The sequence below is a fragment of the Centropristis striata genome, chromosome 8, assembly GCF_030273125.1.
Source record: "Centropristis striata isolate RG_2023a ecotype Rhode Island chromosome 8, C.striata_1.0, whole genome shotgun sequence".
Classification (NCBI taxonomy): Eukaryota; Metazoa; Chordata; class Actinopteri; order Perciformes; family Serranidae; genus Centropristis; species Centropristis striata.
In genome coordinates this window covers 23,445,175-23,584,807 of record NC_081524.1, presented here as the reverse complement: position 1 = coordinate 23,584,807, position 139,633 = coordinate 23,445,175, and the positions used below count along the sequence as shown (strand labels likewise).

General features: G+C 39.0%; 7 protein-coding genes across 17 annotated transcripts; 4 read left to right on the top strand and 3 right to left on the bottom strand.

Moving 5' to 3' along the window:
• Positions 1-8,869: 8,869 nt before the first annotated feature.
• LOC131977004 (uncharacterized) lies at positions 8,870-10,740 on the bottom strand. Its single transcript, XM_059340251.1, has 2 exons — positions 9,142-10,740; positions 8,870-9,051 (listed from the first exon to the last, which is right to left on the bottom strand). The coding sequence occupies exon 1, from the start codon at positions 10,666-10,668 to the stop codon at positions 9,283-9,285; it is 1,386 nt and encodes a 461-aa protein (XP_059196234.1). The 5' UTR covers positions 10,669-10,740; the 3' UTR covers positions 8,870-9,051; positions 9,142-9,282.
• Positions 10,741-41,565: 30,825 nt separating this feature from the next.
• LOC131976031 (membrane-spanning 4-domains subfamily A member 15-like) lies at positions 41,566-47,744 on the top strand. 2 transcript variants are annotated; one of them, XM_059338906.1, is made up of 7 exons: positions 41,566-41,699; positions 43,432-43,619; positions 44,305-44,424; positions 45,290-45,346; positions 45,895-46,104; positions 46,282-46,404; positions 47,088-47,744. In XM_059338906.1, the coding sequence occupies exons 2-7, from the start codon at positions 43,443-43,445 to the stop codon at positions 47,151-47,153; spliced, it is 753 nt and encodes a 250-aa protein (XP_059194889.1). In that variant the 5' UTR covers positions 41,566-41,699; positions 43,432-43,442; the 3' UTR covers positions 47,154-47,744. The 2 variants fall into 2 exon arrangements, with proteins under 2 accessions (XP_059194889.1, XP_059194890.1); XM_059338907.1 differs by lacking the exon at positions 41,566-41,699 and adding an exon at positions 42,289-42,429.
• Positions 47,745-48,125: 381 nt separating this feature from the next.
• LOC131976030 (NLR family CARD domain-containing protein 3-like) lies at positions 48,126-61,853 on the top strand. Of its 4 annotated transcripts, none has more exons than XM_059338903.1 (12): positions 48,169-48,227; positions 52,059-52,083; positions 52,936-53,038; positions 53,999-54,106; positions 54,429-54,536; positions 55,083-55,143; positions 55,330-55,558; positions 56,267-58,052; positions 58,145-58,318; positions 58,477-58,650; positions 58,768-58,814; positions 58,927-61,853. In XM_059338903.1, exons 3-12 carry the CDS (start codon positions 52,950-52,952, stop codon positions 59,451-59,453), a joined length of 3,303 nt encoding a protein of 1,100 aa, XP_059194886.1. In that variant the 5' UTR covers positions 48,169-48,227; positions 52,059-52,083; positions 52,936-52,949; the 3' UTR covers positions 59,454-61,853. The 4 variants fall into 4 exon arrangements, with proteins under 4 accessions (XP_059194888.1, XP_059194886.1, XP_059194887.1 ...); XM_059338904.1 differs by lacking the exon at positions 48,169-48,227 and adding an exon at positions 49,812-49,833; XM_059338905.1 differs by lacking the exon at positions 52,059-52,083 and having other exon boundaries at positions 48,126-48,227.
• Positions 61,854-73,590: 11,737 nt separating this feature from the next.
• On the bottom strand, positions 73,591-79,616 carry mettl25b (methyltransferase like 25B). The gene is made up of 8 exons (XM_059339810.1): positions 79,479-79,616; positions 78,311-78,429; positions 77,512-77,728; positions 77,342-77,404; positions 76,193-76,330; positions 75,294-76,087; positions 74,003-74,187; positions 73,591-73,930 (listed from the first exon to the last, which is right to left on the bottom strand). The coding sequence occupies exons 1-8, from the start codon at positions 79,614-79,616 to the stop codon at positions 73,845-73,847; spliced, it is 1,740 nt and encodes a 579-aa protein (XP_059195793.1). The 3' UTR covers positions 73,591-73,844.
• Positions 79,423-86,184, top strand: isg20l2 (interferon stimulated exonuclease gene 20-like 2). Of its 6 annotated transcripts, XR_009394817.1 has the most exons (5): positions 79,423-79,524; positions 81,301-82,052; positions 83,298-83,498; positions 85,097-85,258; positions 86,051-86,184. XR_009394817.1 is itself a non-coding variant. In XM_059339811.1 (4 exons), the coding sequence occupies exons 2-4, from the start codon at positions 81,306-81,308 to the stop codon at positions 85,193-85,195; spliced, it is 1,047 nt and encodes a 348-aa protein (XP_059195794.1). In that variant the 5' UTR covers positions 79,423-79,524; positions 81,301-81,305; the 3' UTR covers positions 85,196-86,184. The 6 variants fall into 6 exon arrangements, 5 of the variants coding, with proteins under 5 accessions (XP_059195794.1, XP_059195796.1, XP_059195797.1 ...); XM_059339811.1 differs by having other exon boundaries at positions 85,097-86,184; XM_059339813.1 differs by having other exon boundaries at positions 79,512-79,647; positions 85,097-86,184.
• Positions 86,185-93,446: 7,262 nt separating this feature from the next.
• bcan (brevican) lies at positions 93,447-127,563 on the top strand. 2 transcript variants are annotated; one of them, XM_059339156.1, is made up of 15 exons: positions 93,447-93,620; positions 106,805-106,887; positions 108,502-108,894; positions 109,932-110,106; positions 110,970-111,097; positions 111,850-112,143; positions 112,905-113,864; positions 116,152-116,913; positions 117,568-117,789; positions 119,512-119,616; positions 119,716-119,874; positions 123,086-123,168; positions 123,964-124,108; positions 124,196-124,378; positions 125,670-127,563. In XM_059339156.1, exons 1-15 carry the CDS (start codon positions 93,616-93,618, stop codon positions 125,801-125,803), a joined length of 3,831 nt encoding a protein of 1,276 aa, XP_059195139.1. In that variant the 5' UTR covers positions 93,447-93,615; the 3' UTR covers positions 125,804-127,563. The 2 variants fall into 2 exon arrangements, with proteins under 2 accessions (XP_059195139.1, XP_059195138.1); XM_059339155.1 differs by having other exon boundaries at positions 119,509-119,616.
• A 3,572-nt stretch (positions 127,564-131,135) lies between these two features.
• On the bottom strand, positions 131,136-137,223 carry hapln2 (hyaluronan and proteoglycan link protein 2). Its single transcript, XM_059339153.1, has 6 exons — positions 137,012-137,223; positions 136,733-136,921; positions 133,933-134,289; positions 133,175-133,291; positions 132,898-133,080; positions 131,136-131,677 (listed from the first exon to the last, which is right to left on the bottom strand). The coding sequence occupies exons 2-6, from the start codon at positions 136,809-136,811 to the stop codon at positions 131,400-131,402; spliced, it is 1,014 nt and encodes a 337-aa protein (XP_059195136.1). The 5' UTR covers positions 136,812-136,921; positions 137,012-137,223; the 3' UTR covers positions 131,136-131,399.
• Positions 137,224-139,633: the final 2,410 nt, after the last annotated feature.

The window sequence follows — 139,633 nt, the reverse complement described above, 5'->3', positions numbered from 1 at the left end:
TACTTGAAAAGGAATAATTGTTGTAGGTGTGCTCTTTGTATATAATATAGTATCATAACATTACTAGTATTAATTGTTTGAAATCTCTGAAGAATCTCATCATAGTGTACACGCACCGGCAGTAGCCCCGAGCACTATTGTTATACTGTGGATTTTTTCTTCTTCCTCTTTTGGACACAATTTCGTCCCGCTCCTAGTCCTACAACTCAAAGAGTTGCAGGACAAATTATATATCAAAACGTGCGGTTTGATCGGGATCGGTGTGCTATTACTTTTCTCTATGGAAAAACTGAACAAAAATTTTGCATTGAAGTGAATGGGACGGCCGAAAAAAATGAGCGAAAAAGAACAATAATTGGAGATTTTTAAAGGTCTACTTCTCCGGCATAATTTCACCTAGAGACTCCATTTAAACTTTAAACAGTAGACACAAGTCTTGTGTATCGGTGTATTAATCCATGTTTCGATAGAAAGGCAATCAGAGCAGAGCAATCAACAGAATTAACTGCCACCAACTGTCAATGTCCCGGAACAGTGCCATGGGTGGAGAGACTGGAATTTTGGCCTTGAACAGAAAATTTTTGGCAAAACCATAATACCTATCATTGATCCGACTTCACTTTGAGCGTCCTGAGTTCTTCCGGAACAGCTACATATGTTGTTTTTTTTTAAGAAAAATGAAAAAATAGCTTTGTTAGAGTTTGGCCCTAACAAGTAAAAAAAAAAATGAATATGTCATGCCTATCTTGCATAAATATAACAATTTTCATACAGTCATTCTAATTGAGTTTCATGTAGATCAGTATGTGTTGACTTGTGTGACTGGTAGCTTATATTCCTTTAATTTTCAGTTCCAACCTCAGTTTAAAAAGTAATATTTTGTAAATGTATATGTTATATCTGAATGATTATAAGAAGGCAGATAGCCAATGTGTTTTTCTCCACAGTAGCTTTCGTCTTTCCCACAGACAGACCTGAGTTCCTACAGTTATCATGTTTAGGCTTTGTAGCTCATGGATAAGTGACTGTAAGAACAAAACACACACACACACACACACACACACACACACACACACACAAACCCACCGTGTATCACAATCTTCAAACGACACTTGGACAGCTGTTTGCCTGTCATGGGTAACTGGCCAATAGAATTTGGTTGCATGTAAGGCCAACTTCTGTAGAGGAAATGTGAATTATAACAGAAATCGGGGCTCATTCTGACTGGGATCCTGTGATGGCGATGTCAGTCTGAGACCAGCGCTGCATAGCTTTACCTGTGACCTAAATAAAGACTGCGTTGAGACCAGTCTTTTTTTCTCCAGTGTGTTTACTCTTGGGCTTCCAATCTACGAACCTGAGATGCAACAACCCGATGAAAATGCACGGGACTAAGTATCTCAGATGTGCTTTTAGTTATTTAGAACGCTGTAGTTTCACCACAGCAGACCCACATCAATAACATCCACTGTCCCATAATTATGATTCTCTTAGCCCCATGTGTGTCCTTTTCTAATTTCTGATGCATTCTCCTTCTCTACTTTCTACATTGAGGTCAAGAAAAAAGTGGTTTAATAAACATGTAGGATGTATACCTAATGCTGTCCAGGTTCTCATATAGAATGGAATCAAAACAACAACAAAAATCTAGAGATTTGTTTTATGAACGAAGAGTCTATTTCAGTTAGTTTTATTAGCACCCCGAATAATGTATTTTCTTAAGGTGACAGGTTAATGTTGAAATTGTCAGTCATGACAAAGATCCCTGCTTGGTAAGTAAATCAATTTTGTTTAGACTTTATAAATGCAGGTCCAACAAATTGCCCTAAGCTATCCAAGCATAGAAATCCCTACACTCTAAAGAGTGGACCCATAAAAAATTGTCAACTGAGCATGATTTCTGAAAATTAAAATGCGCGTGTGTGGTAATAGTGTTTACAATGTGGGTAGCTTCTACAGAAACTTGGAGGAAGTGGTCGGGAGTGATGGAAAGTAAAGGTGTTGTGCTCTGGGTATCAGATAAGAAAAATAGTGTGAGAAGTGTTGAAAGTTGAAACTCAAATTGTTTTACTTAACCAAACAGGGATACGTTTATATACTCTGACTGAGGCTTTACTTTCCAAGTTATAACATTCAGAACAGCTAAATAGATGTCTCACATGAGCAAAAAAAAAACCTCAAATTTTTTCAACTTAAATGTGTCGACTTAATACAGTACTTTCTTCCGGGTGCTAATAACATTCACTCAAAATGAGCTCATGCGTCCTCATGAAATGGTTCAGTCCTGCATCTTGTGCCGGTTCTGTGGCAGCATCATGGTTCAGCCTGTGAGGAGAGTCAGGTTTTCAGGAAGGATTTTCTGTCACTATAAAAGGACATCTTTTGGCTAATTTTGTGAATACACTGCCCCTTAGGTCATGTTTGCCCTCTAGCTTTACCTTGTCATCAGGCCTGCTATTTGTGGCATCAAGGAGTCAGAAGTAAAAAAAAAAGGAAAGGTACAGGGTGTAGGCTGTTAAAACTTTATTCATCCAGGATGGTGACTGAATGGGGAAAAATCTTTTTACCAGTTGCACAACAAAGACTTTTTAAGGGCTTTTGTATTTACTTACACTGGATTGTCAGTTTGTCCTGATATTTTGTGTACACTGCAGCGCACAGTAACAAAACTAAAATGCAATTGAGCATTTCTGACAAGGAATGTGTTCAGAAGGTCACACACTTGCACCATGAGCTGTGCATGCGGCCCCTAGACCAATAGAATTTCATCAATTAGGTATGGTAATCAGAGACACAGAAGCTGGCTCTCCTCAGTTGAGTTGCTGTCGTTCCAGGGGACACTACCATTAGATCTACACTTTCATTACAGTTCATAGCTCATCATCTGGATTCCACCTCATTTCATACTTGGATTATATTTTCTTTATTTCCTTTCATATCTGTGTGCGTCCTTTAGAGGTGAGTGCAGTGTTTCTGCAGTTTGTTTCTGTGTGTTTTGTAGCCCTATTTTAATTCATACTCTTATTCATATGTCATGTGTATATTGTTCAGTTTATTTTCATGTTCATAGTCAATATATTCATACTTTATGTCGGACTTTTCCTCCTCGTTAGATTGTACCGCAAGCGCTCAGGCCTCAGTTAGGGACCGTCGCGAAATTACTTGTTCAGTGTGTGTATCATACCCAGATAGCAAAAATCATTTGGCCCGGATCTGGCCCAGACCCTTCTTAAGTTCTGGGCCAGATCCGCATATCGGACTCGGGCCGGTGTCCTTTGGCACAACGGGCCAATACCGGTACGGGTCCGTTTTTTTTAATCTGGGCCGCAGCTGGGCCAGTTCCCAACCGGATTCGGGCCGGTGTCCTTCTGGCACAACGGGCCAATACCGGTACGGGTCCGTTTTTTTTTATCTGGGCCGCAGCTGGGCCAGTTCCCATCTGGACTCGGCCCAGTGTCCTCTGCCAATACTGGTACGGGTCCGTTTTTTAAAATCTGGGCCACAGCTGTGCCATCTCCCAACCAGACTCGGGCCAGTGTCCAAGTCCGGTTTTAGTAAAAGTAAAAACTCTGTATAACTCTGTGGCTAGCAGATTACTGTAATCTTGCATTCAAAATAATATTACACATTTTATCACTTATTCCTTCTGAAAATGAAAATATGCAAAATAACCAGAGTAAAATAACCAGAGTAGAGATTATTAATTAGTAGCAGAGCTTTACCATTTGGAAATGTTACAGTAGAACACCCAACATTTTTGAGAACAATTTCACTTAGTGCATTAACGTCAAGTTATTCTTAATTAAAGCAGTCATCTGTGCAAATTCTTCTCCTGCTAAAGATATTACCATTTGTTTTGGAGAGCTTGGAAAACAGTTTCGATTGGAAACAGTACCTGAGGTTAATGATCTACAGTATTTTCAAGGAAAACTGAGAGACTTCCAAAGTTATCATCAAGTCATCCACGCTTTATCAGTCAAATTGCTTGTGATAAATATCAGTAAATACATAACTCAGAATTGTTGAAATAACCATTTAATTTTTATTATCATTTTTTCCTTATTAAAATCATGGCAGTTGAATCTGGTGGGAAGAGTAGAAACAGTAAGAATGAACATACTGCCAAGACTGTTGTTCTTGTTCCAATCATTGTAATTCCTGGAGCTTTTCTAAAAAAATTGGATAAAATCATATCAAAATTTGTATGGCAAAATAAGAAGGCAAGAATTAAATACAAGACGCTTCTCAATAAGAAAGAGAAGGGAGGGCTGAACTTGCCTAACTTAAGAAACTACTATTGGGCAGCTCAACTTAGAGCCTTAGTTATGTGGATCACTAAAGAGAAAGATTCATTGTGGGTGGAGATGGAACAAAATGCATGTCAACAAGTATCTTTAGAATCACTCCCATTTTTGAATGTAAAGGCTCGGAGGAAACTCAGCATGGGCAATGAATGGATCAGGGGAACAATGAAAATCTGGTCAGCAGTACGAAAGAGGCTGAAAATGTCAAATTCTGTAAGTAGGGCCACAATAATAGCAAAGAACCCAGATTTTGTACCATCTACCATGGATTCGGGATTTAACAAATGGGCTACCAAGGGGCTAATATATATAGACCAAATGTTTCAGGGACAAACATTGAAATCATTTACACAAATCCAGAAAGATTTTAACCTACCAGCTAATGATTTCTATAAATTTTTACAGCTAAGAGACTATTTACAAAAACACCAGGAATGGGAGAACATTTGTAAGACACCTTCTAAATTAGAGGAAGTGTTGTGGTCATTTCCAGAGAATAAGTCAAAGAAAGGGATTATAGCAAAAATTTATAAAGCACTACAACATGAATCTAATGACAACAACTTAGACATCAAAGAAAAATGGGAACTGGAAGCCAACATTATAATATCAGATGAACATTGGGAGGAAACATTTAAAGAGGGACACAAATTAACAAATAGCCCATCATGGAGGGAATTTGATTGGAAAATCAAAATGCGCTACTTCAACACTCCGGTTATTACATCAAAATACAGCAATACAACTGATCTAAAAAATAAGTTAAAAAAAAAAAAAAAATCATGGCAGTTGGCATGGCATCGTCTCCTAATTCCCAGGAGGTGTCTGCGAACAAAAGACCAGGAAGAAAGTTGTCAGTAACACCAAGGCAGTCCAAGTAATGCAAAAACAATACCCCACTTTTGTCTGTTAAGAAAGTTGTCAGTGTTCAAACTGTGTGCTCTTGACAGATTGGAACAAAAACACTTCTATCTAAAATTTACCTCAGTTAATGCCTCTTTGGCCCGTTCCCGCTCCTTTCGGCCACCACCACGGTCAGTGGCCAAATTAAACCAGCGGATGGCGTGCGCATCAATTTGTGTGTCTGCTGCGCTGGTGGCAGCAGCATTCTTCCTTACAGCTCCTGTTGAAAAATGTGCCACATTTTATAAGCATCCCCAACATCCACCCATTATCTATCCTGTTTATCCTCAGATAGGGGTTTCACACCGACAGGGCACCGTGCTGGTTCTGGTTTCAGAACACAATTTTTCGACACCATGCAGCCACATATCTTAGTTGAAGAATTGAAATGTTTGGTGGTGATTTGAGCATCTACAGAATCTCATGAAAAGCTAGAAAGCAGTACAAGAAATAACAAGTTGTAGTTTTTTGGGGTTTTTTTTACTAGGGGAAGAGATGGCCAAGGCTGGGCTCATGTTAGCCCCAGACCAAATAATTAATAAACTTCTGCAAAAGGCCTGCAAGAACGGTGTCTCATATTCAAATACTTACTGATCAGCAGGGTTCTCGCGTGCATTTCTTTAAAGGACCTCTTCCCATTCATCCCCTTCCAGTTCATTGCCTTTGCTGTCTCATTGGCAAACAGCCTGGAGAGGATATTCCATACCACCTTCTTGAGGTTTTCACCTCCCACAGCACCCAATGCAGAAATCTGCAAAGACAAAAGTATTTCATATAAAAGACAAAAATAAGTATACTCATAAACTGTCCAAAAACTCTTCCCCAGAGCCTTTGCTGCTCCAAATTCTCAGATGCACTATTTGCCTTATTTATTCCAACACTTAACGTTTAAATAAAGAATTTTTGTACTTCTTGTGGTTGTTTATATTCTGCTATTTGTCTTATAATCTATTTCAGTCAGGTACTCTGGAATGAGAACAAATAATTTATTGAGTGTAAGCATGGCAGGCTGAGGCACAGCATAGTTATCCTTGAGCATGGCTGCAGCAGGTTTGATGTCAGGCTCTGTCTCAGTTATTTGTTCCCTGAATGATCTGCTTTACCAGACATTACAGGGAATGAAGCAGACCCCGCAGGGAATCATAGAGACAGAGCCCACAGGTGGATGCTGGGGGGTTTGCAAAACATCATGGGCAGCAGCAGCAATGAGATGTACCCAGCAGCAGCAGAGCAGAAAATAGCAACATCAGCGGCAGCATAGCCAGGGATAAGCAGGTAAGCTAGGGGTTTTAAAAAACCCGCCCTATTTGGAGGAGGAGAGCATGTGATGATTAGCTGATCAGGATGGGCACCGCTTGAGTCGTCTGTCTGAACTAGCTTTGCATCATTTAATTCCCTCTGAGTGCATCTCATAGCAGTTGCTTTTAACATTTTTGTTGTCCAGGTGACTGTACAATGACAAAAAAGCTCTTGAATCTTGGATTGAATCTTGAATCTTCCTGCCACCGATCGCACTTTACACACTGCACTTTATTAGTATATACTATTTATACATTTCTTTTTATTACTTATTTGTAATAGACAGAGACAGTGGCACTGAATATGCAGAGAACTAACACAATATAAGCACCGATTAGATTTGTAGAGCCAAGACAAAGTAACTTTAGAGGATGATGGGAAAAATAAAAATCATAGTCACCATGTTCTGTTTAGCACGGGCGTTTGCTGGATTTCTCAACCACTGCTCCAGATCCTCAACCTCAGGCATGGTGGCCAGTGGGAGGCTGATTTCATGAGGCATTTCAGCCACAGGAGTTTCGGTCCCCATTCTTGCCGCAAGGTTGTTCACTGCAGTGGCAAGCTGCATTTGTTGTTCCTTAATGTGCTCCAGCAATGTCAGGATGTGCAGCTCAGCAGCTACAAAAAGAGTAGGGAAACCTATTAAAACTGTTATTTTAGGATTGTCACATTTTATTTTCATAAAGTTGTCATAAAGACCATTGTATTTAAATACAATTTCCTAATATCTATTTTTTTAATGGATGATTATGGAGAATGCTTGTTAAAAGCTATTTAATGGGGTGTGAAGAGGGGTGCAGAGTAAAATTCCAATAAATATATAAAGAAAAAAGTAAATTCCATTGAAAAAAATCCTATTTAGTCTGAATTAATTCATTTTTAAAAATTTGACAGTTTTACCTTGATCAATAGATGGCTCATTCTCCATATTCAACCTATAATCATTGTGTAGACACAACTCTCTATTTTAAATTGAAAGGAATTTACCAGAGCAAGGAATAGGCCCAGTGCCCGCCCTCCCCAGTCGAATCGTTGGATTGAACAACATATACTGATGCTGATCATTTGACCAAGGTGCCGTGGACACCTGGCGCATGCTAGGGACAGCTGGAGCCACTGGAGGCACTGGAGCTGGGGAGAGATAAGTTGAAAACATTGTTTTAGCCCAAAAGTGATCACAAACTGAATGAATTTCGAAAGAAGTATAAGAGAATATTGATTGAGAAGATTGATTGAGAATATATTGTGTAATGACCACGTTCAGAATGGCTGAAGTACTGTGAAGGACTGGGAGGCCCAGATGTTATGGGGCCAAGGGGTGTATCTGTGGAAAATGAATATGGCAATATGCTATCATAACAGCAAATCAAACATGTTTATGATTCATATCTGGCTGGAACATGTTAAGTTACCTAACCTGCTTCAGTCCCATGTCAGAAGTAAGCTATACTAGATATTCACAAAAGCAATGCTTACAGAATTATTCAAGTGAAAAACAATAACATACCTGCAAAGCGAGACGATTCACTGTATTGGTGCCTATTGGGTACATCAGGAGTAGGGGGTGGAATAGGAGGCAATGGAGTCTGGGAGAGACTGATGTTTCTCCTCTTTTTAGCCCTCTCTGGCTCCCTGTCTTCAGACTCAGAGTCTGTATCTCCAAAGATGACCCTAACAAACAAAACAATTAACAATCAAGAATAGTTAGTTAATTAACTTTTGTAATGGGTAAAACCAGCCAAAACCAATTAGGAGACTCCTCTTACTCACTGGTGTTTAATTTATGTTGGAGCTACATCAATGAACAACTTCAAAATGAGTAAGAATTGCTTCAAACAGACACCCTAAAAATTCAGTTAGTCTTTATCATGAATCTACTCTAGGAATCACTGTGCCATTTGACCTCTGAAATAGCTAAATGTACAGGTTTCACAACACGTAGTATGTGAGCTTGTCTTAAAGGAGCTATATGTACAGTAGGATTGTGGCCAAAACTGTTGCTGCAGTCAAATTCAAAATACTGCAGCACTTGTTTCCATGATTCCTTTGTCTCTGGTGACATATTGGGCCATTTCATGATTACTTAACATACATTTCTTACATACAGCTCCTTTAAACTTATCAGCCTGAATGTTGAATGTGTGTTGTATATCTTTGAACATCTAACCTTGGCTTAACCTTTCTTTTTCTAATCACTTCCTCCTCGTCATCTGTTTGCAACTCTGACGTGTTACATGTCAGTGAGGCCTTCAATTTGTCCCTTGCCTTTAGATAATCACCTGATCAGAATTCACAAAAAATGTATCAGTCCACTTCAAATGCAAGAAACTGAATTTCATCTCTAAAATGAATCCTTACCAGCTCTGGAGAGGACACGGACATCATTAAGTGTCCAGCCTGTTGCTGGGTCCTCACATTTTTGTACCGCTCTATTTATGCGTTCGTCGTTGTTATAGTTTGGCCACCAAGTGACGCCATCCGCAAACCATTTCTCTGGGATGATGTTCACAGTTTTGTTGGATGTGAATTCGACAACCAAAAACATCTGAAATAGAAATTGAATAATTGAATTACTTAAAAGAAATAGCAAAATTTTCCTCCAATAGTCATTTAATGTATTGAAGTATTTAGACACCTTTGTGGGGTCAAGTTGCTCTTCTTCAATTCTTGTGTTCAGTGTTCAGTCAGTCAAGTCAATCTACAGTCAAAATAAAATAAATAAAAAAGAATAAAATAAAATAAAAAAATAAAATAAAAAGAATATATCCTAAGAGGTTTAAGCACTACTACGGCAGATATGCAAAAGTGGCATGACAACAAATTTGTCTTTGTAAGGCAGGAGCATACACTTATGCGAGACTTGTGACAGTTTGGCCACCTTAAATGGCCCTGTTGGTTGTAATACTACAAATATTCTTAGAAAATCTGAGCTCATTGGATAGTCAAAGAAACTTTCCAGTTGTGTAAAAACTTTAAAGACAACATGTATTCCCTCCACAGACTTAATGATGTTGTATACAAGACAAATCTCTCCATCTATAGAAAAAACATTATCACCTGTGGAAACTCTCATGGACCACTGTTCAGTCTTAAGTTCCCTGTACTGTGCTACTGCTTGAAGGCCATCAGGCACAGGCCCAACATAGTGTTGCATTCTTAAATCCTTACGGGGCAACTCAGTGGTACTGATCTTTTCAACTTCTGACAATCTTCTTATTATCTGTGCAAGGGGAAATTCTGGCTTTCTTACAAACCTCTTCAGTTTATGGAGATAATTTTCATATGGAAAAGCTGAGATAGAGTCCAAACAACCGTAAAGGCGCGCATCTGCTGATAGATGGACTAAGGCATGCACATTGTACACTAGGGCATCTTTGCCATAAAGCTCCCCAAAATGACTTACAAATGTTGTGAGCAGTGTGTTTGCATAATTACTATACAATGAACACAACTGAGGACTGACAAGGATACACATACCTGTATAAAATAACATAAAGTTGTTATATAAATCACTATTCAAATATGGTGCCAGAGCAACTGAACCAGTATACAACAGAAACTGCCTTAGTTCAGTTGCTTTCCAACGGTCTAGCTCTCTCAGAGACCTCGGCTTCCTTGCAAACTCAGCAGGTATATATGCCCGCATCTGAATCAAATTTTCAGAAATCCTGTCAACAAGAGTAGAAGACAAACGAAATTTCAATGGGCCCCTCAGCCAAACATTTAACAATCTACGTGTGACACCTAAACATGCAAGGTGCATGTAATCCAGAGGGAATCTAGATACCATGCCCACATCTAAACCAGAAAATCCATGTGCTCCCTCGTGGTGATGTGTCTCATCTGTTCTGTCTGAAAATGATGAGTCAGTCCGTAACACTAAATCATTAATGGGGTATGTCATTCTATTGTTAATATAAACACCTGGCTGGCAACACTTGTCACATCCGTGATACGCATTGTGAGCTTTTGTATTTTTTACAAAAGCTCTAGCTGGAGTATCACAAATAACAGAATCCAGTTCAATGAAAAATCTTTTTCCTCTAAAAAGAAATCCTTCCTGCAACTGCTTTAACTCGTCAGTAAAATCTTTCAAATAATCATCAGGGGCATTTGGTTTTTTTGTACCACAAAAAAGTCCGATGACAACAGGTTCCTTCATTGGAGCACTTAACAAAAGTCCTAAAATGGGCCATAGTTGTAAATTCGAGCTCTTAAACAGTGGCAAGCCGTCAATATTTATTTGTAGTCTAAAAGTAAATCCGTCTGCAATGTTTTCTACGAGCTGGGTCAGGGTGTTGTGCAGTGCTGCCAGGATACCTTTATAGTGATACAAACCGCCACATTTTTGTTGGACTTTATATTCTGTATTGGTTTGAAGGATGGTTCGAGCATCCTTTGGCAGTTCTGGGTGGTAAACTCTCAACAAACTAAGGAGGGCTGTGAGGGCTACTAAAGAAACACTGAACTGGACAGCCCAGTTGGCTAAGCTTTCAACAAGGCTGAGTGGCTTGTCAACAAACTCTGATTCAGAGTCAGACTCAGATATTTTTTGTCTGTCTGCACAGACAATATTGGAGTGACAAGGGGCATCTAAATTGTCATCTATCTGAGAGTCATTGCTTTCTTGGTCACTGATGGTGGGCTGTAGGTCAGGTTTGTCTGTTTGTATCGCACAGTCTTCTGCAATGTCACGCAGGCGTTTTTCGAGAGCAATGCGAGCCCTCCGTCTGACGCCAGAGCTTGTTAATAGAGGTTTGCTCCTTTTCATCATCTCTAAAAAAAATATTGATTGTGACAAAAAAACATTACTGAACACAGATATTTCAAATGATATTTGAAAATGAATATCACTTAAATATATGAAAAAAACACTGTCAGTTGCCCTGTAAAAAGTTTTAGTGACTAAAGAAATATAAGAAACTACTTACTGTATTTCACTATGGACAACTTTCTGATTAAACCTAAAATGAAAGCAGATAAAAGAATTTCAGTGAAACAGGACCCTTTTCACCTTACAAGGTGACAAGCAGAAAAAGCTGCAACAACTGAGGAGTTAGATACTCATGTGAGCTGGTGTGCCTCTATCCATATTATCAAAATGTATATTGTTTTATAAAGTTATATAGACCAAAACAATCCATCAACTAAACAAAATTATTGTATTAATGATAAAATCTAATCTACCCGTTAACCTGTCATATATAGGTCTAACCAGTGGTGGGCCGTCAGGGCCAGCAAGGCCTTCTCTGCTGGCCTAACATAACCAGAAATCATGATCATGATTATGATAAAGGTTAATTTAATTTTTCATTTACTTTCCCTAAATATCTAAAAGTATTCATATTCTCCTCATGTCATATTATGCTCCTTCCAGTGCTGTTGTTTTTAGGTTAGAGTTTTTATCCAATCAGAATTCAGCTATCTTATGTTGCCAGGCTGTATGAAATCTGCCCGGGCCTTCAGAATCAACAATGCGGGCCTCTGTGCACTGTAAGTGAACGGGCAAATACAGTTGATAGATAGTTGTGATAGCCAATCAGATCACGAGTTGTGTCAGTAAGGCCCTCTAGCTGGCCTCACGTTGAATGTGACATTTACGCGTCCTGTGATTGGATATGAATACTTAGGCGCGTCCTGTGATTGGATATGAATACTTAGGCTATACTCATAGACTGTATAAAATGGCTATACTACTAGTTTGAGCCACGGCAGTGCTATGCAGATCAACAGAGTCGCACCCGGCCGGGACTGTTAACGGTATGTAAATAATCTGGCGCATTGGCGCAGCTGTGTGGTTGTACTCAAAGCAACAAGTCACAGAAAGTCATGATACGTCACGTTTTGACATGAAAAAGTTTTTTCACAAAGAGACTTGTTTATTGTGTCGCTGTCGCCAAAGTATGGCTGTCTTGTTAGTGTCTTTCTGATATTAAACTGCGATTTTGCAATGTATTGTACAATCTTGTTAACGCTTGCATATTCTTTGTGGACTCATTTAATAAAACTTTTTGGAAAGATGATTTTAAAGACCCTTTTATTTTTAAGTTTTGACTGTAGCATATCAGATATGTTTTAATTGCTGATGCGGTATTGTTGATTTTTAAAATGCGCCGGATAATAGCCCATTTTGTAAACAACTGAGGTGATGCAATGCCTAGTAGTGCTTCAGTGTGTTTCTAACTACTCTCCAGTCCTGGTGTTATAAATGCTGGCATAATAAAAGGTATTTATTGACTAAGTTGGACATCACTGATGTCTGGACATCACTGAAATGCACCGCCCGCCACTAGGTCTAACTGAATAAAAACATACATCAGTGTATATTTTATAAATATCTAATATCTTCACTCTCTCACAATAATGGCATAAGTCATATTTTCAAGTTTTTTCTCAAAACAGAAAAAACAGATACTCCATTACTTCCGTTATTTTAGATTGACTCTCATGTTAAAATGTCCGATTTCACACTAGAAATAAACACGTTTACAGCCTGGTTCAAACGATGCTTCTACTCTCAAAAGCAGATTTCCGCTTTCATGACAACTCTAACAGTGCGTTCAGACCGGACGCGTAGCGAATATTCGCGTCGCGTTACTCGCGCGAATTGATACGCGGGAGAATTTAATTTAATTCGCGTCACTCGCGCGAGTAACGCGACGCGAATTTTCGCCCAAGAGACTATTTAGCGCCAAATAATTGCCTCCATTTCATTCTGTCATCAACCATGGCTGACATTACAAGCATAGCGTCCCTGTACCTGCTCTGCCGTCGTGTCTGGGTGAGTGACATCATCCGGAGGCGCACTCAGCACGGAGAGAGGACCGCAGAGTACTTCCACCTTTTTCCTGTCCCTCCTTTTTCCTGTCCCTCCTGCCGACCCTCTCCTCCTTCCTGCCTCTTTTCTCCTCTCTCTCATGTATGTATCTCGGACACTGTCGTCCAGAATCTCAACGCTGATAGGCTGTCCCGACACAGCGTCACGCGAATATTTCGCCAAAGTTGAATTTATTGAACTCACGCGAATTCGCGTTGTTTCATTCGCGCCGCGAAATTCGCGTCAATCGCGGCATTCGTGTCGCGCGAAACCCGCGATTCGCGCCGCCGGCAAAAATTCGCGTCTATTCGCGTGTTTGCATTGACTTTGTATGTAATCTTGTCGCGCGAAATATTCGCTACGCGTCCGGTCTGAACGCACCGTGAGGGGGGTGAATTATTTTATATCTCACTAGTTTAAGTTTCGAAAATTCTGCATAATAAAGCAGTCCCCGCTCTGAGTGACAGGTGACGTAGCGGAAGGCACTAGCCGCTAGCTGTGTGTAGCTACTAGCGCCGTGGCTAATTCACTGGAAACTTTCCCTGTCGGCTGTCGGAGAGTTTTACAGGCAAACATCGGACTAATAACACCACCTGCTGTGTGGTGAGCTGTACCACTGCTCCACAAGAAGCCCAGGCTCCAGTTGTTGGTGAGTGTTATTGTCGTTTTATTTTATTTATAAATGATCATTTATTAGCGTTTACAGTAGTTTGTTAGCCAGCTAATGCTGCCTTCAATGCTAACGGGAGTGAAGTAAAGAAGATATTATTAAACCGGTATGGTGACTGAAGTCATAAGTAATACAGAAGTGTTATAATTTATTTTTGTAATACTTGGAATCAAACACAGCGTCTGTGTGTTTGGAAAATAAAGCTTCACCATGTTAGTATGGTAACATGATGCAATGTTATGAAATGATGACTAAACTTACCATTGCATCAAGTTAACGCTACACTCCCAATTTAACGTGTTCATCTGTGTGTAATTACAATAATATCTGTGTAATTTAAAAGCCTCACATTTAAGCATGGTTCAGAAATAACGGAGTTTGTTATAAAGACTCAGACTGTGAAATATTCGTTAACGTAAAATTTGACGGCGCAGGACCCCAGACTTTATCTTTTTTTATTTAATATCCGTATCAAAGCAGGCATTTTAATATTAAAACACTCCAGAAACCGACTGATTGTGATCGACTTTAGTTAACACATAACGTTAAGTCTGAATTTCAGGAGGAACTGTGCAAAGCATGATAATGTTTACTATAAGGCTATATTGAGAGTAGTTAATACTGTTGAATGTGTTTCGTTATCCTGAACAATAATCAGTATAATAAAACTGAAATGAAAATACAGCCTGTCCGTTGTAACACATGTTTTACTTACATCTCTATTTGTCTGTGTAAAGTTTTCCTCTGCAGGTGATGCAGACAAGGTGGACCTCTGATGCTCCACATGAGACAACTGGACTCAAACACGTCAACAATTTATCAATATCTGAGGTTACATATTGATGTTTTTATGTATGTGTAGTTTGACTTCAATATTTTGCTGCTGTAGTGTTTTTACGTTATTGCATTAAATCATATTATTAAAAGTACCCATTTATCAGCTTCCTGATTGTATTCTCACATTTTTAAAATTATACATATATCACCTGGAATAAGAGTTGAACATAAATGCTTAATGTTTTATCTGTGTTGTGTTGTATTATATTAGATATTTGAAATCTAACATTTTCACATGGCAATAAAGACAACGTTAGCTCAAATGCAAATGTAATTTATTGAAATGCATAAAAAACAAAAAGGTGGACAATATTTAAGTCTAGAAAAGTTCTCCATGATGGTGAGCAGCTTGACCTCTGACCTCCCCCATGCTGCTGCTGCCGTCACAGTGGAAGAAGAAGACATCTGGGCAGCTCTTCCTCAAAGAAGGGGAGAAGGTCTTTCCACCACAGTCCACCAGCAGACACTAATGTCCAGCAGCTCGCTGGACATTAGCTGGACACAGAGCTGTCACCAATGCTTCAGGTAAAACAATATATATAACAAACAGCTATGAAGAGTGCCTAAATAATGTTGAAAACACTAGGATTTGAAGGATAAAATGGAAGAAGGGATCCACACCTCAAAAATATAAAACATTATTCAAATTCATTAATTTTTTAGTCCTTTGAAGACAGATGTGATCATGTCAGCCGTCTAAAGTCAAGTTACCAAGACTGGAAGTTAAATTTATTGACAAATGTACTGATTTAAGTAAATATAAATATAAACTGGCCTTTCTGTTTTAATTGATATTCCAGATAATAATCGCAGAGTCTGTCAGTGTCACATCATAAAGGTAAATGCATACTGTTTAATAGCGCTGTGGAGGATTATCATTTTACACGTTAACCGATAAACCCTGACACATCTACACTGAGAAACAACTCGCAGATTTACTAATGTAATAAGTTTGTTTTAATCGTACCTGAGTAGAAGTTATTAATAAGCAAAACATATATAATTGTGTGCCAGTATCAATCCAACATCTACGGTAAGAATACTAACCTAATTACATATCACTCAGCTCATAAAGTTTAATCAAGGGTCATCCAAAATAAACAACTTCTAGCTAAAGTAAAATTAAATTAAAATTCATGTTAACATGTTTGCCTCATGTAAGTATCCGTAAACATTATGTTTATTCAAGGTAACACTGGCGACATTACAGCAAGTCTCGACAAAACCGGTATTTCAAATTACCCTAATTATATATCTAAAACAAGTTGAAGCTGCTGTGGTAAAGTTTTAGAGTAACTTACCGTGAGTTAAGCAGTGTAAGCTGGGACACCAACAGACGGGAACATCACGGCAGTGTTAGTCAGCGAGCCGGCCGGCTGCTGTCCCCCGGTGTAGCATGTAGCCTAGCTTGTTAGCTCCGGTAGCCTCCGCTAGCTTGGTAGCTTCAAGTTAAGTGGGCGTGTTTCAGCCGCCTCAGCTGCACTTCTATGTCCATTTATGGATTATCCGGGGGAGTTGGGCGGAGTCAACTTTGCCAAAATGGCGACTGTGGGAACGCCCACAAAGCTTCATTTCAGCTCTTCAGAAGCCTATAGGTGACGTCACGGAGACTACGTCCATATTTTATACAGTCTATGGGTATATTATCACAAAATTACAGCACTTTTCACTGTGGAAATTCATAATAAAATGCATTTGAATATTTACTGTACATTAAAAATTTTACATAAAAAACTGTCTGTTTCCAGTCACTAATTTCACTGCAGGTTCATTCTAAAGGACTGCAGGTATATCCTCACAAATTTACAGGACTTTTCACTGTGGAAATTCATAATAAAATGCATTTGAATATTTACTGTACATTACAATATTACATTGTATTTTAAAAAAAATTTCCAGTCACTAATTTCACTGCAGGTTCATTCTACAGAGCTGCAGGTCTATCCTCACACATTTACAGGAATTTTCACTGTAGAAATTCATAATAAAATGCACTTCAATATTTAGCGTACATTAAAAATATTACATTAAAAATGTATTAAAATTAAACTGTCTGTTTCCAGTCACTAATTTCACTGCAGGTTCATTCTACAGGACTGCAGGTATATCCTCACACATTTACAGGAATTTCCACTGTAGAAATTCATAATAAAATGCACTTCAATATTTACTGTACATTAAAAATTTTACATTAAAAAAATAATTAAAATTAAACTGTCTGTTTACAGTCAATAATTTCACTGCAGGTTCATTCTATGGCACCTAAGGTATATTATCACAAAATTACAGCACTTTTCACTGTAGAAATTCATAATAAAATGCATTTGAATATTTACTGTACATTACAATATTACATTGTATTTTTAAAAATTCATAAAAATTAAACTATTAACTATCTGTTTCCAGTCACTAATTTCACTGCAGGTTCATTCTACAGGACTTCAGGTATATCCTCACACATTCACAAGACTTTTCACTGTGGAAATTCATAATAAAATGCATTTGAATATTTACTGTATTGAAGTGCATTTTATTATGAATTTCCTGTAAAAGTCCTGTAATTTTGTGATAATATACCATATAATTGATGTAACGTTAATACTTAATCTCCTCTCTGCTGGTAAGAGTTTTATACTGAAAAAAAGCAGTTGCTGGCGGTGCATTTCACACTTAGGCCTTCAGTGATGTCCAACTTAGTCAATAAATACCTTTCATTATGCCAGCATTTATAACACCAGGACTGGAGAGTAGTTAGAAACACACTTAAGCACTACTAAGCATTGCATCACCTCAGTTGTGTAGCCTACAAAATGGGCTATTATCCGGCGCATCAGCAATTAAAACATATCTGGTATGCTACTGTCAAAACTTAAAAATAAAAGGGTCTTTAAAATTATCTTTCCAAAAAGTTTTATTAAATGAGTCCACAAAGAATATGCAAACAAGATTGTACAATACATTGCAAAATCACAGTTTAATATCAGAGACACTAACAAGACAGCCATACTTTGGCGACAGCGACACAATAAACAAGTCTCTTTGTGAAAAAACGTTTTCATGTCAAAACGTGACGTATCACGACTGTTCTCACCATTAATTATGGCTATGAGTGGCTTTTTGATGGCGGTTTCTAGTGGGAGACATAAGCCGCAGTGTATTATCATGCAGTCTTTTCTGAGGTTGCTAAAACTAGCTAAGCTAGCGGTCAGCAAACTTGACCTCTCGAGGGGGAGTATTACTCGGTGTCACGGTTTGTTAGAGACTATTAAATTATTAATTAATTTTTAAATTAATTAATAATTTAAATTATTAAAAGTTATTATATTATAAATTATATAGATTAAATTTACACCGGAATATCCCTTTAAATCTTCCCCAGATCACTGCCTTTCTGCCAGAGATGTCACTACTGTCAAACCAAAGACTAACAGCAGGGAATCTGCGTTTTTAGCTAGCTTGACATTAGTCATTAATATTGCCACAGATAACCTTAACGTAATATTACCAGTAAGAATTAATAATGCCGTTAAAAATCCATAATTTCAATTGTAACTGCAGTCAACCTCATTAACCTTTCATTTAATCTTTTATTTAACTTGATATAAGACTTGACTTAACTGCAGTTACAGGCAAAAAACCCCCACATAACTAAGTTCAAACATTTTGAGAGCTTTCGTATTAAATATGATCTCAAAATAAATCAATTAATACTTCAGTACTTCAATAGTTTCATCATTTTGTGTGACTTACCTTTTAATGCTGATAAAATCGATGGTGATCGTCTTCTGTCTTCTGATCGTCTTCTGTCTTCTTCAGTTAAGTAAGAGGGGGAAAATTCGCGCGCTCGTTCGACCAGCTCCGCGCCGCATCCGGCTGGACTCCGCTGACCGACTGCTCTCATCATATTCCCGCTCCCGGAAACCCGCGTCCGGCCCGTGTCTGTATCCCAGCAGTAAAACGGATGTGACTGTTACGCGGATCTGCCGGTTTGGAGGCGGATCCGGCGCAGAGTCAGCTGCTGTCTGGGTAGGCCTATGCAGTGCCGCTTTTCAGTTCAAATACGTAAGATATTGACGGTCCCTTATTCATTTCATGCTCCTCTTTATAATCATTCATTGTAGTTCAGTTCTGTCATCATATGTAATTTCAAACTCATTTATATTATATCATATTGTTTATTCATTACTGTTTCACATGTTTAACTTTTACATTTGTTTACATATTTATTTTCTCTTTTCAGTTACCACACACACACACAACAACAATATCTGTAAATGCATCATATCTCATTCTAAATAAATGGATCAGAAAGAATGATCAAAGAGTGTGAGAGTGTTATTGGACCGGCCAGATTACCATCATCATACATCTGTTCTAACAGGACAAACTGTGGAGGTGTACAGCCAAATTCATCATTTCAATTGACAAGGGTTTACATGTAGGTGATTAGTAACCAACACCTCTTTTATATGGTCCTTCGAGCCGGATGTACAGTATCCACAGTATATGATGGCATTCCCTGGTAATACTCGTCCTCGCCGTGATGTTCGCCCACCTCGTTACCTCGACGATTTCCTGGTGCAGCTTCCAAGACGACACCTACCTCATTCAAACACACTCTATGATCACTCCACCGAGGGAGATAGCCAGTATCATCCTCCATCTACATTCACACCTCATGGACAGACATCTCAGAGCCATGCATCAGAAGCGGTCCTGTCAGCCCTGAGAGACATGAGAGAGGACAATAACCAGCTCAGGCAAGAGATGCAGACACTCTTCAGTGCTCTCAAACCACAACCATCAGCTGCATCTCAGCCATTCACTTCCCGTTATGATGGTTTTCATCAAAGGCAGCCCCAGTTTGAGGACATCGGTGCTTCCTTCACGAGGGCCCCTGCTCCAGACTACGTCTCAGGTCCACTGTTACATGCCAGACAGCCGTCTGCTAGATCAGAGAATGACATACAGGATTTGCCGTGGCCAGATTCATCTCCACAGTACCCACATCAAGCTGGTGAGCCATTTCCTCCGCCGCCACCGCCAGTGTCATTCCTCCCTCCTGACAGCTCTGCACCTCAGGACTCATTCATGCAGACGTCACATCATCAGTATCATCAACCTCCATATGTTACTGAGCTGAATCATCATTTCAAGGACATGAACATAAACTATGATCATGCTTCTCGAGCACCTTCAGTGCTCACACCAGACAATGCTGAGCCATACACTCTTCCTCGTGGCCAATCATCTCGCTTCCATCACTCATCAGGTGACCCACCGCAATGGCCACTTGCAGACTCAAGAGAAAGGAGAAGCTACAATCAACCACGCCCTCCAGCTCATCAGGAGATGACCTATCGCGGCCCAAAGCCTCACATCCCACACTTCACGGATGACGACCCCCGTCAGTTTGCTCGCTTGAAGATAGCGCTTGACAACATCCTACCTGATGATGCTACTGAGCGTTTTAAATACCAGATCCTTGTCGACCATCTAAAGCTGGAAGACGCACTCCTCATTGCTGACTCCTACAGCAATAGTCGGTGTCCCTACAGCAACACCATGGCTTCACTGACAGAGCTGTATGGCCAGCCTCACAAATTAGCCTTACAGCGTATCACCGAGGTCCTGGCTGAGCCTGCAGTCAAGAGTGGTGATGGAAGAGGATTCCGGCTGTTTGCACTAAAAGTGAGAGCACTAGTAGGAATGCTAGATCAACTGGGGAAAGAAGGGAGAACCGAGCTGGAGTGTGGATCACATATCTCACGCCTTCTGTCCAAGCTGCCACATGACCTCAGAGCACAATTCAAGCGCTTCATCAATCCAATTCGCACCCCCATCCCGACTTTGCTTGATTTTTCTGAATGGTGGGATATGAGGTTCGCATTCAAGATGATGATGTACCGTCACATCCCTCTCGACCATCCAAAGATTCGCATCGTGACCACCAGAGAGGTCTCAAAGTCAAACAGAAGTCTGCAGCTCATTCCACCACAGTGCTGCTTGGATGCGACCCACCAGCCAAAGAATCAGAACCCTCTTCACAATCAAGGTCCCAGATCAATCATCCAGAAAAGCCCAAGAAGTATTGTCCCTTCTGTGATAATATCCAGCATTACTTCAATCAGTGCTCAGAATTCAAGAAATTCACAAAAGAGCAGAAAGTAGCTTGGATCAAGGCTAATAAACGGTGCTGGAGATGTGGAAGAGAGCATCAAGCAGCACAGTGCTATCTCAAAGCTAAATGCCAGCAATGCAACCAAGTTCATTTGGAAGTACTACATGATGTTAATTCATCAGCACCTGTCAGACCAGAGAGGTCAGCCCCAGGACCGATGCAACCAGTGACATACTACCTAAATCCCTCATTGAGGACCAGCTGTGTGCTGCTGAAGATGGTTAAAGTGCTCCTCTACAATGGCAAAAGGAGGATCGAAACATATGCCATTCTTGATGATGGATCAGAGCGCACCATTCTTCTCCACAGTGCAGCTCAGGAGCTGGGCCTTCAGGGTCCAAGCGAAGACCTTGCCCTCAGAACGATTCGTCAAGACATCAGTACAGTTCCAGGAAGGTCAGTCTCCTTCTCCGTGTCATCCGCAATTCACCCTCAAAAACGGTTCAGAATACGCGGAGCATTCACCTCCTTTGATCTTGGCCTTTCCAAACATTCTCATCCTGTCGACACTCTGCAGAAGGTGTACCGTCATCTCAGAGGTCTGCCCCTCCACTCATTCAATCAAGCACAACCGTTGCTGCTCATTGGCTCTGACTATCCTCATCTCCTCAGTCCAGTCGAGCCTGTGCACTTAGGACCTCCAGGTGGACCAGCTGCACTCAAGACACTACTTGGTTGGACTCTTCAAGGTCCTGCCAAAGTCCTTAAGCACCAGTCCTCCACCCCACAGTGCTTGCTTATTAACACCTTGACTCCATCCGCTGAACTCCTCAGTCATGTGACCAGACTGTGGCAGATGGACGTTCTGCCGTATCAGAATGAGAAGCACATCACACGGTCAAAACAAGACACAGCAGCAGTCAGCATGCTTGAAGAGAAAACCATCAGAGTGGAAGTAGATGGCGTTCAAAGATATGCTACCCCCCTGTTATGGAAAGAGGATGTTCCCCCTCTCAACGCACCAAAGGAGTCGGTGCTGGGTCTTCTGCGTGGGACTGAGAAACGCCTCTCAAAAGATCCTGTTAAAGCTGATACCTACACCAAGGAGATAAAGAAGTTGTTGGATGCTGGTTACATTAAGAAACTCACCTCAGCTGAATTGCAAGCCAGCATCAACTCCTGGTACATACCTCATCATATGGTTCGGCATAACGGGAAGGATCGTATCGTGTTCAATTGTTCGTTCACACATCAGGGCGCCAGCTTGAATGAACATCTTCTTCCAGGACCGACCCTAGGGTCCACGCTGCTTGGCGTGCTGCTCCGCTTCAGAGAATATCCCATTGCAGTGAGTAGTGATATAAAAGGGATGTTTCACCAGGTCAGCCTCGTGCCTGAGGACAAACCATTCCTTCGATTTCTCTGGCGACATAAAGCTCACAGCACATCACCTGCTGTTTATGAATGGCAGGTGCTGCCATTCGGCACGACATGCAGCCCCTGCTGTGCCACATTCGCCCTCCAGAAGCATGCCTTGGATCACATTAGCCCAGGTGAAGGTACTCGTCATTCAGTTGAGAACTGCTTCTATGTTGACAACCTCCTGCAGAGCTTCACTTCCATATCAGAATCAGAACAAATTGTCAAGCAACTGCAGCAACTTCTCCTCACAGGCGGGTTCGAGCTACGCCAGTGGGCTACTAATGTCCCAGAAGTCATCAGTCACCTGCCGCCTGAAGTCAAATCAGATAGCAGCGAACTCTGGCTATCTCCAGATGGGACTGATACACCAGAGCGGGCTTTAGGACTACTATGGCATTGTACATCTGACACCATCACCTACCAGCTACGCCACACTGAGAACCGTGAGCCCACGATGCGTAGCATCTATCGAGTCTTGGCCAGGCAGTATGACCCCCTTGGACTGCTCATCCCTTATACCACCCGAGCCAAAATGCTGGTGCAGAGTCTCTGGAGTAAGAAAAGAGATTGGGATGACCCACAACTGCCAACTGATCTACTACAGCTGTGGCATGCATGGGAGGATGAACTTCATCAACTCCCTGCCATCTCACTTCCAAGATGTTATGTAAGCCCAGAGACTGACTTCTCAACCTGCACTCAGAGTATTCACATCTTTTCGGATGCATCAGAGAAAGCATATGGGGCTGTAGCCTACCTCCGGACGGTGGATCATGCAGGTTCAATCCAAGTAGCGTTCGTAGCTGCAAGATCCAGAGTGGCTCCAGTTCGTCAGCAATCGATCCCGAGGCTAGAACTCTGTGCTGCTCACACTGGTGCCCAGCTTGCTGCTGTTCTGAAGAAGGAACTCACCCTTCCTACCATGAGCATCACCTATTGGACTGACTCCACCACAGTCCTCACCTGGCTGCAGTCACAGTCTTGCCGCTATAAAGTATTCGTTGGTACCAGAGTGGCAGACATTCAGGAGATGACTGAGGGCAGTGCATGGCGATATGTCAACTCAAAAGACAACCCTGCTGATGACATAACTCGGGGATTGCATCTATCACAGTTCATTGGCCACAACCGATGGAGCCACGGACCTGCATTCCTGCATCAAGATGAAGCATCTTGGCCTGTAACTCCAGACATCTCCTCATCTGATGATCCAGCTGAACTTCGCAAGGTCAGCTTCTGTGGAAACATCTCTGTGATATCTGATCCCTGTCTGCCTGATATCAGCACCTTCGACAACTTCAGTGAGCTGCTTGAGGCTTCAGTTCGGGCACGTCATGGGGTGGCTAGGACCTCAGATCCAACAGCAGAGGATTACAAGCAAGCTGAAATAGCTCTATTCAGGAGAGTACAGAGAGACTGCTTTCCAGATGAATTTGACCTCCTGGCATCTCAGAAATCTGTGCCAACCAGCAGCAGACTACTCACCTTGGCTCCAGAGTATGACCAAGAATCCTTGTTGATCCGCGTGGGAGGACGGCTCCGCAGATGTGATTCCCTCTGCCAAGACACCCTACATCCAGTCGTGCTTGATCCACATCATCACATCACCAAGCTGATAATTAAGGACTTTGATGGACGACTTGCCCATCCAGGACCTGAGAGAGTCTTTGCCGAGCTACGCAGACGTTTCTGGATTCTTCGTGGCAGAGAGGCTGTTCGCAAACATCAATACAGCTGTCCAGAATGCAGGAAATGGCGTAGCAACCCAATCATCCCTAAAATGGCCGACCTTCCACCCTCCAGCTTACGGCTTCATCGCCCAGCATTCTATTCATCAGGGGTGGACTGTTTCGGACCATATCTCATCAAGATTGGACGGCGAACAGAGAAACGATGGGGCATAGTGTTCAAATGCCTGACAACCCATGCCGTGCACCTTGATCTTCTAGCCAGTATGGACACTGACTCATTCCTGATGGGACTCCGACGCTTCATCGCAAGACGAGGAAAACCATATGAGCTACTATCAGACCAGGGAACTAACTTCAAGGGTGGCAGCTCAGAACTAAAGGAGGCATTCAACTCACTCACCCCATCTTTACAGTCACAACTTGCAGGTCAACAGATTCATTTCCGATTCAATCCTCCTTATGCTCCACACTTTGGAGGTTCCTGGGAGCGTGAGATCTGCACCATCAAGTCTGCCCTACACACCACGCTCGGATCTCAGACTGTCACAGAGGAAGTCCTGAGAACAATACTCATTGAGGTTGAGAGCATTGTCAACTCCAAGCCCCTGGGTTACACTTCTTCTGATATTGCAGACCCAGATCCGATTACTCCCAACATGTTGCTGATGGGGCGGCCTGACCCATCTACACCACAAGTCATCTACTCAGACACAGAGCTCCTCAGCCGTCGCAGATGGAAACACACACACACACAACAACAATATATGTTAATGCATCATATCTCATTCTAAATAAATGGATCAGAAAGAATGATCAAAGAGTGTGAGAGTGTTATTGGACCGGCCAGATTACCATCATCATACATCTGTTCTAACAGGACAAACTGTGGAGGTGTACAGCCAAATTCATCATTTCAATTGACAAGGGTTTACATGTAGGTGATTAGTAACCAACACCTCTTTTATAGAATGCATTAATTACATTTATGTTTCACACATATTGGCTGTTGCAGGTTGGATGTTTATCTTCTTTCCCAAATGTGAATGCCCCCACACCGTTGTCCTGAAGTGTTCCTCCTCTGATATATACTGTAAGTGTCCACACTTTTGTGTGGGTTTTATTGTGTGGGGCTATGTGCTTGTGTTTCTTTTCAGCGCTCTGATGACCCAAATCTCAACAAAGTAACTGTTCTGAAGAAAGTCTCCACTATCATATCCGGAAAAAAGAATGCTCTGTTATATAAAAAGTTGAAGTCTTTTGTTTCAAAATCTAAAAAACAAAAACAAAAAAAAACATTTTGTATTTAGAATCCAGGTTTAAAAACAACCTGTTCTCCCCTCAGAAACTTCAACATCATGTGTACAGGCAGAGAAAACGAGCTATATTTCATATTACACTTCTGCTACAATGTGTCTGCCGACACATTGACGGCAAAACAAAGTTAAAATGGCAGAATCCCCTCTTCGATAGGATGCTCGGGTGGTGGATGGGTCAAACAAACAGCACACTTTCAACCAGGAGAGCGAGGTTTGCATCCCGTGTGAAATCAAAAGTAAATGTTTTTGAATGTAACTTAAATTTTTTACATAACTTGCGGTAGTCACGTGACCCTTATAACTACTTCACTTCTGGCATTTATGAACATTTATTTACTTTTTAAACTGTCTTTTATCATGTCTTACCAGGAAGTTTTTTGCCCTTAACCTAGGTCAATGGCTTTATAACATAAATCCACAGAAACTGCAGTCTTTTCTAAAACTGAAAACCTTATGTGTATGTATAATGGCGTGTGTGCGAGCCACGATATGTATGTGTCATAATGGGTGGTACTGACACACGACCTATTCAATCGTTTAGGTTGGAGAACTTGTTTTAAAAATATATTTTTCTCAGTTACTTACAGCGTCAAATTCAAATCGTCCAGGAAAGAGCATAACACCTAAGACCATGATTGCCATCACGCAGCCCAGAGCCCAGATGTCTATCGCCTCCGAAAATGGGAGTCCCAGCATAATTTCTGGAGCCCTGAAAAGCATTGAATAAAATTAGAAACATTTTATTTTTTTGTTTTTTTAACTATAAAAATGTACTTGTAGTTACAAACTACATAATAGCACCAGTCCCAACACTATTACAGCAGGTAGAATTCAGTTCAAGAGTTCTTTGATTAAAAAATTACGAGTGCTTTTTATTACCTTTAGAAAGGTGTTTGGCAAACCTTGCCCGTCTTGGCTTGATGTTTGAAAATTGACAAGCCACAGTCGATGAGTTTAACCTTGAATGGCTGCCTCTTTTGATCCACTATCATGATGTTGTTCATTTTCACATCAGTATGGATCACACCAATCCTCTTCAGTCCACTGAATGCTGTGGCCAACTGCAAGTAGTAATAACAATTACAATATTGAGAATTACATTTTTGAAACTGGTACGTGATACGACTGCTGTATTGGAAAACAGGCAAACGACTGGAGTTTGGAAAATCAGTGTTTCACAATCAAGTTTATGAAGTTTAAGAAGTTGGACGGCGCTGAATCGCCGCATGCAAACATTGCGCAGTACCATTACGCACCACTGTCGGAGACTTCATTCATAAAAGAAGAGGAAACCCCTACTGCAATGTCACTCATCAAGTCTTGTTTGTCCCTTTAACCTGCCGATTTGTCTGATTGTGGATTTTGATTGCTGTGTAACAAGCAGTTTAGAAGAAAAGAGGAAATGTCCGATGTTACGGCCAATGATGTTGGAACGCCGTCCGCAAAAAGAAGCGTTAAACTCACTTCTAAAGGCTTGTGCTTCTATACGAAAACGTGTCAAGAAAAAAGGAATGCAAAATGCAAACGAGCTAAAAGATGTGTGGAAAAGATACGTGCGCTGATGGAATCGAATGAAAATGTGATTTCAGTGAATTCTGAGCTTGCCAAGTTTATCCATTGTTATGAAGACGCCAATGAAATGCATGAAACTTTAATGAGTCTACCTTTGCCACAAGATGAAGCGACAAGACAAAGTACGCACTTTAAGGAAAAAATGATGAAGTTTTGTGATTACACTGAGAGGGTGAAAGCCTGGCTGTCTGAGAGAGGCTATCCATACGCGCAGCCAAATAAACACACTCCCGATGACCAAAGCGTCGCAGATGAAATTAACCCAGAAGACAGTGCTTCTAATGTGTCCAGTGTAAAAGTGAGCTCTGTAAGGACACGTTCCCAGCTATCTCGGACCTCCTCTGCATCTTCTGCACGCATTCAAGCCAAGGCCGAGAAAGCAGCTCTGATTGAACGTGTAGCAGCATTAAAAAGGAAACATTTAATAGAGGCTCAAGAGGAAAAATTGAGGAGAGAAAAGGAACAACTGGAACTCGAAACCGAGCTGGCTGTAACAAATGCAAAGCTTCATGTCTTGGAAATAAATTCATCTCATTGTGGCTCAAAACGTTCTGACGGCATGAACTCTTATTTTGAAAGGAATAACTCCCAAAGAGTAAATGCATTAAATCCTGACGCTGACGCCTTTGTACCTGTCACAATGGAGGAAAAGGTTAATATTACTGCTGTGCCTGATGCAATGTCACAACCACAAGTTGTTCGGCCCAAACACATGGGTGGAATTCTGTTGAAGTCTGATGCTCCAGTTCAAGTAAAACAAACTGTTATTGAAAATCAAGCAGGACTGGTGCATCCTCAATCCCACTCTGTAACTGAAAACTATCAGAATGAGATTGTGAACATCATGCAAAGACAAAATGACATTGCTTCTCTGTTGGTCCAGCAAAATCTGAGCTCTGTCCTTCCATCAAGAAATATCCCTGTGTTCGATGGAGACCCACTTCAATATAGGTCTTTCATCAGAGCTTTTGAGAATGGAGTGGAGGAGAAGACAGATAATTGGAGTGACTGTTTGCACTTCCTTGAACAGTACACCAGGGGGCAGCCAAGAGATCTGGTGCACAGCTGTCAACATCTGCCTTCAGACCTGGGATACCACAGAGCCAAAAGTCTTCTAGCAGAGCACTTTGGCAATGAATACAAAATTGCTTCTGCATACATGGAAAAGATTCTCAACTGGACGCCTGTTAAAAGTGAGGATACTAAAGCATTACAATCATTCTCCCTGTTTCTTCGTGGATGCTCAAATCTAACAGAGCAAATGCTGCACATGAAGGAATTGGACTTACCTTCTAACATGAGGAGCATCATCTTGAAGCTCCCCTACAAATTAAGGGAAAGATGGAGAACTGTTGCTTGTGATCTGCAAGAGCGAAATGGTCGGAGAGCATTGTTTAATGATGTGGTTGTTTTCATTGAAAAGCAAGTCAAAATTGCCTCAGATCCCCTTTTTGGCAACATTCAGGACCCACAACCCACCAACTACAAGGCATCCACCACAAGTCATTTAAAGCAAAGGAAAAAGGAAAGCAGTTTTGCTACTAATGTCACTGCAGTAGAGGAAGGAGTCATATCTCAGTATGGAGGAAATAAGATCAAGCCCTCTTCTACTCCAAGCTGTCTGTTTTGTTCACAAAGAAGTCACTTGTTGGATAAATGCTCTCAGTTTAAAATGAAGTTACATCGAGATAAGATCAATTTCATCAAGGAAAAAGGAGTTTGTTTTGGTTGCCTGAAAATAGGCCACATAAGCAAAGACTGCAGGAGTCGTTTGTATTGCAATGTGTGTCACCAAAAGCATCCGGGAGTCCTCCACATAGAGCAGCAGGATAGAGGCACATCCTCCGAACACTCCCAACCAACCGTGAGCTCTCCAAGTGTTTCCTGTGTAACATCTCAAACCTGCGGCCATATTGGGGCCGGTTGTGAAGATGATTCCATCTTTCCAATTGTGGCAGTTAAAGTCAAGAACAAGAGGAGTAATAAAACTGTGCAGACATATGCCTTTTTGGATCCAGGGAGTTCAGGAACATTCTGTACCGAGAACCTGGCAAGAAAATTGAACCTGAGAGGTGAAAGGACAAGTATTCTGTTAAAAACAATGGGTCAAAAGAAGACTGTAACTGCTCATATTCTGTCAGGTCTTGAAGTGTCTGGTGTGAATGCAGATGATTTCATTCAGTTGCCTGATGTTTTGACTCAAAGAACCATGCCTGTCTCTTCACTCAACGTCCCACAACAAGAGGATCTTGTTCAGTGGTCTTATCTGAAGGATGTAAAGCTCCACAACATTGATTCAGGTGTCGATCTTCTCATTGGAACTGATGCCCCAAAAGTAATGGAGCCTTGGGAGCTGATAAACAGCCAGGATGAAGGACCTTATGCAGCAAGAACCAGGGTCGGTTGGGTCATTAATGGTCCACTTCGTGGCGTAAGCAGTAGGAGTAAGAGTGGCTGCCCTGCTGTAACAGCTAACCGAATCTCTGTTGAACACCTTCAAGAGATGCTGGTTAAACAGTATAACCAAGACTTTAACGAAAGATCATCAGAGGAGAAGATTGAAATGTCCAGAGAAGACATCAAGTTCATGAATGTTGTGAGTAGCTCAACAGAATTAATCGGAGACCATTACTGTATTGACTTACCTTTCAGACAGAACAATCCCATCTTGCCAAACAACCGCTGTGTTGCAGAACAGCGCCTCCAGAGCTTGAAAAGAAAATTTGACAAGAATAGTCAATTTAAGGAGGAATATGTTTCATCTGTAAATGACATGTTAACTCAAGGATATGCTGAGATGGTGCCTGCTGACCAACTAAAACAAAGTGATGGAAAGGTGTGGTATATCCCCCATCATGGAGTTTACCATCCAAGAAAAGGCAAGCTGAGAGTTGTTTTTGATTGTGGATCAACATATAAAGGGACATCGCTGAACTGCCATCTCTTGCAGGGACCCGATCTTACCAACTCTCTTATTGGAGTCCTCATTCGATTTAGGCAGGAGCCTGTTGCTGTAATGGCCGACATCAAAGCCATGTTTCATCAAGTCCATGTTGCAAAAAGGCACACAGACTTTCTTTGTTTCCTCTGGTGGCCTGATGGCGACACTACACAGTCTCCAATGGAATGTCGTATGAAAGTTCACCTGTTTGGAGCTGTATCATCACCAAGTTGTGCAAATTATGCTTTGAGGAGAACAGCAGAAGATAATGCTCAGCATTTCCCTCTCGAAGTGGTGAATACAGTGAAACAAAATTTTTATGTGGATGATTGCCTGAAATCCATGGCTTCAGAGGAGGAAGCTATACAAATGATCAAGGATTTGACAGCTCTTTGTCACAAGGGAGGATTTCATCTTTCAAAGTGGACCAGCAACAGCAGCAAAGTGTTGCAGTCTACTGCTGAGGAAAAGAGAGCAAAGGAAATGCAGGAGCTGGATTTGGACACAGATCAACTTCCAATGGAGCGTGCATTAGGACTACAGTGGTGCACTAAAGCTGATAAGTTCAACTTCAGGACCTCAGTGCGAGAACAGCCGCAGACCAGAAGAGGCATCCTGTCAGTGGTCAGCTCACTTTATGACCCATTGGGATTTCTAGCCCCATTCACTATGCCAGCCAAGCTGTTGTTACAGGAGCTTTGTAGAAGAAACTTGGGGTGGGATGAAGCCATCTCCCCTTCCTTCTCTAAACAGTGGTCTAATTGGCTGGAGGACCTCCAAAAGGTGGCAGAGTTCAAAGTGGAACGCTGTATTAGGCCCAGAGACTTTGGAGACCCTGTTACAGCACAGCTTCACCATTTTTCAGATGCCAGTCAAGTTGGATATGGAACTGTGTCTTACTTAAGACTGGAAAAAGACCATAGAGTTAATGTTGCCTTTCTCTTTGGAAAGGCCAGAGTTGCACCCCTCAAGCAGACTACAATCCCACGACTGGAACTCACAGCAGCAGTTCTGGCTGTTTGAGTGAATAAAGTGCTGCAGAAGGAGTTGCAGCTTAAACTGGAGAAGTCAGTTTTCTGGACGGACAGCACAACAGTCCTTAAATATATCTCTTATGAAACGAAGCGATTTCACACTTTTGTTGCCAACAGAGTTTCTGTCATCAGAGAAGCAGTAGATATTGATCAGTGGAGATATGTGTGTTCCAAGGAGAATCCCGCAGATGAGGCCTCAAGAGGAATGAAAACTCAGGATTTTCTGAAAGGCAGAAGATGGATAAATGGACCTGAGTTTCTCTCCAAGACAAAGGAGGATTGGCCTGAAATGAATGTGGATCTTGATGTGATTTCTGTAGATGACCCAGAGATCAAAAGGGACTTGATGGTGAACACTATTGTCAAGGATGTGGAAAATCCCACCAGCCACCTTATCTGCTACTTTTCTTCTTGGACTAAGTTGAAAACAACTGTGGCTTGGTTTCTGAAGATCAGGGACGTTCTCATAATGTTGGTTCAGAGGAGAAAGGAGTTTCTTGCTTCTGCAGGCCTGAAAAAGGACCATCTGAAGATTCAAGTACATGAAGTGGAAAGAAGAGTTCAGAGCTTTAAAGTCATGCTCAAAGGTCAGAGTCTGACTCCTGAAGATCTTGTTAAAGCAGAGCAGTCAATTATTCTGTATGTTCAAAAACACAAGTTCAAAGCTGAAATTGCCTCACTCAAGGGTAGCTTTAAAAACATTCCCAAAGACAGTCCATTGTACAAACTGGACCCAGTAATGGATGATGAAATCCTCAGAGTGGGTGGTCGACTGAGTAAAGCAGCACTGCCATCAGAATCCAAACATCCAGTCATTTTGACCAAAGACATGCATGTATCTACATTAATCTTACGCCATATCCACCATAAACTAGGGCATGCAGGAAGAAATCACATGCTGTCCAGGTTACGGCAGAAGTACTGGATCATTAATGCAAACTCTGCTGCCAGGAAGGTCATATCGGACTGTGTTGTTTGCAGACGCAGCAGAGGAAAGCTTGTCGAACAGAAGATGGCAGACTTGCCTGAAGAGAGAGTGCTGCCTGACAAAGCTCCTTTTACAAATGTTGGAGTTGACTATTTTGGCCCTATTGATGTTAAAAGAGGCAGAAGTCTTCTCAAGAGATACGGAGTGCTGTTCACATGTTTCACCAGCCGTGCTGTGCACTTAGAAGTGGCACATACACTGGATACAGACTCTTGTATAAATGCAGTTCGGAGGTTCATCTGTAGACGTGGTCCAGTCTCAGCTATCAGGTCTGACAATGGCACAAATTTCGTTGGAGCCAGCCGAGAGCTAAAAAGAAATCTGACTGTTTTGAATCATGACAAAATTCAAAGGGCTTTGGTCCAGGATGGCATAAAATGGAACTTCAACACACCAGCAGCTTCTCATCACGGTGGTATCTGGGAGCGACTGATTCGTTCAGTTAAAAGTGTTCTCACATCAGTTGTGAAGCAGCAAACTCTGGATGATGAAGGGCTCCAGACTCTTTTCTGTGAGGTGGAGGCAATATTGAATGACCGACCCATCACAAAAGTGTCAGATGATGCAGGTGACCTTGAAGCCCTCACACCAAATCACATTTTAATGTTGAAGGGCAAGCCAATTATGCCACCAGGATTGTTTGACCACAGTGATCTGTATGTCAGGAAAAGGTGGAAGCAAATACAATACATGGCTGAACTATTCTGGAAGAGGTGGATTTCAGAGTATCTGCCTATGATGCAAGAGAGACAAAAATGGACACGGCCAAGAAGAAGCCTCAGTCCTGGAGATATTGTCCTTGTTGCCGACGCCACGGCTCCAAGAGGATCGTGGGTGATGGGGAAAGTTTTGGATGTCAGACCAGATGCAAAGGGACTGGTACGCTCCGTGCGTCTTCAAACCAGGACCAGCATTCTGGAGAGGCCTGTGACAAAGCTCTGTCTGCTTCTGGAAGCAGCAGTCAACATCATGGACTGACTCTCTCTTTCTCTAACTCTACATTTCTCTTTCTCTCTGTCTAACCTTTTGTTGCAGATACATCAAGAATTTAGACAATTTATTCAAAGTTAATGCATGACAAGGAATATTTCTGATTATTAGTTCATGTTGCAGAAATAGCTCCTTTCGTTCTTCTTTTCTGAAGATAATTTTAATTGTGATATAATGCACAATAAGGGGCCGGAGTGTTGGAGCTATTTAGTTCTTTTTAGTATTTAGTTGTCTGTTTAGTTTATTATTAACAATGAGTATTATTTGATTATTCTAGACGTTTGTTTATTTTGATAATATTTTGTTTTGCTAGTTAATTGTTTAGTTTAATCATCATTATTGTTTAGCATATTTAGTTTACATATTATATTTTGTGTTTTATGGAATTTGGGTTGGCACCATGGGCGACTGAGGCTATATAGGTAGGATAGGTAGGCAGAGGGCCGTCATGCACCTGGGTGGGCCTATGGTTTTTTACCAGCACGAAGATAGGCAGCAGGAGCCATGTTTCTTTGTTCTTTTGTTTGCTTTCTCGCAATGGACAAAATAAACCTTTGGAACTATCAATCATGCATGGACATCACCTTCTTTGCCTGCGTACACCACACGCTCATGGTGCATCAGTGGTATTTTGATTAAGTTTGTTTTAAGTTTAATTGTGTTATTTTTTCGGACAAAATTGCCACTACACTCATTGAGCACATCTTTAATTAGTTTGTTAAGACTTCATTGAATGTCAGGTTGGTAAAATTGGTAAATTTTACATACACTAATTATAGGACTTAACTGGGTATTACATTTTGTACTGACACAATCACTTCATTTGTTTTATTAGACATTTTTGTATAAAAAAGATAATTTCTCTGATCTTTCACCTCAATTAAATTGATAATAAAGAAAAACAGGTGGCTACTTTTAATGAGTGGCTAAATAGACATTAATTATATCTTTCTCTCCTCTTTCCTCTACTGGTTTTAAGAGAAAAAAGGATCTAAGGAGCTCAAAATCAAAGAAAACAGTAAATTTACTTACCTTACTCAAGTTGGGTTAAAAGTTGACTTGAAAGTCGATTTCTTAGGCTAAGAGCTTGATCCAAAGCGTGTTGTCTGTCCAGTGGAATTCATTAAAATGACCAGAGCTCTGGTGATTCTGGAACTACAAGGCTCTGATGATTCCGGGACTATATGACATCATTTCCAGAACATCATTATGCTGTGTAAATAATGAATCAATAATAATAATAACTAGAAAATTTCCTCTGGGGGAAATTTTGAAAGGGCCACGGGGGCTACTGCCGGTGTGTGTACACTATGATGAGATTCTTCAGAGATTTCAAACAATTAATACTAGTAATGTTATGATACTATTCCTCTTCAAGTATTTATTTATACAGCAACCTATGCCCTTTAACCTCAAAATGTGTGTGTGTGAAACATTTGTATCTGGAGGAGTGTGCGCGCTTACGTGCGCATATGTATGTGTGTGTGTGTGTGTGTGCGTGTATCTTTAACTGATATTACATTAAATAACCAGTGTGTGTGTGCATGCGTGTATCTTTAACTGTTATTACATTAAATGACCAGTGTGTGTGTGCGTGCGTGTATCTTTAACTGATATTACATTAAATGACCATTGTGTGTGTGCGTGCGTGTATCTTTAACTGTTATTACATTAAATGACCAGTGTGTGTGTGCGTGCATGTATCTTTAACTGGTATTACATTAAATGACCAGTGTGTGTGTGCGTGCGTGTATCTTTAACTGATATTACATTAAATGACCAGTGTGTGTGTGCGTGCATGTATCTTTAACTGTTATTACATTAAATGACCAGTGTGTGTGTGCGTGCGTGTATCTTTAACTGATATTACATTAAATGACCAGTGTGTGTGTGTGTGCGTGCGTGTATCTTTAACTGATATTACATTAAATGACCAGTGTGTGTGTGTGTGTGTGCGTGCGTGTATCTTTAACTGTTATTACATTAAATGACCATTGTGTGTGTGCGTGCATGTATCTTTAACTGTTATTACATTAAATGACCAGTGTGTGTGTGTGTGTGTGTGCGTGCGTGTATCTTTAACTGATATTACATTAAATGACCATTGTGTGTGTGCGTGCGTGTATCTTTAACTGTTATTACATTAAATGACCAATGTGTGTGTGTGTGCGTGTATCTTTAACTGTAACTGTAATCACATCAAAACATCAAAGCGTGGGGTCGACCAATCAGAGCAGAGCAATCAACGGAATTAACAGCTGTGGAATCTTCTGGCAGAGTGAAAGCAGCCAGAGGTGGGCAGAGTGAAATTTCTGGCCTCGAACAGAAAGCATTTTTGGCAAAACCATAATACCTATCATTGATCCGACTTCACTTTGAGCGTCCTGAGTTCTTCCTGAACCTCTACATATGTTTTTTTTTTAAGAAAAATGAAAAAATAGCTTTGTTAGAGCGAGCTAAAAAAACAGTTAAATCTCACTTTTTCCGAAATCTTCCTGCGTTTTTAACATGGGACCCAATGAGGCTGTTGGTGGTTTTGGTGGCGCATCTTTGCGTCGTACGCCCAAATTATAACTCTGACAGCTTTACCAGAGGATTGTGAGTGAGAAGACAAATTTTCCTACATTTCTATGTATAAATTATTTCTGTAGAGTGGAATTTGCGGCCTGGAGTGCAGTTTTCAAATTAATTTTTTGACAGTTTTACCTCTCCCTCTACACTCTGAGCGATGACATCACACACTCTGACACGAACATTCCGTGCAATACACACCCATTATAATCTCAGAATTTCTCCAAAAATGATCATTGTCATTGAACAGGGATTGATAAAAAACTATATGACCTATCGAAACGCAAAGTAATGCACCAATACACAAGACTTGTGTCTACTGTTTAAAGTTTAAATGGAGTCTCTAGGTTAAATTATGCCGGAGAAGTAGACGTCTGAAAATCTTCAATTAATGTTCTTTTTTGCTCATTTTCTTTCGGCCGTCCCATTCATTTCAATGCAAAATTTTGGGCAGTTTTTCGCGACTTACGTCGCGAAAAATTCATATTCCGTAGAGAAAAGTAATAGCACACCGATCCCGATCAAACCGCACGTTTTGATATATAATTTGTAGCGGGACGAAATTGCGTCCGGAAGAGGAATAAGAAGAAATCCACAGTATAACAGTAGTGCTCGGTGCGATTGCCCCGAGGCCCTAATTATATATGTGTGTATATATATATATATATATAAACCAACATCTACCTAGTGAATCCCAACAGAGACTTTATGTGATTTTAATTACACACTCACACACACACACGCGCGCTTTGAGGTTAAAGGGCATAGGTTGCTGTATAAGTAAATACTTGAAAAGGAATACTTGTTGTAGGTGTGCTCTTTGTATATAATATAGTATCATAGCATTACTAGTATTAATTGTTTGAAATCTCTGAAGAATCTCATCATAGTGTACACGCACCGGCAGTAGCCCCGAGCACTATTGTTATACTGTGGATTTTTTCTTCTTCCTCTTTCGGACACAATTTCGTCCCGCTCCTAGTCCTACAACTCAAAGAGTTGCAGGACAAATTACATATCAAAACGTGCGGTTTGATTGGGATCGGTGTGCTATTACTTTTCTCTATGGAAAAACTGAACAAAAATTTTGCATTGAAGTGAATGGGACGGCCGAAAAAAAATGAGCGAAAAAGAACAATAATTGGAGATTTTTAAAGGTCTACTTCTCCGGCATAATTTCACCTAGAGACTCCATTTAAACTTTAAACAGTAGACACAAGTCTTGTGTATCGGTGTATTATATCCATTATATCATATCTATGTTTCGATAGAAAGGCAATCAGAGCAGAGCAATCAACAGAATTAACTGCCACCAACTGTCAATGTCCCGGAACAGTGCCATGGGTGGAGAGACTGGAATTTTGGCCTTGAACAGAAATTTTTTGGCAAAACCATAATACCTATCATTGATCCGACTTCACTTTGAGCGTCCTGAGTTCTTCCGGAACAGCTACATATGTTTGTTTTTTTAAGAAAAATGAAAAAAATAGCTTTGTTAGAGTTTGGCCCTAACAAGTAAAAAAAAAAAATGAATATGTCATGCCTATCTTGCATAAATATAACAATTTTCATACAGTCATTCTAATTGAGTTTCATGTAGATCAGTATGTGTTGACTTGTGTGACTGGTAGCTTATATTCCTTTAATTTTCAGTTCCAACCTCAGTTTAAAAAGTAATATTTTGTAAATGTATATGTTATATCTGAATGATTATAAGAAGGCAGATAGCCAATGTGTTTTTCTCCACAGTAGCTTTCGTCTTTCCCACAGACAGACCTGAGTTCCTACAGTTATCATGTTTAGGCTTTGTAGCTCATGGATAAGTGACTGTAAAAACACACACACACACACACACACACACACAGTGTATCACAATCTTCAAACGACACTTGGACAGCTGTTTGCCTGTCATGGGTAACTGGCCAATAGAATTTGGTTGCATGTAAGGCCAACTTCTGTAGAGGAAATGTGAATTATAACAGAAATCGGGGCTCATTCTGACTGGGATCCTGTGAGGGCGATGTCAGTCTGAGACCAGCGCTGCATAGCTTTACCTGTGACCTAAATAAAGACTGCGTTGAGACCAGTCTTTTTTTCTCCAGTGTGTTTACTCTTGGGCTTCCAATCTACGAACCTGAGATGCAACAACCCGATGAAAATGTAAGGGACTAAGTATCTCAGATGTGCTTTTAGTTATTTAGAACGCTGTAGTTTCACCACAGCAGACCCACATCAATAACATCCACTGTCCCATAATTATGATTCTCTTAGCCCCATGTGTGTCCTTTTCTAATTTCTGATGCATTCTCCTTCTCTACTTTCTACATTGAGGTCAAGAAAAAAGTGGTTTGGTAAAACATGTAGGATGTGTATACCTAATGCTGTCCAGGTTCTCATATAGAATGGAATCAAAACAACAACAAAAATCTAGAGATTTGTTTTATGAACGAAGAGTCTATTTCAGTTAGTTTTATTAGCACCCCGAAGAATGTATTTTCTTAAGGTGACAGGTTAATGTTGAAATTGTCAGTCATGACAAAGATCCCTGCTTGGTAAGTAAATCAATTTCGTTTAGACTTTATAAATGCAGGTCCAACAAATTGCCCTAAGCTATCCAAGCATAGAAATCCCTACACTCTAAAGAGTGGACCCATAAAAAATTGTCAACTGAGCATGATTTCTGAAAATTAAAATGCGCGTGTGTGGTAATAGTGTTTACAATGTGGGTAGCTTCTACAGAAACTTGGAGGAAGTGGTCGGGAGTGATGGAAAGTAAAGGTGTTGTGCTCTGGGTATCAGATAATAAAAATAGTGTGAGAAGTGTTGAAAGTTGAAACTCAAATTATTTTACTTAACCAAACAGGGATACGTTTATATACTCTGACTGAGGCTTTACTTTCCAAGTTATAACATTCAGAACAGCTAAATAGATGTCTCACATGAGCAAAAAAAAAAACCTCAAATTTTTTCAACTTAAATGTGTCGACTTAATACAGTACTTTCTTCCGGGTGCTAATAACATTCACTCAAAATGAGCTCATGCGTCCTCATGAAATGGTTCAGTCCTGCATCTTGTGCCGGTTCTGTGGCAGCATCATGGTTCAGCCTGTGAGGAGAGTCAGGTTTTCAGGAAGGATTTTCTGTCACTATAAAAGGACATCTTTTGGCTAATTTTGTGAATACACTGTCCCTTAGGTCATGTTTGCCCTCTAGCTTTACCTTGTCATCAGGCCTGCTATTTGTGGCATCAAGTAGTCAGAAGTAAAAAAAAAAAGGAAAGGTACAGGGTGTAGGCTGTTAAAACTTTATTCATCCAGGATGGTGACTGAATGGGGAAAAATCTTTTTACCAGTTGCACAACAAAGCCTTTTTAAGGGCTTTTGTATTTACTTACACTGGATTGTCAGTTTGTCCTGATATTTTGTGTACACTGCAGCGCACAGTAACAAAACTAAAATGCAATTGAGCATTTCTGACAAGGAATGCATTAATTACATTTATGTTTCACACATATTGGCTGCTGCAGGTTGGATGTTTGTCTTCTTTCCCAAATGTGAATGCCCCCACACCGTTGTCCTGAAGTGTTCCTCCTCTGATATACTGTATCCTGTAAGTGTCCACACTTTTGTGTGGGATTTATGGTGTGGGGCTATGTGCTTGTAGTGGCAATTTTGTCCGAAAAAATAACAAAATTAAACTTAAAACAAACTTAATCAAAATGCCACTGATGCACCATGAGCGTGTGGTGTACGCAGGCAAAGAAGGTGATGTCCATGCATGATTGTTAGTTGCAAAGGTTTATTTTGTCCATTGCGAGAAAGCAAACAAAAAGAACAAAGAAACATGGCTCCTGCTGCCTATCTTCACGCTGGTAAAAAACCATAGGCCCACCCAGGTGCATGACGACACTCTGACTACCTACCTACCTTTATAACATCAGGCACCCATGGTGCCAACCCAAATTCCATAAAACACAAAAAATATGTAAACTAAATATCTTAAACAATGATGATTAAACTAAACAATTAACTAGCAAAAAAAATATTATCAAAATAAACAAACGTCTAGAATAATCAAACAATAGTAATTGTTAATAATAAACTAAACAGACAACTAAATACTAACAAGAACTAAATAGCTCCAACAGTGCTTGTGTTTCTTTTCAGCGCTCTGACGACCCAAATCTCAACACAGTAACTGTTCTGAAGAAAGTCTCCACAATCATATCCAGAAAAAAGAATGCTCTGTTCTATAAAAAGTTGAAGTCTTTTGTTTCAAAATCTAAAAAACAAAAACTTATAGTGGCAAGAAAAAGTATGTGAACCCTTTGAAATTACCTAGTTTTCTGCAATAATTTGCAAGCCCTATGAATGTTTCATGGCTGTGTTCAATAAAAGACATAAAATATAATTGTTTGTGTGTTATTGGGTTAAGCACAATCATGTTTGTCTTTACTTGGGACTTAGAGGCAGAAAAAAAGGTAATTTAAAAGGGTTCACATACTTTTATCTTGCCACTGACAATTGCAGAGCTGTATCTGTGAGCACATAATGGTCACAATTCTTTAAAAAACTGGAAAAAAGTCAGTATTACCAATAGATCTTTATCAGATTTTTATGATTTTCAGTAACTACGCAAAAGGTAAAACTGAGAAATACTTTTTTTTTTTTTTAACTTTTTTTTTTAACTGGCCAGCCAAATGGGTTATAGGTAGATAATTGATATGACAGTTATTTCTACAAGTATTGATGATGTCATTTTTATACTAAAAAATCATGAGGATTTATTTGGCCTTTGACCCCCAAAATGTAGTTACTGCACTCTGGTTTTGCATTTTTCTTTCACAACTCTATTTAAAGATTTGTATAATTTAGACTTAATATTATAAAGTAATGTTATATTATAGTCTTTAAATAATTTCATCTCCCTTTTTTACTTAATCACTATCTATATATTCATTTCCCTATCAAATAAACTTATAATTTCTATTATTCTTGTCTTCACTATTCAACACAATGAAGAAATATAAAGCTACACTGTATCACAGTGGATTTTGTAGTTACTGCAATTTTTACATTATTATTTCTCTGAAATAAAGCAAAATCGAAATCTAAAGCTCACAAGATAAAACAGACATCAAGGAGTTCATTTTTAGTTATAACTCAATTTTGCCCCAAAATGTAGATATTTACTGCAGTTAGGCTTGGTAGGGCAGTATAGCTTCTAAATATTACTACAATAAATATAAATAGCTTAACATAATCTTACAGCATCATATATATAATATTGCGTATCGTCACACTGTTAAAATAATCGCCTAAGATATTTTTTGTCAAAATTGGGTTTTTTTGCCTAAATTGTCTCCTCATGATGCCGGCCACCTTTGGTAAAATCGCCTACATCCTCAGTTGATCAGATCATGTGATTTTACCCCTTTAAGATAATGGCCTATGTCAAGTGTGTGACTTAAGCGGATTTATTATGCCTAAGTCAAAATGAAATGTGACTTAGGCAATTTTTTGAACATGCCTTTGTGACTTAAGCAAGATATGTATAATATATATGACACTTTATTTTTAAGGTGTCTACATAAGAGTGACATGAGCGTGTCATAAACATGACATGGGATGTGTCATGAACATTAATGACGCTTTGAAGTAACATTAATGCTCATGATACTTGTCATGTCATGTTTCTGACAGGCTTGTGTGACTCTTATGTAGACACCTTCAAAATAAAGTGTTACCATATCTTGCTTAAGTCACAAAGGCATGTTAAAAAAATTGCCTAAGTCATTTATTTCTCTTAAGTTACATAATTTACACACTGTTATTACTATGCCAATAGCCATCCTTTGTTACATCCTTTTTGAGTGAAATGATCAATAAATGTCATATGTTACACTTTTGGTGAAGTTCTTTGTGTTTCCTGCAAAACTTGAAAAAATGAGTCAGGCGATTATTTTAACAGGGTGACGATATATATAATATTGTGTATACGTCTTGCCAGTTAGACAGTGTGCCGGTTCTTCTCTGCATGTTTCGCTGAAAGGGTTAAGTTTGTTTGTAGCTCCCAGATGAAGGAGGAGGTACTTCTGGTAACAGGTCCGCAGTGTCTCTCCTCCTTTTACTGTAACAGCGCATCAACCGCACAACCAGCCAGATTTTAACCAAGAGTTGATAAAGTACCGACGTTTTTCCTTCTGCTCTAACACAAACACAAGGTAAGTGATTTTGTTATGTTTGAATCAGTTTACAATGTGTCTGTTCCTGTCTGTGTACTGCTACATCAGTAAACCTGTACATTACAGACACTCATCTAATCTGTTAACGGGTGAGTACTTCAAGTTCCAACTCACCGGAGGACAGACGGCAACGTAGCCGCATAGAAATTATTAATGTCAGGCAAATATAATATAGTAACATGCGACTTTATCAAATGGAGTGGAAATTTGTGTTACAATCAATACAACTCATGTAAAATCCAAGATGGCATAGCAGAGCATTTTTCCTCACCAGCGGCTAGGCTGCTCGGTGCTGCCTCTGGTGGCTGTAAGCTATACTACTACAACATTATGTAGAAACATATTACATTTATCTTAATAATTGATAAAAAATGTACTAGCTGTTTTCTGAGCCAATATTTGTTTGTTTAAAACTATTTTAAAATAAAGAAAATTAACGCCAATGTTCAGCTAATGCAATATAGCTTCCGACCGCTGGTGGCAGCACTGAGCACAACGCTGCTGGGTGAGCGGTACTGCAGTCCGTGAGGAAGAAAGACGGGGGCGTTCTGTTGTGTTTACTTTAACCCTTTGATGCACAACATATTGACACCCCTTCTAATGCACAACATGGGTCAAAAATGACCCTCATTCATTTCCACATCTTCAACTGTATCAACAGCTAACTAACTAATTACTTGTACCTTTCTGACATGAACTTACTCTCAAGGTAAGCTAAACCTTATCAAATTTTATGTACCACTATCTTTCACACTTATCAAATAATTTGTTAGGGTAACATTAGAACAATTGAACGTGTTCCAGATGTGTAAAGGGATCTGTGCTGAGCTGTGAATATGTTCATACACCCAAACAAAGACATTTTTCCTGCCAAATTCTATTATAAATGCATGCAGGTCATTTTTGACTTGTGTATAAACTTGCAGTACAACAGCTGTGCTTGTTCAAAAAGTAGGAAAGGAAAAGTCAAAAAGGATGATTTGTGCTAAGAATAAAACAAGATATTTACTAAATACATGGAATAATAAATGATAAAATAAATGTATTTCAAAAATATATAATAGAAACACTCAGCCGTACATGAAGTAGTATAGAAAATGGATACGGGTCATTTTTGACCCATGTTGTGCATTAGAAGAGTAGTGACACAAAAAGGGATTTTATTCAAAAATGAATAAAGGAAAAGATAAAATTAGGATGTATGATGATAAAAAACAGACTAATTGAGGAAAACCTGGAATACTGAATGATGAAAATAATGTATTGCAAAGATATAGAACATAAAAACTCTGTTGAGTCACTTTACACCCATGTTGTGCATCAAAGGTTTAAAACATCCTGCAATTCATCGGAATAAATGTACAATCTGCTGCTTCTTACCCCGCCTGACACTGGCTGCTTTCCGCCTGGTAGGTCGCAGAGAAGTTTATTTTCAAAATTCCTCCGTCTGAGTCTCACACAGTTACATGTTCCTCCTTTCTATTTTATTATTTTATCTATTTTCTTATCCTTCTGTATCTTATTTTATCTTATTTGTATTTTTATTTCTATTTCCCTGTTTTAATTGACTGTTTTTACTGTTTTCAATTGTGTCTTGCTGTTTTTAATGTTTATGTAAAGCACTTTGAATTACCTTGTGTTGAATTGTGCTACACAAATAAACTTTCCTTGACTTGCCTTTATATGCTCTCTTGTCTCTCTCTGTCAACAGGAGCCTGCAGGATGTCTGTGTCCATGACCAGGGCTGATGGGGTCACCGTGTTGACTTTGTCCTCTGACCCCCAAAGTGTTTGTCCTCCACTGTGTCAAATCCTCAAAGGCCTTTGCTACAGCCCCACATGCTGCTCTGTGTCTCAGCACCTAAGGAGCTTCCAGGGATCTTCTCAGTCAGTGCTGGGGGTGAGTCACAACCTTTCATATGTTATAAGTTGCTCCATGAACTTGAGCGTCAAAGTTTAAATGTGCTAAACATGCTATACTTCAGTATGTTTTTTCTCCACTTGGATTCTGATTCCAACCCTGAGTAAATAAGCTGTTTTTGTGGAATAATTCAAATGGTTGATTTCTGACAAAAGCTGCACATTTAGTTTGTAATAACATTACAGCCACATTTTAATGAACTGCTTTGGAGCTTCAGGTTGTTTAAAAGGGAAAGCTACATTTGGAAAATACCATGAAATTGTGTTAAAAATTGAAGCAATTTTTTGTATGTGTTTAATGATGTGGTGGATGAATGCAATTTTGACAATACAGTTAAAAAGATGTGATAGATGTGAATGAATTTGATGTGACACAGCATTCTTGAGACACATAGTGTTTGTTTGGATATTGCTCTGTTAAACCCAGCTGTTAGTTTCAATTTCCTAACATAATGATAGTCCAGAATTTTTGCAAATTTCAATATACTCTGTGTTTCATTGTTGATTCCACTTTTATAATCAAATCCTGCGATTCTGTTCGTGTTTCCTGCATTGTAGAAATCAAATGGCCCAACATTTTCTTCGCAATTTACATAATCAGTGTCACCCACTAACTGCTTTTATACCACACGTTTGTTGTTCACACTGTGTTTCCTCCTCCTCAGGCTGTGCACATTATGGTTGGGTTGCTCAACATCGGCCTTGGAACGATCCTCCTTGGCTCTCTTGGTGACTTTTGGTGGGTAATGGAGGAGAACGGGTTTCCTTTTTGGCTCGGTGGACTGGTAAGAAACACAATGCTGCATTTTGGTGTTTTGTGTCAACAGAGATTCAACAGTAAGAGTTTGTCTTACAAAATTGTACCTCTGCCATTGTCCGTCTATACACTGTATCCAAGCGAGGGATGACAGATACAACTTAATTTTGGCTGTTCAATTGATTCCGACAGCTTTTCCATATGGGACAATCAGGATACACACTCTAAATTGTGTCAAAAGTGTCAAAAGACATGAAATCCAGAGAAACCACCAGAGATTCCCCAAGCCAGTCCAGTATCGGGTTTGATAAAAACATCTTTTATTTTATTGGTGTTGGCTAAAATAATGCCAAACAATACTGTACGGTGCTGTGATTTGACTGCCTTGCAAGATTCAGCCTAAACCCTCATGTGCTTAGTTATCAGACATCATAATTTCCTTTTTCTTAGATTTGTCTCTTGTCCGCCTGTGTGAGCGTAAGCTTATGGTAACCTGTATTTATATAAATGAACATTGTGATTCTTTTTGAAATATTTATTGTGTTAAATATACAGTGAATGTACTGGTATCATCTGAAGGAATCCATTAGTACCAACCATCCTGTGATATCATGTTGGGAATGAGTGTAAATAACGCTACAAAGTTAGGCGAAGTTTTGGCGAGGAAAACCTGGCATGGTCATTTCCACAGGGGTCCCTCTCACCCTAAGATATCTGAATATGTGTTTTATGAATACCCATGAGTCTCCTCTTCAAAGACAAATATATTATTATAAGCTACAGTCTTGGTTGAATTGTGAAAGTTGTGTGATTAATTCGTTTTTAATTTAATTTACAGCCTTTATTTAAATATCAGTGCTTTAAAGTTTGTTTTTTGCCTTTTTTTCCTCTAGTTTATATTTTTCGGCATCATGTGCATTGTGTCTGAGAAGTGCCCCAGTCCATGTCTGGTGAGTAGTTCAGCTTTATTCACCTTAAAATCACTTCTGTCATTTGTATTTTCATCTCTCATTCTTGTTTATATCAAGGAAAATAAAATGGAAGAGATTCTTTACATGGTACATGCAAAGTTTAGCATATTAGTTGTAGTTTCATGTTGTAGTTTCTGTTCAGATCACCACCACACCTTTGTTAGCACTTATTACACTACTCACCATAGCTTTTATATAATCTTGATCTGTATTTATATTTTTCATTCGAACTACTACTATTTATATTCACACTTTTTGTTTCTGTTTTTGCTGCTGTGACAAGTGAATTTCCCCGTTGTGGGATCAATAAAATATTATCTAATCTAATCTAAACTTATCTAATCTACAATATATATTTTCATTGTAGAGGGCAGAGTATTAGGTTCAGTGAAAATAAAGAGCAGCGGTTTCCACTGCAGGGAAACAAACCTAAACCTAAAAATCAGTCTAAAAAGTGAGATGGTTGGTGGCTTTTTAAATTCCGTCAGTATTTATTGCCTGCTGTTGCTTTGTATCTTGTATTTCAGGTCATCGTCAATGTGATCCTGAATCTAGCAGGAGTTGGTTTTGCCATTGCAGCCATTGTGTTCTACAGCATCAATTTATCAGAGACATCGGTTTGGATGTGTGAAGACGGCGATTATGGCTATTCATACTACAGGCACACTACTGCGGCTCCATCTCCTGGGGAGGTAATCATGAGGAAGAAATGCTTGGAGGGCAAAGAACTGGTTCTGGTAAGTGTGGAAAGTGTCATTTCAACAGTCAAAATAAAAGTTGTTTCACTGCTGGGTGGAAAATAAACAAGATGGCACCAGATGTCAGCAGGATGGGAGCAGGCCATGGAGGGGATGGTCAGTTGGCCAGTGTGTTTATATATTATAAAGTGAACACGGTTCTTTGTGTCCCCTCAGATGCTTTTGAGAAGCATGAATGTTGTGCTGATCGTGCTGTCCGTCCTGGAGCTCTGCCTCGTCATCAGCTCTACTGTCTTGGGGATCAAAGCTCTGTGTAGCAGTGAGAAAGGAGAAAAGAAGGTAGGGTTTTGTAAAATCGCATGATAATTATTGTTAAATCTATTGTTTGTCCAGTCTGTGCAAAAACACTATTTTTGTCATTTTTGACAACATGCGCCCACGCGAGAATCACCAGTCTAAATATTGACATCTGGACAAATCTTTTACATTTTTGGATCACATTAAAAATCACACATTCATAATTTATTCAAATAAGGATTAAAAATAAGGCGAAAAAACAAATGTGTTCATTAAATGTTTTTTTCTATTGCATATGTCACATATCATTGATCTTCAAGTTGTTATGAGTTCATAGATAGCAAATACTTGATTGTGCAGCCTTATTAAATAAAATCATTGTATTCAGTCTTTGGGCACAATGCGACCACTGCTTTGTCCTAAACTATAATGTCCATGGCATTAATAATAATAATAATAATACATTTTAATTTAATTTAACAGTAGCCCCATGTGTCCAAAAAGACTACATACAGTATAATTAGACAGCTCAATGTCCAGCAAAATTTTAAATTTCTTTAAATTTGTGCTTAGCCAGTTAGACAATGTCGGTTTTTCAGCACAAGCGGATTAAATATTTGTTCAAACAGGGCTGTAAGGTTAAGAAACAAACTCCTGTTCTCAAAGTTTTGAGTATGTCTGCAGCTTTATATATATTCTTTACTGATATTAATTTGTTTTTGTAGGAGATTGGTGACCCTGAACTCTACAGTCCACTGCTGGAGGAAGTCACCAGTAACCCCACAGCCTAAAACTCTCAACGCAGCAGAGAAAGCTTTCCAGATGCATGACTTATTTTTTCTGAATATTACATTCTGAATGATTGGACAAGTTTCCACTTTAAGGATACGAAGGTACATGTGTAAAATAAGGCCACTGAGTGATGTAGAGCTTCAAGAATATGAGGGGAGATTTTTTACATTTTTTTAATTTCCTGTTAATTCGGCAACGGCCCGTCTAAGTCTGACAGTGGTAGGGAGAACCCTGCAAATGATCAGTTACCAGGTACTATAACATTGATTCTATGTACTGTTACAGTATGACAAACGTCTTGTATTTTCCTTCAAGGGTTGCCTAAAACATTTGCACTTATATTTTTGGTAATTTGATAATAACCTGCACTACGTTGTTTATGCTGCTACTGTTCAAATCAGTGCCTTACAGTCAGCATGTTTGTCTGTAAAAGGGACACACACTGACTGACTGTTTCTGTTGGCTTCTTTACAATATTGTCCCATGTTAAAAAGAAAACAATCATTAAATGATTGACTGTTACATTTATTTTTGTTTCTTGTATTTGTGCTGTGTTCTTTATAAATAAACCATAAAGTGTGACAGACAAATGTATTCTGTTTGATAACTAAATATGCTTTTGTGTGCAGATGCAGCAATATAAAGAGAGTGAGTTGAAGAAAATGATTATTAAAGTCTGCTATTTATAGCCTGAATACTGCAGGTTGAAAATGCAGAAGCCATAAGGGATACAACATCAATATACTGTATGTATATATAAAAAAAGTATTGCATAAAATAAATATAAATAGCTTAACAAATTCTTGCAGCATCATAGTATACATATTGCATATATGTCTTGCAAGTCAGCGTGCATGAGTCTTCTGTGCATGTGTAGCTGAGTTTGATGTCCCTCCCAGATGAGGGAGGAATTTCAGGTAACAGATTATCAGTTTCCTTCCTGCTTTACTGTAACTGCACAGCCGCACAATAAAGCAGACTTTGACCCTAGACTGTGGACAAGTATGGACAATAGACCTTGACCAAACGTTGGAAGAATACAAACGTCTTTTCTCTTCTACTCTAACACACAGGTAGCTATAAGTCCTTTTGTTACATTTGAATTGATGCTGCCAAGCTAAACTACTCCCCAGACATGGACTGGGGCGCTTATCAATGATGCCGAATAAGCAGCAGTTCTACTGCTACTGGAAAACAATGGCTGTATCCCAAAGTCAAGGATCCGTTCTTGGTAGGATCCTTCCTTCGGAGTCGGGTCCTCCAGAGTCCGTCCTATCACTAGTAGCCTATAACGCACAAATGAAACAGTAGAGTGTGCTCTTTACTGAACACCTTCACAATTAATCTACACAGATAAGATCTATAGAAAAAAGAAAAAGCTTAAAGCAGTTGCGTCCTATTGGACTCAAACTCTACCCATGGCACTTACTCTTGTGTTGTTTCTTCACTACATCTCTGCTTGTGTTGTACTAACTCTCAAATGCACGTGGCTTTGGATAAAAGCGCCTGCTAAATTAAATTGTGCAGGTGTGCGTCATTGTGTAATTGGACGTTGCTGCTTAAATTCAGCGCCGCAGTTTCAAAACCAGTTCACAACTTGGATGTGGCTTTGGCATCAGCACTCTTCCACACATTTTTGTGAAAATGGAAGATGCTTTAAAGTTAAATATCTGTACGGTTTGTCAAGAAAAAGCAACAAAGTGGATTAAACCTGAATATTTCACTCATCCTGGCTGAACTGGACCGCTACTCAGTTTCATAAAAGCAGCGACGCATAACTCACCATGGAGATGTGTTCTGTTTCTCTTTTTTTTAATTTGACAGGACAGTGCAGTAATAGTTATTTATTAATACCAATAATAACAAGTGTATAACTTTCTGAATGGCATATACGTAATATACATAAAATAATAATAAATAAATTATTTATTTATTATTCCCTGCTCAGGGGCAGGGGAATGCCTTTATGTTATTTATTATAAATAATATAAAGGCATTCCCGTGCCCCTGAGCAGGACACAGTTCACAGTATAAATACACAATGCAGGTTGTTTTCATGTGCAGGTGTTTGTTAAACAGAGAAAACACTTATTATTATTAGTTCAATTTCCACAGTGAAAAGTCCTGTAAATTGTGAGAATATATCTTAGGTTCTGTAGAATGAACCTGCAGTGGAATTAGTGACTGGAAACAGACAATTAATTGTAATATAATGCAATATTTTACTGTACAGTCTATATCTAAAGGCGGTTTACAAAATGAAAAAAAATCCACAGTGAACAGTTCTGTGAATACCATGCAATTAATCCTATTTCCATATTTATCTGATATTTGTGCCTGGTTGTGTAACATTTTATTCTGAAAACTGAAAACGTCGACACAACAAATACATTTTCGGCGCGACGCAATTTGATTATTTCACGTGGTGTGTTGGAGTAACGTTAATACTTCATCTCCTCTCTGCTGGTAAGAGTTTTATACAGGAAAAAAGGTGATAAAAAATGACAATAAAGTGTTTATCCTTCACGTCAGCTCGCTTGGAGCAGTTTCAGTGAATGTACCGTAATTATCACAATACGGGCGCACTACATTATATAGGGACGGTTGGCTTGACTACAGAGAGGCGAAAAATACTTTTACTTTCGTTTTCTCTGGGAGAACATCACACGCACATAAAAGGTAACGTGTTAAACACTAAACAACATTTCATGCTTTGATATTTCGTTGTTAACGCATATCTAATGTTACTGCTGCTCTTCGCGTCCTGTTTTAAAGTTATAATACAGCTTACTCTGATATGCTATATCACCGTTTTGCTAGGTCAGATTAGCCTCAGTGTTAGCACAAAACGTTTCAAAATTGAACTCCGGTACAAGTAATATTCCTCTAACGTCTTTCTAAGCTGTAAATGTGACGGGTTGTCGTGTGTAACCGTTGCTAAACAACATTTACACAACAAACATCAAATAAAAGTTGATTCATGCTGAATCACTCATTTCCCCCCAAAGTATGAGCTCATCTCTGGAAAACACAAGATTTAAAGCGATGCTTTTGCATGATCCTTTGTGGCAAAAGTTAATCTTAAAGCTCTGACGATAATAAAAAAAACTACTTGATTAGTCGACCAAGAATTCTGCTTTCTTTTTCTGCACTGCATTCATTTGATAACCTACGTTACTTTGCAAAGATTAGTAACCTATTGAAATATAATCAACAGTTACATTTTAATTATGTTAACATACTATTGAAATTTGCAAGCTATACAGCAGATTAAGTAGTTCAAATAAGATTCAGGTTTAGCAGCTGCAACAGTTAAGTGATAAACACATTATTGCATCAATAATTTTAAAATATACAGTATATTATTCAGAAACTAGCCGTTCTGCTTGTAAATTTTTAATGATATGTTGAATGCAGGACTTTCATTACATTACATTACATTACATGTCATTTAGCAGACGCTTTTGTCCAAAGCGACTTACAATAAGTGCATTCAACCTGAAGGTACTAGACATAGACCACAGGAATCAAGTAAGTACATAACTTTAAGAGCTACCTGTCATTGCTACAGGAGTGCTATATGTTAAAGAAGAAAAGAATAGAAAAGAAGAAGAAGAAGAAGAGCAATTTAAAAAAAAAAAAATTTTTTTAATATATATATGTGTTAGGTGACCATGGCTTAACCGAGGTATTGTTGGAAGAGATAGGTCTTCAGCCTGCGACGGAAGATGTACAGGCTGTCTGAGGTCCTGATGTCGGTGGGGAGCTCGTTCCACCATTTGGGAGCCAAGATGGAGAAAAGTCTGGAAGAGGTTTTGAGGCGAGTTGACCCACGGAGGGTGGGAGTCGCCAGCTGTTTGGCTGATGCAGAGCGGAGAGTACGGGCAGGGGTGTAGAGTTTGACAAGGTCCTGGATGTAAGTAGGACCTGAACCATTAGCAGCAGAGTACGCCAGAGCTAGAGTCTTGAAGCGTATCCGAGCAGCCACAGGTAGCCAGTGCAGGGAGCGGAGGAGGGGTGTTGTGTGTGAAAATTTGGGAAGATTGAAGACCAATCGAGCAGCTGCATTCTGGATGAGTTGTAGAGGTCGGATGGCTTTGGCAGTCAGGCCTGCCATGAGGGAGTTGCAGTAGTCCAGGCGTGAGATGACCAGTGCCTGGACCAGGACCTGAGCTGCCTTCTGAGTGAGAAACGGACGGATTCTCCTGATGTTATGCAGCAAGAATCTGCAAGATCTGGTGGTAGCGGTGATGTATGTGTTGAGGGACAGTTGGTTGTCAAGAGTCACGCCAAGGTTCTTGGCGGTTTCTGTGGAGACAACCACTGTGTTCTGGACAGTGATGTGGAGGTCAGTGGTGGGGGAGCCCTTCCCTGGGAGGTAGAGTAGCTCAGTCTTGCCCAGGTTGAGTTTGAGTCACTTTCACTTTCACACATGTATTTCTACACTTTGGTATTACTGATTTTACTTAAGTAGACTTAAGTGCTCCTTCAACACAAATAAACACAGTGAATAAGGTAATGATATCATATTAATGTGGGTAGTAAACAAACTTTAATGTACCTTTTAATTGTAGGGAAACCCAGAATAAGCTGTGGAGAAAAGCAGCTGAATATAGGAAGTTCACACTGAAGTAAATCATTTACACCAGAAGATGGCAGCAATGTGACCAGAATGATGGAAGCAGACTTTATGCACTTGGTTGGGCCAAAGCATACAGTGCTCCACCTACTGTAAACATTAAATTAGACTTTGCCCTCACTTGATTATGAGCTCTACAATAACACACTGGTGTTTTGTTCGTGGTGAAGTTGGAAAAACAGTCTCAGGTCAAATGACTCAGCTGATATACAGCAAAGAATTAACTTCCTCTCTTTGTTAATGTTTCCTCCTCTGATGAACGCAGCACTTCTTGGTGATACCAACACCAGGTATTTACATTTACCTGATTGTTTTCAGTGAAATATAAATGATTAGTGTTTCTTTCTAACATTATTAAACCCGAACAGAAGTCTTTCTCACGGCTGTGTATGCTACATTTTTTGTGAGCTACAGTTACTATAGTTTGTTACTTTGCAGATGAAGATTTGTATCAATACCTAATCGTCTTACAGAATATGTTATTAAATGTTAATGTAATATAAAGTATGAAAAATGTTGATTATGTTAAGAGTCAAAGTCAGCTCCACGTCGACCACCTACAGTATAAACATGAAGAATTTTTTTTGTAGTAATCATAATCCTAGTGCTGAAACTAAGGATTAAAAAAAATATATATAGATGAATCTACCTATTTTTATTTCTATTTTTTTTCTTTTCTTTCTTTCTTTTTTTTTTTTTTTTACCATTAATTGACAACTATTTTAGTCTGAGTCCAAGATGTTAACTTTATCTGCCTTATTTTAATGTTTACAGTCATACAAAAGCAAAAAGATAAGAGCAGTAAATGATCACTTAGGTGAAACTGGAACCATTTTTTTTTGGCATTTGTTGTTATTTCTGCAAAGTTGACAGAATATTTAATTTTCTGCCAATCAACAAATAGATTAAACTTCTTAATCTCTATATAAACTTCAAAATAATCCAATAATCCAATTTGAATAATTTTGAAGTCACAACTTTTTACACTGTTTTTTTGCTTCTGATCTCATTCTTTATGGAATGTCACAAATCTTTTTTGGATTTCTCATGGGAATTTTATGGACAAGATTGATCACTAATATTATTAAGACATTGTAATTAATTAGTCCAGCTAACACAGCATGTCCGATGTTTGTGTAAAGGTGTACTGTCTACCATGAGTCAGTCTGAGGAGGAAGACGATGAAGTTCTGCCCACCAGCAGCAAACTGTCTGAGGAAGATGAGAGCCAGATTGAACCTGAGAGGTAAGATGTCTTACCTGTCCGGTTCAGAGTCTTGAAGAAGGTTTCTGTCTGCTTAATGGATTCAAAGCAAAACTACTGATTATGAACTGATTATGCTCCGAGGTTGGACTGACCATGTCAAGTTGTGTTTGCTGTGTGGTAACCTGTGATGTACATCTTTCTTCATTAAGCTCCTAATTCTTCAATACATACATATAACACTATATAACACTTAATCTTTCTTAAATGTGATACACCTAAAGACTTTGTTTAATTAGTTAAAGTTTATTTCTTTTCCTCCTTAAAAGTACCAGCTAGATCTCAGAGTGGGCTTGTCTTTTCAACATAAATAAAAACAATTTAGTCCATTATAAGGTGGGATCTTATGTGCAAGGCAACATTTATGGCTCCCACTACAACTCAAATGTTAAGGTCTTGACAATAGTCCCTACAGTAATATATATATGAAGATTCTGTCTTTTTTTTTGGCCTCAAGAAAAGTATTTGCATTATTTTTTTTCACTCAACAGCATTTCTGAACTGAAATCCAGAGAATTACCCAGTTCACCTATTTATTCAGCCGATTCTTTGCTTTCTGTTTTGTCTGTGAGATCCTTGTTGCTTTTGGTTTCTGAATGATGTCGAAGAAAGGATAAAATGCATTTATTAGACCAAGAGCATGATAGAGAAAGAAGTGGTCGTCCTCCATCTGAGAAGAAAAGACCGAGGGGAAAAAAATAGCAAGATTATTTGGGGAGAGGGATATCAGAAATACCTTGCTTAGCTTGCTGTCCACAGCCAACTGTTCCTGTTACAATTTGTTCAAAGAAAGGGGATGATCTAAAGCTTTAACGTATGGCATTCTTAAAATATTGAGTCATAGAGAAAAATCCTTGCAATGCACTCGGAACCTATTAATATGGGCTTTTACTGCATATCACACTGTTGAGCCACCACTGAGAAACTTCCCTTTTTTTCCAGGACTGATCAGGAAAGAGCAGATTCTCCTGCTCCAACCTTTGTGTCCATGAAGAGTGACCAGTCCATGGATTACCCTATGGCTTTCAAAGGGCAAGATTCAATTTCTAGGTACTTCAGTAGAACTTTTTAAAACTCCAAATTCTCTAAGAAGAGATATAACTATATTTTATAACTGCTCTTACATTACTGCATTGTTGATTTAAAACTGTCATTTGATATTTTTTTAAATGAAATGCACCCAATGTCTTTGTTTCCTTAAATTAAGTTTCTGTCTTTATATTTATTTTCTTTCACAAAAGTACCAGCTAGATCTCAGACTGGGCTTGCTTCAGTAGTTGGGTTTTCCTGATTTTTGAGCATACACTGATTATATTAGTTGCCCCCACAATCATTTTAATTTTTTAACATTTGGTTCATTTTTGTTTTTCAGGACTGATCCAGAAAGAGCAGATTTGCCTGCTCCAACCTGTGTGTCCATGAAGAGTGACCAGTCCATGGATTATCCTATGGCTTTTAAACGTCAAGATTCAATTTCTGAGTAAGTCCACAGAACTAACACACCTGTAACATTGTTGCATTGTTTTATTAATTTGCCTGCATAGTTTTCTGACTTTCTTCAATGTGATGCAACCGGTAACTTTGTTTCATTGGAAAGAAGTTTCTCTTAGTACAAGATAGCTCGCCAGGTATTCACTGTCTCTCTTTTCATTATTTTAATATAATATTTCTGTGTTATCTTCTTATTTTCCATCAAACAGTAGGTTCGTAGTGATTGCTCAGATATGAGAATTATATTATTTACAACTGTTTTTGAAATAAGGAAAATGTGCATGTTAGTTTAACTATGTTTTTTGGGGGGGGAAAGAAGAGTAACAACTACATGCAGTGCAACATTACTTTCCAAGTTATCACAGCAAAACTATTTCTTTTCTGGAACTGCAATGAACTTCCAATATCTATGTAAAATTGCATCTCTTGTCAAACCTTTGGTTTCGCATATGAGTTGTGTATATCTCCTAACATTGTCCAGTGTTAAGTTAGTCATAAAAAAACGGGCTAACTGTCATCATTTGTTTCTCAACAGGATTGTTCAACAGAAGACGTCGGAGATTGGCCTTCAAACAGAGCTGGACTCCATTTTTATGGTGTGTACTGTAAAAGCCCAGCTTTAACTAATATTTAACAGCAAACATGAGGTGGAGTACAAACAGATTGACAAGTTTTGTTTTGCTTCTGCTTGGTAAGACAGAAAAAAAGAACGTTGCAAAAGTGTTGCAGCATTAAAACTTTTTCTTTTTTCTGAAAGTCAAGTGAATTTTGTTTTGTTCCAGCTTCTTGAGAAGAACGTTGTTACTTTTGTGAAGAAAGAGCTTAAGAAGTACCAGAAGGTTCTGAGTCCAGATTACTCAGAATGCTTAGAGAGTGAAGATGAGGATGAGGAGGTGGTTGATGGTAAAGAAGAAGAGCACAGAAGAAGCTGCAAAGAGGCATTTCTGAAGATCACACAGCACTTCCTGAGGAGAATGAAGCAGGAGGAACTGGCTGACTCCCTGCAGAACAGTAAGCGCTTTGAATAGATTTAAAAATTGTAGATAGATAGTCTTTGCATTCCAGTGGATGCACACTGTCTGAAGCTGTTTGATCAGTTGATAATTAGCTCATGTTTGCCTACATTGTCACAAGTATACCTCCAACACATAGATGTGCATAAAACTCTTGATTGAATCAGTTTAGCAGTTCCGTCTTCCAGTTAACCTTTCAATATTTTCAACGACCCGATTGATCTCTTATTGCATATTCATAAACTTAACTCTCTTAACTGTTCCACACTCCAAACCAGTTTGTGGCATATGCACATCTAGGATACAAAATGGATACAATAGTTTTTGAAGAGAGGTTGTATGAGGAGGTCTGCCACCATCCTCATTTATAGGATATGTCTTTAAAGGAATACAAAGATAGCCAAATGGCATTGAACTACTTCTTCTACCTGACTGTTATGGTGGTTGGCAAACAATATTTTATTGCATTACCACAATTAACTGGAATAGTATGATTGGGGAATGTACAGCAGAACATTATCCTGGTAGGAGATACATCTTTGGACCTCAGGTGTGAAAGGTTTCTCACAACACAGATGAGCGAGATTAGTTTGGAGGCCAATCGTCCTATCCAGCTCCGAATCTCACTGATTGTATCAGAACCTCAAAATAGACCTGTCCAATCTCATGTGATCCAATACATTATTTGTATTTTTTTTCCTTGTAGAAGCTATGGCTGCAGTGTGTCAACGTAAACTCAAATCTAAACTGAAGAAGAAGTTTCAACATGTGTTTGAGGGGATTGCTAAAGCAGGTTACCCAAGTCTTCTGAATCAGTTCTACACAGAGCTCTACATTACAAATGAAAGGAATGCAGAGGTCAAGGATGAACATGAGTTCAGGAAGATTGAAACAGCGTCCAGGACACAAGACAGACCAGAAACAACAATCAGATGTGAAGACATCTTTAAGGCCTCACCTGGAAGAGATGAACCAGTCAGAACCGTGATGACAAAGGGAGTAGCCGGCATTGGGAAAACAGTCTTAACACAGAAGTTCACTCTGGACTGGGCTGAAGACAAAGCACACAAGAACATCCAGTTCACATTTCCATTCACCTTCAGAGAGCTGAATGTGCTGAAAGAGAAGAAGTTCAGCTTGGTGGAACTTGTTCATCACTTCTTTACTGAAACCAAAGAAGCAGGAATCTGCAGGCTTGAAGAGGTCCACGTTGTGTTCATCTTTGACGGTCTGGATGAGTGTCGACTTCCTCTGGACTTCCACAACACTGAGATCCTGACTGATGTCACAGAGTCCACCTCAGTGGATGTGCTGCTGACAAACCTCATCAGGGGGAAACTGCTTCCATCTGCTCACCTCTGGATAACCACACGACCTGCAGCAGCCAATCAGATCCCTGCTGAGTGTGTTGACATGGTGACAGAGGTAAGAGGGTTCACTGACTCACAGAAGGAGGAGTACTTCAGGAAGAGATTCAAAGATATAGAGCAGGCCGGCAGAGTCATCTTACACATTAAGGCGTCACGAAGCCTCCACATCATGTGCCACATCCCAGTCTTCTGCTGGATCACTGCTTCAGTTCTGGAGGCTGAGTTGAAAACGAGAGAGGGAAGAGAGCTGCCCAAGACCCTGACTGAGCTGTACATCCACTTCCTGGTGGTTCAATTCAAACTGAAGAACATCAAATATGATGGAGGAGCTGATACTGATCCACACTGGAGTCCAGTGAGCAGGAAGATGATTGTGGCACTGGGAAAACTGGCTTTTGATCAACTCAAGAAAGGAAACCTGATCTTTTATGACTCAGACCTGACAGAGTGTGGCATCGATATCAGAGCTGCTTCCGTGTACTCGGGAGTGTTCACACAGATCTTCAAAGAGGAGAGAAGTCTGTACCAGGACAGGGTGTTCTGCTTCATCCATCTGAGTGTTCAGGAGTTTATGGCTGCTCTTTATGTCCATCATATTTTCTTTACCTTTGGTATCAACCTGCTGTCAGAAACTACTTCCCTGTGGTCTAAATGGTTCAGAACCAGACCTGAAGTCCTCTACCAGAGTGCTGTGGACAAGGCCTTACAGAGTCCAAATGGACACCTGGATTTGTTCCTTCGCTTCCTCCTGGGTCTTTCACTGCAAACCAATCAGTGTCTCTTACAAGGCTTGGTGAAACAGACAGGAAGCAGCTCACTGACGAATACAGTCAAGTACATCAAGGAGAAGATCAGTGAGAATCTTTCTGTAGAAAGAAACATCAGTCTGTTTCACTGTCTGAATGAACTGAAGGACCATTGTCTGACAGCTGCAATACAACAATGCTTGTGTTCGAAACATCTGGCCATATGTGAGCTCTCTCCTATTCAGTGGTCAGCTCTGGTCTTCATGTTGCTGTCTTCAGAAAAAGATCTGGATGTGTTTGACCTGAAGAAATACTGTGCTTCAGAGATGGCACTTCAGAGGCTCCTGCCTGTAGTCAAAGCCTCCACTACAGCTCAGTAGGTTAAATATTTACATAACATAACATAAATTAAATGTATTAGAAATAAAATATGTAATGGTTTGTTTTTTATCGCTAATGGTTCTTCAGGCTGAGTTGCTCTAACCTGTCAGAAGGAAGCTGTGATGCTCTTTCCTTGGTTCTGAGCTCCCAGTCATCCAGTCTGAAAGTGCTGGACCTGAGCAACAATGATCTGCAGGATTCAGGAGTGGAGCGGCTCTGTGCAGGGCTGAAGAGTCCTCATTGTATACTGGAGGTTCTCAGGTCAGGATTCATCAGTTTCTTTTTCAACAGATGACTGTAGTATGGTATGCCTTGCCAGACAATAACTTCTAGTTCTTAAACTGGGGGGTGTCACAAAAGGTATTTGTAAAAATAGTTATTTTTAAAAAGCAGAAACAAATAAAAAATTTTGTGTGTAGGCTGTCAGGCTGCTTGATCACAAAGAAAGGCTGTGCTTCTCTGGCCTCTGCGCTGGAATCCAATCCCACCCACCTGAGAGAGCTGGACCTGAGCTACAATCAGCCAGGAGGCTCAGGAATGAGGCTACTTTCTGCTGGACTTGAGGATCCAACCTGGAGACTGAAAACTCTCAGGTATGGACAGACAAGGGTCAGGGTTTTTTTTTAAGTCAGGAGATGAGGTCAAAATAAGCAAGTATAAGTTGTTGAGAAAGTCATCTAAGGACTGATCTGATATTGTCTTTGTACCAGGTTGGAACATGGTGGATCACAGTCAATGAAACCCGGTCTGAGCAAGTGTAAGTTGTTTTTTTAATAATGAAAAGACATAGTGCACAATTGATTGTTTGGTGTAGCCAATAATTTACGTCTGCTCACAGTGACAGTGCTAATATTGTCTTGTTCTTTCAGACGCCTGTGCGCCCACACTGGACCCAAAAACGGCAAACAAAAAGCTCATTCTGTCTGACAACAACAGGATTGTGACAGTGAGGAAAGAGACACAGCCATATCCTGATGATCCAGAGAGATTTGACTACTGGAAACAGCTGCTGTGTACTAGTGGTCTTACCGGTCGCTGTTACTGGGAGGTTGAGTGGGAAGGGCATGTTTACATAGCAGTGGCTTACAAAGGAATCAAAAGGAGAGGGGAAAGTGAGGACTGTTGTCTTGGAATGAATGATCAGTCCTGGAGTCTGAGCTGCTCTGATGAGGGTTATTCTGGCCTGCACAATAACAAAAGTGTGTCCATCCAGATCGCACCCCTAAACAGAGTGGGAGTGTACCTGGACTGGCCTGCAGGAACTCTGTCCTTCTTCAGAGTGTCGGGTGAAGGGCTGACCCACCTCCACACCTTCCACACCACATTCACTCAACCGGTCTACCCTGCATTCAGGGTTAAGATGGACACGTTGAACTCATCAGTGTCCTTGTGTTAGACAGTAAAATGTTCCCCTTGTGTCTTTCTAAGTGGTTTTAAGTAAGTTTTGTTGTGTTCTTAAAATCTTTGTACAGCAGTTGAAAAGAGGTGGTACAAAACTTGTCAATGGTGACAAAGACTAACAAGGTGACTGATAATTGGCTAACAGCTAACACCTGCGACAAATATGTACTGCATTATAAAAATGCATTTTGATATATTTTGAAAACTGCTGTGAATGACATGCTTCTAATACTTTGTTTGTTGATGTTCTCATGAAAGCATTTAAAGCAGTGGATGCTTTGCAGCAGTGAATGCAGATTTTAGAAGCTCTAGATTTCGTAGAGCATTTGCTCAAGTCGGGCACAGGATCCTCTTATTGTCACATATCTGAATGCATGACAACAGACTCCCAATGTGTATGTTGTGATCGAACCACGGGTGAATCTTGGTTTAATTTGTGGACTTTAACCTTTGTGGACTAAAATGCAAAAGCATTCTGAGTCAACTCACAAAATGGCATTTCACGTCCATTTAAGCTCTCTGGATAAGGAACAACCAGAGATCCCCCCCTTCATTTTGAATTCTCTCCTAGAATGCTTGGCGTTTACCACAACTACAAGCCAACCTCATTGGTCAAGGGACCTTTGAAACCGCAGGGGGTCCACTGGTCTACGATAAGGAGCCAATACTCCTTATCTTCATTGTCTTTTCTCCACTGCCTGCTGGAGCAGAAACACCTCAATCTCCTTCAGGAGGGGACCCAGAGGCCTGGATTCACCAGCCCCCCTTCCTCCCTCACTCCCTTCTGAGATCCTCTGCATCTCAGGGTGAGGCCTTCTGAAGATCTCCTTTTCTACAAGGATTTCTGAAACAACTGCAATCCTTACATATCTGATGTCCTTATGGGATGGATAGCATTTATGATAACGCCCTTTTATTTAAGTATTTGACGCCCTGTGCAAGGTCATCATTTATTCCTAAAAGAGGCATCCTTTAATTGCCAACATGTAGGACAAAAACATTCTTTTATAGTCAAGGTGGGGGAACATCATCGATCAGCCACAGCATTAAAATCATCTGTAGATATTGTTAAGGTCCCTCTGTTACCACCAAATCAGCTTTGGGTCGTCAAGGCATCGATTCCACAAGACCTCTGAAGGTATGCTGTAGTATCTGGCACCAAGATTTGAGCAGCAGATCCTTTAAGTCCTTTATGTTGTGAGTTGGATTTGCAGAATTTGAAGTTTAGTTTCATCAGACCAACCCACCTTTGCGTCATGGTCCCGTTCTGGTGCCCATTGTTGGCGCTTCTTTGGCAGTGGACAGGGATCAGCACTAGCACTCTGGTGGGATTGCGGCTGTGCAGCTCCATATGCAGCAAACTGCAATGTGCTGTGTGTTCTTGCACATTTCTATCATAGCCAGCAATAACTTTTTCAGCAGTTTTTGCTACGGTTACTCGCCTTTCACGCATCAATGAACCTTGGGGCGGCAACGAACCGTTGCCAGTTCACTGGTTGTCCTTCCTTGAACAACTTTTATGAGGTACTAATTTCATGCCACTCCACAAGACCCGCCACTTTGGAGATGCTCTGACCCAATATTACTCTTCTAAAAGTCACTCAGATCCTTGCACTTGCTCCTTTTTCCTGCTTCCAAAACATCAATTGCAAGAACTAACTGTTTGCTTGCTGACTTTTAACTCTCACCCCTTGACGGGTGCCACTGTAACAAGATGATGTTATCCACTTCACCTGTCAGGGTTTTATGTTGTGGCTGATCAGTGATTACTTGTCATACTTTTTTGCCTTTGATGCATTGATCTAAGAAAAGCTTTTTGCAGCAGTGGATGTGCATTAAGAAGCTCTAGACTTTATAGAACGCCTCATGTCAGGCTCCCAGGTTAAGGAGGAAAACAGGTTCTCTTTTACATCCAGGGTTAGTGAATATATGTCATTTTATATCATTAAACTGACAGTTATATATAGCAAAAGCACTTCAGAAAAATCTGTATGGCCTCATGGTATCATTGTATCTGCAATCCTGGGACGTAGTCTCCCATAATCCACTGGGCACCTGTTGGTGGTCTAACAGTCAAGAAATATCACTGTATCATTAGTTAATTGCTCTATTTTCAGGTAGTCATTGATTCACGGTCATTTTCTTTTAACCTTGACTGTAGGTGTTATAAACGCTACGTATTGTAAGCGATAAAGCAGATAGAGCTTAGGTTGTATTGATGATACACAACCTACAGTTAACCTGGTGAAGTTACACTGAATTACTGTCTGAATCTGAATATTGTATTCTGTTTGATTGTGGCTCAATTAATGCTTGTAATCAATATGCCATCACATACACATGTAATTACATAATTTTTTGCCCGAGACAAATAAAGACAAATGTGCGGAAAAAGCTTAATGAGTATTTCAATTATTTTTAATCAATGCAACAGTTTAACAAATTGACCTTTTGATATATGATCTGAAAATACAAAACTGACAAAATTTTAGACATTGATAAGAAATAGCTCAGGCTCACATCACTTCACTTTCAGTGTTTAATATTCCTGATGTTTCTGTACTTGACTGACTGAAGATTCATTAATTAAGGAGATAAAAGAGTCATAATCGCAGACGTTACATGGTTCCTGCAGCTCTAAACAGCTGCTACTATAAGTGGTCCATTCTCCTCAGCTTCTGTTTAATCCTCAGATAATGGCTGATTTCATGAACTGAAATAAGAGACAATATATTAATGGAGAGTCTAATAACATTTGCTGTTAACATGCAGCACTGAAATAAAGTAAAATTCAAATATACACATTTTCTATGCCTTCATCAGTGTGAACGTGATTTTTTCGGAACAACATCCACTTTTAATTAACATTTTTAAAGTTTAAGAGTTCATATTTTTTGTACCTTATATAATCTGTGTATTTGCTGCATATTATTTTGGGCGTAGATACATAAAGACAATAAAGATGCTGCATATTCTATATATTTTGTCCTTTAACTTGAAATCATCAAGTTAGCCTGCCTATTGTACTTTCAATAATATCTTTACAGTGCATACTTCAGTGCTTCAGTCGTGAAGGTATTAGTATTACATATTACACACAGTATTACATACTTGAAATCTTTATCTTTGTAAGTTCAAACAGGTTATTATGAACTAGTAAATTAGTAGTCATGCTTTGATAGTTTTATTGGAAACATTAAAACTCACCTGCTTGAAAGAGAAGCTGGCCACTTGGCAGTCACACGGCACTCTCATCAGATGAGTATGGAAACGCTCTGAGACAAGAAGCAAATATTAATAACCGGCACCAAAGGTTGTTCGAAGTGTACACTGTTCTGTTTAGGTTAATGTGCAACCTAACAGGAATTAATTAATCATGTTTCATAAAGAGAAACAATCCAGATAAAGTCAGAGCTGATCAGATCTATGTTTGTTTTTGATAATACATCCTCACTTTTCTTTTCTGTAGGTTTCAGGGGGAACTTTTGGTGGAAATGGAATATAATATTATTAATCATGTTTTCATCAGTATTTTATCACCTGGAACTTAAAATGAACCGTTCATATTTACAAAGGGAGCGGGCCTTTATCCGCCGTGTATTACGGGAGCCCAGAACATTCAAGCCAAACTCTAGAGAGGTTCTTTTATGTTTTATGCACAGACAGTATCTAAATAATGGACATAGTCATAATGAAGTCACCTGTTGGTTTGTGGCCCATTTAAAGCATCAAGTTCGGCGTTAAGGCTGTCAACATCTTCGTTTTTTTTAAACTGGGAGAGACCATATTTGGACTGGGGAGGCAAGAATAAACCTAACCAAATGTACATTACTTACCCCAAAAAAAGAATAGCTACTCCCTGGACTGTCCTTTAGTACAATTGAATGCTGAACAAGACATTTTTACATGAACAAAATGTTCAAATAAACACACGGCGAAAGGGTCAAAGTTCTGAAATGGAAAAGCGAGGTTCACAAGTTCACAGCTGTTCAGATGTCGACAGCTCTCTGAATACGCATTGTTCTGCTTCTAGCCTGATGACAGCTCGCCATGTTAGCCACCTGTCAATCATCATCTATCTTCTTCTAAATGGGACCATTATTTACACATTAATATCATATTGTCTTGAAGAAGACCAAAATGTTGCCACGAGGTAATAAATCAAGTGAGAAGTTGTCTCATTTTGTATTGAGATAAATAGGACCGGAGTGCTTTTACAACCACCGTTGGCGACCCCTGATGGACTTTTGAAAGAATGCAGGGTGAAGCCACATCCAGATTTTCTTCACTGCTCAGATGTTACTTTCGTAACCTGAAGGCCACCTTAGTTCTCCAACATACTTTGAATGGGATGGGTGAAAGGAGTTTTTTTCCCCCCAGTTGTTTACAATCTGCAACCTCACCACTAGATGTCACTAAATCCTCCACACTGCTACATTTTTTATCTTTCTTTTTTTGTGGCCATTTTAAAGGCTTTATTGACAGTGTAAGGGGGAGACAGAGGGGAAGACATGCAGGAAGGGGCTCCGAGTCAGATTCGAGCCTGGGCCACCTGCTCACGAGGACAGGGCCTCTATGGTACGCGCTCAACCAGGTGTGTCACCGGGAAGCCCCCAACACACACTGCTCCTTTTAGTACAGCACTTGAGTAAATGTACTTCGTTACTCTCCACTGCTGACTATGTAGTGTGGAACTGGTGCACAGATACATTTGGTTTCCATTACCTCTAAGGATCTGAAGTTTTGTCACGACGGCCACAAACTCATCATAGTCGATGCCACCATCTGAGTGGTACTCCTGCCACAGAACCTTGAAGGTTTCATCGTCTAACTTGAACTCTGCATGGTTGAAAAGCATCCACAAATTAAACTACAGTGTCAGTTAATGTTTTCTGAAATGTGCTGAGAACCTTTAAGGCTTATATTTTTATTTGCCAACATCACTTTGAGCATTTAAATTTGTGTGTTCTATAAAAGATGTGATGCATTACCACGATCAGCCAGAGCCTTTTTCATTTGGGTTTGAGTGACGGAGGGGGGGATCCTGCTCTCGTAGCTTTCCACATACTCCCTCCTGGTAGCAGCCACATAGTGCTCCATTTTGAAGACCTCCACCACATTCAGGTCTCCAGTCTTGTCTGCCTGAAAGTGCTGGTTAAAGAGCTTCATTAAAAAACATATAGTTAACACCTTATTATTATTGTTATTATCTCAGCCAGGCATAAGCGTGTGTGACTATATCTCTCCATCCTTCAGTCTTTCCACATCTAATCTCTCATACTACGGGACCGATCAGGCTAATACTTCCTGACTGTCTGCTGAAGAGCCTCTCATAGTTCCATTGATTTTTTGGATAAACCTGTTTTATTGATTGGTTTATATCGTCAATAGCTGTGTTTCCGTTAAAGTTGAAGCGAAATTTTGAAATGTTGCATTAAAGTTTCCATCAACTGGTTGAGAGCGAATAAACAAAGATGCATAAACGCACTTTGTCAGAAGATGGCAGTGTCATGTTTGCAGTGAGAGAAAAATCACCAAAAAAATCGTACAACTTTGGCCACCCACGGGATTAAATGGAGAAAAGACGCTGACAGAGAAAACAACTTCTTTATCTTTTGGGTTTTAAGCCAAAGCGGAAACAGCTGATCAGTCATGTGAGTTAAATGTTCGCTATGTCAGAACCTATTAAAAAAAAGTGCTTCCATCTCCCATTTAGCACATTAAGCATTTAAAAAAAATAAGACGAAAACCACCTCAACGAGTGTAAAAACTTTTATACGCATTTTCAAAAGTTTTATCAAATCTTGTTTCCATCAAAATTTAGTCATATGTATCTTCAAAATGCACATTTGTTGATGGAAAAATGACTAATGACTGCTGACTCCGCAACTCGTCAACAACTGCTTCATTTACATAGCAAAGGCATTTCTGGCTCAAAACCTCAACACATTTCGACCTCCTTAGCACCGATTAAGCTCTTACTTTTCATTTAGCAAGTTTGACCACAGTATCACATTTGCATTAATTTGTGTAACATGCCGTCATTACCTTACATCATCAACTGTGGCTGAAAAAAACACTGTGGCTGCTTTGTATCTGATGTGCAAGTCCCAGATATATCAGAATAAACGCTGTCATGTCTGAATTAAGAATATAATCTGGAGGTGCACACTGCATTGGTCAGCGCCAATACATCAGTATGAGCTTCAAATAAACAGATTGACATTTTTCAGACAGCTGAAAAGGATACATCCATGAGAGTCAACAAGAGGCGCGCCGTCCTGAGACTCAGGGCTGAATTGGGGAGAATAAATATGATCAGGAGTGTAAGAAAACTCTCATTCAGATTATTAGTTAGTGTTGTTAAGATGAGTGGGAAATTAACTGACATTTGCCACGAACAGTGTAGCCTCCAGCGTTCAGCTTTACAACTACACCTTCAGCATTCAGCGTCTGTTGGAAACATGGACAAATAAAGTTATAATTGACCTGTTTGATGCAACTTGACAACTGGAACTTTGAAATTGAATTCAGTTGATACAATATGTATTATGGAATGCCAAAACTAAAAATGTAGTCCCTGTTTTGTTTGTCATAAATATTGCTTCCTAATATACTAACGGTGATCAAAAACTACACAGGGTGTTTTAGTTATTTACAATCCTGATTTAAAAATTGGGACGTTGTTTAAAACGTAAATAAAAACAGAATGCATCAAAAAAACAAGAGTTTCCAAGTATAACATTAAATATATTGTCTTTTCACAGTTTTCAGTGATATATGTCAGAAAGGTGGTGGACTGTGGTTCTTCTTGTCTCTGGTAACTGGGAGTAGATATACTTATTAACAACTAATTAATAATTATTAACACTTACATCAGGCCTGCTGTCCTCCTGTGGAAGAGAAGGAAAAGGACAAAGTCATATAAAGAACAATAAACAAAAAGATAGATAGATAGATAGATAGATAGATAGATAGATAGATAGATAGATAGATAGATACTTTATTTATTCGAGGGAAATTTAAGCATCCAGTAGCAGCATTTAAACATACATTAAACATACACTATACATACATTAAAAATAATCTTAACCTATAAATAATTAGCCTTACCCGATAAATCTGAATTTACATTAATACCTTTGCTAAAATATCTAAACATGACATCATAACAAAAGGTTTTAATGTAAATTTTGATTTATCGGGTTAGGTCAAAAAGGAATCCAGTAAAAAATATTTGGATTAATTTCCATCCTAAAACTGAACTCTTCTCATTCCTTTTTCATCAACACTGTGTCTGTTACTCACTGATATACACGATTCCTCTGGGAACATGTTACACCACAGCTCTCCTGGCCAGTGAACACCGAAGCTGTTCATTAAGCTTTCACAGCCCTGTTTGGCCCTCTCACAGAACGACCTGCAGGGCCGCTGCACTTCCCCTGCCACACACTTGGGGGCGTACACCATGCACAGGAAGAGACGTGTGTCCGCCGAGCACATAGTTTGCACCATGGAGTTGAAAAAGGACATCTTCATGACCGCCTCTCTTTGAGTTGTGTGTCCCAGAAGATTTGGAGTGATGGTCTGGTTGTAGGACAAGCCCTGGCACATTGGTATGGTGATGGGCTCACAGACCCCGCCGCTGCTGCCCACTCCGTACTGCAACAAGACACACAAGCACATTAGCAGTGTTTCCATTGAACTCCAATTTTGAAGAAAATTAAATCAATTTTGAAGCGTAATTCTGAAATGTTGTTAAAGAAAATGCAAATTAGTGAGTTTCCATCAACTGGTTTAGAGTGAATAAACAAAGCTGCATAAATGTAATTTGGTCAGAAGATGGCAGTGTAATGTATTGCTGTAGGCTAATCCATCAGTAAACAATAGTAGAAGAAAAGATTGCGCAAGAGAGAATTAAAAAAAACAAGATTGCTAATGGACAACTTTGGCCACCCATCAGAGAAAATATGTCTTCAGGAATTAAATTCAGCTTATAAGTGTTTCCATCTCCTGTTTAGTGCATTAGCTATTTTTCCAAAAAGACAAAAACCACCTCAAGCAAGCGTAAAAACTTTTTTGCGCATTTTTGAAAGTTTTATCGAATTTTAATGTTTCCATCAAGCTTTTCTCTCAATCTTCGAAATGCGCAGATACATTTGTTAATGGAAACACGGCTACTGTCACTGCAAGTCTAATTCCCTAGAGGCTTGAGTGGCATTTTATTTTTTTCACAAATTTTGGAATGTTGGCCTGTGCCATACAAGAGTTTACAGTAACTTTATTTAGATTATTTTCTTCACAGGTGCACAGAAATTACACTGTAAAAAAAAAAGATTGTAAAAAAACCCAGTAAAAATCTGTCAGCAAAAGTTGCCAAACACTTACTGCCAAATATTATTTTACAGGTATTTTTAAAAAATATGGATAATATAGATAGATCCCTCCTCTGTCGCTCTCCCTGAGGTTTCTTCTTCTTTTTCCCCTGCTAAAAAGGTTTTTTTAAGGAGTTTTTCCCTGGCCGATGTGAGGGTCTAAGGACAGAGGACGTCGTACCATGTACAGTCTGTAAAGCCCGTTGAGGTAAATCTGTGATTTGTGATTTTGGGCTATATAAATAAAATTGACTTGACTTGACTATACAGTAAATATCTCTAAGTCGTTTTTTTTTTAAAACTTTAATATGTGTTTAAGTGTTTGTTTTTCTTACGATATTTATTAAATCTTTTTTTACATTTAATTTCAAGTTTTACTGTGAGAAAAGAGAAAGTTGCCTTAATTTTACTTTCAGCAATATATGTGTATTTTTTTGCATCTTTTAAATAGAATTAATTGTAATTTAACATTCAAGACCATTAAGCAATTGAACAATACTATTTAAAAAATCTATAATATCTCATTATGCAGCATTCATTTACAGATTTCAACATCCATCTTGTGGTTTATATTTGGAATATAAGGTATTTACTTTTTTATGGCATTTGCACAAACAATAAAAACTGTTTTTTTTAACACTGAGCACCATAAAAATAATTTCAGGGAATGGACAAACCTAAAGACATAATACATTAAAAAAAAACAACATATAGTCCCTCCCTCAGCAGACTTACATGTTGACAGGACTCAGTGCTAAATTTTTCACACTTGAGGGATTCTGGCCACTGGAACCCGAACTTGTTCATCAGTGGTAAACAGCCGGACTGTGCATGCTCACAGAGCGTCCTGCAGGGCGGTCGAGGTGTTCCTGACACACACTCAGGAGTGTAGACGGAGCATAAGAAAGGCTTCAGATGAGGCGAGCACTCCACTTTCACAAGTGGTAAATACTGATTCACTTCCAAGCCGGCATCTTCCTGAGTTTTGTGGCCTAGAATGTTGGGCCTGACTGTTTCAGTGTAAGGCAGGTCTTGGCAGAGAGGGACAGTGATTGCCTCACATGTTGCAGAAGACGTTTGAGTAAAACGGCTGTATTGAACCTGAAAGAGAAGAAACAAATGAATATTTCTTGCTGCTGTAGTTTCATCAAGCACACATTTGCTTGAAGTGTCAAAATGTTACAAGTAGTGGGAAAATCTTAAAAGATGACAAATGTTTCTGATATTGTTCCAAATGGTGCAGTGGGATTTCCTAAATCAGAGCTGCTCATATCAGATTAGATTAGATTAGATTAGATTAGATAAAACTTTATTGATCCCTTGGGATTGCTCCCTCAGGGAAATTGAGTTTCCAGCAGCAAACATAAGAGAGTTAAAAAGCACACATAAGAGAAAAAAAGAAAAAGAACAATTTATATACACTAAATAAATAAATATGATATAAATATTGTTATTGTTATTGTTATTGTTACTGTTATCTTAATCAAGCAGGAGTTTCCTGTGCAGAGACTGTAACTGTTGGTCAATTTCTGTGTGTTTGTCAAATCATATGTGATGCATTTTTAAACTGCTATATGTCTGATATTTTAATACATCTTCAAATGAATTCCACGACAACTTACATCTTCACAGGACTCTGTGGTAAATGCTTCACACCTGAGAGATTCTGGCCACTGGAAGCCAAAGTTGGTGAGCAGTGATTCACAGGAAGACCTGGCCCGCTCACATTGTGTTCTGCAGGGAGGTTGAGCTTTGCCTGCCACACACTTAGGAATGTAGATGGAGCACAAGAACGGCTTCAGATCAGAGGAGCACCCGACTTGTATAAGTGGTGTAAAGGTCTGTAATTGCAGGTCTGCATCCCCCTGAAGTGTTTGGCCCATGTGGTTGGGCATGACCGTCTCAGTGTAAGGCATATCTTTACAGAGAGGGACAGAGATTGTCTCGCATGTTCCAGATGATGTTTGAGGTACACTGGTTTCTGGGCCCTGGAAGAACAGAAACAGAAATCAGTGATAAGTAATATTCTTGCTTCTGTAGTTTACACCAGCCACACATGCACCTGCCCATTTAATGGTAAATGGACCTGCACTTATATAGCGCTTTTCTGCTTTACACTACAGACTGCACTCATTAACCTTTTCACACACACATTCATACTGGTGGCAGAGGCTACCCTAAACGGTCCCACCTGCCACCATTGGGAATTCATTCACACACCGATGAACGCAGCATCGGGAGCAATTTGGGGTTCAGTATCTTTCTCAAGGATACTTCGACACGTAGGCTGCGGTGGTCAGGGGTCGAACCACCAACCCTCCGATCGATGGGCAACCCGCTCTACCAACTGAGCCACAGCCGGCGGTGTCAGGAAAAAAACAGGATTTGTCTTTGGGACACAGGCAACCTGTAACTCTGTGAACTTTGATGGTAGTGCTCCTTTTTAATTTTCACCTCTTTACTTCGAATTAATATTTTGACATTTTAGGTATTACTCTACTTTTCTGCTGCAAGTTGTTGAGTAGACTGACACCGATCTTACAAATGATGTCTTGTTTATTAATCATTCAGCAACTTACTCTTGCACAAAGATAGCATTAACATCGGCTGAGCTTAGACAAAATGTTAAGCTATGGTGAAGTGAATAAGTGCATTTTCCAAAATGACAAACTTCTTCTTTAAAATGTATACTACGCAGGATTTGTCAGTCGCGGTTTGTGAATAAACTATTCAAAGTTGGCCCCTCCCCCCAGGCTAAAAGAGAGAGAGAAAGACAGAGAAGCTGTGGCCGAGTGAGCTAGAGAGTGAATGAAGAGAGGGAACATCGTTAGCCATGAATTTGAATTCATTGAATCGGTTACATTGTGAAACACCCACACCCTTTGCACAACCTTGTGAGAGGTAATGCATTGCTGGAGTTTCTGTGAATGCAGCTGAAGTGCAAAGCTTCATCACGTCCACTGTGGCCTCTGCTCTGTGTTACTCACCTGCATTCTCTTTTTTTTTTGCTTTTATTGACAGTGACAGAGAGAGAATGGAAGGAGGAGATAGAGGGGAAGACATGTGGAAAAACACAGAAAAATAAGAAAATAAGAAAACACAGGCAGAGGGATTGCTTTTGTATGAGTCTATGCATCCTGCAAATTATACCCTTTAACAAATCTATAAAAAACAATGTCTATATCGTAAAAAAACAGACATATTTCATACTAACCTGCACACAGTTAGACTCTGGTAAAGTGTCACATCGGAGCCTGGTTGGCCACTGGAGCCTCTTGGCTTTGAGGGCAGAGTCACAGTCTGTCTTGACCTTCTCACAGAGAGCTCGGCACGGCTTCATCCGGTTGTTCTCCTCCGAGCCGCATTCAGGCACAACAACGCGACACATCAGTATGGCGACGTTTGGTGAACAAGCAGTCTCCACAATCTGACCGGTCTGCTGCAGGTTGTAGCCCAAGGCTCCGGTTGGCTGGGAGCTAGTGGTGTATCCCACACTTTGACAAAAGGTGGCTGTCACCGGCTTGCAAGGTAACTTGCTGTGTGCTCGCTGAGGAGACAACAGCAGAGCCAAAACCACCAAGACAAAGTGCTTCATGGCTCTCAGTAATCCCTAGAACTGTCCTGTGCTGTTTAACAAAGTTTTTGGAGGTTTAGTTCCAGTGTGTCTGCTGCTCTGCTGAGGAGGTGGAGTAGGAGTCCACGAATGGAGTCTCTACAAACAGGGCGCTGATTTAGGACCACTGCTAAGGTCACATATCAATAAGATGCTCAAAACTAAATGAGAACCAAACTGGTCTCAGAGCAGCAGACCAATTATAACCACGAAGAGCTTTGCAAGATGCTCAACATCTGGTTGTGATTGTGTGTTTTCTGTGGAAGTCAGGGGGGTGGGGGTTGAGAATTTGTTGCACAAAGGCTGGCACAATAAACCTGAAAAAAAACTTGTTAATCGGATCGAGAAAATAAACTATCAACATGTTGTTATTCTGAGAAACAGAACTGTGTGTCCATTCCTCTGGATTTTTTTCATTTGACACACACCAAGTGGTGTGTGTCCACCAAGTGAATTACCGTAAACAAGATTAGATAATTCTCTCTAAAAAAGACAGAAGAGCAACAGAAAGTGGCTGACTCTCTGCTGTGCCTCTTTTCAAAGATCCCTGGATTACCTGGAAATATAATATATAAGTGGCAGCTGTGAGCTTCTCTAAATGCCTTTCCTGTCTATTCCTGAGTCCTTCTGAACTCTCCTTCACATACAGGAGAAGTGGTTAGGAAAAGCCCTGGAGTATTTGTTTTGTCGGCCAAAGTATGAGACATTCTTAAAGCTTTTGATGAATGTATTTAATGACAGAAAGATCCAAAATGTACAGCAGAACATTACTCAGCACCACAGGATTTGAATAGGACGGGTTTGTGGAATACACAGTTTTTGTGTATCTGTTGTGTAACCAACATATTTCTTTAAAAAACAGGTACAATTAGACTAAAAAGGTGTCAGCAACAATATTCAGTAGTTTGTGCAATGCTAGTTGAGTTCCTGTAGATAGCAGGTTCATAACGGCTGCAGAAGCACTGTCGACAGTCGCAGAAGCACATTTTTTTGTGTGAGTAATTCTTATTTTCTATAATCACACAAAGCTTATCTTTATGGTCTGTCTGCCTGTGTGTGTGTGTGTGTGTGTGTGTGTGTCTTTCAACTCTGTGTTGCGACACAACCGACAAATAGCTGGAACAAACAGGCCTGTATAATATAAAAAGCAAAATCATAAAACAGCAGTGACTCCAGTCTTTCTCTAATATCTGAATGTAGTGCATGGGCAGGATTAGATAATTCATATAATGTATTATATCCTTTACACTGTTTCTAAGAGATTATGAGTAGCCATGTTTCCATTAAAGTTGAATTTGAGGCGAAATTTTACATTCAAGAAAGTGTGATTTAGGGATGTTTCCATCAACTGGTTTACAGCAAATAAAAATAGCTGCATTACCGTACTTTGGTCAGAAGATGGCAGTGTAATGTATTGCTGTAGGCTAATCCAGAAAACAGGAGAAGAAGAGGAGAGAAAACAACAACAAAAGGAGGCTGCTGATCAGGAGAAAATGGAAAAAAAGTCTTGAGCTTGGCAACTTATAATTGTTTTTTCATGTCAGAGAAAACAGCTGAGAGTTCAATGTTTGTTATGTCAGAACTTCTTGAGAAAAAGTATTTTCATCTTCTATTTAGCTCATCAACTATTTTTCCAAAAGACAAAAAACACCTTAAGACAGTGTAAAAACTTTTATGCGCATTTATGAAAGTCTTTTCAAATTATGGTGTTTCAAGCATCAAGCTTTTCTCTTGTGAATCTTCAAAATGCACAGAAAAATTAGTTAATTGAAACATGACTAATGTGTATTCTGGCCATATCTGCTTGCAGCACGCAAAGAAAACAGACCAGACTTAAAAAAAACAATTGCTGCAGATTGGCAGCTCTGCTTCACGAAGGTGAACAGCCCCGCCGGTTGACGTTGGTGCGAGAAGTTTCCAAACTAACCGGGTTGTTTTGCGGTGCTTCCACGGCCAGCATGAACCCAACATTATAGTGACACGCTTCATCCAAGACTGGAACTTTTCTAAAACTACTATTTACAAAATAATATCCAAAACTGCAATTCGGATGAATCCTAATGAATCAATCCAAGTTTATGGAAGCAGCGCAAAGCTAAGTTTTCTCTTTAGAGCTTTAGAGTTACACCATGATTCTGTGCTACAGTGAAGCTGGAAATCGGAAGCACTTTACTGCAGGACGGACATGCACTCTTTCAGTTAAAAAAAAGAAAAGTCTTCTTAATTTTTGTTTGTTGATCATGTCTCTAAAAACAGAGGCTAAAATCAGAATTCAAACAAGACTTCCTTGCTTGGTTTAAAGACGACAAGACTTTCCTGATCTTGAGCTCGTTCATGGGAAAATAAAGTGTAATTTTTGTCCACAAGAGTGACTAATATAGTTTGACTTTTCTCCTCCTCATCCACGGGCCTTCAGAGCCACCAGCACAAAGTTTCTCGGAGAAAAGTTTGGGTCGAAGAGAGGAACCAGCTGACTGTCGACACCTGCAGAAAGACGAGGCTTCAGTTAGAGCTGCAGAAAAACACAAAGTGTGATCGCAGTGTCCGGTGGCTCACCGTTCTCCTGCAGGTAGATCATCCGGTCCAGCAGCACCAGCGTCTCCACCACAGGAGCCAGCAGCAGGGACAGGCTGAAGTACACCACCACCCTGCTCTGCTGCTTCAACATCGCCTCCACCCGATCCGGGTTCAGAGCCAACCCGGGAGGCAGGCCGACCCGGACCAGACCAAGGCGGGCGTACCTGGATGTAGACAGAGGAGGACATTTTTTTTAGTTAATGAGGAGTATAAAATCCTCCAGAGCAAATTTTCCTCCATTAATTTGAAATTTTTGCACATTTTTAAATCAAAGCTGCAAGCTGGTGAGTATGATCTGACTCTCCCCGGGGGCCACATCCTTGTGAGGTTACCTGGAAATTAGAAATCAATACAACCATTGTTTTATTTTGAAGGCGATTTACGTATGTGCGTGCTTTCCACAAAAAATACTGAGTTAACTTGTTACCTTGTCAAAAACACTTATTGCTTTTTGCATAAAGTTTAGAAATTGGTGGTTTACTGCATTACATGCATGCTCTATATTGTTTTGTACTTGTGGCCCCTTGGGAAAATTAATTGCCCAACCCTGCTCTAGAGTGACGTAAAAGTGACTGTTAAGACTGACACAGAAAATCCACCGGTTGCATGAGCGTCACGTATTTGGTCCGTCCTCCACACGGCATCAACAACCACTGCGAGCATTTAAAAAGCGGTGTGCACAGTGTGCACCTTTTGTCCGACAGTGTCTACTTGCTGATTTGATCGTTTTCGTCGATATTTGCTCTCCTACCATGGGTAGGCTTCGTAGTTAAATGTCTTTTGTGTTTTTGTGTGATTTAACTTGTGTTTATTGTCGTTTCATACCTTTTATGCTATAGCCTGTGTACTTCTATTTACTGCCTAAATTACAGTTATAAGCTACGTGAATGAAAACTTGGTGTCTGTGTTTTAGTTAACAAAAGCATTTAGCTGTAATGTTGATCTAGTGATGTGAAACACGACCTGGAGTCTTCTCATGGTGTTTTATTTTGAAAAATGATCGGATTCGCTCTGCAATTTCTGTCTGACTTCCTGTCAGAACGATCCGGTCTCTGTCCAGCTTGACGCGTGCTTAAAAAGACAAAAAAAGAAAAAAAAATAGAAGCGATGCGTTATTCACGCGTTTGTTTATAATACTTCCAAACAAGTGGAGGGAGAGTACCAGGCCCACTCAGGAGACAGGAGGTGTAAACAATTTGATTGCATTTCAAAGCTCATAATGTGCCATCCTCCTTATATGCAGTGTCTTTGGTTAAACTTATAAACTCACTCTGTAAACGGTAATAGGTGGGCTTTCTTTATGGTCTGGATTCCTGCCCTGCGCAGATCCGGCCTTGTATCCCTGATGAAGGTCTCCAGCATCGCCCGGTAACAGTGCGTCCTCAGCAGCTCGCTCTCTTCTCGAAGCCTCCGTGCATAGTCCTCGATGGCGTGACACGCCCCCTCCCTCGCCTTGTAAGACAGCCGCTGTCCCGGCAGCCCCCCCACCCAGGAGCTCATCGGGTAGCCGAACTCTGAGGGAAGTGCATCCAGACCGGGAGTCTGCGGAGCTGCTACCAGTCCTGGAGGGGTGGGGTTCTCTTTGGTCGTGATTTTCATGTAGCAGCACGCCACAGAGGTGATGCCACGCACATGTGGGCAGTTGACAAAGTGGCGGAGGAGGGTGGCGCTGAGGTCACCGCAGGCGTGGAGACCGGTGAGGACAAAGTCTGGATGTAGCTGGCTGTTTTCCTCAGGATGTACACCCTCCTGACGGACAGGCTGGACACACGTGCAGCAGTTCTCAGTGGACGACTCCTCCTCAGACTCGTTTTGTCGTAAGTCCAGTGAGCGACGATCAGAATCTGCAGAACAAGACGAAGACTGGACCCCGTGAGAAGGCCTCTGATGCTCAGAGCCCCGCAGTCTCTTTTTGCTGGGTCCAAATAGAGTTTGGGGACTTTTATTGACACAATCTGCAGCACTCAGCTGCTTGATGAAGGCCTCCCATGATGCCTTGGGGTTAACCCAGCCAGCCACGTGGCGGGGAGAGGACTGCAATGCTCGGTCCAAAGAGGAGCAGCTCTAGGAGAAAGAAAGATCATCAACTGGTGTTCATGGTTTGTCTGTGTGCAAAACTGAATCTTAATCTTTTGGGAATCTGGATTGTAAGTTCGGCAAAGCACCAACCTTCTTCTGCATTTCCTTCTCCAAGGTCCACAGCAACTCTGCGTCAAATTTGGACGCTGTTGAAACCAGAGTGTGATCAGCCTCAATAGCGGTCACCGAGAGTCCGAGTCCAAAGGACAGGAAGCGAGTCAGATGACCCTGTTCAGAGCAGAGCGATGCAAAACCCTCAGTATGAAGTACTGAGTGTGTCTCTAAGCCTGATATATCGTCTTCCTCTGTGCCAGAAAGCTGACTTATTTTGTCCAAAAACTATCAAAACATCAATGAGCCACACTGCTGCACACTACAAAAACAGTGACTAGATGTTTTTCACTTAAATTACCTTAAACAAAAGAAACTTTATTTGTACAGTGTTTTTCAGCATCAACATGTACTTAAAGTATCAAAAGTAAAAGTACTCATTATGCAGAATGGACCCACTCAGATTGTTTTATGTATTCCAAATATATTATTGGATTATTATCTTTGCTGCATTTATGTTGTCTAGGTAAGGCTCATTATAACTACTTAATATACTTGTATGGGGTTTAATTTATAAACATTCAAAATCACTTTAAATTGATCATGTTTTTTATTACCTAAAAAGAAGCTAAAGCTGGCAGCTGAATGTAGTGGAGTAAAAAGTACAATATTTGCTTCAAAATGTAGTGGAGTAGAAGTATAAAGTTGCATATGTGGAAATATTCAAGTAAAGTACCTCAAAACAGTACTTGAGTAAATGTACTTAGTTACATTCCACCACTTTTGTTGACAGCTAAAATAATATAGCATCGTGTCTGACTTAACCTAGTATTTTTACTCATTTAACTTAGCTTGTTTTCCATATTGACAATCTCTCATGATATTACAGAAAACTAAAGAAAAAGCATATGCATTCAAGCTAATTCTGAGGTCTGCTGAACTGTCTACTATCAACGTTATGATAAGGTATTCTATCATTAGCCCAACAATGGGGAAATTTCCAGTGTTATAACAGCAAAAATAGAAAGAAGCATCAATAAAATAACAATAAATAGAAACAAGCAATATCAACAAGAAATAAAAAAGTATTGACACTTTAAACAAGAAATATACAATTAGGAACAATATATACAATATAGACAGACTTAACAGTTGAAATGATGTCTGGTAATAGTGTTGGAGTCTTACCTGTCCAGAGCCCACATCCACCACACTGCTGCAGGCAGTCTGCTCACAAAGTTGTTTTACCAGCTGGGATTTAAAAAGAAACAGATTCAAAACACTTACAGGAAAAGTTATTCCATGTTTTTAAATTCTCACTGAAAAGCAGAAACCATAGTAAATAATCAGTCCTGTACCGTGCCCAGCTTGCGGATCTCATGCTGTTTCTTGGGTTTGACGTGTTTCCTGAATATGTGTCCCAGCAGTGAGCTCTGGCTCTGGTTCTCCAGGAACTCCTCGGGCTTCACCGAGACGGCCGCCCCGCTGCGTTCCTGCCTGCACTCTCTGGGAAACGCCAGAGCATGAGCTGTGGCCCGGAACGCCAGGAGGGACAGAGGCCACACCGACGGATATCTGAAATGACAAGTTCTCTGTGGTTATATTTATCAGACTCAAAAACACGTTATTGTATTGTCCGATTGTCCCGATACTGATACTGAATATCGGATCGGAGGATCACTAGTTTGAACAACAGAACTTAAGAGAAAAGAGGAAGCGGACCTTTTAAAAAAAGTTTTCTCCTTTTAGAAATAAACAAGTTATTTTTGAGGACAGTTGGTGAGTCTGACAAGCACCTGAGGAGGAAAGCAGATGTATGTACTGTTTTTTTTAACTCCTTAGATCAGTAAATGTACATTATCATTTGAAATCGGTATATAGTGGCTTTATATGTGTGGTAACCATTTCCTTTTTGCTTTTCTTCCCTTATGTAGATTTTTGTCATTGATTTTTAATTTGACTTTTTCACTATATTGTTCTTTTGAGTAAGGACTTGTAAAGGACCTGATTACAATCCAGTAATCAATTAATCAGACTTTATTTGTATAGCACTTTTCATACAAGATAAATGTAACACAAAGTGCTTCACATTAAAGAGAGAGAGAGAGAGAGAGAGAGAGAGAGAGAGAGAGAGAGAGAGAGAGAGAGAGAAAGTACCTCCTGTCTCCATGTGTAGGATCCAGTAAAAGGTCTGCCACCTGTGGGTACGACAGGTCCTGTAGCACAGGCTGCCAGCGGTGGGGTAAAGTGTGCCAGAGGTCTTCAGTGAAGAATTCCTGAAGGGAAAAAACAAAACAAAGTGACAGTTACTAGAGAAATTGGTAGAGATGGAAACTTGCAGAAATTAAGCGGTGGAGGAAGTATTCAGATGAAGTAAGGTACTAATATCACACTGTGAAAATACTCTAATACAAATAAAATCCCTGCATTCAAAACCTCACCTTATCAGCAAAATCTACTGTTGAGTGTCGAGAAGAAAAGCATTCTTTTTGCAGTAAAATGTCCCCTGTCAGTGTTTTACCATTATATATGATGCTTTTGGAATATTATTCTGCTGCATTAATGTGTATGTTGCACTTAACTGCTGTTTAACCCTCTAAAAAAGGTTGTCAAAACAAGATACAGTTTATCATATAAAATACAGGTATTATCATCAAATTTGAACTTTCTGACGGCTCATGAATGAATCATAGTTTACGAAAGTTTCCATTAGAAAAAGTAACCAAAACAAAGCTTAAAATAGTGATATTTCTTTCAGAATCACATTATTCTACATGTCTCATTTAATATGTGTGCAAAAATAAAGCGTTTGACCAGATCCTTTTAAAAACATTAAATTCTGCTCCTCAGTGACATTGTGAAGCCATGATTGAGTCTGCTGAGACGAACGTGACACTTATTCACTGAAAATCTGTTTACACAGAGCAGAGAGGAGAGGGCAGGAGTGGCTTGAAACATGACAATAGTTCAATATGTAGAATATGTGAGGATCCAATTATTTATGGGCACTTGGGAAAGTGAACAAAAAAATAAATTTATCAGAGAGATTCAACTTGAGTTTTTTCTTCCTTTTTATGTCATTGTAACTGTGATATTCTACACAAAGACATGTTTGAGTTGTTCCAATGTATAGCCATGATTGTGCTGATTCCATATAATAGATATAATAGAGCTGCAGGACTTATACATTTGATATACGTCACCAAGTTACCATGGCTGTATGATGTTTTAAAACACATTTGCACAAAAAGAATTCACTCTTCTGAAACAACTAGATTGAGCAAGAAAAGCTGCAAACTAAAACAAGTCAGTCATCTATACGCACAATTATATAGGAGTCGGATACGTGGCTGTACTGAGACAGGAAAGTGGTGAGTCTCTTCGCCAGATCTCTCTGTTGTTCTGCAGAAAGGCTCGCTGTAAACATCTCCACATCTTGTGCTGCTGCCAGATGAATTGACATGGGACTTGAAGGCGAGCTAATGCTAAAACAAGTCAGTCTGTTAGGTTAAGACAAAGTGAGTCTAAAACTAATATGCTAATTAACTCACACAGCAACTTAAAATCAGCATCTATAGCGCAAAACGAGTGCTTTTAATCCCACAAATGTTTGTTGTGGTTAGCCACCAGCTAGTTAGCATTACTGTAACTTCCACATGTAGCTAGAAGGCGTTCAAGTGCTTCCCGTAAATTCAATTCTCTAGTACCGTAACAATGTACGTTAGTAGATGGTCGAGCTAGATTTGATAAATAATAAAAAAACAACAACTATGTAGCCAAATTATTATCTGTGTTTTTAGATTAATGAGTTATCAAATATTACAATTATTATTCAAGTCAATTATTTAATGTGAGGCAGTTAATACGTCAGTTAACGGTTATATTTTTAGCAGTTGTGGCTGTTCCCTGAAGGCAGCATGACCCGGATGTTGTCAGTTTGTCGTGAGCAGGAAGAAACGTGAGGTCCTCAGTGTGCTGGAGCAGGTCTGGTTTTATATGTCACAAAGTTATTTTCAGAGGTTTCCCTAATAGGGGATCTGTCGCTTTCGACCTACTATCGTCCACAAACACTCTTAGCCGAGTTTGCCGTTAAGAGACAGTCGTTTCCGGCGACCGTTAACCGCGAAGTTAGCATAGTAACGGCTCAGGAAGCGTTAGCGAGCTAACGGTGGCTAACGTCAACAGCAAGAGTCAGTTCGCAGTTTTATTTAAATTAACGAAATAATCGGCACATTAACTGAATTGTACTTGTGTTTAACGTCAACAGAGTTGTCTCACAGTAGCATGTAACCTTAAAGCACCCATACAGTAGTGTGAAATATCGACTAGATGTAAGTTGTTTCATCTCACATAAAGCTAATTAGGTTATAACTGTACTTGAATACACATTTCAGGTACTTGTACTTTACTTCAGTATTTCAGTTTTACCCCACTAGCATAAATCTAACAAAATATTTCGGTTATAACGGTGCTTGAATATGAAATTCGAGCTAACGTTTCTTATTTACATTTAATGCAATGTTATACTTTTCCTCCGCTAGTATAAAGGTAACTCCACTTGAATACACATTTGAGTGTACTTTACTATGTGTATGTGTATTTCCATTTAATGCAACTAGCATCTCAGAGACATTATTGTACTTTTTGCTCCATGTTCTTCTGACATAATGAAAGGTGTCCTTCTTATAGATTCTCACAGGACAGCAACGCTATAAACATACAGTGATCCTATAGAATAGTTTAGAAGTTAAAATAAGCGGAAAGCTAAACATCTACAGCAGCTAAAAGCAACATTCAAATTAAAAACATTACAAACATATTTAAAAACATTGACGGAGAACAGTTAACTGCATAGTGAGTGCTATTGCTTTTCATATATTGGATCATTTTCACATTTATTGATACTTTTATTTCAGTGTATGATTTGAAGACTTCTTCCACTATTGTGTTAAATTTCAAAGTTTTGTAATGAAAATCCACCTGTAGTAGAAAATGTTATAGAGAAAATGTATTAGAGCAAATGTCAAAATTTTAATGAAAAAATTGATGAAGATTTCGTGTTCAAGTGACCCTTTTAAATTCTTGCTCTAGCTTGCCAGCGGGTGCAAATCAAGACAAGGTTTGACAATGTTGTGTTTGTTTTGCAGGATGAATGCAGATCTGTGCAGCTGCTTTGAGGAAAAATTACTTCTGCTGGCCTGCAGCCAAAACCATGTCTGACATTGTGATCAATATAAGCCACTCTGATGAGCCTGCACAGGAGAGAACTCCTGCAGGAAACCAAAAGAGAAGAAACAAGCGGTTTCGTAAAAGAATGCGGGATTTTGAGCACAAGGGCTTGATGGAAGGCCGACATAAATACAACCACAAAATGGGACATTCCAGGTATGACCCGCCTCCACACCCAAATGGAGCGTCTGCAAAGTATCCATCACTTCCCACTTTTACACACAACAGAAGTTTACCTCGTCCAAGCAGCACAGCCGGTGCTTCACACTGTAGCTCCAAGCCTTCAACGTCCTCACACAGCCTGCCTTCCTTCCCTGCCTCTATGAACAACAGAGGCAGCTGTGAACAGCTAAAAGGGCCTATGAACACGAATCCAATGACCACTACCCACCGCCCCTCAGCGTCAAGCAGCCAGAAACCCAGCACTGCTACAGCGTCAGCAGGAATCCCCACAAAGTACCTCGCTATTGACTGTGAGATGGTGGGCACGGGACCAAAGGGGAGCATCAGCCAGCTCGCTCGCTGCAGCCTTGTGTCCTATGACGGAGACGTGGTTTACGATAAATTTATTAACCCTTCTATGCCTGTCACTGACTACCGCACCCGATGGAGTGGCATCCGGCACAGGGACCTCATCAATGCCATGCCGTACTCTGAGGCCAGGAAGGAGGTGAGGAAATCATTGCAACAGGTCACTTTTTTTATTTTTCAAATATATTTTTCTTTATCTGTCACCTCTGAGCAACCTCCCACTGCAGAAACATATTGAAAAAATATTCAATATGCTTTTATTTCCACTGTTCTTTGCCTCCACTGTCCAGTTATTTAATTATATATTTGATTCATCATTTGTTCCGTAATATGCCAGTGAACAATACATTTCACAATTTCCCAAAAGCCCAAGGTGAAACTCAAATGGCTTGTTTTGTCCAGCTTACAATTCAAAACACAAACATATGCAAATTCTTATCATGTAAAACAGAGAAAAGCAGCAAACATTCAAAACTGAGAAGCTGAAACTACCAGATATTTTGCATTTTTGCTTTATAAACCACTCAGAGTTGGTATTTAATTTTCTGTCCATTAAAATGTGATGTAACATAACAACAAGGATGACCCGAACAAACGCAGCAGCAGTCACTCGTTTATGAATCAGTCAATAACAGAAATGTTTGTTTTTAATTTAATTCATTGATATGGTAATTAACAGATTATATTGACTTTGCAAACCTTGCACCAAAAAAAGTGTTTATCTGCTGTTGTTTCTCAGTTTGTCCTTTTCTGTTTAACCTCGTGTCTCTATTTTTGTCTTGTGGGACAACCGTCATCATGTTTTATTCAAAATTGCGCTGCATAAAGAAACAAAGAACACAGGGTTAGTCTTGCATGCTAATATTTAAAATTCATATTAGGCTTCCAGTGTCGTCTTCTGCTGAAAAGTGAGGTTTGTCATTGAATACAGCTAAAGTTGAACAGTCTGGAAAACTTGGACTTTATTATCATTGCTCAGTTATTGTTTGTTTGTAGTTTTTTGTTTTTGAATTCTCCGTTTACAGGTTGATTTATCAGCTTAGTTTTCTGACACAAATATATCAGATGTGTTCCTGTGAAACAACAGCCTGTTTCACTATGAAAATGAATTAAAACTGTGGGTGCAGTCAGCCAAATCAACTTAAGTTTGGCTAACTAAAGTTTGCCTAAACTTAAAATGGTTCAGGAAATATGTCCACCTGTTACAGTCCACTAGTTGCAAGGCCTTTAAAACATCAGTTCAACTCTGCAACGCAATTGCATTCAACACAAAAAAAGATTTAAGTACATTTCTGGTTGGGTTATTTCATTTCAGAATTTAAACTTGGCAGTCTACTGTACAGACTTGATGAGTTCAGTGAGTGAACGTGTTCTCTGTTGGCAGATACTGAGGCTGCTCATGGGGAAGGTGGTGGTTGGCCACGCCATCCACAATGACTTCAAGGTCCTTGGCTACTCTCACCCCAATGCCTTGACCAGAGACACGTCTCGAATCCCTCTGCTCAACCAGAAGGCTGGCTTTGCTGTGAATGAGTGCGCCTCGCTGAAGAGACTCACCAAGGCCATCTTGAACAAAGACATTCAGGTAGGCGGAGCTCTACAAGCCTCACAAAATGTATGTAACACTTGCCCAGCCCTACCCAGCACAAAAATGAACCACATTAAAATCTTTTCAAGATTCAAGAAGTTCAAGAACATTTAAGGTTTTTTTTTTCCTGAAAAAGCATTAAAGAAAGTTGCTGAAATGCACTTTAGTCCTGAAGGAATCAAAAGTCAATGACAGAAAGAAACTGCAGCTTAAAGGGAAAATTTTCACAAAGGACTTTGTGAAAAGGAATGTTTTGAGGTGCTTTTTGAACATGGGTAGGGACGGAGCAGAGCGGACATGGAGTGGCAGAGTATTCCAGAGTGTGGGAGCATTTACAGAGAAAGCCCTGTCCCCAAAAGTCCGCAACCTGGTGCGGGGGATGGCCAGCAGGTCCTTGTCAGAGGACCGCAGGGAGCGTGACTGAGTGTAGGGGTGGAGGAGATCTGTGAGGTATTGTGGTGAGAGTCCATGGAGTGATTTGTAGGTGAGCAGGAGGATCTTGTAGGCGATGCGTGACTTGACAGCTTTAACAGCTGGAGACATGAACTAATAATAATAAGTGTTTTCTCTGTTTAACAAACTCCTGCACATGACTAACAACCTGCATTCTGTATTTATACTGTGAACTGTGTCCTGCTCAGGGACATGAGAATGCCTGATAAATTCATTATTTAATATCCCAGAACATGATTGTGTTGAACTCCGGCGTATGTTTTATTAGGTTAGATGATTAAGGGAAATGTAAATGATGTCACTCAGAGCAAACCTACACTCAGGAATGATCAGCCTCACGTGGGACTGAATGAAAATGACAAACGATGTAAAAGTGTTTAATAACAAATCACGAAAGGGAAAAAGCTTCTAGAACAATCTTTCTTTACATTAGTATAAATGTAGAATGAGGATTGTGGTCTCTTTGTTGTTTAGACCCACAACAAAACGGATTTTTGACTACATGGCGAATCATAAATAAGAAAAAACAAAAACAAAACTGAGTTTAAGCTGTGATCTGTCTTCACTCCGGTATGAAACTACAGCGAGGTTGCGATGTATAAGATCAGTCCGATCAGTTGCAGCGTCTAATCAATAACAGATATCCAGTCAGGGGGCGGGGCCACCTGTAAAAGACTTCCGCATAGGATGCTCTCATGTATCCTCTCTCATGGCTCCTCTGATTTCCCTCCTCTATCCTCTATCCTACGAGCACAAATAAGAACTTTGGGATGGTCGTAAAGATGGCGCACACGGAAGAAACATCCGATTCAAGCGAGGATAGAGGATAGAGGAGACATAAAAAAAGAGACTTGGGAGAGGCCCATGATGAAGACAAGCTGCTGGAGTTCAAAGTCACTATCACAATGAGGAAGAAAGGTGATTTAAGCGATTTTGAACGTGGCACGGTTGTTTGTGCCAGATGGGCTGGTCTGAGTATTATGCACTCCAGAGACACAGAGAATATCGTCAACAACTGCAGGCATCATTCACACTATATATTTAACTTAGACATATAGAAATAAGGTTGAGTTGAGAGCAGGTTTTAGCTGAAGTGTTAAAAAATGTCTCCAAAGTGACGTAAAACTCTCTTTTGTCCTCAGACTGGGAAGAAGGGCCACTCGTCTGTGGAGGACGCCAAAGCCACCATGGAGCTTTACAGAGTGGTGGAGCAGGAGTGGGAGAGGAAACTGGCCAGCTAGTGCCAGCTCTGAAGAGAAAACATGGAAATAAACTGAGTTCAAACGGACATTTTTGCGTGGCAGGTATGTGGTTTGGACCGACTGCTGTCCTGTTGACGTGTGAATGAAGGTGCCAGGAAGACGATACATACTGGAACATGCTTCCAACATCTGAGTTTTAAAATGTTACAAAACTATGGGAGAAGAATATAACAACTGTGGGGTCAGGCACTTTGCACTGACCTTCAGTTTCAGCAGTTCTTTCTCAGGGTATGCATTGAGTTCAAAGGTGCTCCTGCCACTAGGGGGCAGTCATGTATTCATTCCAACAACAGCAGTACATCATTGATCCTCATAATCCTGTACACCAAACAATGGTTCTAAGTTTCCACAAAATAAGTGTTTTTAAACCTGAAGCCAAACTTCAGTCTTTTCATTTTATAAGATCATGTTCGTTATCCTCAAGTGAAAAATTGAGACAAAATACTTTCATATTGTTCAGCTTTGATGCAACCAGTGATGTTGTTCAGGGAGGTGGCCAAAGTTTTTGAAATGCTGAGGTCATTGGCCCTGCATGTGGCTTTTTATAGAAAAGAAATGTTTTAGAAAAAAAAATTGTTTTAAAAGAAGGCACTGTTAAAGTAGTTGAAGTATATTTGCCCCCAAAAAATAATACTTATTTTGGATCAGGAGGCCTAAAATTAAAAAAAAGTTTCACTATAATAATACTTTAAAGTTTTCCCTGACCCCCACATCATGACCTCAGCGGTAGCTACATCCCTGATGTTATTGATGACTGTCTTTATAAAACTCCTGCTTGTCACAGTGGCCGTCACAGCCACCATCCAGGTGTTAATCTGACCTCTTTTTTTCCAGTCAGTTGATGTAAGTCTGCTGTTTGGGAATGTGGAAGTGCTCGTACAGTCTCCTATGCAACGTCTGACTGAGTTTAGCTGTCTGCTGCAGATTCAGCTCGGTGCTTAACTTCAATAAATCATTACCACAATCATCTTGAGGTGTTAGAATAATTTCTGTAATGAGGCCCACATCACTGAGGTGACTTTCAGCTTTGTACCACTGTCTGTGCTGCATTTCAGAGATCCAAATCATTTGTTTTTTCTTCTTATTCCTACAGTTGGATGCTTGAGCTTTACTCTGCATAATGTGTATGTGCAGCATATGACAACAGACAACTTTTTTTCCATTGATCTGCTTAAAGTGGAAGGTTTCGTTTCTCTGTGCTTATTGAAAATCTGATTTAAGGGCATGATTTGTGACATCACCAACATTTTGAAAGAACTCATAAAAGCCAGATGTAGAAACTTAAGTGCTATTTAGAATGATGTAGAGGCTGTATCTGCCTTTTTAAAGACTTAAATGTGGAAATTTTTCTCTTCGCTGAAAAAACGGGATCAGACATATTATTGTTCCAAGCAGGCTATTTCAATAAACATCTCAGTACAACTGAAGCGGATCTCCAGGTAAGCATTTCACTTTTATTCTGTCCATCCTGCACATTACTGTCATGTCAGCTAGACAAAACATTCAGTAGCCAGTTCATTACGTACTCAGAGGTGGGGGTTTTATATGTTGAAGGCAGAAAATCAGCACCTCTCCGAAACGGTTTCAACAAAAACTGAACACTATCACCTTCATGACAGTATATTTATTCAGTAGCTCAGTGTACTTAATAAACTTGCAACCAATACTGTTTATCATGTTGTGATACAAGACATCACCTGACATTTTACCTAAAAGTTTATATGTGTACTTTCTTGTTGTTAAAGGCTGGATTATAAACGCTTCAGCTGATTGAAATGAACAATTTGTTTGGTTGTATTCTTCACATTAATTATGGCTGTGATGAAAATGATCTTGTGCGTATATTTCCTCTGAGAGTACCAATGTTCTGTTTTTATAAAGGCCAAAATAGGATAATTTAACTGGACGTTGTTGCTGAAATTCCTACAACAAATTTGGCTGGATGACTTTGAGACAGTAAAGAAGAAAAGTCTTTGTTTCAGCTGGTTGCATTCAGACAACATTTATTATTTGAGAACCTTCGCATCTTAAATTAAAAGAAGGGTTAAGGGGTAATAGTCTGCATCCATACTTGCAAATTTGAGACGTTGTATTTGGGTACAGCGTTGTTGAGTTAAATGCTCAATGCCAGTATGCTCACAGTTAGCAGTTAAGATGTTAAACATGTTAGTTGATGTGTTAACATGCCAACATTAGCACTTAACTCAAAGCACGGCTGATGGGAATGCCAGTAGTTTTGGTCATAAACCTAGAAGTATATTTGAAATGTCTACTTGAACATGAATTTCTAAATATGTTGCTGCAATTAATTTGGTAGAAGTTGAGATCTAACTAGGTAACTGAAGACGTTGGTGTGCTGGTGGTCCTCTGAGGATCATGAATATCTGTGCCAAGCTTCATGGCAACCTCTCCAATATGTGGTGAGATACTCTGGAGGAAAGTGACATTGTGAACCCTAGAGCCATGTTATTAACATTGCTTAAAAAATGTTCATCTTTCCTGCTATTGTTTTTTTTAAAATATCACTTCAGCTTTGGTAAGTACAAAAAACATTTTGTGATCTGCCACGTCCTAAAATCTCATGGATCAAATGTTTGACTTGTCAGGTGTTTTTATGTCTCGGTCCTCAGCTCATGGACCTTTCTGTCAAAGGCTAACTCTGGCTCCACTTTTGCATCCTCTGGCAAAGCATTTTTCCTTAAAGGTGAGCTATCAGCACTATTTCCCTGCTGTGAATTCAACACCTGCTCATTAATTATACAATGTGCCATCCTTTCCTAAAAATAGCCACAACGAGGAAGAAATGCACCAAAAACTCTAGAACTTTTTCATTTAAAATCAGGCAGAATGAAAGTACAAGGCTCAAAACACTTTAAAGAAGGTGTTGTGAGCATCTGTGCAGGTCTAAAAGAAAAAAAAAAAAAAGATTTCAAACAAAATCGTGCCAGAGTTTTACTGGTAGAATGAAGCGAGTGAGAGGTGTCCTGAGGTAAAGACAAGTCCTGTGTCTGTTCTTTGTCTGCCATCCAAAGCGGCAGTTGAACCCCCCAGTATGACCACAGAGGATGCCAAAGCATCCGATGGTCACAGTCTAAGTAGCTGGCAAAGCAGGCAGTGGAATCCCCTGTGCTAGAAATACTTTAGCTGTGAACTCCACAGCGTTTTAGGTACTCAATAGAAAACAGGAATAGAAACCACACAGCTGAAATCTGGAAGCACGGTCGGAAAAAAAGGAGAGTGGGCTTCAGATAATTAAGTTTTTGTTAACACAGAAAGACAAAGTTTTATAGAACCTTTGAATCTGTTGTGCAGCTTCATCACTCTGTTTAAAAAGTGTTCAGTGAATCGTGTAGTACTAATAGATCACCCAAATTGCTAAATTTTCTCGCTTAAAGCAACAAAAATGTTAATTTAATGGTTATGAAATGGTCCCAGTTTAATACTGATGCCTAAATATGACCTACATGAACAAACAACAAGCAAGAAGATTGGCTATTTCTGTATTTGTATTCTCAGTTATTCTTAGTTTTCCCTAATGCCACCAGGTCACTAGGTACGGTTCCAAACAGAAATGTACATGCAGAACGGACTAGCCATTAGAGCACAAGATCTTTATTTCCAGAAATGTATTTAATCCTAGAGGTCGCAGCAGCTTATTTTTTACACAGTGAGAAATGCCCTCACTGCAATGAATTGGCTACTACAGGGACTAATATCCCACATGAATCCACAAGAGTCTCAGCTTTCCACTGATACCCAGTTCATGTAATTCAAAGCCTGTTTAGGGACCCCAGTGTGCACAAATATTCAAATGTGTGAGAAAAACTTAAACTGCATGTTGTCAGCATAAAGTTGACTTGTATGTAAAGAGGAGGCTTGAGGAAACTCATAGAGCCCATTTTCATTCATGGCACCAGAGGTCACATGGCTGATTTAAAAGTCAGCAAGCCAAAGTGTTTAGCAAAAAAACAACAACCTAACTTTAAAGCACTATTTCACCAACTTCCCAACATGGTATCCTGACATGCTTGGTACCAATGGATTCCTCTCATACTCACAAACTCAGTTTCATGTTTTCTCTTTTAAGCTGGCACTAGCCGGACAGTTTCCTCTTCCACTCCTGCTCCACCACTCTGTAAAGCTCCATGGTGGCAATGGCGTTGAGGGCCCTTCCTCCCAGTCTGAGGACACAAGAGAGTTTTGTGTTAAACACTTCAGCTAAAACCTGCTCACAACTCCACAGGATTTCTTCCTAAAAGGAAAAAATCCCTGATGTTCAACCGTATCTCCAACTATCAGTATCTTCTCTATAACCTTAAAATTGAACCTGCTGAAAATAATGTGATGGCCCCCGGCAGGCTGTTCACATGCAGGTTCAATCCAGACAGCACCCTCCAGGTCTGAGCAGTGAAGCAAACGGGATGTGCCTTCAGTCTGCAGTCTTTAAAAAGTCCAGCAGGGGTTGGCAACAGTGGTTGCAAAAGCACTCCGGTCCTATCCATCTCAATACAAAATGAGATGACTTCTCACTTGATTTATTACCTCAGAAAAAATTCTCCTGGAAACATTAATTATTAATCGCTGGTTTCAATTCTTCAAGACAATTAGGTGTTAATGTTCAAATAATGGTCCCATTTAGAAGAAGTTAGATGAAAAAGCTGAGTATGATTTAGGGCGTGGCTACCTTTGATTGACAGGTGGCTAACGAAGCGAGCTGTCATCAGGAGAGAAGCAGAACAATGTGTATCCACGCCACTGTGGACATCTTAATCCGTTATTATGAGTGTTTTTAATGTGTAAAACCTCCCAAAACACATGTGTGGTGCTCTGCACAACATGGAACCAAATCCAGAATCCTCACAACTTCTTTAGCCAAAGAGCAGTTTTCACTAAACTGACTGGGTGCCATCTTTGTGTCCAGTATCCAGACCTCTGCACACAGACGTGATTGTCAGCTTGTCCATCTCGAACATTTAAGAACACTTCCCTTAAAGCGTTCTGAGGCCTTTAGTCCTCGTGAAGACCGTCACTCACAGTTACCTTGGACCTCCTCAGCCTTTGGGTCACGGACAAGGTGGAGGAAAAAATACTGCAAAGCAACATGTGATTTAAGTCGAGCTTATCCCATACTGCTTATCCCTCCCTAAATCTCCTTGTGCATGGGCAATAATGTGAATAATTTGATTTTATGCCCTGTTATTAGCTCCATAAGTAAAAGCCAGAGGTTTAAAACCAAAAGAGGCTTTGGATTTTCGTCTGTTGGTGTGTTAATATGTTAAAAACAAGATTTTCTCCTTCATATTTGAGGGCGAAAAACAAATGAAAATGAGAAACATCTTTTAGCTCTCTGATCCTTTTTTTACAGTGTAGATTGTTGTTAAATTCACTTTGATATTTGATTTAAAAACTGTTCTTGACATTTGAAAAGAAAGAAGATTAGGTGTTCACCTGCTGTATTAATAAGTTCCTGCAGTACATGAAAGAAGGCCGTCGGTCTCATTAGGCAACACACTATGGATTACGTTACTTCTCGGGTCAAGTTATTGGGAGCTTGACTCTGCAGATTACCCTTTTCATACACATCATGTTAGTCACGGTCCAGCAATAGCCATATGTGTATAATTCGTCTTTTATTACCGACTGCAGAGCCAGCAGGAATTTGTCCATTTTGCACATTGGTAGTTAACCTCCCTCTCTTTCTCACACACACACACACACACACACACACACACACACACACACACACACACACAGACACACACACACACACACACACACACACACACACACACACACAGCGAGCAGTGAGGGACAGAAGCACGTTTCATATGTGGAAGCATTTCACTGTTATGTATGAAAGTCTCTGTGTTGTATATTTGGGACAACAGTTAGCTTGGACAGAAGTTTCAGCCTAAGTTCAGCCTAAGTAATACAACATGTTTTAACCCTCTGAACCCTATCAAGCTGTTTCAGGGTGTTTCTTTTTTTTGCTCTTTTTATATTTCTCCTCACTGTTGCCTTTTATTTCACTGCACTATATAAAATCTATAATTCCTGCAGCTCTCTGAGTCACTCACTAGCCATGATTGTGCTGATTCTAAACATGTCTTTGTGTAGAATAACGACATAAAAAAGACAAAATGCAAGTTGAAATTCTCTGAAATTATGATTTTTACGAAAGGAAATTATATATAAACCCTTTTCCAAGAGCCCACATGTCATGAATGTTGAGAGGGAAAATTGGTTCTCCACATTCTACATATTGAAGTATTATCATGTCTACAGCCTCTCCTGTCCTCTCCTCTCTGCTCTGCATAAACAGATTTTCAGTGAATATTGGTCATGTGACCATTCACAGTGTCGCTGAGAAGCAGAATTTAATGTTTTTAACAAGATCTGGTTTGAGCAAACGCTTTATTTTTGGACATGTTTTAAATGAGGCATGTTGAATGAAGGGATTCTGACAGAAATATGATTTTAAACTTTGTTTTGGTTACTTTTTCTCACAGAAACTTTCCTATCCTATCTGTTCAAGGACCCTTGGAAAGTTCAAATTTTGATAATGCCTGTTTTTACAGTATCTTTCTTTTATAAACCGTGTATGTGTTGGCAATTCTCTAAAGAAAACTTTTTATCCTGGCAGTTCATAGGATTCAAGGGTAGATTAATCCAACAAGACCAAATACATTTTCTGCTGTTTTTAATTCCTTCCCCACTTTAAGATTCATAGCACTAGCAGATTGCTTTATCCAGAGATCCTCTAATCAATATTTATGATGAGTTTACCATCTATGAGTTGCTGGCCATCAGATGGGTTATGTTTGAGAAGTTGACTTGAAACCTGCTGATTTTTAAACCTTCCTCTTGAAAACCTTGTACTGATGTATGCTAATGTTTTTCTTTAATATGTAATTGTTAAGTTACTGTTGTTGTTAAACATGACACTGAAATGCAGAAAACATAACATCCAACTATAACCATTTTGAAAAAGACAAAAGCAACATCCATTTTTATTATGAGTAGTCTTGCACCAGTGTTCTCACAGCCTTTCTTCCTTTTGATGCTTCATCACACACTCTGCAGCTCTTCAGCCCCTTTTAGCTTATTATTTTGGTAAATTTACTGTACTGTTCAGACTCATTATTCTCATTAAAGCTCTGATAAATCCACTGTACACTACCTGCACAGTAGCAAACAGCAGACAGACACAGTCAGTGAACAAAGTGGAGCATTTAGCAGCTGAAGATACAGAGTTTATTTGGAATTGTACAACCGACACTGTAAAGAATAAAATTAAAAATAATAAAAAAGTCTGGCAGCAAAAGTTGCCCAACACTGACTGCCAAATAACTGTAAATAACTAAGTTATTATGCAGGTAATTCTTTAAATATACGGATAATATACAGTAGTTATTATACAGATATTTTTGATTTAAAAAAACAAAAACTTAATGGTCTTGAATGTTACCTTACAGTCAATTCTATGATAAAATCATACACCATGTAAAACGAAGGCAACATTCTGTTATATTTCCAGAAAATGTTACTCTTAATGTAAAAGAAAATGTTAAAATAAAATCAAAGAGTGAAAAGTCAAATAACAGTTTGACAGTTTTTTATTTTTTACAGATGATTTATTTCAAAATATGCATACAATAGGTATTCTACAGATATCTTTTTTAAAATACAGTTTACATATATTATGCATATTATGAAATAAAATATCTTTAAATAACTTAGGGTTATTTACTGTTATTTGACATTAGCAATATTTGAGTTTTACTGTTTTTTTTAATGTTTTTTTCTTTTTTTTGTTACATTAAAAGTTTTAATTTAAAGACCATTAAGCAATTGAATGATACTGTGAAAAACAATTTCAATTATGTTTGATACTTTTAATCATAGTAATTTAGCTTTTCTATGGCATTTGCACTTAATGTGGAAAAAAACAGAAAACCCTGTTAAATAATACAGTAAATTGTAACAAACACTGTTATATACATGATAAATTATTATTTTTTTTATAGTGTGCTTTTCAGTTACTTACAGAAAATGTAAAACCCTTCTTCCCCATTTGTTCACCTCTCAGTCTGTCCTACCTCAGCAGGATTATGATTTTCCAGGCAGCAGCAGCAGGAGGAGGAGGAGGAGGAGGAGGAGGAGGAGGAGAAGGTGTTGGTCTTTTAACACTGCCCTCAGCTCAGTTTCTCCTCTCTTCACCTCCTCTCCTCTCCCCTCTCTCCCTCTACTCGCTCCCGCACTAGCTGGAGAGGCAGCTGAAGGACTTTTCGGTCAGAAAATACACACAGACAAAACCATCCGACCTGCACCTGCCTGCTGGCTCAGCGAGGACAGCGACAACTTCTGCAGAGCTGCCCGGAGAGTTGATCCTGGTGAAGATGAAGTAAGTCCATTCACATGTGTCTCACATCATTAGACAATAATTAATCATTCTGGTCGCGATTTCTCATTCGGTTTGCCTTTTTTGTGCACGGATTTGCTTTATGGGCAGTAAAAGCGTCAAGCTTTTTGGATCTTTTAATAACCTATTAATTAATGCATTAATAATATATGCGTGATTAGGCTGCACACATTCAGATACAAATTAACACTGACAGCAGATTCTACCGGCTGCAGCATCACTGAGTGTTTCCGAAGTATTCTAATTACTTTATGATCCAAGTAGAAGTAGTCAGTTATGGAGGAACTGTTCAGATCCTTTATATAAAATTAAACACTTCAAGAATCCTTCAGTAAAAGTATGTCAGTATAATCAGGAAAATGTATCTAAATTTGTGAAAATAGAGAGAAATGGCGTCACAGTTACCCAAAGTGACACCTTTACTATGTTTGTTTTGCCCAAATCTTAACATTATTACTATTACTATATGTTAACATTATTCATATTATTTAACGGAAAAGCAGCAAATCTCCACGTTTGTGAAACTGGAACCATAAAATGTTTTTACATGCTGATTATCTAAATAGTTTTTTCTTCACGTTTTTAATTCACTTTTTTAAGTAGCTAAAGCTGAGAGATAATCATAAGATGTGAAGGTGTCAGTAATATAATATTTTCCTGTGAGATGTGGCTGAGTGGAAGTACATATAAGGTGAATAGAAACATTCAAGTAAAACAGAATTAGGCTACCTCAATACCTCAAATGAGCTATTAAAGACTACTTAAGATATTTGTAAATTATACATTGTCAACCAATTCTAGAAATGAAAATCTAGAAAATTAAGAATAAATATTAAAAAATGAATAGCTAAATTGACATCAGTATCAATGGATTGCTGACCATTTAAATAATAAAGAAAAGAAAAAGCTAAATCAACATTAGTATCAGTCAATGTCTGGACATTTAAATAATTAATAAGTAAAAAAGAAAATAACTAAATTAATTTCAGTATCAGTTGATTGCTAACATTAAAATAATGAATGAATAAAAATAAAATAAATAGCTAAATTAACATCAGTATCAATGGATTGCTGACCACTTAAATAATAAAGAAAAGAAAAAGCTAAATTAACATTAGTATTAGTCAATGTCTGGACATTTAAATAATTAATAAATAAAAATATAATAAATAACTAAATGCACATCAGTATCAGTTGATGGCTGACCATTTAAATATAAACAAATATAATTAAAGCATTTCAAAATCACCCCAAGCATATTTTTTTGTAAAAAGTAAAAATAAATATTTTTATATTGATGGATATTACACAACATACATTATATGGACAAAAGTATTTGGCCACACCTGTTAATTACTGAATTCAGTTCTTTCAATCAGACCCTTTGCCACAGGTGAATAAAGTCAAGCATCTCGCCATACAGTCTACATTTGCAAACATTTGTGATGCAACATGGGTTGTTCTGAAGAGCTCAGGGACTTCAAGCATGTAACTGTGATAGGACGCCACCTCTGCAATAAAACGGTTTGGGAAATTTCATTCCTGCTGGATATTCCATGGTCATCTGTAAGTGATATTATTAGAAAGTGGAAGCATTTAAGAACAAAAGCATCTCAGCCAGGAAGCAGAAGACCATGTAAAATCACAGAGCGGGGTCAACACTTGCTAAGGCTCATAGTACGTAAAAGTCACCAACGCTCTGCTGATTCCAGAGCTGAAGACTTCCAAACTTCCGCTGGCATTAATGTGAGCACAAAAACTGTGCGGCGGGAGCTTCATGAAAGGGTTTTCCATGGCTGAGCAGTTGCACACAAGCCTTACATCACCAAGTCCAATGCCAAGACTGGTTTGCCAGTTGGTCGAGTCTGGGTTTGGTGGATGCCGGGAGAACGTTACCTGCCTGACTGCATTGTGCCAACTGTGAGGTTTGGTGGAGGAGGGATAATGGTATAGGGCTGTTTTCATGGTTTGGGCTGGACCCCTTATTTCCAGTGAAGGGCCATGTTAATGCTTTGGCATAACAAGACATTTTGGACAATGCTATGGTTCTAACTTTGTGGCAACAATTTGGAGAAGCCCCTTTCCTCACCTCCCTTTCCACCTTGTCCAGCACACAAAGCAAGGTCCCTAAAGACATGGTTTGAGGAGTTCAGTGTGGAAGAACTTGACTGGACGCACAGAGTCCTGACCTCAATCCCAACAAGCACCTTTTGAGATGAACTGGAACGGAGATTGCGAGCCTCATATATGCTCTACAGAATGAATGGGCACAAATTCACAGAAAAAGAATCCGAAATCTTGTGGAAAGTCTTCCAAGACGAGTGGAAACTGTGATAGGTGCAAAAGGGGGACTAACTCCACATTAAAATTTATGTTTTTAAATAAAGTGACATTGCAATCCCAGTTGGTATAATGGTCAGGTGTCCGAATACTTTTGTCTGTATGTCCAATATATCTGTCAGGCTCTTTTAGAAGTGATAATAAAGGGATGCATTTCTGAATTTCGTATCACACACCTGTTCCTATTATAGCCGTAAACACTTTTCACTCTAATTGGTTTTGGTGAGCCAGTGGGGGCAGCAGGTCCTGCAGGTCTCTGAGGCTGTTGCACAGTTTGTCTGTATCTTCAGAAGATGTAGCTTCAGCCGAGATGCAGAAAGATCAGAAAGTTTCCTCTGAAATGTGACTCAAACTAAATAATGAGTGTGGACCAATGCTGTGTTCGCTCTTGTGTTTTTTTCTTGTCACCCTGTCTGAGGTATAAGCCCTTAAATCTCACAGCAATTCTGCTTAATCAGCTTGAGGCACGCAGACAACAACACACACACACACACTCTCTCACACACACATACACCAGAGTCTTGTAGCTTATGCTTTTTGTCACTTCTTTATAAGATTTGCCCTCACACACAGCTAGTAAGACATGGCTGCAGCTGCTCGAGGCCGACTCGTTCCAAATCACTCACGTCTCTCTCGGCACTCAGTCATGCTGTACGGACTCTCTTTCTTCCTCTCTGCCACTCTTTTCTCTGAGAGGTCTCCGTTGCTTCCAGCCCTCCCCGGCTGCTCCTTGCTTCCTGTCAGATTGTGTCTGTCAGGGGGGGGTTCGGGTTGCCCCTGGAGATGGGCAGACCGAGTCATTCGAGGTAGCGCGATGTGGGGCTGGTTGGTCGGCGTGATGGAGGAGCTGCAGAGGGGGCAAAAGGGTAACGGCTGCGGCGGTCCCTTGCTGTGAGAAAGCAGAGGGGTACAGCGCAGGGGGAAGTGGTGGCGTCAGGTTGGTCCAGTGAAGGCTCAGCGAGCAGCTCATTCTCACACCAGAAAGACAGAAGCAAAGAGAGGCAGCTTTGTGGGCTGTGAAAGACTCTGAGAGTCCAGGAAGTTCAGGTCACGTGGTTCCTTCACATTTATTGATTGTGAATCTCTAATTGAATCTATTCTGGTCTAACTTTCAATATGTGGCATTCACTCCTGAGCGGTTTGGTCCTCTTGAAGCGAACTCTTGTGTGTTTTGGCAGATAGTCTGTTTGGTTTTTGCCAGTGTGAACTCTCAAACGAACTCTGGTGCGTACCAGGCGGCAACCTCCCAGTCTAAGCAGTGAAACAAACCAGAAGTGCCTTCAGCCTGCATTCTTTCAAAGTCCAGCAGGGTTCACCAATGGCTGTTGCAAAAGCACTCCGGTCCTATCTATCTCAATACAAAATGAGACGACTTCTCACTTGATTTATTACCTCGTGGCAATATTTTGGTCTTAATCGCTAGTTTCAATTTTGCTTCAAGACAATATGATGTTAATGTGTAAATAATGGTCCCATTTAAAAGAAAATAGATGATAAAGCAGGGTATGATTTGGGGTGTGGCTACCTTTGATTGACAGGTATAAATAATAAAATAAATAATAAAATAACTAACTAAAATAACATCAGTGTCAGTCAATTGCTGACCATATAAATAATTAATAAATATAAATAAAAAATTAAATAATATAACATCAGTATCAGTCAATTGTTGACCATTCATATAAATGAAATAAATAGCAAAATCAACATCATCAACATTTTTTTTTTTCATGTTAAATCTCGACCTAGACAAAGTAATTAAAGCTGTCAGCTAAATGTAGTGGAGTGAAAAATACAGTATCTGCCTCTAAAATGTAGTGAAGTAGAAGTATAAAGTTACATAAAATGATACTCAAGTTTAGTGTTTGAGTGAATGTACTCACCACCAGTGGTTCAATATTTAGGCATTTAAAGTTAGCAGAAATAAGGTTTAGTTTGACTGATCTGTTTGAGGACTGAAATGTGTGTGTGCTGCTCTGTACCCTCTCATCACACACTGGCTAAAGAGACAAATGGGCCAAACTCTCACGAAGCCGGTGCAATCCTTAAAGAATGTCCTCCTCCTCCTCCTCCTCCTCCTCCCTCCAGCCTCAAATGACCTTTCCTGGCATACTGAGCGGTCAAACATCCTCTCTCTTGGCCCCCGCCGCCTTTTCCCTCAAGGTGAAGTCATTGACTATTCAGCCACTTGTGATGCCTGTCTTTGCACTTGTGATGTTGCCTGGGATGCGCCCTCTCTCTCTCTCTCTCTCTCTCTCTCTCTCTCTCTCTCTCTCTCTCTCTCCCTCTACCTCTACCTCTACCTCTCTCTCTTCAGTCAGTCACTGGAGGGCGATTGTCAGGAACAGTTAATGTCCATTTGCTGTAGAGAGAAAGCGAAACCACTATGACAGTGTGACAAGTTAAAGGAACACTCCACCGTTTTTTCATATTAAAACATGTTATTCGGTCAAGTAAGACGAGTTGATACAGACCTCTTGCGTCTCAATGCGTGCACTCAATCGCCCTGGCGCGCGGCGCCACTTGGCACTTGGGAGCACTTCGACTCGGCGCAGTAATATCATCACTCCTGAGGGGAGAAGATTTTTCAGGAGTGATGATATTACTGCGCCGAGTCGAAGTGCTCCCAAGTGCTATTCCGCCATACATTATAGTTCTCCTTTTTATCCGATTCGAAAAGCGCCACGTTTTATTTTGTGTTGCCATACTTGGTTGTTTAACTACTCGTGTAGCTGTATTTAAATAGGGAAAACGTGGAGGAGTTTGGTCGCTTCTAACTGTCCATCTGTTTGGATCCTAATGAATGAACTGGGCTAAGCTAAGTGCTAGCCAAGTGGCGCCGCACGCCAGGGTGATTGAGTGCACGCATTGAGATGCAAGAGGTCTGTATCAACTCGTCTTACTTGACCGAATAACATGTTTTAATATGAAAAAACGGTGGAGTGTTCCTTTAACTGTCTCCTGTATTCAAACTTTTCAGACTTCTAAAGAAGTGAAAGTATCATAAGTATGTCTAGGTGTCTTTTTTTAATATTAAGTCTATAAGGATTTCCTTTAAGGGATTATTTTTCCTCCACAGCTGTGTGCACACTACAATTTCAATTTATATAACACCATTGTGACAATGAAGAGGGCAAAACATGGCCAAAAGTTGTGGACACATGCCCATATGTTCCAGTTAACAGCATGCATTACAGCTGACTAATCACTTGGACGACTACATAATTAAACTTATAATTGGTGGATTGGAAGCATGGATTTTTGTTTGAAAAATGTGTATGAAAATGTATAAAAACTGGTTTAATGGTTTAATTACTTTTCAGGTCAAGATTCAACATAAATAAACCATGAAAAATTTAAAGTGATAAGACATTTTTTTTAATGAAACCTCATAACATAAATTGGATTTTGGTGTATGCATTGCACGTAATTTGAAGGTCGAAATTCATGTCATTCATATGCAGCATGTGGCAGCTGCTTGAGTTTCCACACTTAAATCTGATAGATATAGACACTTAGCAGTCTGCAGCTCTGTTCAGTAAAATGATTCGGACGGCCAGCTTTACCACAAGCACCATTTCTGTCTTTACAACTTTCATTTAGGAGGGATGGAGCCAAATTTAGGCATTAAAATAAACCGTGCTTATTTATTAATCCTGTTTTGATTAGAAATGTTTCTGCTGAGACCCACAAAACAAACTTTCCTTCATTCGACATTTCAACTTTAATACTCCTTTCAGTCAAAGGGAGATATACAGTGATTGTAATATCTGTCGGGGTTTGTTTTACATTTAGCTCAGCAGAGACAGACCAGTCCTCTCTGCTCCTCTCAGGCTCCTTGTATAAAAGATAAAAAGTCTGGATTTAGTTCCTGCAGGTGAACTGTTTGTTAATTCTACAGGTGAAGTGCTGACAGGTGGGCGACCTCGATGGCAGTTCACCAGCTGTTTGCTGTTTGTTTTGGTTCGTTTGTTCCTGGATGAGCTGACAAACCGTGTTTCGTCAGCCACAAAAACACAAAAAGTGGAATTGTTTTTTTTACTTACTGGTTGCAGCTCGACTGCAGACATTTGCAGTGAAGTCAGCAGACGGCTGTGTGGGGCTCAGCCACTGAAACATGATGCTGGAAAAACGCAATTACAGGAAGCAAACACCAAGTTAAACTCGGGATCTGGGGGTTCATTTATCAAAGCTGCTGTGGTCAGCTGAAATGTAAAGTTTTATAAGAGTTTATAACCTCCTGCTGTCCATCTGCACACTCAGTAAGTTGAGTTTCTCCAGTAAATCACGAATACTCACACTGAAGTAATAAATTACATCTTTTGGGATCCTTTAATATAAAACTTCCCATCATGTGTGCAGCTGGATGACATTGCCTTTTAGACTTTTTTGTTATTAAAGCTTAATTTATATTAACATAACAACTTAGATGAAAGAATGAAATAGATGTGTTGTTCATTGTGGTTTCTATATTGCTGCTACTGTAGAACCTTCTTTTACCTTGTGTCTGTTGCTTTTTGTGTTGAGGATGAATTCTGCAGCACTTATGTCAGTGGTCAGTTGTTTTAAATGCACTTTAGAAAAAAACTTTGACTTGACTTGACATTTAAGAGGAGAGTCAATTAAGAGAAAACAAATTACAACAAAATATAAATATAAGAATGAAAAACACCTGGAAAGTCCTCCAAACCATACGATCATGTATGTAGTTTAGTCCTATAGTCAAATACAACCCAAAAGAAAATTGTGCCCCCTACTGGTAGTAGGATACCAACACATACTCATACTTAAACATGGCGTTGTGAAATTGTGAAACTGTCGCAGATTTGGTTAAATTAGGGCAACAAAACTACTTAGGTTTAAGATAAAAAAGGTACATAGTTCAGTAAAATAAGTGCATGTTTCTGCTGGAAGTGAAGTAACCACTTACCAGAAGTAAAAACATTTTTGTTGGTGATGTAAAACAGGATGCACAGAAATGAAACCGCATTACTCCAGATAACATTCGCCCCTCTCGTTTCAAGTCGCGATCCTTTAGTCTGGATTTCTCAGAGGCGTGATGGGGGGACTGAGTGATCCTGGGAAAATATGCTAATATATGTCATTTATGCGACCAATGCTCGGTTAATAGGAGAGCAAGTGGAACGCATCATCAGGAAGATGCTTCTCACTTCAGTCCGGCAGTAATCAAATCATGCTCAGTAAAATTTTGCCGAGTTTGTAGAATCTCAGAATCTCAGAGAAACAGCACGACATGCAGATCTTCACCATCATTGTTTTTATATGCATAGTGGTTAAATACTGGTTTTGCTGGTCACGCGTTTTGTGAAGCATTTTCTGCATAGACAGCTGTTTAAATCACAGAAATATTCTGCGGTATGTGTGATTGAACTCATCTACCGCATGTTAATTGATCAATCAAAGCTCCCGGTCTGTCTGTGAGCTGGACAGCAGAAATTTACTGAAATTACTGATTTACTTAATAGTTTTCATGTCGGCTTCATGGGAGGAAATCAACGATGTTTGTATATTTTGATTGATGTGATTTCTCTGCCCACTGTAACAAGTAAGAGGAATCTGCGTTACTGAAACAGGAACAGAGTGGCAGCATTGATCAATGAACGTAGATTCGGTTAATAAGTTCAAAACACATATACAGCTGTGATTTAAACAGCTGTCTATGCAAGAAACGATTCACAAAGCTTTCATTTAGGAGGGATGGAGCCAAATTTAGGCATTAAAATAAACCGTTGGGTGATTATTTATTAATCCTGTTTTGATTAGAAATGTGTTTCTGCTGAGACCCACAAAACAAACTTTCCTTCATTCGACATCTCAACTTTAAGGCACTCTTTGACATACAGTAATTGTAATATCTTTCTGACTTTTTTACATTTAGCCTCAGCAGAGACAGAACTCGTCCTCCCTGCTCCTCTCAGGTTCCTTTTATAAAAGATAAAAGTCTGGATCTTGTTCCTGCAGGTGAACAAAAAACGCTTCACAAAACTTGGTGCTCCGTGAGAGAGAGTTCATTGTGGCACTTTTTTCTGGAGTGCAGTATAAAAAAGGGCAACTGTTTTCTTTTGTTTCCACATGGGACATGAACGCTATCCACCTCTTCTTTATACTTCCCCTTTTGCTTCCACACTCGTCGACACACGTCACATCCTGCTTGGTAGCCTTCACAGTCACTAGAGGGCACCACAAACTACTGGAGTAAAAGGAGTCAACCAAAGGAACCATCGCAGCTCCTTAAATATACACAAAAGTTTGGCCACACCTTCTCATTCAATGGTTTTTTCTTTATTTTTATTATTTTCAACATTGTAGATTAATACTGAAGACATCAAAACTATGAACGAACACATATGGACTTAGGGTATAAACAAAAAAGTGTAAAACAAACCAGAATATGTTTCGTATTTTAGATTTGATGACAACTTTGCAAATTCATGAACTGATCACCTGGATGGTTTTTCAGTGAACATGTGCACCTCATCAAGAGTTAATTTGTGGAATTTCTTGTCTTCTTAATGTGTTTGAGAGCATCAAAGCAAAATATAAAATCAAAAATATAAAAAACATTTTCCTTTAACCCATGTGTTAAATTTCCCACCTTCACTAAAACTCTTAAATAAAGCAGCTTGATTGAATATTGAAACCCAAATCTGTTTTGTATGATGAAATTAACTTCACAAACTGTGTGAATATCTAGGGTTTCTCTCTTACAGTGCAGAAAAACTGGATTTAATCAGTGGAATCGACATGTTTTTTTTTAATTACAACACACCTATCATAATTGGGTTACTGTTTTACTAAAGACTATTACTACTACAATTTTTCTTGCTAAACATACTGCATAGGTGTACACATTTTTAGCAATTGTATTTGGGCGCATGTGTGTATGGTTTTTATGTTTTTTTTTTAATGTTTTTTGTGGTATGAAAATTATTTTATAGCTGCTGGGTGAAAAATGACCCCTAAGACAAGATTTGAACCCTATTGGCGTACAGCTTTCATGGTAATATGAAAAAAGGCTATGACTTACTTTTCCTCATGTTGGGGTCATTCTAGGAAAAGTCATCGTAGTTGAAAAAAGATGATTAAGGAGGTTTCCTATTAGGTTAAACATAATGGCGGGTCATTTTTGAGCCCTAAGAAAACACAAGGGTTAACACTTTTTTGTTTGCTACATTATTCCATATGTGTTCTTTCATAGTTTTGACATATTTAATATAAATCTACAATGTAGAGAATAAAATAATAATAATAATAAAAGAAAAACCCTTGAATGAGAAGGTGTCCACACTTATGACTGGTACTGTACATACATCCAGGTGCATCTCAATATATTAGAAAATCATAGAAAGTTTATGTCAGTAATTCAATTCAAAAAGTGGAAATAACACATTATATACATCCATTACACACAGAAAGAAATATTTCATGTGTTAATTTATTTAATTTCTTCTAATTATAATGATTATGGCTTACATTAAATGAATCAGTGTCTCAAAAAATTTGAGTATTACAAAAGACCAATTTTAAAACGAATGTTTAAGATGGAAATGTTGGCCACTGAAAAGTATGTCCATCTATATGACTCAATACTTGGTTGGGGCTATTTGACTTGAACTACTGGGAATTGACTTTTACATGATATTCTAATTTATTGAGATGCACCTGTATACACATGCATACAGTTCCCTACACCGTGTAAAACACAAATAAAACAAAGTGATTGGTTTAAAGAAATACAAACAAGTTGGATCGTTTTCCCCAGATATACGACAAAGTGCTGTGCAGTACAAGACTAGTACTATAAAGCCTCACAACAGTTATTTTAAGGTGAAATAGTGACAGTTACTCAACACACAGTAGAATAAGGTGAGTTGAGAGTTTGAGGCTTGTTTGGAGTCAGACGTTTCTTGGTGGCAGCATTTAGAGGCTGCAACGTTTGTCCAGTTCAGTGACCATCAGGTTGTAAAAAAAATCTTTCCTCTCAGGAACATTTGGACCCTTCAATGTTTGCAGTGGATCAAAGTCTTTCTGAACACAGTTTGAGATCGTTGGTCAGCATGTTTGTTGTTGAAGAACTTAAGTTATCACCAAGCCGAAAAAATGCTTTAATCAGTATTACAATAAAACAAAGAAAAACAGGGCAGGAAAAAGAAGTGAAAGTGGGTGTATCAGAGGATGAAAGGAGTGGTAATAATGGTAAATCTAGTTAAGTTGGAGGTTGGGCTTCAGCCGACCCTCCGGGGAGTTTTTGAGGGAATCAGAATTCAGCTCACGCTCTGCAGCTCCTGAAGTCTGACTCACAGCAGCAGAAAGCTCCAAGGACACACAGACAGTCCCTCTGTCTGTCCGTCCCTCTGTCTGTCTGCCTCTCTCTCACTCTCTCTCTCTCACACACACACACACACACACACACACACACGCTAAATGATCTCATTTCTATGTATTTAATACAATAAATAGTTTCCAAAGTCTCAGGATATTCAGTGGACAAACTGCAGTTGTTATAAAATTTTGAATATTGATTGAATTATGACCTAATCTGCATTAAATTTAACCTGAAATAAATATTGATTCACGTAAGCAAAACAAAAATCTTCATCACAACTGTTTATCTATTAATGTAATCTTTATTTAACCGGTTCAGCCTCTCTGAGACTTAAAATGTATCTTTAAAAGAAAGACCACCTAGGGATCGGCACGCCAGCTGCAACACCAAATCATGCCAGGGGCTTAAACCTTCTGATGCCCATCTTTAAAACCAGCCTTCGGTTAGATCTGAACTACACACTTGTAAAGTTTCAGTGAATGCATTTTGCACAATGTTGATGCTATCACGTCTGCAGACAGACATCTGATTAATTGATTGTTTTTTTATTTGAATATGTTAAAACAAACAAAAACATTTATGATAATGATAAAAAATACATTTCATACTTCACGAGAAACTCTTGGGAAGTCCTCATAGGACCCTGCCACTGCAGCACACATCAAATTCAAATTTCTGACCAATCACACAATAGTTCTCAGATACCACACAAGAAAGAAGTTCTGCCCAGATGTTGTCATTTCTCTGTTCTTGTGGAGTATTTTTTAGCCTTAACAATTCCATTTTTGTGCAGAAATATTGCAAAACTACCTAAACAAAATAATAAAGCCCAAATGAATATTGTCTTTTTTCTATAACCTTTTTATCCAGACTGGTCTCCTCTCAAAAACTACAACATATGGCATTTGTACAGGCAGCAAAATACAACTCATATTTACTTTTTAGACGCCATCTACTGAATACCAAATAAATGGCGGACTTTCACTGAGGAGAACGGGGCTCCCATCCCACGTGAAAGCAATCGACTTTTTAGGTATCTTTCATTTTTTACTTAACTTCAATGGCTCACATCGCCCTGGTAACTACATAACTTCTGACTTTTACATACATTTATTTACTGTTTGAACTGTCTTTATAATGTCTAACAGGAGGTCCTTTGCCCTAAACCTAAGTCACTGGTTTTGTAGCCTAAATTCAGAGAACCTGCAGCCTTTTTTACAACCATGAGCCTTACGTGTAGGTATAATGACGCTACCATGAGCTGCTAAGCGCTCATAGGTATCGACAAACGGTCTATTCTGTCGTTGAGGTAGGAGATCTTGTTGTTTTTATCAACGATTATTCCATATCCATCTGACAAAGTACTCAACTAGTTCCAGGATAACTCACACACAAAACAATTCCAGACAGAAAAAAACAAAAATATGACACAAGTCAGAATTAGACAGAAATGTGAGAACAAAATAAAATACTTTATCCTGGAGAAAGACTCGTCTACAGCAATGAAAATAAATAACACAGCGCTAAAACTCTGCTAATGTTTCTGAATGGCAGTGAAAGCAGGATGGATAGTTGGTGTTCACAGCGTTCCACATGATGGATAACATCATCATCCGATCGGTTTTCCTGCAGAGGATCTGCTGATGTCGGCTCACTGACTTTTACTCCAGTCGCAGTTTAAATGTTTGATGAAAGTCGGCCACTTGCCACCTTTCTGCTCCAAGTTTGATGAATGGCTCAGAGAATTCAGTCAATATGTGTGTTTTTGTCTGCAGTTAGTGTCTGAATCCTCTTTTCTGGGTCAGAGAGTGAGAGAGTCTCAACTTAACTAACTAATAAATCAGCGTCTCAGTCTGAATATGTTCTGTGTTTTTGATTCTTTGTCACTTTGTGTCAGCCGTTCTGGGAAGGTCAGAGTTTTGATTTCACCCTTTTGCTGAACTTGGTATCTACAAAGTACACTCACAAGAAAATATTTTTTTTACTGTAAAACTCCTAACCTTGAAGTAGGTTTCTGTATACAGTCGATGTTTACGCTATTGTGTTGTCATTGCTCCTTGAAGGGCTCCTCTGACCTTCTTTGCTGTTTTGGTGTACTAATTTAGTGGTTAATCTGTTGTTGTTTTTTAAACCTTGAGTGGAAATATTTCATATAATTTTTCATAATTAGGTTGTTGTTTGGCATTAAGTGAGTCATTTATTATCTTGAGATCAATATTCTGTCTTATATTGTGTTTTAACTGTGTTTTAATTGTCTTATGTTCCCCTAAACTAACTGTGTTTTAATTGTCTTATGTTCCCAGAGCCTTCTTTCTTTTTATCTTCTGTAAAGCACTTTGTGATTTTATCTGTGAAAAGTGCTATATACATTAACTTTACTTACTTACTTACTTACTTACTTGCTTTTCTTTATAACTAAACTCTGCAGTCCAGAGGTTCTTGTCACAGTGAAGTACAAACCCTGTCCTCCCTCCCACAGACTGGATGTGCCTCTACCTGTGCTGCTGTGTGCCATCTGTCTCCTCGTCCCGCCGTCGTCCTCTACCCACCACCAGGAGTCAGGTACACCCCCTCCACCTCTCCACCTTCTCTGTTTCACCGCTGACATCCACCTCTCCATTAAATCATACATGACCTCTGACTTTTAACAGCAGCAGGGTGCTGTTTAATCATTTCCTGTCGCTCATTGTTTTTGCTGACACGGACTCTCTGGAGGCCGTTTTCAAGGATGTCTGAGTGTCCCAGCAGGAAACCAGACAGACACAGCTGAATTTCTCTTCCTTCAGCTTTGCTGTATGGAGACTATTGCCAGATTTATTATAACGTTAGTCACGTTTGCATGCACACTTATATTCCACTATTATTTTCAATATGATATGGTTCATATGAATTGCTGTGGCTGTTGTTTGCAAGGCTGAAGTAGAGATGCATGGCCAAAGGAAGAAAACACATCTACATTTAATTATTATTTGAGACTTTGATGCCAAAAGGTTTTTTATCTATATGTGCAAATATCGTAACAGCAAGCTTTTCAAGAAGGTGGCTGAATGACTGAAAGAGGGAGGCTTTGTTCACACGGTCCTACAAGTTCACCACCGGTCAAAAAAAATCCCATTTTCATGCAAAAATCCAGCTGTACCACCTTTGATATTTTGATGTGATAAACTACATGCATGGCTGCACTTTAACAGGAATATTAGAGGAATATAAATTTTCATTTGACATGTAAACAGCTCAGTAGAAAAACAGAACATTTTGTGTATGTAAATATATATATTATACAAAGCAAAATGGGCTTGGGGAAACAGAAAGTCTGCAGGAGTAAAAGACTTCTAACCTTAAATAACTGACCTCTGCAGGGGAGCAGAAAAATAATTTAGTAATTTTGTGCCATGAGGCTGCAAAAAGCATGTGTATATATATGCCCATAGCTACACTGTGAGTGATCAATCACTTCTGTCTAATTAAAGTTTTTGGCTGTTGGTTCAACACTGATATGAAATGTCAAGCTTTGGCTTCAGTCACTGGTTGCAGAGCTGCGCTACAAAAAGGGAAAAGGAGGAGAGGAGAAAGGAGGTTAAAAGTGTTTCTTGTGAGCATGATAGCACCTGCTAATACAGTAACTGCAAATCTAGTGATATTTCCTAAGTAGTAAAAGTGAAATATGCTAAATTAAAATGGTAAGTACTGTAAATATTATTCCTGCTACACATCGCAGCACTGTGCTTAAGAGTAGAGCTGTGGTTTGAGGCTTTTATTTTGGTAAATACATGTATGGTATGTAACTTATGTTTGTCACTAATGCTACTGAAATGTCCTACAAATGTCAGGTCTTGGACATGAAGTATATGTATCAAAGCGAAGGAATGTTTGACATTATTGGGAAATACTTTTTTTTATCAGACAGCTGTGTGCAGAGACTTCCTGCAGAGCTCATACTGTGAGGATGCCAGGCAGAAATGCATCATAACTCCCTCTAAAACTACACATTTTTTGCTTTTACGTTGTTTGTTTATGGATTAAACCACAATCCATCATGTTATTATGTGAGCTTTCATACAGACCTTTGCTTCCAGCCTTAATGCTCAGCTAGGCAGTGCTATCCATCAGATCAGACCAGAAAAATGTATACATTTGTCAAAATGTTACCCAGATTTAAAGCTTTTCTCTCCCCAGATGACTCAAAGCTTCTCCAGGTGACCATCCCGACCTCCCCGCCCGTGGTGGCCGTGCTGGGTGGCTCTCTGACATTACCATGCCTGGTGTCTCTGGCCCACCCACCGCCTTCCCCCTCCACCAACGGGCGCCACGCCGTGCTTTCCCTCCCCCGGGTCAAATGGAGTGTACTGACTCACGGCCGGGAGACAGAGATCCTGGTGGCCCGAGGCGACAGGGTGAGAGTCAGCGAGGCCTACAAAGACAGAGCCTCGCTGCTCAATTACGCCTACTCCCCCGCCGACCTCACACTGCGGCTGGAGAGCCTGAGGCAGAACGACACCGGATTCTACCGCTGCGAGGTGCAGCAGGGCCTGGAGGACGCTGACGACGTGGCTCAGGTCAAGGTCAAAGGTGAGAGGGATAATCTTTTTTTTTAATCTTTTTTTTGCCAGCATTCATTTGAAAACAAAATAACAAGAACTTCTGACTAAGCAAAGGGTTCTGCATCTCCTTCTGCAGAGTTTTTACAGTATTAACCCTCTGAACCCCAAATGTATGTATTTTCTTTAAAAGATTGCCATCGTAGAAAGAAACTGTAAAACAGGCGTTATCATCAGAATTTGAACTTTCCAACAGTCCTTGAACGGATCAGTGGTTATGACTGTTTCTGTTAGAAAAAAATAACCAAAACAAAGCTTAAAATAGGGATATTTCTGTCAGAATCACTTTATTCTGTATGTGTCATTTAGGGCGATGCCTAAAATAAACCATATATATTAACTAGATCCTTTTAAAAACATTTAATTCTGCTCCTCAGCGACACTTTGAAGCCATGATTGATTCTGGTGAGACCAACGGTCATGTGACAAATATTCACTGAAAATCTGTTTACACAGAGCAGAGAGGAGTGGACAAGAGAGGCTGGAAACATGGAAATACTTCAATATTTACAATTTGTGGCACAATCTGATTCAATAGAGCTGCAGGACTATATATATAGTCCTGCAGCTATAAATATATATAGAAGTGAAATGCACAGTAAAATGTAAAAAAAGAGCAAAAAGTGCCCTGAAACGGCATGTTGCGGTTCAAAGGGTTGAACATCCTAAGTTGTCTTCTTGAATTATTGTGAACAAAATAATGTTTCTAATGTTTATGTCCCTCAAAATTTCCATCACATTCTCATCCCAACTCGTCCAATACCGAGGCTTTGTCGCGACCTTCGGACCCTCTGACTTTAATGATGTAATCACATTTATTTAGCAAAAAAAGTCAGAATTTTGCTTTTAACTGGCAAAACTTTGAGCTGAAAACATAACTGCTAACAGCTACTTATCCTGCATCCTGCATGCCATCCTGCCCCGAATGCTTCTTTGCAGAATGATCACATAAAACATGACCCAGAATCTATAAAGCTGTTGTTTTACGTTGTTGTTGTTTTTTTACAGGGGTGGTTTTCCATTACCGTGATGCATCCAGTCGTTATGCTTTTACCTTCGAACAAGCCAGAGAAGCCTGCGAGGACATCGGGGCTGAAATTGCCACTCCAGAGCAGCTCCTGGCCGCCTACCACAGTGGATACGAGCAGTGTGACGCAGGCTGGCTGTCGGACCACTCAGTGAGGTGAGCGCCTGAGAGGAAACAGCCCAATGTCACACAGGACACATCAGTCAACACTGGGATCGAGTGGCCTCTTCAGCTTTTTGTGTTATCTATAATAGAGACTCTCTTCTGAATGTGTTGGTGGTTAGAAGCTGAAATAAAGTCTGTGGTTAACACGAGCTGAAGAGATGTTCACATTTTGTTATACAGCATAAATTACGTAGGTAAATACCCCAACTGGTGAATTTTTAAATTTTTAACTGTTAGCTTAGCTGCAGCTGCTAACAAGTGGCTAAATGAGACGACAGTGGTTGTTAAAACGTAGTCATGCCGGACACGGACGGCAACTCTCTCTCTAGTCCTCCTCACAGCCTCTAGTTGTGTTTTTCATTGCTCTTGCAAACTCTTGTAGATTGTAAATTCTGCTAATAAACTATTAGAGAGAATCTATAGTAACGTAGAAGTCATGCAGCCGTGCAGTCGTTTGCTATAGCTTAACGTTTTACTTCTGTCTTTTGCATTAACACTTCAAACATCATAAACGTGGTGTTCATCTGTGAGGATTATCCTGCTGAACAAAACGTGTCAGCATCAGAAACGTGTGTTTGGCACGGAGCTTATATTCTGCAATGATCCAAAATCCCAAAAGGAGAATTCTGAATAGACCTCATGGCGATGCTAACTTCAGGGTTGGCCTACTCTATAGAGCTCTGTCAGTTTGGAGGGCTGATGGATAGATGCCTTGTACATCTGCACATCAGACCATCCAGTAGCTGAGAGCCACTCATCTGATCAGACACCAACACTCGCAGTGTTTGGAGTGCTGCCATCATGACAGAAGAGGTGCTCCGTGTTTCAGTGCTGTGCAACATTTCTCCCCACAGATATCCCATCCAGATGCCCAGAGAGGGCTGCTTTGGGGACATGGATGGATTGCCGGGAGTGAGAAACTACGGACTGTTGGAGCCCGATGAGCTGTATGACGTCTACTGCTACGTGGAGAATATCAATGGTGAGACAACCAAAAGGAATTTCTAACTTTTACTAACTTTTTATTGTTTTGCAACCTCATGGGGACACTTGTGTGTCTTTATCATCAGAGGTGGAAGAATTATTCAGATTTACTGCAGTAAATTACTCCACTACAAGTTAAAGTATCAAAAGTAAAAGTACTATAGATTCTAAATATATTATTGGATTATTATTATTGATGCATTTATGAAAGCAGCATTTTACTGTAGTCCAGCTAGGGCTCATTTTAACTACTTAATAAGATGTTAAATTATAAACATGCCTAATCATTTTAAATTGATTATATTTTTACATGTTAAATCTCGGCCTGAAAAGTAACTAAAGCTGTCGGCTAAATGCAGTGGAGTAAAAAGTACTCTAAAATATACTTGCATCTAAAATGTAGTGGATTAGAACTAACAAGTTAGTAAAAAGAGTAAAACAACATGATACATTTAAAGTGAAGACTTTTTAAAACACTTTTTAACCTCATAACAGTATATTAAGTAGTTAAAATTAGATTTAAATAAAAATGCTGCTTATATAAATGCATCAATAATAATAATAATCTAATAATATATTTGGAATATATAAAACAATCTGAGTAGGTCAACTCTGCATAAGGAGTACTTTTTACTTTTTAATGCTGATACAAAACCCACAATTGATTACCTGATTGGTAACTTGAGTCATGCTGAGCACAAAACTCATCAAAACATCATCCCAACCTGACACCTGTGTCCTTTTGTAAAGGTGAGGTGTTCCATGGCTCCGCCCCTCAGCGCTTCACCTTCTGGGAGGCCAAGGCCTACTGCCTGAGCCACGGGGCCGAGCTGGTCACCACGGCTCAGCTGTACGCAGCCTGGAACGACGGCCTGAACCTCTGCAGTCCGGGCTGGCTGGCCGACGGGAGCGTGCGCTACCCCATCGTCACCCCCAGGGAGCGCTGTGGAGGCGGCGAACCTGGAGTCAGAACTGTCTACCGCTACAGCAACCAGACGGGCTTCCCCGAGGCTCACACTCAACACGACGTCTACTGCTTCAGGAGTAAGAGGACATTATTATTATTATTATTATTATTATTATTATTATTATTAATAATACTATTATTATTAATAATATTATTATTAATAATAATAATAATAATAATAATTATAATTATAATTATTATTATAACATTGTTGTTATTATCATTATTATTAAGATCAGCATCATTATTATTAAGATCAGTATCATTATTATTTATATTATAATCAATAATATTATTATCACAGTCATCATCATTATTATAATTAAAATCATTATTGTAATATTATAGTTATTATTGTTATCATCCTCATTATTATGATAATTATTATTATCATAATAATAATAATAATAATAATAAGAATAATAATAATTATTATTATTAATATTTTGTCATTGTTATTATTTTAAAAGTGTTCGTTAGTTAAAGAGGTGGCGTAATGCCACATATCATACTAATTGTTTGTTTTATGGTCTTGCCTCTTTCACTTATTTCCACCTTACATTGAACAACAACAACAACAACAACAACAACAACAACAACAACAACAACAACACATTTTAAAACAAAGAACTTGTGGTGCTAAAAACATGTAAACAGCAGGTTAAGAGTGGCCAAAGTATTAGTGACTGATCTGATTTGATTTGATGCCATTTCCTTTTTCTTACCTGCAAATGAACTATTTTCTCAAACAAATGTTTCCTTTAGTGGCATTAGGAACAGATCTAATCAAATCCTTGGATATTTTAAATTATATTTTAACTCTGCGCTTTTATTCCAGGCTATAACGGCCCATACACGGAATCTCCTCAGGATTTTCTCTCCACTGAGCCAGAGGACATTGGCCAGGACATTGTTTTCTTAACTAATCCTGCAGAAGTGGAGGAGGAGGAGGCAGAGGTGGTGAGCCTGAGCGGGGTGACGGCAAAGGGGGGCGAAGAGGTCCAACATGCCCAGACGGCCAATCCTGTGAAGCAGGATCCAGCGGAGGCTCAGGCTGGTACATCGGGTTGTGTCCTTTATCAGTCCGTCACTCCTCCAGCTGAGCATCAGGAGCATGTGTCCACACCAGAGAGTACCTGGGACGTCATAGAGAAGGCCAGGTACCCAGAGTCCTATCAGCCAGCACCTGAAGAAAACCTAAACCCAGACCACGAAGAGTCTCACACCCTTCCAACAACTTCTCCACAGGCTGATGGTGTAATAACTGTCGCTGAGGACTCCACTTCACCCACAACTGATGCAACAACGTCAGAGAGCCGAGAGCCCTCAGAATATCATCTTTCTGTGACGCCAGCTGTTACTGAAACATCTGGAGCGGATGCAGATGAGATCCTCAGCAGCTCTCCGGCAGTTCCTCAGGAGGGCGATCTCCCTGTTTTCCAAGAGGACCACACTCCAGATGTCCAGCCGGCTCTCGCCTCCGAGGCTGAGCTCCTCTACTCCAGCGCCTCTTACAACGTTTCGGTGCATCCAGAAGAGGCCAGCACTGGTTCTGTTGACGAGGTATCAGCAGTGACTACTTCAGTGCACACCGCAGAAACAGATGCTCACGCCACCACCCTGCAGCCCCTGACAGCTTTTGATCACAGCACGCCTGAGATCCATCCAACAGAAGAGGAGTCCGGAGAGGAGAGTGTAAATCCTCTTCTGGAGGAGGAAACACAAAACTCAGTGACTCAAAGTCTGGCTGGTGTGGAGACCTTTGCCACCTCTGAACTGCTCCCTACGTCTGATTCAGGTAGGCACACAGTGAATATCAAATTTAAGGTATTTATGAGGGTCCCCAGTGGTTCCAAACCATTTTTATCTGAAGTTCCCTTCCATCCCCGTCAGATGAACTCACATACCCTGACATTGGTTCCCAATAGACCAGTTATTTGTATACAAACACTGATAATGCACATATTTGCTGCTTGCATGGAAAACAAAAACGAACCGCCAATAAGAACACTGACCATGGAGAAAACTAAGACTTTCTCACTGACTTTTAGTTTATTTTACTGTTGAAATTCTGTCTGGATACTAAGAATGTGTAACTCAAGTATGAACATTTTTGTATGTAAATGTATAAATTAATCATGTACACCACCTCTCAAAAGTTTGGGGTTACTTAGAAATGTCCTTATTTTTGAAAAAAGCAAAACAAATTAAAATGAAAATAACAGACATGCAGTGTAGACATTGTTAATGTTTTAAGTGACTTTATGATTTTCTTATGAAATATCTATTATATATTGTCAACAACCATCACTCCTGTGTTCCAGTGGCACATTGTGTTAATCCACATTTATAGTGGTGAAAGGCTCATTGATCATTTAAACACCTGAGCATTATGTTAGCTCAGCTGGAAACAGTTTTGTGCTGATTTGAGAAGCAATACAATGATCCTTCCTCAGGCTGGTTGAGTATCTAGAGGTGAAGTTGGAGATTTGTACAGGTTAAAATTATTATTTACAGTATACCCTTGTCAGTGTCTTTACTATATTTTCAATTCATTTTGTAACCCATTTCATGAATAAAACAGTTTGTTTTAATGACCCCGAGTAACCCCCAAACTTTTGAGCGCTAGTGTATATGTATAAAAATGAAGACATTCATTAGTACCTGTCGGTGTTGGCAGTCCGCAGCGCTACACGAACATGTTGAAAACAAACAATTGAACTACCTTTTCCAGGGTTTTGAAATGGAAATCACAGCAGTATTTTGTCTGTTATTCACTTCAGTTCTTGGTGTCTTAATGTGATATTCTGGTGGGACTTTTTACTTTTTTCCCCCTAAGTGTTTAAAAGGTGTAAAATTAAGCACCAAATCTACGTAACAATAAGTATCAACCGAAAGAAGGCTGCAACAACTTATTAGACATTATTGAACATGTGGACGGACTTCATATATTCATATCATGATGTATCTTAATTTAATAATTTAATTCATTAATATTACAAATATATATATATATATATATAAGAAAAACTTGACTCACAGTACTGAGCTGCATCTCAAATGATTCTTCAGGTTCAAGCTTTCAGATGATGTACAAGACTTCTATGTGACATCTTCTGCTGACCTGCTTTCTCCCCCTAAATATAAAAAAGAGAGGTTAAAGGCATTTGCAGGAGCTGTCACTTACTGTGTCAAAACACAGCTTTCAAACTTGGCCCCTCCTTTCCAGCTCAACAAAAGTGAGATCCACGTTTGTTTTGAAACAAGCTTTGTCAAATTTGCATTTCATCTCATTATGTTTGAGTTTTTTTCTGTACTGAGTTTTATATTTTCATAGCTAAGAAACATCCCAAACACAGTTAAATGGCGAAAAAAAAAGAGAAAATACAGGCAGACGGCTGGGTCTCTGCAGAGACAGACACCATCACACACTTCGAAGTGATGCATGAGAGGAATTAATTTTCTCTAAGTCTATACTGTTTCTGCTTAGTGGCACATGAAGCCAAAAAAGTTTGACGTCCATGCAGAAAAAATACTCAGATCTTCCGCTTTACTTCTGCATCAAGGACTTCCAGTTTAGTGCTTTGCTAAAAGTCGAATAAAACAATTCAATCTTACAGTTCTTTAAGACCAGGGGCCAGCAACCTTTTTTATTAAAAGAGTCATTTTTGGCTAGAAAAATCCATCTGGAGCCACTTCTTTGAGCCTTATAATGAATGTAATTTGCCAGTTTCTCGCTGCAGATCAAGCATTTCACTAAGCGAGGGTAAGGGCTACAGGCATAAGAGTCACTACAACAATGTAAATGAGAATTAAAATGTTAACAAATAACCTTTATTTTGGGGGAACATTAAAAACAAAAAAAAATCTGCTGATTTATAGACTTTTCTATGGGAATCTATGGGAGAAAGTCTTTCTGTCCCTAGTGATGTCATGAGACAGACCCAGAAAAAATTGAATTCTACTGTTTTGCCATTATGTGAAATTGGCATCAAAGCCTGGTGTCTTCCTAAGGGCTCTGTCTACATTGCTTTTTAATTTTAATTTTTTTCATATAATACTATTTAATTTCCTTCTCTTGGCAGGTTACGATCACACCCCAGAGCATGGAGGTGTGACTGCGGCGCCGTCCATCCCAGTGGATCACGATGATGAGGATGAGGAGGCAGCAACAGATGATCCAGCCGAACATAGCGGACACATCCATAGTGAGGACTCCCCGACAGCAGAGGTAATCAGCGTCACAGATGACTCCAGTGTGAACGCTCCGGTCCTAAACAGTGATCCGGACACTCTGTTGACGTCCCCTGTATCTGTAACCCTGTCCCCTGCTTCTGTGGAGGCTGAAGCCAGCTCCCCAGAGATTATAACCTTCATACCTGAAAGCAATACTTCATCTGGGGCCGGACCTCTGGAGGACATCCAGGACAAACTTGAGCTGGAGGTATTAGGAGAAATCCCAGAAGTATTCCTCAGCACAACCCAAAATATCACAGAGAGTAACCCGGGAGGGAGAGGTGCTGGAGAGGGATCAGGTGAATCGTCAGGAGAAAGCCCAGAGGTGAAACCAGGAGTCCTGTCCACAAATGCAGCTCTCTTAACAGAGCACACGTCTGGGGGAAGTGAAGGTGAGGATGCCACTGATGCACCGCCTCCGCCAGATGTAAAAATCACACTGATCCCTCATCTGACCCTCACACCTGGCTGGGAACCAGAGCCGTCCTCCTCCACACCGCAGGAGTCTCGCTCTGATCTGGAATACAGCGCCGAGCCTGTGGCGGAGGAGTCTGACGACGTCTCCAAGGAGCAGGATGTTGTGGTCGAGATCACCAGCAGCAGCAACGACGGTGAGTTTAAAGTTTTAGTCCATCAAACACTTCGACCCTGCAGGCTTGAAAGATGTCTGAAATGTTGGTAGCTCCGGCTCGCTACAAAAAGATAAACCTGAATTAGACAGAGCTGTGAGTTTGGCTACAGTTATAAGAAGAGTAAAGCATTGCAGATACCAACACTTTGCAGATAACGACACATTGCATTTATTGTTAGACTCTCTTAGGACGCTTTCTCATCCCAAAGTTTAGTCTGTTTTAATCAAACTCTGGTGCCGTTCGATTCTTTTGGTTACTTGTGAACGCTCCAATCGTACTCTGGTGTGGACCAAAGCAACCGGTCTGAGACCACTTTGATTGTAAACCGACCACAATCCAACCCAATTAAAGGAAATGAACCAGAACGCAGCGGGTTTTGGCTCCTAATCAAATGGTGAGGTCCCATTAGAGCATAAAGATGAAACTTGTCTCCTTCAGTTTAACTCTGAAGGCTAACACCTACAGATATTTACCTTTGTGGTAGAAGCAGGTCGTAATAGGAGGTCATCATGGCTCACCTTCTTTGATTATAGAGGTCGCAGCACGAGTATAGTCATGGGTTTTGTGTAAACCCACCTAAAGTTGTCTGCATTAATAAATAACCTGAAAACATGTGATAAACTGTCTCAACAGAACACGGATCAGAGGGAGGTGAAGGGGAGACCAGCACAGGTGAGCCTCCTGTTAAAGTTTGCACATGGCATCCTGAGGAGGAGGAAACCAGCAGTCTGACCCTCACAGCCGACAGCAGCGACGTGACAATCACTGCTCCCACCGTGCACCCACAGCACCCCGCCATGGCCGCCTCCCTGCCCACCGCCAAAGTGTCCGCTGCAAGACCAGGAGGCACTTCAGGTACCTTTGCTACATCCAAAAAATTCTGCACAAAACAGAAACAGCAGCTGGTGTTAGCATAATCAGAAGGGGGGAGGAAGCATCTTTATTAGAAAAGAGAGATTTAACGTACGCTGCAATTTGACACCTTAAGCTGACTCGGCACAAAAGAGAGATTAGCTTCCCATTCTGAATTAATTCTCAGAGAATAATAACACACTGTAAACTCACAACAGGAATCTCCTCACTGGGTTACATAAGAGAAACATAGAACTCATTCTATTCTTTAGCAGCCAAAGACAAAACATCTTTAATTACTTTTTTTCCTTAGATTATTTTTTTTCCCATAATGCACATTCAGTTTATAAGATTGACACAAAAGAAAAATATAGAAATAATTTAGGTAAAAAAAATGCTATTTAGCCCAATCAGTAACATTTAGCTGCACCTTCAATAATTTATATATATTTTTTAATTGTATTTATTTATTTTGGGAAAATATAACATAATGATCACCCATGCCATTTTATTTTTAAGTCACAATGCTTTAATATTTAAAGCACAAGATAAACATGTTTTAAAATATATATAAATATTAATCATTTCAAGTTGATTTGAGTATTGTAAGGAATAAAACGTATGACCTAAATTATTGCACAAGCATTCTATTCTTCAGCAGCCAAAGACAAAACATCTTAAATTGCGACAAATTACTTAAAAAATATATATATTCCATATGCACATTAAGTTTATAAGGATGGCAAAAAAATATAATATATATATATATATAACAATAAAAAATAGAAATCATAAAAGGTTAAAAGTATGCCAATAATGAATATTGAGCTACAACTTCAATAGTTTATAACTATATTTGTTAAAATTAACATAAAGATCACTCATGGAATTTATTTTTAAGTCACAGTGTTTATATATTTAATACATTAAAATAGCATTTCTATTTATTTTAAGTTGACTTGTTGTTTGTAAAACTTATGACCTATTTTTTTTTATTGCAGAAGCATGAAATAAAGAATGCTTATAGGAAAACTAGAGCCACTCCAATTTTATGTCCAAACTTATCAATAGTGCATTAATATTTTTTTTATTTGCCTCATATTCACCATTTTTCTACATTGTGCACTGACATGTTTTGTTGCCCCCTGCAGGACTGTGTTTTATATAAACGTGTAAAGATAAAAACACTATATATAAAACAAGTAAATATATGTATATACAATGATAAGGAGAGCAAACATGAAATATAGTGCTAATATTGTAAATAATACAATTTGTTTCATTTCATTTCTTAATCCCAATCTTTATTGTGCTCTTCAACAAAAGCAGATAAAATACATTTTTTAATCTGAATTCTGTATTAACTGAGCAGGGGGTCCCATACCTGATGTAACAGCTCCCTCTGCTGGTGCCTCCATGCACAGCAATTTAATCTGAAAATTAGATGTTCCTCTCTGAATTTTCTTTGTTGGAGTGCAGGACTCATGCACATTACACATCTATACATAATAAGGAAAATAAATAACATTGATATAGAAGAATAGGATCTAAATCTGCTTTAAAGGGTGAGATTAATGTTTTTTTGAACATTTTCTCTGCTAAATACACTAAAGAGAATAAGTTATATATATATAAGTTGTAAGTATATAGGTATATAATTTTTCCTTGACTTTGAAGAGATCATTTGAATATCTGAGATGCTGAATGATGAATTTATCTCAGCAGACTCCTGCCTGGAGAACCCTTGTTTGAACGGAGGCACTTGTGTCGACGGTGAATCCACGAGGTGTATTTGCCTGCCGGGCTACGGAGGAGATTTGTGCCAGACAGGTTCAGTGTTGACTATGTTATAAACACATAGACATGTTAACTATCAACTGCTGGAAAGACCAACCTCCTGATGATTTGTTCTGTCTCTGTCCTTTTCAGACGTGGAGGTGTGTGAGCCCGGCTGGGAGAAGTTTCAGAGCTTTTGTTATCGTCACTTTGCCAAGAGGCAGAGCTGGGAGGCGGCTGAGCAGCACTGTCGCATGTGTGGTGGGCATCTCCTCTCTGTCATGACCCCCGAGGAGCAGGACTACATCAACGGTAAAACCCCTGAAGAACACCTCCTCTCGTCCTTATCAATTGATATACTGATTTTTATTGATTTAATTTTTATTTATTTATTTAATTTATATTCATTCATTATTTCAATGGTCAGCACTCCACTGACACTGATGTTAATTTTTTTATTTATATCTATTTATTAATGGTTTGTATTAATGGTCAGTAATTGACTGATACTGATTGTAATTTATTTATTTTATATTTATTCATTATTCAATTTGTCACTGATACTGATGTTAATTTAACTATTTATTTATTTATTTTATTTATCAATTATTCCAATGGTCAGAAATTGACTGATACTGATTTTAAATAATTTATTTATTTTCTTTATTTATATTTATTGATTATTTCAATGGTCAGTTACTATTCAGGTTGAGATTTAACATAAAAAAAATGCATTACATTTAAAGTAATTAGATATATTTTTTAATGGAACTGATTTTTTTTTTTAAATGAGAAAATTAAAGCGCTGCTTGCATAAATACATCTACAATAATAATAATAATAATAATAATAATAATAATAATACAAGAATACATTTGGAATATACAAAACAGTCTGCATAAATCTGTGTAAGGCTTTAGAACATTATGATGCATCAGCATAAGCTGTTGCAGCAATTTTTTTTTATATCATTTGTTTCACACATTTGGTGCTGAATTTAACCATTTTTCTTTTCAGCAGTAAAAGATCCACAGGATGCACGCAAGCAATAATTCAATAATTTTGCTGAAAGGTTATTATATAAGCAGTGGTGTTTGCAGGTTTTAGAATCACATATACTCCTTTATTATTAATCACCAATTTACAGAAAGCATATTACAAGTTTCTCATTCTCAGTTGATTAGGTATCTTTCAGGCTTGCTATTGAAAATCAGAGCTATGAATGATTTGACATTTAATCCATGAGGGCAAACAGTTAATTGTTAACATTTTGTCAAAGTTGAAAAAAGATAAGTTAGGTGCCAGTTTACAGATGCTGGGAAACAACTTTTACATGATGAGGGATGTTTTCCATGATGCATACCAGCTGTTTTCCACTGCCAACTGTGAAATATATTTAATAACATAATCGTGAAAGATAATCTTTACCATTTGATTTAAAAGCAAGTGAAAGGAGTCGGGGGGGCCTCGAACGCAACATTTGAGCAACAGGGATGACCGTATGTTCTTCAGCAGATATCAAACTAGTAATCTTTGGCTCTCACATTCCTCCAATTCAGACTGTATAAAAATCCAAAGTGATGAGTTTGGTCTGAGGACTCCCATAATCTTCCAGACGAGACACAACAACGGCCTCTTATGTCGCCTCCTCTATTTCAACCCTTTTTCCTTTGTTTTCTTTCCTAGAAAATGTCACGGTTTTAGAAGTTGGTGTTTGGTCTGGCAGCGAGGCGGCGAGTTGTGACATTCCTCCGGTGGTTGCTTTTGACTCTGCGGGCGGTTGCCATAGAGACACTGATACTCAGACTGTTAGGGAAGCAAGTGTAAAAGAGTCGTCTTAACGAAAACAATCCACTTCAGAAGAATTTCTCAAGCAGGATTATCTACACTGAGTCTTTATCTTTCGGCATCAAACACAAACTACATCAAAATCCCAGAATATTTAATGTAATAAAGTATATTTTATGCAGCATAATATCGCAATGTTACCTCTGACTCAGTCTCGACTTGGTCTCAAATAGTTGATCTTAGCTCCTCAGTGTTTTACAGCATTTTTTCCTAGAGAATTGGGGGTTGTTGGCTGCAGGTTTTTAGGGGGAGATAGCAGGTGAACAGTGCATCTGAAAGATGGAACCTGAAGATTAATTATTAGAGATGCAACTCAGGACTTTCAGTCAAGATGTTCTAGTCATAAATCTTAAAGAAATTATTAATACATTAATTAAAAATACTGTGATGGAAATAAGTACAATTTTGAGCTTCAATTTTATGTAACTTTATACTTGTACTTCACATTTTAGAGGCAAATATTGTACTTTTTACTCCACTACATTAAGCTGCCAGCTTTAGTTCGGTTTTTTAGGCCATTAACATGAGAAAAACATAACGTTGGTGATGTTTATTTAGCTATTTATTTGATTTATATTTATTAATTATTTAAATGGTCACCAATTGACTGCTACTGTTTTCTATTAATTTATGTATATTTATTCATTATTTAAATGGTCAGCCCTCAACAGATACTAATGTTTATTAAGTTAATTATTTTATTTATATGTATTCATTATTTCAATAGTCAGCAATTGACTGATACTGATTGTAATTTATTTATTTATTTTATTTATATTTATTCATTATTTAAATGGTCAGCACTCCACTGATACTGATGTTAATTTACAATTTATTTTATTCATATTTATTGATTATTTCAATTGGTCAGCAACTGACTGATACTGATTTTAATTCATTCATTAATTTGATTTATATTTATTAATTATTTCAATGGTTAGTTACTTTTCAGGTCAAGATTTAACATTTAAAAACACGATCAATTTAAAGTGATTAGATGTATTTTTTTTTTATTAAACTGAATTATTTAGTTAAAATGCGCCCTACCTTGAGAAAAGTAAAGCGCTGCTAACATAAATAAATCTATAATAATAATTATACAAGAATGTATTTGTGATGCCATTGCCATGCTGTCTTGGGGTTGATATCATTTGTTTCACAAATTTGGTGCTGAATTTAGCCATTTTTCTTTGGTTGAGAATTTATAAATAATGTCAAAAACTTCTCCAACTTAAGCCATCAAGATCTTAAAGAACACCTAGAAAAATCCCTGCCGTGATTTGGTTTAAAAAGTTAATTTGCGGTGATCACTTCTCCCACCATCCCTCTAAATGCCTAATGATCCTTTGCATCCTTATTATTCAGCTGGTTTTATTTTCCATTATTTATGGCTGTCTATCCCTGTTTTTAATGTTCATTTTATGGAGAAATGTCGTCGTATTTCAGCAGCTTGTGCTTACGAATGGTGCGATACAAAAAGTTTTATTATTAAAATTAAAATGTCTCTTTTTTTCTCTTTATAATTGAGAAGCACTTTCAGGCGTCTAATGTAGAAACGTGCAATAACTATAAATGTGTTCACCGGAACTTACTCATATACAAAATATTCTGTTTATGGCTAAAGAGCTGTGACTTTTCACTCATTTTTTTCTCCTCACACAAATTTTATTTTCAGACAAATACAGAGAATATCAGTGGATTGGACTGAATGACAGAACCATCGAGGGAGACTTCCGCTGGTCGGACGGGAACCCTCTGGTCAGTTTGTGTCACAACTTTATTTTGACTTTTGTTTGTTGTGAATATAAAACAATTCAGTGATTTAAGTCGTCAGTCAAAGAAGAGAATAAGAGTTGTTTAATAGTTTCTGTCATTTTATCAGCTGTCAGATTATTAAAACATTCAAATTAGTACTCAAAAAGATTTTAGTGGAATGTAACAAAGCATATTTATTATTCCCATTTTATGTAACTTTAGACTTTTTACTCCGCTACATTTAGCTCAAAGCTTTAGTTACTTTTGTAAGTGATTTATTTTTATTTTTAAATTAAACCTCATAATTAAGTTTTTCATGTAAATAGTTAAATGAGCCCTACCTTCAGGAAATTGAAATACTGCTTTCACAAATGAATCAATATTAATCATCCAATAATATATTTAGAATATATAAAACAATGTAATTGGGTCCATTCTGCATAACGAATACTTTTGATACTTTAAATACATTTTGATGTTGATACTTTTTTTTTTTTTTTTTTTTTTTAAGATATTTTTTTGGCCATTTTCAAGGCTTTATTGATAGTGAGACAGATAGAAAGGGGGTGACAGAGGGGAGGATATACGGCAAAGGGAGCTCAGGCCGGATTCGAACCCGGCTCCGCCGCAGCGAGGACTGTAGCCTCTGCACATGGGGCGCCTGTGTAACCCACTACGCTACGGACCACCCGATGTTGATACTTTTGTACTTTTACTTCACTAAGTTTTAAATACAGGACTTTTACTTAGTAAAAGATCTAACCCGACTGGATTTCTCTTCTCTGCTCTGTCCGTCAGCTCTATGAGAACTGGTACAAAGGTCAGCCTGACAGCTACTTCCTGTCTGGCGAGGACTGTGCGGTGATGGTGTGGCACGATGGCGGCCGCTGGAGCGACGTGCCGTGCAACTACCACCTGTCCTACACCTGCAAGAAGGGCGTCTGTGAGTCACTCTGACCTGCACCCCTTTATCAGGTCTCATTTTATAACTGGTGGTTGGGATTTTAAAGAAAGAGCTTCTATTTAACAGCGTCCTGTGGCGAGCCTCCCAAAGTTCACAACGCTAAGGTGTTTGGGAAGAAGCGGCTGCGTTACGAGACCAACACCAAGGTGCGGTACTACTGTGAGGAGGGCTTTGTGCAGAAGCTGAACCCTGTGATCAGGTGCCTGCCTGGAGGCCAGTGGGAGGATCCTTTGGTTACCTGCATCCCAAGTAAATACCATATAAATACATACACTAATAAATAAATAAATTACATTATTAGACATACATAGTCTAGACGTGGTAAATGACCATTAAAGCTGGAAACTGCTGATTTTCTTATGAAATATCTATTATATATTGTCAACAACCATCACTCCTGTGTTCCAGTGGCACATTGTGTTAATCCACGTTTATAGTGTTGAAAGGCTCATTGATCATTAAAACACCTGAGTATTATGTTAGCTCTGCTGGAAACTGTTTTGTGCTGATTTGAGAAGCAATAAAATCAGGCTGGTTGAGTATCTAGAGGTAAAGTTTGAGATTTATACAGGTTAAATGATTATTTCTACCTTTGTCAATGTCTTTACTATATTTTTGATACATTTTGTTTTAATGGAAAACAACACCAACATTTTCTGGGTAACCCCCCCAATTTTTGAGCACTAGTTTAGATACTAAATAGTGTATCCATGTCGCGTGGCACTCTGTCTCACTTTACATTATAATGTGCCACTTGTTGATGCCAGTCAGCTAACAGTGTTTGCAACGCAAGCAACAAAGCATTACTACATTCCTTCGTTTTTCAATGTTTCGTTCAAACTTGAAAAAAAAAATAAAAGGTCTAAATACTGTGTATCTTACATCAAACTGATGATTACAGTGATGTCGCTGGAACATAAAGCAAAATCTCATATTTTTATAATTTAAACATGACTTTAGTATGCATATTAAACCATATGGAATATAATGAAGTAATAACGCAATTACCATAAGAAATGTTTAATCTTGTTCATTTTTAATCTTATTTAACTAAATATTTATTATTAATAAATTTGTCCCATTTTGGCCCCTTACACACGTATTAATGTATACGTACAACACACAATACGTACAATATGTTTGTTTTTATAACAACATTTGTGACACTTGTGGGCACTTGAAAAGTATTTAAATATAAATTCCATTTTATTCCAATTTAAAAAAAAAAATTATCAGAGAAATTCAACTTTTAAAAAAATGATTTCTATCATTATAGCTGTGTTATTCTGCACAAAAACATGTTTGAGTTGTTCCCACTTTTAGCCATGATTGCACTGATTCCATAGAGCTACAGGACTTATAGATTTATATAGATTTTATATTTTGCAGTGAAATACAAGGAAACAGAGAGTAAAATGCAATAAGAGCAAAAAATGCCCTGAAAAGGCTCGCTGGGGTTCAGAGGCTGATCTAGAGACAATAAAAAAACCTTTGATAGTAAAGGCTGTAATACTTTTCTATGTGTCTCCCTGATTTTTAGCCCATTCGATGGAAAAAGACTCAGTTACCTCACTTCCTTCCCATCACGAGGAGGTACTGGAAGCCATGGAGGTCAGGGCCGCAGCCACAGAGAAAGCAGCTCTGCTGTTCTGGGACATTAAGTGGAATGTCTGAAACGATCCTGCCTTTTAAAAAGAACAACAATATCCCACCTCCTCTTTTCCCTCTTTCTTTTTGTCTCAAAATACTTTTCAATCTCTGTGTCTGCACCAAGTTAAACTGTAGAAATCTAATCTTTTTAAAGTCATGTCAAGGCCACAACTCACAACAGGAAAATCAAGAAAAAGTACCGGAATCAAATAAGTGTTTTCTACAAAAGATTGGGGCCTGGTAGGAGAACAAAGGAATTAGAGGAGTGCAGTTTCAGAAAAAAGTTGAAATGATGAGGATAAAGTGAACTTTTTGTGTTGGTAAAGTTGTCACAGATTGGTTGTTTCTGTGTCAATAAGTCATCAGAGGAACATTGTTTTCTATCTGAACAGTTACTGCAAGCTACAACCTGATTTTCATCACTGTCATAAAATGAGTAATAACCACAATATTTAAGGCTGTAGTGGAACTAAAATCCCCCGACACATAAATGAGATATTCTCGGTAGTAGCTGCTACAACTATTGTTTTGGAAAAAATCAGCTTTTATGTCCTTAATGTTAAATTTTTAGACATAATATTAGATGTATTGAGGAAATTCAAAAAGTGATTTTATTCTCGTCATTTAGACTTTTTTCTAAAAGTGCATGATTCATTTTTTTTCCTCTTACCTGGACCAAAGCCTCTTCCATAGTTTGACCAGTTGAGACAACAACAAAAACACTGAATGCTTCTTGATCTAAAGATCCCCAAACAAGAAATGAGACCCAAAATACCTTTCTTACTCATTGATCAACATCAGCATATGTGATTGTTTAGACAATTCTTTTAAATCAGTTTGTAATACCCTAAATAAACCAACTTAAATATTGGCTATGACAGTATACGGGGGGTTAAAGGGATCCAGAAAAATGAAAAACAATCATAACTCACTTTACTTACGTCCCTGTGCTTTATTCTCATAATCAACAGCCGTTTTGTAACTGTTTTTAAAATGAAGATTGTGGAAATGAAACGCTGAATTCATGGATTTGATTGCTGATTACACACACACACACACACACACACACACAGTTTTACTATTTTACTATATCTGTAACAGACGGCTGTTTAGTTAAGCATACATTCACGTCTGTTCTACTTACGGTCTTCTTACAGTCCAGAAGACTCCTTGTTTTTAGTTTTGTAGAGGTTTATAATCGGTGTTGAGAGCTGCTCCAGTAGCTGTCTGATCGTTTCACACAGACTGCACTCTTTAAAAAGACATGTCAGGCTTCACACAACTAGGAGAGCAAATTCTGGGAAAAAGAACATTTCTGCACAACACAATTGAAGAAATGCACTGCTGCACTGAGGACACACTACAAGATTCTATGCCAGATTTTAAAGACAATGGGCAAAATCTGCACCAATCTACACTAGTCAAGGACAAAAATCTGTTAATGTGTGAGGGGGACTAACCTCAGTCGCAGTCAGCCAACCACTGTCGTCTCATTTAGCCACTTGTTAGCAGCCGACTTTTTAAGGACACGTAAATACATAAAAATTCTCAAGTGGGGGTATTTACTAACATGTGTTAACCAGAGACCTCATTTCAACTTCTGACCACCAACAAATTCAGACCCCAGGGCTCTTAAATGGTAACTTACTAAAGGGTTAAAGAACTCATTCCTCTGGCGCCCTATTGGCAAATTATCTTCATTATAAGGCTTTTTTTATGTATCTTCTGAACAGCTGTTTCAACCTTGTTGACTTCCAAACTCAGAATCTTTTACAGTTTTTTTATGAATTGTAGATTTTGACATAAATCATTTTGCCACCTGGTAGAAAGGTGATTTCTATCTGGATTATGACATCTGATCACATGCCTTTGATATTAATTACATCTGGATTTTTGTCATCATCTAAATCCAAATGATGCGGCAGATTGCACTTGATATAACACATATATATATATATATATATATATATATATATATATATATATATATATATATATATATATATAGGTAAAATAAACAACACTATCTGTGTGCACACTCGACATCTTGAGTGCAGATCTGTGACTCTGCTTCTTATTCAGGTGTCCCTGACTTTGTTTGCTGTTATGAACTGTACTGTTTTCAGCCAAACAGTATCTCAATCAGAGAGTTTAATCTTAAATGTATATAGATTAATCTTTACTGACTGTTCTTCAGGGGTCAACGAGGAAAAACTGATGTTTCAGTGATGCAACAATATCTCATCTACTGTATCTTTTCTAGTTTATGAAGAAGTACTGAAATAGACACCATGACAGTAACAGTGCACACAATTTTAGTTGTTTTATCTAATGAAAGCTAAGATATAGTGATAATATAGTAATATCCAATGAAAAAGGGGGAAATAAAATGTAATTTTTTGAATGTAGTGTGGATTTTTACTGTTGTTACATGTCTGTTGATTTGACTGTATAAAAATTAACACATTAAAAAGTTTGTAAAAAATCTATTTGTAACATCATGGTCAAATGACTCTAATTAACAGAACAATGATAATCAGAATGAAACAGGAGTGGCGAGCTGCCTTGGCCTTCCCATTGACTAAACAATCTTTAAACATTATAATAAAACCGAAATCGATATTTCGACTTGCAGAATTCCAACAGGAAGTCTGTTGCACACTGAAGGATTTTTCAGATCCTAACTGATTTAAAAAACATGAAAGACCACAAATAAAACAACAGATTGAACTGATTTTTAATATTTTAATCTTAAACACAGATTAAAAAAAACCCAAACATGCCTGCTGCCTGTTGTCGTCAACTGGTTGCACTTGTGTTTTTGCACAAAAATAAAAGACAAAATTAACCAATTTGTGTAGAAATAACACGATTTACACTTTCAAATTATGTGCAATGCATACGGCCAAATCAAATTTTGCGTGCAAATGATATGCACAGGAGAGTTTCTACAAAAATGCGACCCTAACAGCTGCAGGACATCATAGAGTTTGCTGTAGTTTGGTTTAATTTCTGTTTAATTTCTGGTTAGGTGTTATAAAAGATGGTTTAAACAGTAAATAAATGATGCTGGAAGTGGCATAGTTCAGTGAATCACACACGGTTTACTTTTATTTTCACATGGGACACCAACACCGGTCTTTTTTTTTAAACATTGTTTTTGGTCATTTCATATCATTTTGGTCTTTTTACGTCTTTTTTGATAATTTTATATCTTTTTTTTTGTCATTTTGTAATTTTTTTTTGCCATTTTGTAATTTTTTTTTGCCATTTTGTAATTTTTTTTTGCCATTTTGTAAATTTTTGCCATCTTTTATGCTAATATCGGGTCTTTGTTTTGGTAATTTTGTGTCTTTTTTCTCGTCACCTGGGTGAAAGTCCTGGGTTTGTTTGACCCTCTCACCCTCCCTAAATGTAAATTTTATGCTGTATACGCCGCTTGCCATCTATCATCATAACTATGGCCACTAGAGGGCGCCACTTACTCCAAGCTTAAACATGGGGAAGGATTGGCGTATCGTATGCTAAATTGAAATTTTGCCGTATGCATTGCATGCCATTTGAAAGTGTGGAAGAAATGGTGGGTTGTGGAGACAAAGATCAGCGTGGCTTCTACATTTTGTGTGAGCTGGAAAGTTTTATTGTTTGTCCCAATCATGTAAATGGTGGACATGGATAATAAATACAGATAACTGTAGATTTAAGATGGATTGGAGTCAAATTGATGACTTTTACAAGGACATGGTGTCTATTGCTACAAACTTGAATGTGTTGACAAATCAAATTTGTTTGGCTTGTATGTGCAACCGAAACAAAAATGGCGCTCAGGATGAAAACCATCTGATCATGTTGATGGAAGTAAGAAAAAGATGAGAAGAAGCTTCAAACTAAATGAGGATGTGAATAATTTCCCCCAACAGAAACTTAGAATATTGCACAGTTTATTGGCAAAACAATATGTTGATATGTGGACATGTGTATACATTACATGGAATTAATTTACAGATAAACCAGTTCATGCATAATGTAACCAACAGTGTTATTTAAATGTTCAGAGTTTAAGCTTCTTTGAATGAGCTCGCAGGAAGTCTCACGTTAAATGGACACACATGCAAGTGCAGTGATCGACCCAGAATTTACCAAACATGTTGAACCTCCTTAACTTTACCTTCATTGATGAGTTACTCAATGCAGAAATGTCAAGTCGTTATTGCAGGTTTAGTGCAAGATTGATGATTGTGTATGTTTTATACCATTTACTTCCATTCTGTCAAGTCTCCCATTAGTTAAACTGATATGTAACTTCCAAAAAGCCCCCCAAAGGTTCCTGTTTTACCAGCCAAATATTCCTTGAAATGATTATTAATTTTTTCATCCACATTTCACCAGCATTTGGCCAGTAGGTTGACAAACTACAAGCATCCTGGAACAAATATAATGTGTCTTTATATCTCAGTTTAACATAGACTTTTAGGCCACTGTCTTCAGCTCAAACGGAATACAAACAAGCCGCCTCTATGACCGTCCAACCTGATCTTTTAGTCTCCTTTTTTATTGAAAAACGGGGGTAAATTGTGAACTTAGAAAAATCTAGAATAAGGCTTGAAAGGAAGCTACTGCTAAAGGTTCTATCTCTCCTCTAAATTACCTTTGAACTTTAAAATGTTCAGCCTTATCTCACAAAATTCTGTGAAATGACCACAACCGGCGGACTTTCACCCAGGAGAACTGGTTTTGTGTCCTGTGTGAAAACAACTTTTTGTGTAACTTATGTTGTTTACTTAGTTTATGTTGTTTACGTAACTTACATTGTTTACGTAACTGACGTGGCTCATGGTTTGTGAATCACATTTTTTTTAATGTAACTTATGTTGTTTATGTAACATGTTGTTTATTTAACTTTCGTTGTTTACGTAGGCCTAACTTATGTGGCTTGTGAATCACTTCACCTTCATATCTACTTCATTTCCGGCATTTACATATATATTTACTGTATTATAATTATATTTATAAACATCACAGAAACATAACTACATCACTTCCAGTAGTCACGTCACCCTCGTCAGTGCTTCATTTCTGGCCTTTACATGCATTTTTTTCTGTTTAAACTGTCTTTTGTAATGCCTAACCAGGAACTTTTTGGCCCTAAACCTAGGTCAGTGGTGTTGTAGCCTAAACTCACAGAAACTGCAGCCTTTTTACACCCCCAAACCGTACGTGTATTTATAATGACCTGTGTGCTATTTTTAAAATGCTCCGCTGTTTTACAAAATTACGTGAAATGACAATGACACGAAATGACCAGATACCATGCTGATGACACGTAATTTTCACACATTATGTGCCACCAGCATGGAACTTGGTGTTAAGAAGTCACATAATTTTCTGAGATCAGGTTGAAAATATTACATGGAAAGTTGACCTTTTCTTTCAGAAATTTAGACTAAAGTATGACAATTAAATTTTTAAAGATACTAGGATTCAAACATAACCTCATTAACTTTCTGCAGCTGCAAATGAGGAGATTCTTGCTCAGGATCGATTGCTGGATTTATGTTGATTAGACTCACAGCTCTGTTGAGATACAGATGTAAGAAGTGTATTTGTTCTTTATTTTGAGCTACCTGTAGCAATAGGCGCCGTACAGATGCATCATCTTGTTGGGGAATCCAAAGGAGCGCACCCCTGCCTCCGGGACGCCCCCGCAGTGCTCCCTGGGGCTGTTGATGGGAAACCGCACGCTGCCGTCCCTCAGCCAGCCGCCGTCACACTGGTCGTATTTTTGGAAGCGCCAGGCGGAGTAAAGATGGCCGACCAACGCCAACTCGGCTCCCTGACGCTGACATGCTTTTCCTGCCTGCTCGAAAGAGAAAGACCCCGGTATGTAGTAGACGGAGCCTGCGAGAGGAGGAACAGATCATGGAAACACAATAAGAGAACTGAATCCAGTAGCTTCTTCTTCTTCTTCTTCTTCTTATTATTATTATTCAGCAGGTAAAAGGTATGAGTCATATATTTTTAAAGTCCAGGTAAAAAAAAAAAAGTATGTTAACTGAGTTTTCCACACCACAGAAAAATGTGTGATTAAACACCAACATTTGAATCAGAAAGAATTAGAAGAAGAAGAATTAGCTATGTAAACAACTCAGGATGGATATTGTCTTTTTTGTAATAATAGCAAACACATTTGTATATTTTGCATGTAAACTCAGTCAGTGCGGCTTCATGCCTCGCTCTCCATCGATCTGGACCCAGAGCCAGCCCAAGCCTCCATGGGGCCCTAAGCAGAATTCGATTTTGGGCCCTCTTTTTCTGCCAAAAATATTGCTTGTTAATAACAAGTTAATAACATAAATAACACCAATGCAATAATGATACAAATAATACCAATAAATTAATGATGTCCAGGGTGTCACATATGGTTTTTAATCTCCAAATGTAGCTCATTCAACTACAAGAGCGACCTGGGGTTGTATAAATATTATATATATATATATATATATATATATATATATATATATATATATATATATATATATATATAATACACATACATATATGCCTACATCAGCAGCAGCACTCTGTTGACATATCTTTGATCATACAGAAATCATCACTCATACATACAAAAAATAAAAAATATATTATTGGTATTATTATTAGTAATTGCTCTTGGGGGGCCCCTAGTGGCCACAAGGCCCTAAGCAGTCGCTTAGTTCGCTAATGCCTTGGTCCGGCTCTGTCTGGACCTAAACATGAACCAGCATAATTCCTTGAACTCTTCCTCTCCATCTGGACTGTCTGGATTTGTGTCCTTTCTCTGTTGCCCTTGCACCCACCAGCCAGACAAATCATGTCTCCAACAGATTGTATTGTCCTCTTCCAACCTACTTTCTGTCCCACTCTCACACTGTCGCCACTAAAGGTCAGCTTGTTGCCACACAGAGACTGAAACAAAACAGTTTCTGCCTGGACATTCTAATCTCTCTCTCTGGCTAATATTAGGAGAAAACAACCTCACTTAGACCGCTGCAACTTTTTAGTCATCATTCTTTATTTTTCACATCCAGACTTCCTGTGAGGACATTAGACTAAACTCTGAGCCACTAAAAGCTTACCAGACGTCTGGGAGGTGAAGCAGAAAGCGTCGAAATGATCGTGATTCTTATCTTTTGGTCCATAACTACGAATGCCGGGGAGCAACTCTCCTCCGCAGGCAGGTCGAGGATAAATGATGGGGTAATGGACGGTTCCATCGTGGAGCCAGCCGGCATTACACCAGTCCAGACCCTCGGTCCACGCTGCAGGAGGAGACATGCAGGTTTAGGAGGGCTGAAACACCTGCAGACAGTATGATATTCGTTGGAAATAAACACTTTGAACAGGATTTTGTACCTCTGTACAGCTGACTGTATGTCGCTAGTTTGCCGTCTTGCTCAGCACAAGCCTCCTTCGCCTCAGGGAAGGTGAATCTGTAGCGGCCATCTTTGCTCTGATATGGAAACACTACTCCTGGAGATAGAGCATTAGTCAGTGTTAGAAAAAGTGTAAAAAAAACAGCAGTTTCCTGTCTTTCATTTAAGATGTGATTCCCAACTGTAAAGCCTCAAATCAATGCCCCTTTATTGGAACACTTCAAAACATACATTTTGACACTGGTCTCCCCTCAAAAACGTTGTTTGTTCAGGCAGCAAAATACAAACGGGGTTTGTTTCCCATGTGAAAACAAAAGTAAATGATGCGATTTAAACATCATGGAACTTGTGAGCCTCACGCTTTTTGTGCATAATGTTTATATGTAACTATATCACTTCCAGTAGTCACGTCACCCTCGTAACTGCTTCACTTCTGGCATTTACATGCATTTATTTACTGATTAAACTGTCTTTTATAGCGCCTTAACATGAAGTTTTTTGCCCTAAACCTAGGTCAGTGGTTTTGTAGCCTACATTCACAGAAACTGCAGCTTTTTTTTACAACCGCAAATAGTATGTGCATGGATAATGACATGAAAATGCTAATATGGGTCGTTTTTGGGGATATTGACCTATTCTGTTGTTTAGCTTGGAGATCTTGTTGTATATTTTACTTTATATATATCAATAAAATCTGGTACATGTCTTCAGTTTGAGTAGACCCTGGCCTGCAATTACCTTCAATCCTCAAAGTAATGACAACATTCTCATCCTCGATGCCGTTGACAAGCTCGCAGCGATATTTGCCGCCATCGTCCAGCTCAAGGCGGCTGAGCTGCAGGGAGGCGTCCATGGTGTGAGCCTTCCGTAGAGAAGCACGTGGCCCGAGATGGCCGTACGGCTTGAAGCCGTGTGCATTTGTTATCATGATAATGTTCTCCTGCCCCACGTGTTCTGGCTCCAGCTTTGTCCATTTCACCTTGTAAAGGCTGGGTTTGGTTCTCAGGATACACGGCAACGTGGCGTTTTCTCCCCTTCGGGCAACGACCTCGGCATACACAGGCGGCTCGAGGAGGTACTTCAGCTTCTTGGGTGCTGCGTGTGAAACAGGATCCAGAAGGTGTCAGTGCCACCCAATCAGTGGTGGAAGAAGTAACCTTACCTAAGTAAAAATACTAATACTACACTGTGAAATTACTCCACTGTAAGTAAAAGTCCCGCATTCAAAACTTACTGAAGTAAAAGTACAAAAGTATCAGCAAGGATTCATGGATTATTATTATTGATGCATTTATGTAAACAGTGTTAACTGCCATTTTTAATATATTTTTAATGTTAATTCTTGACCTGAAAAGTAACTAAACTGTCAGTTAAATCTTGTGGTGTAAAAAGTACAATATTTGCCTCTTAAATGAAGTAGAAGTATAGAGTTACATAACAGGAAATACTCAAGGAAAGTACCTCAAAATAGTACGTAAGTACAGTACTGGAGTCTGTATGTATCTATCTTGAGAAGGCTTAATTTTTCAGCCCCGCACATAAATTTAGAGTCAAGTCTGGTAAACAAAAATAACCCGTTTTGAACAAACAGTCCTGTTATTTATTAAATGTCAACCTCTGGAAAATTAAGCCAGCTCAAAGTGCCAAAAACTGCAGTTCCTTGAATGGCCACTCGAAGCATCTTAAAATGCCCAAAATTATAGCCCAAACTAGAAAAGTACACTCAGTAGAAGTCTCTAGGTGCTGGAGGAGATCTTGCATAACGAAGCTCTGATTATGCTGAACTCCATTTACAAAACAAGCATTTTAAAAGTTGTTTGCTTGTTGCCTTGCAAACGAACCCGACAAAGCCTGAATTTAGACTTTTTCCACCTCTGCATTATATTGTAGTTATTTCTGCATCCTTTTGATCAATCTATTGCAATTAAATCACAGCAAAATCTGTTTATTCTGGTTACAAACCGCTGACCGTCCTGAACTCCATTAGAAAACAAACAAGTTAAAAGTTGTTTGCTTGTCGTTTTGCAGGCAGACCAAATCAACAAATCATCAGTTTTCCAGACCTTTTTACTTTTGAATGTTTTTGTTTACTAGCGATGTGTTCATACTTTTTTTTGTTGTCATTCAACATGGGAAAAAACACCAATAAAGACTAAACGAGTAAAGAAATCAGCTCTGACAGAGGAAGCCCTACAGCCTGGTACAGAAAACCTTAATGGTCTCTAAAGCTAATTTCCATGTTTATGACAGGCGAGGGAGGTTACTTTTTATGTCTCACACAATTAAACTATGATAAGGCTTATTATCATGCAGAATAAAAGCCATGGCTGTTCTGAGTGACAGGTGGGTGCCATCACAGGTGGCGTCTTTCAGTGATGATGCTTTATTCAGCTCACCTCAGCTAACCCACTCTTCACCTCTTGAATGAGGAGGAGTCAGGCGCTGCCAAGATGGTGATGGCGATCTACTGACCCTCACAATGGCTCTTTAGAGACTTAAGGGCGACGTCACAGAGTGTGTGTGTTTTATGCAGTCTATGGTGATTACAGATCCAGCTACTCCCTCCTGTTCTGCAGTTATCTCTTTCCAGCCTTTCCCCCTGAGCTGTCAGTCTGAGTTTTAGGAGGTGTTACACATATGCAGTTGTGGAGTGTTAGTAGTCGCGTTTCCATCAACTCATTTCTCTGCACATTTGGAAGATTTGCAAGAGAAAATCTTGATGGAAACACCAAAATTTGATCAAACTTTTGAAAATGTGCATAAAAGTTTTTTACGCTGGCTTAAGGTGGTTTTTGTCTATTTTTTAAAAATGCACCAGACAGGAGATTGAAAGACTTTTTCCATATAAGTTCTGAAGTAGCGAACATTTAACTCACATGACTGATCAGCTGTTTCCTCTGACATGAAAGGACAATTATAAATTGCCCAGTTTAATCTAATTTCTGGAGACTTCTCTCCATTTTCTCTCCAATCAGCAACCTCTTTGTTGTTGTTGTTTTCTCTCTTCTTTTTCTCCCGTTTACTGTAGATTAGCATACAGCAATACATTACACTGCCATCTTCTGACCAACCCAAATGCAATTTTGTTTATTTGCTCAAAACCAGTTAATTGAAATATCCATAATTTTCTTTCAATTAATTTAAAGAAAATGTTGCCTAAACTTGAATGGAAACATGGCTTTTGTTGATGCATTTATATATTTAGACAACATATTCTCATGAGGTAAAACTTTTGCAGCCCAATTCCTATGATATACCACGTGTGATTTCCTGTTTGGCAAACGTGACGACCACAACACATTTAAACGTCATTAAGCACTTGAGTAGGACCCAAAACCACCTGGTTAGGTAAAAACAGGGTTAGGCAGGTACTTCACGCCTCCATTCTACCAATATCTGCATTTATCGTTTATTTTCAGAAAAAGCAAATATTGTCGGGCACAATCTGATGTGGGAGGAGCGGGTTTCAGGGGCGGTTAGATGATTAGACAAGCACTTCGTCAGATTACCAAAACCTTATCCATCATTATTACTGTACCTGATCCATTGGGTATATATATCCCTGAAGACCAGGTGAAGCAGCTTGATGTTAATAGAAGAATGACAGCGCAGTTCATTATGATGGGAGTCACTCTTCCAGCTCCTGCAGTTCAAAAGTTAGCTGTTCTTACTAAGATTCAGTCTTTGGTGCGAAAAACCAATCACACTTTGTGTTCCCGCATGCTTCCTGAGAATAAAACAGGAGAATTATTTGTAAATTTGACAAATAATGCAACGTTTGCACTATCCACAATTCCACAATCGGGTATAAACTTACTCTAAAATCAGCACCAGTAAAATAAGTAAAATAGTTCAAAGCTGTGAGAAGATGCAGATGTCCGGTCATCGTCCTGCGTTGTCCCACATGGCGACGATGTTTTTAAACTGTCCGACTTCCTTGAAAATTCATAACTTTCAGAAGCTGCTGTTCATCCCTGTTGGCTCTTCTGTCCGAGTTCTGAATGTTCAGCTGTCAGTTCATCTCTCTCTCACTCTCTCACCACTCACCCCCCCTCTCTCCTCACTCTGGTCATATGGTCCAGTCTGTTGTCAGCAGTGAGTAGACAGGATTGTTGTCCTCTCTGCTCCAGATGTCCATGACCATATGAAGGTCTGACATGTTGTCTTTGTCTCGATTTCCTCTGATTCCTTCATTCACTCTCAGCCATGTACTGCACCGTGTGAACCTCAACACTTACCAGTCCTGTACTATGAGGACCTAAAACGTACTAAACCTTAATGTCACGCTATGACGGTGGTTATCAACTCTGCAATCTAGCGATGAGTTCGTTCACCTAAGCGTTTGCAGCTTATAAACACAGACAAGTGTACTGACCAGCAGCAGAGCAAACTATAATATTAAGTTAAGTAATTACTGTGCAAATGTAAAAAAAAAAAAAAAAAAGAAGTTTGCTTTGAATAATGTTTTTTTAAAATCTTTTTTTCTCGGCTCACACTGCCAGGGATGTAGCTCAAAGAATAAGGCTAAACTTGTTATACACACCATAAGAATGCATATGAGTAAAACACAAGTTTAATTGAATATATAACTGTAATTATGGTCAGTCTTTATAAGGACATTTACTAATATACACTAGCGCTCAAAAGTTTAGGGTCACCTAGAAAATGTCTGTCTTGTTTTCCATAAAACGAAACAGTTTTATTCATTCAAATGAGTTACAAAATGAATAGAATAATACAAAAATATAGTAAAGACATTGACAAGGGTAGAAATAATAATTTTAACTTGTACAAATCTCCAACTTTACCTCTAGATACTCAACCAGCCTGAGGAAGGATCATTTTATTGTTTCTCAAATCAGCACAAAACAGTTTCAGCTGTGCTAACATAATGCTCAGGTGTTTTAATGATCAATGAACCTTTAAACACTATAAAAGTGGATTAACACAATGTGCCATTGGAACACAGGAGTGATGGTTGCTGACAATATTTAATAGATATTCCATAAGAAAATCAGTCGTTTCCAGCTTTCGAAAATAAGGACATTTCTAAGTGACCCAAACTTTTGAGCAGTAGCGTACATCGTATTCTTCTCCCTAGAAAACCTTTTGCAACACTGCAAAACAATGTTGAGATGTGACGACTGCTGCTGTTGTACAGTATTTCACAACTGCTAAACGCCAGGATCGCTGTTTTTATATCCACTGCCAATGATGGAAAATGGTTAAATTTAGGCTCCCCTCAAAAACGACCGTTTGTACAGGCAGCAAAATATGACCCATTTATATTTTCCTCTAGCGCCTGTAATAATAATGAATGCAGAGTTTAAATGGCGGAATTCAGGTCGAACAAATGGTGAACTTTGACCTAGAAGAGGGGGGTTCATGTCCCATGTGACAACAAAATTAACTGTGATTTAAACATCACTGAACTCACGTTTTGTGCATCAAGTTTTTGCAAACTATGTCACCTCCGGTAGTGACATCACCCTTGTAATTATTTCACTTCCGGCATTTACGTACATTTACTTACTGTTTAAACTGTCTTTTATAACGGCTAACCAGGACGTTTTTTGCCCTAAACCTCGGTCAGTGGTTTTGTAGCCTAGATTCACTGAAACTGGAGCCTTTTTATAACAGCTAACCATGTGTATGTATCATGATGTGTGTGCTAATTTTAGAATGCTCCGTTCTGTACCTTGAACCGCAAAACGCTCATATGGGTCGTTATGGGTGACATTGACATTGACATCTATTTTGTTATTTTTGTTGGAGAACTTGTTGGTTTAGGCCACTATCCTAAGGCAGGAAAAAAGAACAGCTGGACTCAAAAAAATACTAATTCCCCATAACTCCCAAACACAAACACCAGTCTGCTGGGTGACAGAGCGGGGGCTTGACCCATCCTCCACCCCTCCTAATCAACAGACTGGCAACCTATGTGGTTTCAACATTACCTTGCTTTGTTGTGATGAAAGACTGAAACATCCCCCAAAAATGATTTTAACTGATTTTTATTATTACATTTATAGTCACTATACAGTTCAATTATTCTGCAGGGATGGATGTGATGAACCACACATACTCAGTGATCAGATGCTTGCACTAAGCAGTTGGAAAACTTGATTAATTAGCTTGCTTGTTAATGTGTAGTTGCCACAATTTCTTCTGAACTAACAAGATTGGATGTGAACTGATGTGAACTGATCGGCGGTGGAAAAGTACTAATACCACACAGAGAAATCCACTACAAGTAAAAGTCCTTCAAAAAAAAAATTCAAAACTTACTGAAGTAAAAGAACAAATATATGAAATAATAATAATAATAATAAAATAAAAAATAATACAGAATACAAATAAATAAATATTTAAAATAATAAAAAATAATAGTAATATTAAATATCAGCATTAAAAATATATTTAAAGTATCAAAAGTACT

What these genes read in the sequence shown, in the direction of transcription:
- LOC131977004 (XM_059340251.1), bottom strand. Translation starts at nt 10,668, where the DNA reads ATGAAGGAACCTGTTGTCATCGGACTTTTTTGTGGTACAAAAAAACCA.
- LOC131976031 (XM_059338906.1), top strand. Translation starts at nt 43,443, where the DNA reads ATGTCTGTGTCCATGACCAGGGCTGATGGGGTCACCGTGTTGACTTTG. An exon ending in CTTCTCAGTCAGTGCTGGGG is followed by an intron (nt 43,620 to 44,304) that starts GTGAGTCACAAC and finishes CCTCCTCCTCAG; the next exon opens with GCTGTGCACATTATGGTTGG. An exon ending in AGGGCAAAGAACTGGTTCTG is followed by an intron (nt 46,105 to 46,281) that starts GTAAGTGTGGAA and finishes GTGTCCCCTCAG; the next exon opens with ATGCTTTTGAGAAGCATGAA.
- LOC131976030 (XM_059338905.1), top strand. Translation starts at nt 52,950, where the DNA reads ATGAGTCAGTCTGAGGAGGAAGACGATGAAGTTCTGCCCACCAGCAGC. An exon ending in CGTCAAGATTCAATTTCTGA is followed by an intron (nt 54,537 to 55,082) that starts GTAAGTCCACAG and finishes GTTTCTCAACAG; the next exon opens with GATTGTTCAACAGAAGACGT. An exon ending in TGTATACTGGAGGTTCTCAG is followed by an intron (nt 58,319 to 58,476) that starts GTCAGGATTCAT and finishes TTTTGTGTGTAG; the next exon opens with GCTGTCAGGCTGCTTGATCA.
- mettl25b (XM_059339810.1), bottom strand. Translation starts at nt 79,616, where the DNA reads ATGTCAATTCATCTGGCAGCAGCACAAGATGTGGAGATGTTTACAGCG. An exon ending in TATCCGACTCCTATATAATT is followed by an intron (nt 78,430 to 79,478) that starts GTGCGTATAGAT and finishes TTTTCCCTTCAG; the next exon opens with GAATTCTTCACTGAAGACCT. An exon ending in CACCTATTACCGTTTACAGA is followed by an intron (nt 74,188 to 75,293) that starts GTGAGTTTATAA and finishes GTCTACATCCAG; the next exon opens with GTACGCCCGCCTTGGTCTGG.
- isg20l2 (XM_059339811.1), top strand. Translation starts at nt 81,306, where the DNA reads ATGCAGATCTGTGCAGCTGCTTTGAGGAAAAATTACTTCTGCTGGCCT. An exon ending in ACTCTGAGGCCAGGAAGGAG is followed by an intron (nt 82,053 to 83,297) that starts GTGAGGAAATCA and finishes CTCTGTTGGCAG; the next exon opens with ATACTGAGGCTGCTCATGGG. An exon ending in TCTTGAACAAAGACATTCAG is followed by an intron (nt 83,499 to 85,096) that starts GTAGGCGGAGCT and finishes TTTTGTCCTCAG; the next exon opens with ACTGGGAAGAAGGGCCACTC.
- bcan (XM_059339155.1), top strand. An exon ending in GCTCCCTACGTCTGATTCAG is followed by an intron (nt 113,865 to 116,151) that starts GTAGGCACACAG and finishes TTCTCTTGGCAG; the next exon opens with GTTACGATCACACCCCAGAG. An exon ending in AAGACCAGGAGGCACTTCAG is followed by an intron (nt 117,790 to 119,508) that starts GTACCTTTGCTA and finishes AATTTATCTCAG; the next exon opens with CAGACTCCTGCCTGGAGAAC.
- hapln2 (XM_059339153.1), bottom strand. Translation starts at nt 136,811, where the DNA reads ATGAACTGCGCTGTCATTCTTCTATTAACATCAAGCTGCTTCACCTGG. An exon ending in ATATATACCCAATGGATCAG is followed by an intron (nt 134,290 to 136,732) that starts GTACAGTAATAA and finishes TTTCACACGCAG; the next exon opens with CACCCAAGAAGCTGAAGTAC. An exon ending in ATACAGTCAGCTGTACAGAG is followed by an intron (nt 133,081 to 133,174) that starts GTACAAAATCCT and finishes CTCCTCCTGCAG; the next exon opens with CGTGGACCGAGGGTCTGGAC.